Below are 119,906 nucleotides of genomic sequence, written 5' to 3' on the forward strand. Positions count from 1 at the left end.
TAGGAATAACTGATATATAAAAAAAGTTATATATTTGCCTGTGACTTTATATGCCTGAAAACACATCAAATATATCCTATTTGAGAAGTAAAGCTCAAAACTAAATATCTCCCTTCTATTCTTACTATCTTCTTTCTAGAAGCAAAAACTGGCAAGGTTGATAAGTGCTAAATCAGAATCACACTCCATGCATCCCTCCTAGGCTTGCCATATGAAAAGATGATCTCATTTGCTGCCATAGAGAGATTATATCAATAAATGAATAACAATGGCCAATTTGAGTTTATCTCCTAGTTCTTTGAGACATTTTTATCACCCACACAAAACAAAAACAAATACAAAAGGAGATGATACTTAATACATAAACTATTTATTAAACTATTATACTATTTAAAATTTCACTTTTCAAAGAGGCCACAAAAATTATAACATTCAAAATTTTAGGTAAAACTCTTTAAGGGTAAGCTATTTTTTTTTCAGTTGGCGTGTACAAAGTTTAGCAGCAAGAAGACATTTCTATAGAGACTTGCAGTGGGTTCAGACTCAGTTTCTGCTCATGCTACGTAGAGCATCCATGATGCTTTTATTATACTCTGCAATCTGCTTGGTCACATTCTTCATAATTGGCTGGTAATCACTCTCTTGACTCTTGGTTGCTATGACTAATTACATGAGTTAAGGGGGAACACTATCAATACAAATATTAATCTAATTTTGTGACTCAGAAAGGACCCAAATTGTATTAGTATTTTTCTTATTGAAAACTGAAGATGGCACAAAAAAGCACAATTAAAATAGTTACCAAAAAAACCCCATTATTTTAACAGATTAAGCATCAATTGAAACCTAAAAGGCCAGGCAAAACTTATTTCAAAAAAGTTCACCTATGGTATAAAATCTTTTTTAGAGTTAATATGTTATTCATTTCAATCTTAATCTGGCAGTAGAACAATTCACTGTTCAGAAGAGTACCTTTAGTACCTTACATCCTTTACAGTACCACGCAGAATTTCAGGTGAATCTCTAGACTTCACTCTGTTTCAAAATCACCTACTTTATGTGGCACAAAACCAGAATTCTGGACTTTAGCATACTGTGAATGGGAATCTTCTGCTTTTAAAATAAGTTGCACAACACTGGGAATAAAGCCCTTAACACATCTCATCTGGAGGTAAGCTGGGGTCCATGCTGCCCTGAGCTGACGTTCAGTAGCGTTCTAGAGGAGAACCTATGCAACCAGTGTGTCAGGATCTAGTTCTCTAAGCAGAGATGTCCTTGAATAGGTCAAAGCATAGACTAGGAAACAACCTTTGGGGAAATGTTTCTTACAACTCCACAGTACTTGTCCTCAGCAGCTGCTTCCTTCTATGATCATACAAAAAGATAAGCAAGAAGACTGAACATAAGATAAGATGGACATAAATACTTGACAGAAATAAGATGGGTCATAAGTACTATCTTGGTAGACGAAGTTGAATTGCCTGAAACATAGACAAGCCAGAAGGTCAAATTTCTCATGGTACTACTTGGTTTATCTCTCCCTTTGCTGTACAGATATCCAAGGTACAGCATTATCAATAATAACAAATGACTAATCATACATACATATACATATATATGGTTACATATAATTCTCCCAGCAACACTATGAGAAGGCAATATTAACTGTATTTGAGACGATAAAATTGACGTTAAAACAATTAACTGTCCAAAGTGCATAACCTATAAGTAGTAGAGTCAATATTTAAAATTAGATCTCCTGACTCTAAAACCTGTGCACTTCGTCACTATGCCACACTATGGCTTTGTATAGTCTGCTTTCTACTATTTACTTTGGAGTACACACACACACAAACACACACACTCCTATCGTAGAATGGAAACTAAGTCTTATTCATTTATTTCCCACATAGTTTAGCCACTGTTTTGTACATATTAGGTATTTGATGTTGAACTGAAATCATTCCAGTCTTTAAAGAAATTCCTAGGAAAAAAAAAATCACTCAGTCAAGTTCAGTTGCAGTTTTTTAAAGGATACATTCTTTCATCACAAAATTATTTTGCTCATGGTGTTGCCACTTCCTCTCCAAATTTGTAAGCTAAAAACACAAAAGAAAAATGTTAACCAGTGCCCATATTCAAAACAATTATACACCCCTTTGAGACAATAAGAAAAAAAAAACTCCTCAATTTTAAATCTTTTCAACTCCCTGCATTTTACTGAGATAAAACCATGATAGACAAAAATGAAATTTAGAAAAAATTAAACAACAGTAAATACAATAAATACAATGTTGAATTCGACAACAGGTTTACTCTGTTTACTTCAATTGGAAAATATTTATTTACCAATGAACATACCAACTGAAAGACAATTTATGATTTTTCCCTTTGCTAAAAGAACTTAAAGAAGAATGGGACATGATGGTAATCTCTCCTTGAAATCTGAAGGTCTAATGCCACAAAAGTACTATATATTCTAATACTGTCAAAGGTTCAGCTATATAGGAGAAACTTCCTTATTTCCAGGGCTAAATTTCCTGTCTAATTCCACAAGCTGTGATAAGAGCAGAGCTGCAGTGTGAAGATTATAAGAGAGCTGGTAAAAAGCTGGCACTGTTACAATAATTTCTGCATCAACAGGAAGCTAATGTGGATATTATATTGATGGTTGCTTCCTCCAAAGACAATTTTACTGTTATAGAATTAAATTGTTTTTCTGATTTAATTAACCTTGTAACTCTGGGTTATGGTCTTTCTTTTTTAAGATGCACATAGTTTTTTTCCTAAGCAAAGGATAGTCTGAAAAATGACACATTACAATAATGTTCTGCCTGGACATTTCCAAGAAGTAATAATCATTTAAAAAAATCTGATAATTGAAACAGAATTAATAATATTTCTAATCTCATGTTAAAATTATTTTCAGGGCATAAGTTCATTCTTAATGTAGCAACTATCCCATTGTTTCCTCCAAAGAGATAAATCTAGATATTAGGATGAATCATAACTAATTAATTATATGAACTGTATGTGCTGTAAGTTAATGCTACTAAATCAGATCTAGCTTCCCCTGATAGAACCTTGAAGTTAAGATGGCCTTAAGGAAGCAGTCAGCACTTTTTGACAATAAATCTCTAATAACCTTTTGCAAAGTCAAGTACCAAATTTTTCCTCTCTGTTTCATACAAAGGGGTGGCCTTCTTATAATGCAGCAGACCTCTTAAGTGCTAAATGAATAATGCTATAAAAGCAACACTATGTCAGATGGTCAAATTCCTTCTATATTATACATCTATCTCAGTGACTTGCCTTTAAACCTCCAAGGATGTCATGAAGCACAAATCTGTTTTTCTCCTACAACTTATTTTAAAAGTCTGTTAAGAGTTCTTTATATGTCTTGGATTAACCTCTTATGAGATATATGACTTGCAAATATTTTCTCCCATCCTGTAAGTTGCTTTTTCATTTTGTTGATTGTTTCATTTGCTGTTCAGAAACTTTTTGATTTGATGTGGACCCACTTATTTATTTTTGCCTCTGTTGCTTATGCTTTTAGTGTTGTAATAAAAAACTTGTTGCCAAGACTAATGTCAAGGAGCTTTTCCTCTATGTCTTCCTCTAGGAGTTTTACAGTTTGTTCCAATGTAAATATGTTTAAATGATTTCAAATAAATAACCACTAAAAAAAGGTCTATTATGTAAAATTATTTATAGATTTCAAAATTTTCGAGAAAATTTTGCAAAAGATAGGGAGACCAGGATTTGATTCAAACACTTCGGATTCTCAAAAGGCAACAATTAATACAGAGAAGCATTGTAAACTGTGGTTTATGTTACAAATTCCTGTATGTGGGGTTAAGAATAAGATTAGCACTTAATGTGGGAATAAACAAGGTAGCCACTGACTGGTTTAAAACACAAATGTTTTCCTCTTTAAATGATCTATTCAGTGGAAGAGGAGGGCCAAAAATCCATATAAAAATATCAGTATTTTTTCCTATAAACTATAAGACAATGGCTTCATAAACTTTTTCTTAGGTTTCTTCTCCAGTATCTATTCCCATTCTAAACAGACTAAGATAATTTTGCTATTTACAAGTCTATAACTAGACTTGTATATTACAAAGTAGAGACAGAGTAACTGACTAATAAATTTGAAATATGTAAATTAGTGACTTCTAAGCTTTTATCAGTTGTGGCAAACTCTGATGAGAGTCCACCCTTTTCAAGAAGAACAGAAGGTGTATCTTTTTTTTTAAAATGGTACATCCATATAATGAAATAACTGATGTCATAAAAATATCATCAAAAAAAGACCTTGAAAACATTTAAGTACGAAAATAAATGCTTAAAGACTGTACTCATAGAATGATTTCATTATTTGTAAAAACAATATAATTAAGGGTGTGTAATTACAAAGGAAAAAAGTTTACAAGGATATTACACCAAAATGTTAATGATGGTTGTCTATCATGATCATATTACTACACAAAGGAAGAAAAAATTTAATGCATTTAGCATTACTACATCATAGCTGCAAATTGCTAACACAGACTAATTAGATGTGAGACTGACCAACCTTTATTAGATCATAATTACTGATTTTGTACATGACACGCATGCTTCATTTAATCCTCCAGCAAATACTTATTTAACAGCTATTACGTGTCAACCACTAGTTTAATGCTGGGGAGAAAGTGAGTGAAACAGACATCATTTCTGCCCTCAGAAAGAGCTCTCAATCTAGAAGACGTCAGACCCTGCTGAGGTAATTATCAGCAGCATGAGTGATATGGTGGTGCAGTGGTTAAGAATCCACCTGCCAATGCTGGGGACAAGGGTTCGATCCCTGGGCCGGGAAGACCCCACATGCTGCGAAGCAGCTAAGCCCGTGTGCCAGAACTACTGAAGCCTGTGTGCCTAGAGCCAGTGCTCCACAACAAGAGAAGCTACCACAATAAGAAGCCCAAGCACCACAACGAAAGAGTAGCCCCTGCTCGCCACAACTAAAGAAAGCCTGTGTGTAGCAATGAAGACCCAACACAGCCAATAAATAAAACAAAAACAAAAACAGCATGAGTGATACGAAAAGGGGGTTTGTCTGTGCATCTGTGTAAATAATCAGAGATGTTAATAAAGAAATTCAAGAATAGGACTGCTCTTCATAGCATTATTTGAATAGTTTTAAAACGAGAAATAACCTAAATGTCCAACAATTTGGAATTGACTCAGTAAATTATGCTATATCCATATAGTCAAATATTATATAGAATCATATTTTTAAAAAATCAACTGACAAGTATTTATGATGCATAGTTAATAATGAAAAACAAGTTTCCAAATAATAGGTACAATATGGTACCATTTCTATAAATATACAGAAATAAATGTGTACATGTATGTATATGTATAAAGTAAGTATACACAGAACATATACATACAGACTAGAAGTATCTATCTACATATACATACAATCATCTCTTCTGGGTGGTGGGATATTAGTCATTATTGCTCATTTTTGTTATCTGTGGCATTTAGGTATTAGCAAAGTTTCTGCATTAAAAACACTTTACTTTCAAAAATTTTAAAAGCTATTACTATAATGGCAGTGCCCAGAATGGTGCCTAGCATAGAGTTGGACTTCGATATAAGTTTATAGAAGGCAGGAAAGCAGCAGTAAATTCATTCTGAGTGGAGACTGTACAGAATCTAGCTATCTTCAAAGCCAGAAAATCTGGAAGGTAAATAAAGCAGGTGAAAAAAAAAAAAAAGGAATGGATTGCTTTGGGAGTGAAAATATAGATTAAGAGAACAGGCTGGATAACCTAAAAATAGAAATGAATTTTAGCTGTTTTTTTTCTTTTTACCTGAGAATGTGTCTCGTTTTCTTGCAATTCTGTTTTTAGTGTCTCATACTTTGTGTTTAGAGTCTCCATTATTTTTTTAAAGGCATTTCTGCGGGTTGATAATACTGCTCTCTCCTTATGTAATTTCTAGATAGATTCAACCAAACAGAAGTAAATAGGCTTTAGCAGATACCAATATAAATAGCATTTGACTTAAATAATTTCAATAACACTCTGATAAAATTCTACCAAGGCTACAATTACTCTAAAACCTGCTTGCAAAAATATCCTTTTAACTATAATAAATTAACTATTAATTTATAAATAATTTAACTATTACTAAATTAATATAAACTATATTAATAATAACTTATTAGGGCTGCCATATGTGCTCGTTCTCCACCAGATTTACTTTAAATTATTGTAAATGGCAATGCCACTGAGAAGTCTGGAGTAGAAGAACATCATAATCAAATGTGCATTTAACAAAGTTTATATTTATTGCTTTTCAATTTTTGTTTTCTGTTTTGAAACTTAAATCATTCTAAATTCCTACTATACATATAAACTTCTTTATTTTTTCTTAGCTTATATATCAAATAGTTAACTGAAAATAATAAATTTTGTAAATTTTTAAAAATACATATATTATTAAATTTAATCAAGAAAAAAACAATTTGAATTACAATTTCATAGGACTGTTACCATTTACCTTTTTCTTTTCTTCACCTGATGATTTTAAAGCTGGCAAATCATTATATGTCTCCAGATCAGTTATCATTTGCTTAATTTTGCTTTTTAGAGACTGTTGTTCCTCAGTCATTTTACTTTCCAGAAGCTCCATTTTTTGTAGATCCAACTGCAGACGCTGACTATCTGAAATGTAGGAAAATACAAGGCCATAATTAGTCGAAACTTTATTCCTTTCACAAAAGGAAATGTAATCATTAAAATTCATGTTTTACAAGAGTATCTGTACAAGAAACATATGTTCACTGCAACCAGAGAGACAATATAAGGATAAATTTAAAAAAATTACTTACCCCCTCAGGTAAGCAACATAACCTGATGTGTGTGTGTGTATATATATATATATGTATTTTTTTTTTAAATAAATTTATTTATTTATTTTTGGCTGCACTGGGTCTTTGTTGCTGTGTGCAGGCTTTCTCCAGTTGTGGAGAGCAGGGGCTCTTCGTTGTGGTGCACGGGCTTCTCATTGCGGTGGCTTCTCGTTGCGGAGCACAGGCTCTAGGTGAGCAGGCTCACGGGCTCTAGAGCACAGGCTCACTAGTTGTAGCACACGGGCTTAGTTGCTCCGTGGTGTATGGAATCTTCCCAGTCCAGGGCTCGAACCCGTGTCCCCTGCATTGGCAGGCGGATTCTTTTCTTTTGTTTTTTCTTTTCTTTATTTTGGCTGCATTGGGTCTTTGTTGCTGTGCACAGGCTTTCTCTAGTTGCAGCAAGTGGGGGCTACTCTTCATTGTGTCGCACAGGCTTCTCATTGTGGTGGCTTCTCCTGTTGTGGAGCACAGGCTCTAGGCGCACAGGCTTCAGTAGCTGTGGGGCAGGGGCTTAGTTGCTCCGTGGCATGTGGGATCTTCCTGGACACCTGTGTCCCCTGCATTGGCAGGCAGATTCTTAGCTACTGTGCCATCAGGGAAGCCCTAACCTGATGTATATTAATCATATTTGTCTCTATGCTCATACAAACATATAAGAACACACACAGTGTGTTCTTTTTATTACTTAATAACATAAATTATGAGATAAAGATTCATCATTTTTAATATGTGTATGACATATATACATGGTTATGTGGGGGAAAAAGCAAGTTTTGAAACATTATGAGCAAAATTTTATAATTACATATACTGTCAGTCTCATTATTTGTGGTAGTTATATTCTGTAAAGTCACTGTAAACACTGAGTTAGCAAATACTGAACTCCTATGGGAAATATAGGATAGGTTTCTGAGAGTCTCTGCTTACTATATTTTTATCAACAAACAAACATAACCTTGTTTTATGTATGTTTCTCTTTAAATATACCTTATTTAATATATATTGTCGATTTATTAACATTGAACTCAAGGCCAACTTACACATCAACAAAGCTTATCTAGCAGGCATATTTTCTCTGTAAGACACATCACTGCCTTGCACTTAGGAACACTAGCCAACACTTTAGCACTATACTCAGGAGCCATTTTAAACAGCAAAAGCACTAAAATAAAACACACAAAAGCGTGGTTTAAAAAAAGTGACATTAAATAATAAACCATGAAAAGGATACTTGTTTAAGGTATGAGAACTAAAACAAGAAGGCACAGTGTTGCCTTAGTCAACCTCCACTGGGAACGCAAGCATTCAAATTTTTCAAATTTGAATTCAAATTTTTCACCTCTGCACGTGTTCACAAATGACTGTGAAGGTGCTGCAAATATGAATTTGGGGTTACAAATTAATTTTAGTGAGAAAGCAAATTTACAAATACAGAACCCATGAATAATAAAGATTGACTGCGTGTGTGTGTGTGTGTGTGTGTGTGTGAGAGACATTCTTTCTTTCAAAAGTATTGAGCATCTACTATGTGCCAGGTGCTGAGGATATAATGGAAATGAACAGAGACACTGTTTTCACTCAAGGAGCTATAGAATATAGCTTAAATTAGGAGATTAAATAAGCATTTATAGTAAACTGGATAACTACTATTAAAAGAGTAATACAGAGTACCACAGAACACGTGGCACTGGTCAAAAGAATTCTCTGAAGACATACCATTTAACTGAGGTATTAAGGACTAGGAATCAACCACATAAAGTAAAAAGTGAGTGTTCCAGAGAAAATAAACAACAAGCGCAAAAAAAAAAAAAGTTTAGAGGTAAGAAAGCATGTCACCTCTGAGCAAATAACAGAAGTTCAGTATGACTAGAACACAAAGTTCAAAGTGAGTGGTGGTAGGAGCAACACTGAAAACTGAAGGATTTCAGTTCATGAAGGACTTACGTCAAGATAGGGAGCTGGGACTTTATGCTAAGGGCTATGGCAAGTCATCAATGAGTTTCAAATCAGAGAGTGACATAATTAAATCTTAGAAAGTTCATTCTGGTTGCCATATAGACAATTAATTGAAATAGTATAACTGTGCAAGGAGACCAGTTAAGTGTTGATTCAGTGATCTAGGCAAAAATCTTAGATTGCTGGGGATTTTTTTTTCATTAAACAATATTTATTAAATGCTTTCTATGTGCCAGGAAGAGAGAAAGACATGGGGAATATAGCAATGAAAAAAGAACTTTTATTTCAGTGGAAGAAGAGTATATATATAAAATTTGGGATTAATAAAATAGGCAATCGACTGGATACAGTAGTTGAGTCAGAGAAGTCAATGTGGAATCCATTTCCAACTTGAATAAATGAGTGTACTGGAGGGTAGGCAGAGGGAGATACAAATTTGTGTCTGTAGGAGGGATAGATGATACATTGAAGTTGATTTAGGATTTGTTGTATTTGAGATACCTCAGAAACATCCAAATAGAGATAAAGATGTCCATAAATAGAAATATGGGTATAAAGCCTAGAGGGAAATGTGAGATCTGAAGATACAGATTCTGAAACCATCAGCATAGAGATGGTACCTGAAGCTACAGGAGTGGTTGAAATCATTAACAGAAAAGGATTCATGACTGCAACGAAAAGAATATCAAATTTTTAAAGAATAAATTAACATGAAGGATCCACACAGAATAAGAAATGACCAAAGAAATAAGAGAAAAATCAGAAGTCATGGGGAAAAGACATAGCAGTCTATAGTGCGAATACTACCTAGAGATTAAAAAAAAAAAAAAAAAAAAAAGACAGCAAAATATGTGTTGAATTTACTGACCAGGAGAACCTGGGTGTATCCGATGAGAATAGATTTCACAGAAAAAAATGAAACCAAGAGTTAACACAGCACTGGAAAGCAACCAAACCCCAATAAAAATTAATTAAAAAAAAAAAAAAAGAAATGGAACCAAGAGTGAGATGAAGGTTTTAAGAAATTTGTCTGTGAAATCTTTGAAAGAGAGGGATAATAGCTGGGCAGAGAATACTCAGAAAAGGCTTATTTTTTTTCCAAGATGTGATGAAATACAGAAAAAGACTAAAAAGATACCAAAATTTTAACAGTAGTAAACTTTTCACAGTGGGATTATATTTTTAGTTTTTATTTATGCTTGCTTATATCTCCTAAATCTTCTATAATGAATATCAATTACATTTATAATCAGAAAATATTTTTTAAAATATTCCATTCCAGTAGGATTAAATAATACCTATCTTCTCTATTTCAGAGACTTCTTAACTTTGTGATGCTGGCTTTAAAAGTCTCTTTTTTAAAGGTAAGGAAAGGTATGAGAGGAAAGCAATATTACTGAGAACCTGGAATGTGCCTGGCTTTATATGTTATCTGATTTACTTTTCATAACCCTGGGGGAGAGGTAAATTTTATTATATAAGGAAACCAAAGCTTAGAAAGGTAATTGCCCAAGGTCAACAACCAGTCAAGCTTCAGTGCTCAGTGATACTATTATCATCTTTATGAAAGGTTCATTTTTAAGATAGTATATGTTACTTTATGATCCAAAGATGCCTCAATGAGCAACAGTGAGCTATGGGAAGAGGAACAGTAACTCTTGGTCAATTTTGCTACTTCAGGCTTCTTTCCCCAGGCATCATCCTTTGTTCTACTTTCCTTATAGCTACCAAAATAAAATCTGATCACAGCTAATTCAAAAACAGATACTAAAATGGAATTCAAATCTATATCCTATATATCTAGATGAAGAAATCTGAATTCAAACCTTCCTTGGCCAGTTTCCTCTCTCCTGTGTTCCCAGGGATAAGCATGAGAAGAATCTGATACATCCTGCAGTTACTTATTTGCAGAGGCATACAGTGATAGATTTTCATCCTAGAACATTTTACCTTCACTTTTCCTCTATTTTGAAGTAGGGATATGAATACCTTCAAGAAAATATACTGGTACTTCAGAGAGTCAAAAGCCAAATATGAACATCTTCCTTAAATCAGATTTAGATTTAGGTGTAGAATATTTTTATATTAAAGTAACATATTTCAGAGTAAAAAACAAAATTCAGAGTGACTTTCATGACAAAATTTAATCTTACAGTGGGATATATTGTTCTCTGTGTATACATATTATTTTTCTCTGCCTCCTTTTATTGTTTTCTCTTTATTGTTGCATTTCAGCAGCCTGATGATGATGTGCTTAGATGAGGAATTTTTACATTAATCCTGTTTGGGTTTTGAAGAGCTTCTCAGATCTGTACAATTAAGTTTATCATCAAATTCAGAAAAGTTTCAGCCATTATTTCAACTATCTTTTCTCCCCCATTCTCTGTCCCTCCTCTCCTTCTGGGACTCCAATTACACATAAATTAGACTGCTTGAAACTGTCCCACAGGTCATTTAGGCTCTGTACATTCTTTTTTCTTCTTCAGATTAGATAACTTCTATTTATTTAAGTTCACTGATTCTTTTTTTTTTCCTGCTGTCTTCAATCTTCTATTAAGGTCAGTGAATTTTTCATTTTAGCTATGTTTTCAACTCTAGAATTTTCACTTGGTTCTTTTTTGTAATTTCCATTTCTCTGTGGGATTCTCCAATCAGTTCATTTATTATTATTTTATTTTCCCTCAAGCCCTTAAATATGTTTATAAACTTTTCAAACCCCTTTCTTTTCACTTCAACATCTGGATTATCTAAGATTCAATGCATAGTGACTACTTTTCCCTTTGACTCACATTTTCTTCTTTCTTCACATTTAGCACATTTTTATGGTATAACGGACATTTTAAATATGTTGTAGAGACTGTATTCTGCTCCTTTGAAGAGTGTTGATTTATATTATAAATGAGCAATTAACTTTGCTGAATGGATAAAACTCTAAATTTTTTCTCCTCCGGAGTAGGTAACATCTGAAATCTCTGTACTCTGTTCTTTCAGTTTCTAGCTGCTACTTTTTCCTAGGTCCCATATAGTCTACTCAATGCATATACATTTCAAATTAGGATCTGGTTAGTGTTTATACATAGATTTTTGGCACTCCTTCTTAGCAGGATGTCTCTCTTATACAGGGCAGGCAGTAAGTAAGTAGGTTGGTTTCTCCATGTAAGATTTAGCAAAATTTACTTGGAATTAAGTTTTATTATCTATACAAGATTCTCTAATGGAAAAATCAAACACAAAGCTGCTATTAAACCTTTCTCTTCCACCTATGAAATCAGAAAGATTAAAATATACCTGGAAGGTGACATCAAAATAAAAGTATCATATTCAAGAACTGAGTGACTCTCTGCTTATGAATAAAATAAAAATCAGAGTATAAAATATCAAATAGTAAAAAAAAAAAGCTTCAAAAGACACTGATTTAAGAAAGGAGGTTATTAACCAAATTTGTCCTAAGTTGGTATAATTAAATGTGACATTTCCTTCTATCCCTTTAGAGAGTCTTAAGACTCAACCACATTGACAGATGTTATTTTAAAAGCTATATCAAAATATGGACTTAAACGTTGTTGACAGGGTTTTGTTTCGTTGGATTAATATTTCTACTAGGGTTGGAAATAGTTAAGATGAGATTCAAAGTGCTGAATCAAAGTCACTGAGGCTTACGGTGTTTCAATGCTCTAAACAGAAAATGTACTTAGTTTGTATATTTTGGCTATTTGGTGAAAAGTTATATAAATCTAACTACAGGTTTAATTTAAACATACATTAGGGAAATACATTTTTAAACTATATATACTGCTTTTACTAGAGAAAGAGAGAAAATTGTTGGTTGGTATAGGGTAAAGTTTATCTTCCTTTAACAGCAGGTCCCCATAAAAAGCTAAAAGCTTCTCCAAGAGAAGAGACAGGAAGAGGATGCAGACTAGTTCCTTCTGATATGCTATGAAGTTGCAAAGTTTACCAAGCAGTGTGTACATAGTAGCAAAATCTCAGAAGGAACCACTTTGACCTGGGGAAATGTTCCTGAAATATTCTGCCATCAGCGCATTTGTTTATTCCCTGGAGTTTCCTTTCCAAAAATATAAATAAAAACTATTGCTGACAGGTTCCTTGCTTCTTTACTCATGCAGTTTATCAGTGTTTCTTAATCTTTTTTTTTTTCATTATCATCCCACTATGGAGCCTTTTGTAGACTACTGTTTTCCCAATCACCTCCCATGAATTTTTTACATTACGGATATATATCTGTTTATGTACAGTGACCCTTTGGAAGGCCAAAAACCATTACAGTTAGCGTCTAAAATTTTTTTGACCCTCCCGCCAAGATGTTATTTTGCCCCCTTGGGAGTGATATTGCCCCATTAAGAAACATAGAGCACACTAAGAAAATTAGGTGAGTTCCAATTATAATTTCAAGGGCCAAAGGGAGGCAGTTCACAAAAGGGAAATGTAAAATTCATTATCTCTGAAAGATGAACCAGAATATTATAAACCTCTTAGAGTGATTTCCAGATAGAAGACACTTCTTGTAGGGGTTGATGTTAAGGTTAAGAGAGGAAAAACAATTTATATGCTTGGCTTAAATTAACACAAAAAAACTGACTAAATAAAATTAAATTGCAGGGGCCAGATAATTCAAAACTTTGAATGGGAAATTTTCAGTAAAATCCCTATCACAGTAATAAACTGCATTTTTATCTCCATTGAAGCCAGTTCTCATTGTTTTTTAATTCTACATCTCTGAAGAAACTATAACGACTAGGTTTTTAAAAGAAATGTAAATACAAAGTATAAAAGTATGAAAGGAATACAAAGTCCTGATTATTGAATTCATTTCCTGGTATTGATATTTACCCTTTAAAAAAACGTATGCAAGTGAGAGAGTAGCACTGACATATATACACTATCAAATGTAAAATGGATGCCTAGTGGGAAGCTGCTGTATAACACAGGGAGATCAACTCGATGCTTGTGACGACCTAGAGGGATGGGACAGGGAGGGTGGGAGGGAGGCTATATGGGGATGTATGTATACATATAGCTGAGTCACTCTGTTGTACAGCAGAAACTAACACAACATTGTAAAGCAAAAAAAAAAAAAAAAAAAAAAGTACGTTTTTCGACAGCCATCACGCCAAGATAGCTTAAAGGAGGCAAAAACTTGTTGAACTAATTTTGACCTTAGATAATGAAAAACTTAAAACTATGGTCTAAAACACAAAACAGAAGTTTCTTAGATGGAATAATTAAACATAAAATTCTTCAGCTTATAGAAAAAAGAAAATAAAGATGTAAAAATACTCATAGTTATATACATCCAGAATAACTGAAAATAGGATCTTGAAGACATATTTGTACACTCATGATCACTGCAGCATGACTCACAATAGCCTACAGGTAGAAACAACCTAAATTTTCATCAACAAATAAATTAATAATGAAAATGTGGTATATACATACTACAGAGTATGATTCAGCCTTTAAAAAAAAAAGGAAATCTTGTCACATGTCACAACACAGGTGAACCTTGAGGACATAATGATAAGTGAACTAAACCAGTCACAAAAAGGCAAAATATTGCAGGATCCCAGTTATATGAGGGATCTAAAGTAGTCAAACTTATAGAAACAGAAAGTAGAGTGTGGTTAGCAGGGGCTGAGGAGGAAATGGGGAGCTGTTGTTCAATGGGTATAAAATTCAGTTTTGCAAGATGAATATGTTCTAGAGATGTGTTGCATAACAATGTGCAAATAGTTAACACTACTGTACTGTATACTTACAGATAGTTAGGATAGTAAATTTTATGTGTTTTTTATCACAATTTAAAAAATACTCATAGTTAAACCAATAGTAAGTATAAATCAAATTTAGAATGCACCTCCTCTACTTGATATATAATTCAGATACATAAATAAAACTATGGCAAACAAACAAAGCAAATCTGGGCAGATAAAATATACTTAAATGTACAGAATGACAATTTTCTACCTATATCATCAATTTAAATTCAACTGCATATTAACAGCATTCAGTAAGCATTTATGGATTCATAATCCCTTATATAAAACTCCTAGGCAGTTGTGTTTCAGAATGCAGAATTCTTCAAATTTTAGAAAAGTAATAATATAGTGTATATACTGATATAACTCCCATGGCAGTTATATAATAATCAGGGCCTGAGGCAGCATCCTGACATCAGGTAGATGAATATATTTCTGCAGCAAAAAGTATGAACAGTCAAACTAGGTAGGATAATGAAAGACTATAAACAGCCTCATGTCAGTTCAGGTCAGGTTAGGTTTTGCTATGAAGAGCTTTTTAGATCTGGGGATTCCAGATAAAGGAATATTGTGGAAACTTCCATTTGGGGAATCTTTCAACACTTTTAAGTTAGCAAATAGTGTCTTCTTTCCGCATGATCTCACAAACTGCCAGAGTAATTTCTAGTAGATAAATAAAACTTAGTTAATTCAAAGTCACCATAACTATCATAGTCAGAATCTACCACTTCAAAAAACCTAAGACACCATACAAATTTTAACTTGACTTTATCCTAGACTCTTTAATCTCAATTACGTGTATTTGTTTCTAATCTCTACCTGCACTATCCAAATGGCAGCCACTAGCCACATATGACTTTTGAGCACTTGAATGTGTCCAGTCCAAATTGAGATGTGCTGTAATTATAAAATCTCATTGATCATTTTTATATAGACTACATGTTGAAATGATAATATTCTGAAAACTCTGGGTTAAATACAATATATTACTGAAACTCACCTGTCTCTTTTTACTTTTTTAATGTGGCTACTAGGAAATTCAAATCATTTATGTGGCTGGCATTACATTTCTTTTGGATAGTGCTTCTCTAGTCTCATGTTAGTCATAATGGCTGAAACTAATTATAATTAAAACATTACCACCGCTAGGACACCTCTCCTCACTACCCAAGACCAGGGTGGATATGAGTCCTGTGCACGTCCATTGCTCCTTATGTTTCTATCATAGCACTGTTTCATTATATTTCAACTGTTTGTCATTCCACCAGATTGAAAGTTTCCTGAGGAAACAGACTGGATTTTTTTTTTAATCTCTGTATACCCAAATTATAGTAAAAGGCATAGAGCAAATATTCAATAAATGTTAAATGAATGAGAATATCCCAATGAACTGCTATTAAGTTGATATGAAAAGTCACACAAAATTCTGAGCCTATGAATGACTGCAGCAGTAGGCAATCATAAATTATACCCTCAGTCTTTCAAAAAAAATCAAAGAGAATAACATTAGATTTTAAAAGTTCCAATTCGTTACAGAAAAAAAAAAGATATTAAAATCTAGGTTGTTTTCTCACCTGAAGTCAGATTCCTAGCCGTACTTTGTGATTTCTGCATTTCAGTAGATTTAAAATTGAGATCATCCTGCATCATCTTCAGCTCTTGATTGGTGATAGAGGATATCTGTTTCATACGATTTATATTCTGTATTTGCAGAGACATAAAAGTGGGAAAAATTCCACTGATTTAACTTTCCAAAAAAACTCTTGAAAAAGCTGCTAAAGGACTGGATTTTTGCAAGGGTATTCTTTTTTGAAATACATCATTCATTATATTTTACATAAGAAGACAGTGAGATTCAAGGTCAGGTTTTCTCAATAAGGAGAGGTTAAATTAAAATTCAAAATTGTGGGGGGGAATCGAGGGGGGGGGCGTCAAGGAAGGGAGGGAATATGGGGATATGTGTAAAAAAAACAATTGATTGAACCTGGTGTACCCCCAAAAAAAATAAAATAAAATAATAAAAAAAAAAAAATAAAAAAATAAAATTCAAAATTGTTTCTTTTACATTTGCTTTATTTTACCATAGAAAAAAATCAACTATACTATTTTAGGAACTGGTTGGATTTTTAAAACACTAAAAATATTAGTGTTTTAAAGGAGATCATGCATTTTTTCTCCTATGGTACCACACAATAGTAGCTGCTCAATAAATATTTTTGGGGGAACTAAGATATTCATTAGGTATCCTGTACTCTTATGTAATAGTAAATCATTTCAGTATTTGAGTTGTATTTATAAAGATAACCTCAGTAAAAATAATGAAGACACTAAGATAGGCACAAGGTACTTACTCGACTACAGTGCTCCAAAAGTGCAACAATGTTGGCTTCTATCTGTGCCTTCCTTTCCAGTTCCTGGTTCTTAGTTTCCTCAAAAGTCTCAATAAAAGCTGCCAATTGAAAAATATAATGAGAGGCTACTGTTGATATAGCAAACACTGTATAAGCTCTGATGTGTAAGTCTGAAGAGTACTTTTTTTGAAATTCAAAGCAAATTTTAAACTATCCCTGTTTAATTTTTTATTAACCCAAGGGTAATTAAATTACTCAATAAGAACATTTCTACATACTTTCAAACTTTTAAAGTTTAACCGTTATGACCTTAATACAAGTAAACTAAAAATTATAAATACAGGCTCAGAAGTAACAGCTGATAAAATGGAGATAAGAATAAATCCTATGTTTTTATGCTAGGATCTCACTGATACACCTACGATTATTAACATCTATTATTAAGCACTAACTTTACTTCTGAAAATATTACTAACTACATTTTTTTACCTGAAAATTGAGTATTTTACTCATGCCAAGTTAGCCTCAACTAAATAAGTTTAGTACTTTATTCAGTTATAAATAAATATTCTAAGAAATCATCCCTTTCCTTCTCTAATATAGAATTAATACATAATTTGCTCTTATCTACTTTCTTAAAATATTTCAATGGATCTTCCAAAAATTAAAATAATTTTACTATTAGCATGAAACAATAAATTAATTTTGAGATAATTTTTGGTACTTGCTGAGATTTTAAAGAAATCTTGGGATATCGTTAAACCAGAGTTGGAAATTACTGCTTTATAACATGCCTCTATGAACGTAACAATTGGCATCAGACCTATAAAAATGTCAGATTTTAGAAAAATAATCTAAAAAGGAAACCAGTAATCATTAATGTAGTCAATTTTGATAAACTTCTGAATGTTTAAATGAAGATCTATTTACAAAGTCAAATTCAGATTTTTTTTTAAGATTTTTAAAAAAAGTGAATGAGAAGCTACAATAGAAGGCTACTAAAGTTTCAGTTAGTAATAGTACCAAGAAACAAAATCAGAGGCGAGGGCTAATAAATAATGAGATAAGTATTATGAAAAGCTTAAAAAAAGATGAAAGATATTAAAGGTGAAGCATGTAAAAGAGAAATTCAACATTCAATCAACGCGTGGTCTATAGACTCCCTATACAGATTATAAATATAAGTATTCACTTTAGAACTTAACCCTAACATACAGTCTCTCTCACACACACACACACACACACACACACACACACACACGTACAAAATCTTTCTAGAATTCTCTACCCACCCGTAAACTATGCTGGATATTTAGTAATACTTCAAGGCAAATGCTTTGAATGTCCACACTTCTGCACTTCTATCATTAGTCACTATATCTTCCCAAAATGAGATCTCTGATTTAGTATAAATGAACAACTATATAAGAATATAATATTTTCACATCTATAAGATAATCACTTACTGTCCATATTTTCCTCCCTCTTTTTTAGTTCCTTGTACTTCTGATTCATTTCACCTATAAGAGATCAAAAATATAACACGGATTTCAAAAACTCCAGATATAGTACACTAAATTAGAACTGTCTCCTAGGTTCTCTATATGCCATTAGTCATTAAATATTCAGCACTTTCAATTAGGTGAAATTCTTTTACAATGACTTACAGGGTCTTTTAAAACTGTGTGTGGGGTTGGGGGAGAAAAATCTCTTGACTTTGACTGGAAAGGACTGAAAGACTCTCCAACGGTTCTCTACTTCAGTTCCAACTTGGAGCTATTCAACTTACACATGAACACACTGGTGACTGGAAACATAAGCTCCCATGAAAGTTCATTTCACCTCCGAAGAGCTCACAACAGCAAACAAGACAGCAGGGTCACTGAGCCTAAAGTCTAAAGATTTAACAATTAAAATGTACTAAGTGCTATCACATGAAAGTAAAGGGTGTTATAGCAGCACACAGCAAGGACAATTAATCTCGTTTGGGGATTCAGGAAACTTTTCTCCAAAGAAGTAATATTTAAACTGCATTATAAAGAATGGATGAATAGGAGTTACTTGATCAAAATACAGAAGGAATTCAAAGTCAAAGCATTGTTAAGTACAGAAACGTGAAAGTGAGGATGAATATGGACCAACAGAGTTCTCAGGCAGAGAATGTGAAGTGAAAAAGTGGCACAAAGATGAGGTAGGTTATGAGAGACCTTATAAGACACATATTATAAAAGCTTGGATTTTCTCTTAAGGACAAAGATTACTGAAGAATTTTAAACAAAGGAATAAAATTATCAATTTGCATTTCTGAAAAATATTTCTGATCTGGAGAATAAAAGAGAAGTAAGATTGGAGGCAATAAGACCAGTTAGAAGGCTGTCACAATAATCCAGGTAAAAGATGAAGACTGCCTGGTGGCAATTACGATGTAAGGTAGAGGATTTTTGTTTGAGATATTTAAGAGCCAGAGCGAATGGATTTTGGTGAGAGTCAGAGAGGGAGAAGTCAAGTATGACTCCCAGGTTTATGGCTTGGGCAATTCCTCAATTCCACTGTGGTATTATTTACTGGAAAAAAAAAATAAGTTGAGGAAAAAGTTGCTTGTAGCAAGTTTAGACACATTGCATTTAATATACGTGAAACACATGATTAACAGGGCAAAAATCCATGGCCCATACAGATGAATGAAATCTGACACTTGAGCTGCATAAAGGGACCATTAGTAGAGGTGGATCATGATTATTTTAGAAAAATAGGATTTTCAGTGTAACAAAAATTGAGATTTGGAGGCTCACGCTATTTTCCTCAACTAGTGAGATGGCTGCAGTCCTGTGCTCCCAGGGCCCCAGGTAGAGAAAGCAGAATAAATTTGTTCTTGCTCCAATCTGTATAGTTTCATTAAAGTCAGTTAGTTCCTAGCATTCTGGAGAAACTAAAGAAGCTTATAAGACAATGCCCACCAAAGATGTAAAGAATAAGAGATTCCTAAGGGGGTTCTTGGTAAGAAGCTGGCATTTAGAACGACTTTAGGAAGAAGAGCTCAAAGAAAATGGGGGAGCCAGCAGTTAGAGTCCAGAGGCTAAAATCCAATGGTCAGCCTGCGTTCTATATATCCTCCTATAAGGTACATGGTTTTGTCAACTACCGGCTAGAGTAGCAATAACACTAGGTAGTGGAGGGAGATAGAGTAAAGCCCCTAATTACATGGAGGCTATAGACTTCCACTTGTATACTTGCTTGGGTAGCAAGTGAGTTACAAGTACACAAAGGTGATGGCAAAGTCAGAGACCCAGGCCAGCAGACAGCTTTTCTGCTTTCTGGTCTGAAAACGTTTTTCCCAAATTCACTGAGGACAGCCCTTATACAGAGAATATCTTGTCAAGGCCCCCACAACAGTACTCGCAGTAAAACGCTGAAAGCTACTGTATAAGGATAGTAAATACCCAGAGGTCATGAATTCCTAGCCAGGGAACACTCAGAACCAGTGGGGAACATTTGGTTCACTCTGACTAAGGCTTTGGAAGCACTAACAACTTTACTGAACTACTACTCAGTTCAAATGATCAACGATGGTCTCAGAGCATACTGAATGCAGCATGATTAGTTGTAAGGGTAAGGGGCAAGATCTTTTTTTTTACTAATAACAAAGTTTGTATATGATTAAGTTTTTTAAAAAAAATTATAGATGGATTAAGATTCATCCTATAATGGTGTTATCAATACCATTCAGTTATTTATGGCAATAGTTTTTTGGGTGGAAAACTGAGAAAGAATATGAGTTTGTAGCATACATGGTCTGGAACATACTCATAGGAGGCTGCAATGCAAGTAAATGTTACATAACATATATAAAGTAGCAAAAAAGCTAGTATCTGCTGAAGCTGCCATGGCCTAGGTTTCTAAGAAAGTCCTAGTTCCTTGTGTGGCTGTCTGAAACGTTGTCCTTTGGGAGACTGGTCAGGCATTAAGGGATTAAGAAGAAGGCCTGCATCCTATACTTTATAGGAATTTAACTACCATCTTATCTTTCCTTTTCTAAACTTAAGAGAATTTCCTACACATGCTGTTTCCAGTTTCTCATCTTGCTATTAGACCTCAAGACACTGCAATGAGGCTTTCTTCCTGACATCCCAATGAAATTGTTCACTGTAAAATTATATGACTCCTTAATTATCAAATCATCAACTATCTTACTCTGCAATATTTCACACTATTGATACATCCTTCCTTCTTCCAATTTTTTTTGTTGCTTGGGGGTGGGGCTTTTCTGTATTTTCTTACTCTCAGATCATTCCTTCTCTGTCTTCTCTTCATAACTTTCCCTTTCTTCATTTAAAATCTGGATTCTGCTCTTAGTTGACTTCTAATGCTACATTATACCCAAGGAAATCCCACTCATTCTTGTGGTTTAAGAACTCTTAAATTTGACCCTTTTCCTAATTTTCAGATTGTTTTATCCAATTGCTTACTAGATATATTCATGTGGATACGTTTCAGGACATCCTAACACACAGCATATCCACAACTAAATGCATCAGTCTTCTCCCTCAAAGTCTGTACCCCTCTGTGCTCCTTACTATGTGTGAAAGCCCTTCACCATACACTTATCATCCAAGTCAGAAACCTGGGAGATTCCTCCCTCCTACTCCCCTCAAATCCATGCTCCAAGTTGCCATCAGATTGAGCTGGAAGACATGTCTGGTCAATGTCTCCAGCTACACAGCTGGCCAGCTAGATTAGATAAGGACAGAGCTCCCATATATCTCAGCAGATTCCCAAGCTTCATAAAACCTCCTCCCATATCACTGTTGTTAAAAAGAGAAGAGATCGAGGCCCTGGTGAACTCCTTTATTTTGTGATTTCTCAGTTGGTAGATTAACATCTGAGCTTCTTATGAGAGGCAATGTACAGATGTGGGCAGCCATAAAGTAGGGCAAAATATTGGGCTTGTTACCAAATCTATCCTTAGGTTTAATATTATAGGAGAGGACAAAATCATAGATGGAGGAAGCTAATCAGCTATCACACTGGAGGTACAAAGCAGGCCAGCAAAGGGGTCTAATGTAGAAAGAGCAACAATGAAGAGACCAAAGGAGAGGGAAAAGGACACGCTCATAAAATGAGGGTTATTTTAGAGCTATCCTTAAACTCCGAGTATTTGATGTGATCATAGTTCTACATAATTTATTTCTTCCAAATTTACTGAGTACCTACTATGTGCCAAATATTATAATAGGTGCTGGGGATATCAAAATGAAAAAGTTACCACTTTAACCTAGAAGAGCCTGCAATCTATTAGGTGCACAAAAGCAGAAAGTTACAATGCAACGTAAGTACTGTAACTACAGTATATATGAAGCACTATGATAACTAGATGGGTGAAAAGAGTTCAGAAGGTTTTTACATAGATAGTATAATATCAGCAAGGCATTTTAACAGGTAATGTAGGAATTATAGAGATGAATAAGATATTTTCCCTCAAGAAATTTATACTCTAGTAAGACAAGTACCCAAACATTTCCACTATAAATTCAGGCCTCTTTTCCATTACAGGGAGGAAAGAAGAAATGAACATGGACTGTTACAAAAGACTTGGGATACTGCAGAAAGGACACCATTGCTTTCTGATATTCTCTGCTATAGCCAACCAGTGGAGTAAGGTATGCTCTTCTTCCACCACTAAAGGGCTGAGTTACCACCATAACTACCTTTGTCCTCACTGTCAGTAAGGTCATCTGGCTCTCTCACCTCTCTATCATAAACCGTTCTCTTGAACCAAGGCCTACAGAGTAATCTTGGCTTTTACACTCTGAAAAGCAGTTCTGACCCTGGAGAAGGGTCTGAACACCATTTTCTAGAACACGTATCTACCCCAATTTTCTTTCCTGATCAGTGTACAACAAGACACTTGCTAGTGACTCCCCTGGCTGCAAGGCCCCCAAGTCAGCAGACCTACTGATTTTAGAGGTGAAAAAGCAGCAAAAAGCAAATAAAATAAGAGAGGAGGGGCAAAAATAAACCCTGAGGGACTTTTGCTGGAAGGAAGGACTCTTTCCTTTATAGCACTTGGGGTCCTTCTGAGGCAAGCTAAATCTCCAGGTATCTTTGAGCGTGATCCTTATGTGGCATCGTTTCAGTCTCGTTACCATTCTGTTCATTCTACTCTTAGTCCAGTTCTTCTTCATTCCTTTTAAAGTATGATGCCAAGAAACAGGATTCCAAGCAGATCATCACTTCTCATAGTCTGTATGTTCATCTTTTGTTAATGGAATCTAGGATTCCAGCTGTTTTGGAGGTTATATCACATTAAGCAGTTATCTAAACCCCCTCTAACATTTTTACATATTTTAGTAAGTTACAGCACTTTCTCCTCCCCTACTCCTGCTTCAATTTTAATTAGTTTTGGAGTCCTATTAAACTTCATCTTTTTACATTCAGTCTCTCTCTCACACCTACTTTTCACACTTCACTATGGCAGTAAGTAGTAAACTAATTTATCAAATACTAAAACTGGTATGTTAAAATGAGTACATATAAGTTTAATGTTTTAAACTAACTTTTAGCTTCAAGTTTCACCCAATTTATCAATCACACATTCTCTACAAAATGTTTCAAATTTTGGTAGGAAAGTTTCTTTACAGCTGTGCAAACAAGATCTGATGACTCTATCTACTAGAGGCATTTTAAAAATATACAATAAAAATTCTCTAAATATGTAAAAGTTAAATTATTGCCTAAAGCCTCACCATTCCTAAAGAAAAGAAAAAGGACTATGAGGAAGTTTGTTTCAAGAGAGTAATGTCAATAAAATCAGATGGTACAATGAGTAATCCTTGGCATGTATATTAAACACAATGAAAGTTCTTATTATTTCCTAAAGCAGTGCTTATCAAACTTTAGCATGCATCAGAATCATCAAGAGGGTTTGTTGAAACAATTTGCTAAGCCTACTCCCAGGGTTTTACGTTCAGTAGGTCTGGGGTAGAGTCCAAGAAGTTTTATTTCTAACAAGTTTCAGATGGTGCTGATGTGCCTGGTCTGAAGATAATACCACCATACTAATGAATAGTTTAACCAATCTCCAAATTAAATAAGCAACGATTCATTTTTCTTCACTGAATGTGTATTAAGAAACTACAGAATAGCAATATAAAGATGCCATTTGAAATCTCAGAAACCAGATGATAAACTGAATACATTATCTTGTATATCTTGGAGAAAATACTGATGGGAAAATACTTTCCATATATGGAAAATCTCCAGGAAAGTTATTCAAGTTTCAGTTTATAAATTAACAGCATTAATAATAACAGCCAATAACATTTATGTGTAATTTTTAAACTGCATACTATTCTGAGTCATACATATATGCACACACACACTCCATTAATCTGATCCTCACAATAACCCTAAGAGGAAAGAAGGTACTGTTATTATCTCCACTTTAAAGGTGGGGAAACCACGGTATAGAAACGTCAAGTAGCATGTCTAAGATCAGCCAGTAAAATAGCACAGCCCAGATCTGAATCCCAGCATTCCGGTTGCAGAACCTATGCTCTAAAACAAAACTATTCTGTCTTTATAAATTCTATTTCACCTGACATAATCAAAGAACAAAAGCTTTGAACCTGGGCCTTGGAACTATGAGTGGGAAGATGTATTCTACAGACAAACCAAAGAAAAGGGTTGTATTTTATGTTTTTACTACTCTTGAAAGCAGCATGTAAATTAGAGTGTAAACTGCGATGAATTCATTTGAAGTTTAGGACAGTAATCCAATGATCCTGTAGCATTTTATGCGTACTTATGATACAAATTTATCACACTGTAGCTGTTAGATACTTAGATGTCTGTGATATGTTGTATTAATAACCACATGATGATCAATCTTCGGGAAGATACCATACTCTTAAAATTGAAGGAATAATTTGTAGTGAGTAATAATGTCAAAAAATCTTTTTGGGGAGATATGTGACTATATTTTGCTGTGTTTCTTAAGCCTTGTCTGAGTATGTAGATGTCCAGAAAATTAGCCCCATCTTGTGGATCATGGTAGTATTACAAATTCAGGCCTTTGAGAACAGTGAACTGTCAGAGAAGTGTATATCATCTTGAATGACAAAAACTGAGAAATTTATAATAACTAGCACTGGTGAGGAAGCACTTTCACATATTGCTGCTGATTGTATAAAATGGTACACCTTTTCCAAAAATAATCAAAATTGTATACATAAGTAACATTCTGCTCAAAATCTCACTTCTAGAAATTTAGTCTATAGAAATATACACATTAACAAACATGTATGTATCAAGGTTATTTACTGCAGCATTGTTCTTGGCAGTGAAAAATTAGAAACAGCCTAATGTCAATGTGGATACAGCTAACACTATTTAACAACAATATCAACATGACTACAGCTAATAGTTTTGTAAGTACTTAAATACGTGCCAGGTACCATTCTCAGTCTGGCTTTAAAGCCCTGACATTGGCCACTATGCTATACTTCTTAGAATGAGGTATACATCCTCATATGGAAGAATATTCATTATACATAGTTAAATGAAAAGACTCAAGCTCAGAACTATATAGTATTACTCAATTAAACATATACACATTAAATACATATATAATCAAATATATATATACTATGTATAGAAAAAAGTCTAAAAGGCTATAAAAAGCAAATTGTAAACATAAATAGCAAACTGTAAACAATGATTACCTCTGAAGAATAGGATGAGTGTGAGGAGATGGGAGATGACTTTTTATTTTATACAGTTTTGTATTGCTTGAATTTTCCACATTAAGTACATACCAGATTTGTACATAAAAAGTATACAATTTTTAAAAATAAGTCAGTTGGAGTCTTTAAAATAACTTTAACTAGTTTAAGGAAAAATTTTAAAAAGCAAGAAAGGGTAACCTCCTAGATGCTGACTGATAATTGCACAGTTAATGAAAATACATGAGAATGGTCATTTGAGGCCAAACACACACAACACCCCCCCCCCCCCCCCCAGTAAAATGAAAAATGAAGTACATTCAAGGTGATTAAAACTCTTTAGAAATTCTGGGTAAGTGAGTTTATAACCGGTAATTTTTGGATAAAGATGGTAGGTTGAACATGCACATCTAACCCTAACCCGCTCCACCCCCCAAACTCCACTAAAATTATAGTGAAAAGAATTTTTAAAGGTCAAACTCCAAGCAATGAGGAAAACAGGAGAGGAAACAACAGTAATAAAATTTTGGAAGCTGGAAGCAGATGGCCAAATGGTAACTAATTTAGCAGACTTGAGAAAGTCTAAACCTAAGCTGCACTGGGTAAAGCTGAGAATTAACCAAATTTCAAAAGGTTCAGGAGTTCTGCATTCCTACACCATGAAAGGTTTTGTCATGTCTTAAAACAGTAACACTGCTATTTTTAGAATTTAATGGAAGATAGTGAAGAGTACAATAGAGGCCTGAGTTAAGTGGACCAAGAAACACCATTTACTTTGAGGGACCTTCAATATGAAATATATAAAAATTAATTTGTAGTGAGAATAAAAATTTTCTTAATAAAAAATTACCTTATCAAAAACTAATTACTGAAGCCGGTTGCAGCCTGAGATGTCTGGTAGTTGCCTGAAGATTCTTCAATCACTATGTCAAGCAACACAGATGTTTCTCTTTCTTCATATGATGAAGATCAGGGGTCTAAACTTATCCGAAAAACTAGAGAGGCACCATTTGTCCCCATTGGAATGGCAGGTTTTGCAGCAATCGTTGCATATGGATTATATAAATTAGAGAACAGGGGAAATACTAAAATGTCTGTTCACCTGATCCACATGCGTGTGGCAGCCCAAGGCTTTGTTGTGGGAGCAATGACTCTTCGTATGGGCTATTCCATGTATCAAAAATTCTGGGCAAAACCTAAACCTTAGAAGAGGAGATGCTGTCTTGGTCTTGTTGGTGGTGCTTGCTTTAGTTAGACATCTCACATTAAGGTTTATATGTTTATGTTGAAAATAAAATGTTTGGGTCAGACAATTACATGGTAATTTGAATACTGGCTTCCTTTCCTGTAGGCTTGATTTGCCTGGTGACCAGGTTACTGGTGACCAAGTTCACTAGCTAGGTCATTCAGGGGAGTCGGATTAGCGCAAAAGAAACATGTCACTTTTAAATGCACTTGATAGTGGTACAATGTCCACCTTCTTACGAAATTAGTTCTAAATAGGACAATATGCCAATCCTGACAATGCTCCCAGTTGCTGCAGAATATCATATGCTTTTGATGTAATGTAGGAATCCTATTTACCCCAGTTAATTTAACTTTCTGACTGACTTGTGGACTGACTACTGTTTTAAGCACTGGCTGGCTCTCGAGGAACCCTTTCATAACAGTGCATGGAATACAACAGTATAAACCTCCTGCCAATATGTGTGTGTGTTTAAACCAAACCTAAAAAGCTGGTAAGAGAGCTGCTTTGAAGTAGTATTTATTTCAGAATCATAGTTGTAAACATGAGAATAACTTAATTGTAGATCCCTGTTTAGCTCTTTTGTAATTGCAGAATTATATCTTGCTGCTGTTATATTAGAGTAATTTTTAAATGTCATTTTGAAATAGAAGCTTATATTTAAGTGCTAATGGAAAGGTAAACGAAGAACCCTTTTTAAATGTGTGCAGTATGTTTATTTTCTCTATAAGAAATGTTTAAATAAGTTGCCTATAATGGAAGTGATTTATGAGCAAGCTGGTTTGGTCAGATATTACACAGACTTTGGTATACTACAGAATGCTTTGTCGTACTTGTGAAATTCTCTTGTCTAACCTGAACTTACCTTCCATGGTGATAACATGGTAAATGTAGTGATATTAAAGTAAGTGAACACACACAAAAAAACAAAAAACAAAAACAAAAACTAATTACTCAGCTGTACGTTAGAAGTAAATCTTTAGGTAAAAGAATCTTTGTTAAAAATGATACCCTGTGTTGAATGAGAATGTAGGCTACTCTTATTTATTTTTTGTTACCTTCTTTACCCAGAGCAACAAGGCTTTTCCCATTATTTTCCCTTTCTCACACAGAAGGAACATTGTAAAAAGCAACAATTAAGTATTTAATGGTTGGCACTTCAGCTGAGAAAGGAGAAATCAAGATGGATTTCAGGAGAAATCAGGCTTTTCTGAAAAGTAGCATGGCATCTGCCAATAGTGCTCTGCTTTAATAATGATGCAGATTGTAGTGAAATTCTCACCATACAACAACTTTCAATAGAGCTATTTCTCACTGCTTCTAGTTAGCAAAAATAGTAACAACTCCTTCCCTGCTAAAAAACAGGACAGTACACATATTTAAACCTAAATATGTTTAGAACCCATATAACAAAATTACCTGATCCAGCAATAAAGTACTGGGTTGACTCAAAAGTTCGTTTGGGTTTTTCCATAAGATCTTACTGAAAAACTTGAACAAACTTTTTGGCCAACGCAATAAAACTACTGTATGGGTGAAGTCTAACAAATACTTAACATAATAGAATTAAATCCCCAGCAGTTTAAAAAAGTAATGATATCTTATAATGAAAATTTTTGTAATAAGATTATTTCATTTTTAAAACTTACTTACAAAAAAGACTATAAAGATTTGAAAGCAAAGAAGCCCATCTGGAATTGGTCAGAAGTGTATTGTGAGGATTTTTTTTCTGCACTATCCAGATTGTCACAGAAACTGATAACTCAGCATGTGGGAACAATGAAGATTTTTGTAGAACAGTCAAATAACTGTTAACCAATTTTATTTAGTTACCTTTGAGACAATGTAACTTTTAGCAAATTATAGCTTTAAGGACTTAAAAAGTACAAAAATATGACTAATTTGAGGAATTTGTTGGATTACAGGGCCACCATTAATACCCAGCAGAGAACATAACTGTACCTAAACTAGTATCAAAGGATGCCTTTAAATTTAGAATGAATTATGCAAAACTTTTAAAAGTTTATTTGAAAACTGAAAGCTTGGAGCAAGTACTAACAAAGTCAGACATGTATAAACACATTTATGGTTTAAATGCTATCTTAACCAGAACGCCTACAAGGCAAATTGTGGCTTAGCTGGGTTATATGCAGGAGCCATAAATGGAAGAAACCAGGTAACATCTAAGAAATTAATAAAATGGGCCAGAAGGAATAAAGCCAGGGATGGAGATAAGTATGGACCAGAAAGTCAAAATAAATTGATAATCCTCCACATCTTAAGAAGTAGATTACCCACAATCTTGAATCAAGGGACTGCTGAGTATACAGATGTAGATAAGAATCCACCTCTTTATTGGAAATCATAAATCGAAGGTAGGAATCCTCTAGAAAGTAATAAAACTGTTGCTAACTAATCAAACTCCCTCTGTGGATAAGAATGCATTTGTATATCTTTAGAACTAAAGGGTCCAAAGAAGTGACTAGAGCCCAACTCTCACCTTTAATTCATTCTACAAATCTTTCCCTTCTAAAATACAGGACTGGGAATTCCCTGGCAGTCCAGTGGTTAGGACTCTGAGCTCTCACTGCTGAGGGCCCAGGTTCAATCCCTGGTCAGGAAACTAAAATCCCACAAGCCATGCAATGTGGCCAAAAAATAATAATAATTATTTAAAAATTATATAAATAAAATACAGTACTGTTTAATTCATTTGACAAAGATTTATTGAATATTTATTTTCCTAGCATTGTGTTAATGAACAAGATTACTAAAGAGAACAAGACACAGTCCCTGTCCTGGAGGATGTACAGCCTAAGGGAAAGACAAATGCCTATGTAGAAAGTGGTAGAGTAATGTGGTCAATACATGTATGCCATGTGCTCTGATAATGGAGGGTGTGACTCACTTAGCCCAGCCCAGAAACAGGTCAGAGAGGGAAGTTAGGGTTATTATGTTGGATATGAAAGGATACCTGAGCTAGATCTAAAAAGATGAGAAGTTAGTAAGGTAAGTAACAGGGAAAAGAACATTCAAGAAAAGGGAACAAATAATAGGAGCAAAGGCTTGAGCATGAAATAATCCTCTGATGTATGATAAAGAGGGTGAGGTGTGAGGTCCTACTGGTAGATTATTATTATTATTAGAATGTAAGGATAGAGATGATGTGGGGCAGGAGAGGAGGCTGACAATGTACAGGCCAGATTATGGAGGGACTAGAATACCATGCAAAGATTCTTAAACTTTATGTAGTAGGTCACTGTTAAGCAGGAGAATGACACAGAATCACATTTCACATAAGTCACTCTGGCAACACTATGGTGGATGAATCTGAGAGGGAGCAAGACTGGAGGTGGGGAGACCAGTTAGTAGACTATTGCAATAGTTCAGGCAAGAAATAATGAGCTCCTGAACTAACAAGTAACCTTGTAACAAGTAACCTTCTAATAAAAACCCATGTACCGTTGAACCAATAATCCAGGATGATCATAGTGTAGTAGAACAAAAAACTAATGCATTGATATATATATGAACATATAATACATATTTATATATTACATATATTTTTATATGTGTATATATATATATAAATGCTCTTTTGCTACTATTACATTATAGACTGTGCCTTTATATACTAATCAGAAAGGATAAGGAGGGACTTCTCTGGGGGCACAGTGGTTAAGAATCAACCTGTCAATGCTGGGGACGTGGGTTCAAGCCCTGGGCTGGGAAGATCCCACATACCTTGGAGCAACTAAGCCTGTGCACCACAACTACTGAGCCTGTGTTCTAGAGCCCACAAGCCACAACTACTGAGCCCATGTGCTGCTACTACGAAGCCTGTGTGCCTAGAGCCTGTGCTCTGCAACAAGAGAAGCCACTGCAATGAGAAGCCCTTGCACCACAAGGAAGAGTAGCCCCCGCTCAAGGCAACTAGAGAAAGCCCATGTGCAGCAACAAAGACCCAACGCAGCAAATAAATAGTAAATAAATAAAAACATAAATACATAAATAAACACATACATACGTAAATAAATAAATAAGGATAGGGAATTTCCTGGATGTCTAGTGGTTAGGGCTCTGAACTTCCACTGCAGGAGGCATAGGTTTGATCCCTGGTCAGGGAACTGAGATCCCACAAGCCGTAGTACAGCCCCGCCCCACCCCCCAAAAAAAGGACAAAGAATGCTCAGAAAACAACACTCAGAAACGAAAAGGAAAAGGGAAGTTACAATTCAAAGCATTCTATTTATCTTTGAACTAGCAATTAATAATAAATTGTTACCCCCAAATGAGTTATTTTACTGGAAAAATAGAATTCTGCTAGAAATTTAAATTTAGGAGGAATATTATTTAAAACGTATCCCATAAAGCATCTGAACCCAAGTACACTATCAGATTTCTCAGAATAATTTATTAACAAAGAAAACCTACAATACTACATCTACATAAACTAAAAGCAATAAAATAATGCAATATAGAAAATAAAATGACCTTAGTAACAATTTATTGTGAACCTACCTTGCCATGTGTACCATTTAATATACGTAAATCTTAGTGAGGTAGGACCATTATATTCATTTTGCAGATGAGGAAAATGAAAGCTCAGATAAGTTTACTTACCTAATAATCAGGACTTAAGTTTGCTGTTTTTTACATGTGGCTACATGTAAATAAGAATGTAGCTACAATGTAAATAAGATTGTAAGCATTTCACAAGAATATTTTTTTTTATTTTTTATTATTTTTTTGGGGGTACACCAGGTTCACAAGAATATTTTGATTTCACAAATGCAGCACTTCATATCTGAAAGCCAAGATCAGGTTTGGGCGATAAGAACTAAGACTTTGGGGTCAAAGAGAACTTGGTTTATATCTAGACTTTACTCCTTACTAGCCGTGAGAATTTGAGAACTTCTCTGAGCTTCAGCAAGTATAAAAGAGGTTACAAGGCTTCAAAGCGTTCCCGCAAAGATCACAAAGTAACCAGTCCAGGTAAGTAATCAATTAATAGTAGCTAATGCTATTATTCACAAATCATGGAAAAGTACAAATAAAACTAATACACTGCATTAAAATTGAAACAAAAAATTAATTTAGGAAAAAAACCACCTTTTACCCTGTAATGAATGTTTCTTTAGCCATAATAGGTATATTCTTTACAATACTATACCTAACTCATAAGACTATATAGTCAACTCTTGATAATCCAGTAGCATACTAACTGGTTTGCAGTTAATCTGTGATTAAAGTACCATAATAACCCACCATTTCCTCCCTTGTGAGAGAGAAGCTGGTTAGGAACTTGCAATACCCGAACTCTTCCCCCAACCATACACACATGGTAGCTTCCAAATCCCCACCACAGTATTTCCACCCCAAGTGCTCTGGGCCCTGTCTTGGCTCTTCAAATCCCACTGCTGAGGAAAGTCAAGAGCGGACTGGAATAATCAGAACTTGCCACGTCACTACTGGGCCCCCTAGGGAATAATTCTTTCTGAATTTTTTGTGATATTTGTGACTTGATCCTCACTTTCCGGCAACACTACCACTTACTTTAGGTGACAGTTGACCATATTGAAGAAGTATAACTTAGAATCCGTGAGCAACTTTAAACCATTTTACTTCATTTAAAAAAAAATTTCTGGGACTTCCTTGGTGGCACAGTGGTTAAGAATCTGCCTGCCAATGCAAGGAACTCGGGTTCCATCCCTGCTCCAAGAAGATCCCACATGCTGCAGAGCAACTAAGCCCATGCACCACAACTACTGAGCCTGTGCTATAGAGTCCATGAGCCACAGCTATTGAGCCCGCGTGCTGCAACCACTGAAGCCCATGAACCTAGAGTCCGTGCTCCACAACAAGAGAAGCCACTGCAATGAGGAGCCTGCCCACCACAATGCAGAGTAGCCCCCACTCACTGGAACTAGAGAAAGCCTACATGCAGCAATAAAGACCCAACGCAGCCAATAAATACATACATATAGACAGACAGACAGACAGACATAAATAAATAATTTTTTTAAAAATGTCTTTGCAAAACAAAATAAATTCATCATTATATAATCATTTTAAGTTATATAAAATTTTTAGTAGGCTTAAACAATTCAATACTAACTATAATATTTAGTATTATAGTAGTTTAGTATTTTAATAGTTAAACTTAGTGATATCACAAAGAATTAAATAATAAACCCCAGGTAAACAGTCCCTGAGGCCCAAGTTAATAGTGTATAAATACTGCTATGTATCTATTATACACCATAGAAACATTTTTTAAATTACCTTTGTGTTCTTCTAAATCCATGTCAAGTTGTCTAATTTCTTCATTAAATTGATTTATTTTTTCTTTTATATCTGTTAACCTGTTGAAAATATTACTTAATGAATTTATGACAGACAATTTAGATATTCAGTAAAAAACATTTAGTGATGTTACAAAATCTTAAATCTTTTCTAATCTGTAGAAACAATACCAATAAATAATATGCCTTATCCTGAGGACAATACTACAAATTTTGAGAGAAAAATATTTTTTCATGATCATAATTAGAGTACAAATGTATTCTGAGAATGTCAGCTTGCCTGACTTCAACAGTAGACCCTTCTCCAGACTGCTTTTGAGTTTTACTTGTGATTTTAAGAAAATAAAAAATCTTTAACAACCTTCTTTTTGTAGGTTTGTATAAACTAAACTAAGCGAGTTTGTCTTAAAAGTTAGAAAATAAAAGAAAATTTACCATTGAGGGATGATTATATGGGTTAAAATTTTAACAAAAGCAGTTGTATTTATTACAAAGCTATAGTAATCACGACAGCTCCACACTTCCGATACAAGGAGCCTGGGTTTGATCTCTGCTCAAGGAACTAGATCCTGTGTGCTGCCACTAAGACCCAGCACAGCCAGATAAATAAATAAATAAATAAATAAATAAATAAATAAATAAATAAATAAATAATAAAGACTATATGGTACTGGAATAAAGATAGACATATATAGCAATGGAATAGAATTGTGAGTCTAGAAATAAGACCCTGTATCTATATACAATTCATTTTTGACAAAGTTGCCAAAACAGAGAAAGAACATTAAATAATATTTGTTGAAAGAATATTTCAACAAATGGTGCTGGGACAACTGGATATGCACAAGCAAAAGAATAAAATGAGACTCCCACTTCATACCATGAGCAAAAGTTAACTAAAAGTAGATCATAGATCTAAACATAAGAACTAAACTATAAAACACTTAAATAAAAAAATAAACATAAATCTTTGTGAACTTGAATTAGGCATTGGTTTCTTACATGACACCAAAAGCACAAGCAACAAAAGAAAAAAAAAACAAAACCAGATATCAAAATTTAAAACTTTGTGCTTCAAAGGACACCATAAAGAAAGTGAAAAGAAAATCCATATAATGGAAGAAAAATTTTGCAAATCACTTATTTGATAAGAGACTTTATTTAGCATATATAAAGAACTCTTACAATTCAATAATAAAACAATAAATAACCTAATTTAAAAATGGGCAAAGAATCTAAACAGACATTTCTTCAAAGAATATATACATATGACCAATAAGTACAGGAAAAAAAGTTCAGCATCATTCATTATCAGGAAAATGCAAATCAGTGAGATACCACTTCACACCCACTATGATGGCTATACAGTAATCAAAAAAGACAGGTAGTAACAAGTGTTGATGAGGTCATGGAGAAATTGGAATGCTTATACACTTCTGGTGAAAGTGTAAAATGGTGCAGCTGCATTGGAAAATAGTCTGGTACCTCCTCAAAAAGTTAAATATAGAGTTACCATATGAACCAGCACTCCTAGGTAAATTTCACTCCTAGGGAAAAACCCAAGAGAAGCAAAAATATATGTCCACACAAAAACTTGTACACAATTGTTCATACCAGCATGACCCATCATAGCCAAAAAACAGAAACAATCTAAATATCCATCAATTAATGAATGGATAAATATGATATATCCACATAATTGGATACTATTTGGCAATAAAAATAAATGAAATACTGATACATGCTCCAACATAGATGAACCCTCAAAACATTATGCCAAGTGTAAGAATCCAGCCAATTAGGACCATATATTGTACGCTTTCATTTATATGAAATGTCCAGAACAGGCCAATCTACAGAGACATAAAGTAGAGTGGTTGCCTAGGGCTGGAAATGGGGGATAAGAGGTGTGATGGTTAAGGGACATGGGTTCCTACTGGGGTGACTAAACTGTTCTAAAACTGACTGAGGTGGTAGTTCTACAGCTCTGTGAATATACTAAAAATCTCTGAATTGTACGCTTTAAATATGTGAATTGTTTGGTATGTACTGTATCACAATAAAGTTGTTTTTAAAAATCAATCACACTATGTAATGGCTCAACTAAACATTCAAAGAATTATTTAAAGCTATAAATAAAACTGAAAGCTGTATCAATATCAACAATGTGAACCATAGAAAAAAATGACTGTAACAATATGCACCTCTTATACATTTAGAATGCAATTTAAAAGATGAGAAATGAATATAAAATGTCCTAGTATAAATGTACTTACTGTCGCTCCATGCTGGCTATTTCCTGATTATCTTCTTTAACCTACAAAGACATAAAGAGAAAACAGAATTTAAAGAATTACTCACTGTTAGGTTATCTTAAAGAGATTTTCCTTCTAAGGTGTGTACTAAAATGTCAAATCTAGTCTCTTTCTTTAAACTTATTTCTTAAAATTCAACCTCTGAAGTTAAAAGGAACATCATTAGGCAACTATTTGCAGATTTTTCTTTCCTCCTCAAAGGAAGAGTGGTGACTGATATATATCCGCGTGGCACCATGAGGTTAACAGATCTTCAGGCTTGGATCAGTTTACATAAATATCTAGGATTTCTGACGCTGTCTCCCCAACCCTGCTCCCCCTGCAACCCACCCACAAGCCACACACAAGGTAGAGTTGCCAGATTTAGCAATCCCCATTACATTTGAATTTCAAGAAAACAATGAATAACTTCTGTGGTATGTATATACCATGCAGTATTTGGAATACACTTATCCTTATGTATACATTTATTCTAAAAGACTATTCATTGCCCATCTGAAATTCAAATTTAACTAGTCATCTACACTTTATCTAGCAATTCTATCCCATGATCACTCTATCATTCCCTGCCTTCAATGCTCTCTTTCCAAGGAACTTCATATTCTAGGTTTTAACACCTTTCTAGAATGATTCTAATACTTAAATATCTCCTGAGTTGATCCCTAAGGTTCTTGCAAACCCACTGGATTCAATCTAAGACCACAAAGGAGCCCCATTTGTAGGTTCCTGACTAGAGCTGTTCCCAAATACACAGGCTCCTAAGGGCCATATATTTAGGGTGTCTCAGGATAAACAATAGGCTAAATTAAAGCCAGCCCATAAGAAAGCTACTGAACACATGTAACACAACATAGTGACATCCTGTGATTTCAGAGGACATTTTAATTCTATTCACTTCATGGAAGCAGTGACAGAAATAATCACACAAAGTCATCAGCTTTGGGGCACTTCATCTTCTAAATGTGAGGCCCAAAACAAATAATGGAACACATCTTTAACAAGATTAATTATTTACTGACCAATAGAAGAGTTTCAAGTTTTTCTTACAAGGATCCAAAACAACAAAAAATGACCAAAATATGTATGAAGGCCATATAAAATTAGGATTTAAGTAAAAAAAAAGAAAAGAAAAACAAACAGTTTATGTGAGAAATGACTTTTACCTAGATTTTCTTGCTCAAGCAGGTCATATTAATTTAAGTTTGTTTCATTTTCACTGTTTTTTAAGAAAATAAGTTTATAAGCTTTCTGTTCAATTCATATGCCTTAAATAAAACAAACTGATACATTTACCAAATCCTGACATATTAAAATAAGTATATTTGTTTTTCCTACCTGCTTAAGTAATCTCTCTCTCTCTTCCATTGGAGAGCCCATGCTTTTGTCTTCCGCAATCATTTGATCTCGATGGGACTCCAACTCATAAAGTTTTTCATGCAACAATACAGCCTCCTGTTTTACCTGGGAGTGTGCTATTTCCTGAAGAGAATTAAAAAAATAATTTTAGTATTTTATCAAAAACTATTCAAATAGTTTTCAGTTTATAAAACTAAGGACAAATTTAAACTACCAGCATCTTTAAATAGAGATATCAAGAATTTAGAGTACTCAAGAATGCTACAAAGTATGTTTCTAAACATGGAAGGATAAAAATAAATTCCTATATACTTTCATAAACTATTTTTAGTCTAAGATTCACAAGAAGGTGGTAGCTTTAGTTTATTTTCTGAATATAAGACCTAAATAAAGATAAAGACATCTCTACCAATGGGAAGATAATAAAGAAAATAAATAAAATAAAAATTAAAAAAATAAAATGTAATGATGTATGTATAACTTTAACCACAAAAACCAATCCAAAGTCCAAAGAACTGGTCTCTAGAGAGAATATATTTTCTCGCATAAAAAAAAAAAATATATATATATATATATATGTGCTTTCCTACAATGTTGTGGGTTGAATTATACCCCCAAAACATATGCTGAAGTCCTAATCTCCAGCACCTGTGAACGTGACCTCATTTGAAATGGAGTCTGTGCAGATTTAATCAAGTTAAGATTATCTTGAGGTCATTAAGGTGGACCTTAATCCAGTATAACTGCTGTCTTTATTAGAAGAGAAGAGATAAAAATAGAGACACGTGAGGAGAATGCCATTTGATGACATAGGCAAAAAATGGGTTGATACAGCTACAAGATGAGAAACAAATGCCAAGGATTGACAGCCGGCACCAGAAGGTAGGAATAGGCAAGAAAGGACTGGAAGGATTCTACCTAGTGTCCCAGAAGAAGAAAGTCTCAGCTAACACTTTGATTTTAGACTTTTAGCCTCTAGAACTACAAGAAAATTTCTGTTGTTTTATGTTACCCAGTTTGTAATACTTTATTACAGCAGCACTAGGAAACTAACAGACATGAGTAGTAAAATTACGCTTTCACCCACTGTTCTAACTGTTCACAAAGAGAAAATAAGGGATGTGATAATTTTAAAAGATAACCAAGAGAGCTAGGGATGTTGGTGTGGTAGTGATTACGATGATGAAAATGACATTTAAAGCCGTTATTTGCTGAGCTTGTATTCTGTGCCAGGCTCTATACTTCATATTCTTGATACACTATCTCTAAGACTCAAAGCAACTCTATAAGATAGTACTATTATCTCTGTTTTACAGATGGGAAAACTGATGATCTGATATCTAAATAACTATTTCTACGTTAACAAAAATAAAAATGATGATATCTGAAACCAGGTCCACAGCATGAACAAGATTTTTAAAAGGGAAGACCTTCTCTTTGAAAGCAAAAGAGAAGGAATCTTAAAAAAAAGGAAAAAGTGAACAAGAGAAAATGAAAGTCCAGAGGCAAAGGGTTATATACACAGCTTAAGTAATGTATCTGCTTCGGGGAAAAGGCGTGATCATAGAATACTGAAAGAAAAAAAGCAGACATTTTGATGTATCCCTTTTCATAGTACTGTCCCTTTCCCTTTTGCTTAACCACCTACAGACATGTTCAAATTGCATCTTGATAAAAACCATTCTTGACGACTCAAACTCATATTGATCCTTCACCTGATTTTTTTCACACCCCTGGAACTGAATCAGCAATACTAAGCAAGCAGTGAGAACACAGCAGACATTCAATAAACACTAGTTGATTGTTATCTGACATTATGTTTTCTTGAAGAACAAATTCCTCCACCCACCAAAAAGACCCACAAAGGAATCCAGTTGGGTTAAACAGAATTAGGATCTATATTTCCTTCATTTGAGAGTACTGCAAATTTCTTTAAATTCATGTAATTTTAGGCATACATGTACTAATGCCAAAGTAGAGTGGCATCAATACGAACACTAAATTTAAGGTTACACCTTATACCTCTTCCTGTGGAAACTAAATCTGGCAATAAATAGGACCTAATTCTCTCCTACACACCCTAAAAAAAGATAATGAGGAATTCTGACAGCTAGCTATATTAATACTAAATAAATGCAGTCCTTATTCCTTGAAGCATATTTTTATTACCATAGAGATCAAAGAAAATAAAAATTATGTGTACCCACATGTAGACAATTGGATATAAAAATCACCTTAATATTTTTAAGCAAGCTATTTTTTTCAACAGCAAATTTCCAAAAGAATTACAAAATACTCATATTTAGTTCTTTGCAAGCTAGGTGAAAGCAATCTTGTCAATTTACAATTGTGGACTTCCCTGGTGGCACAGTGGTTAAGAATCCGCCTGTCAATGCAGGGAACAGGGGTTTGATCCCCAGGTCGGCAAGATCCCAAATGCCACAAAGCAACTAAGTCCCGTGTGCCACAACTACTGAGCCTGTGCTCTAGAGTCCTCGAGCCACAACTATTGAGCCCATGTGCTGCAACTACTAAAACCCGCACACCTAGAGCCCGTGCTCTGCGACAAGAGAAGCCACTGCAACAAGAAGCCCAGGCACCGCAAGGAAGAGTAGCCCCCGCTTGCTGCAACTACAGAAAGCCGATGCACAGAAACGAAGACCCAACACAGCCAATAAATAAATAAATAAATAAATAAATAAATTTATTTTAAAAAATTTACAATTGTTACTAATCCAATCATTGCGATAGCTACCTGAATACACAGGAACTCAAGAAAGGCAGGCAAGATTGGATGTACAGTGGGAAGGCAATTTGCAGAAAAAGGATACATTGGCCAACAAATATATAAAGAGATACTCAACTTTTTGCATAAATAAATGAAAATTAAAACAAGATAGTAATTTTAAACTATTAAACTAGCAAAAATAGAAAAGGTGGATGGATAATGCGCCTAGGGGAAATGGATAATGATCACAGGGGGAAATAGGCACTCTCATACATTGAGATTAGGAGGAGAAAATGGGACAACTTTTTTGGAAGGCAATTTGGCAATGTCACAGTTTTTTAGAAGTTTGTACCTTCTGACCCAATGCAAGAAATCTATCTTAAGATACACTCTTGGTAATTTTGCATAAAGTGTATGTTTTCACTATGGCATTGTTTTATAGTCTCAAAAAACTATAAACAACCTGGTCATCTATAAGGCTGTGCTATATATAGTCATACAATGTAATACAATGCAGTAATTTCAAATAATGAGGAAGGTATCTCAAGAGCTGATATGAACAGACATTCAAGGGAGAATGTTAGGTAAAAAGAAAAAAAAAGCTGCAGACAGCATACCCAGTGTACATCCCACTTAAGGTTTTTCTCAACAGTAAAACGAAGATAGGATTATAGGATTGCTGTGAAGATAAAATGACAATGCTAGTAACATATGTAAAGAGCTCAAAAAAGCACATAGTAAGCACTCAATAAATATGAGTTCTGCCTGGAAAGAGGGAAAAAGGCATTTTTACTTTCATCTTTTTCAATTTTCTTGTAAAAAGCATGTTTTGTTTTACAAAGAGTCTTTAAGTAAACAGATAATAAAACAAATGCAAGCTTTGACACCTTTAAAGTAATGAACTGACTTCTCCCTCTTTATTTGCTTTTAGTCTCTTGTTCATACTTTTTAAAATTACCATTAGATTTCGTGTGCCTCAGCAAGGCAGAATGATTTCTGTACAGAGTAGGTACCCAATAACTGAATCTACTTTCTTACTAAACTAGGATATTTGTGGTCCTGAATGGGAAAAAAAATTATTATACTCCTATTAGTAAACTACTAAATAAACATGTACTTGAGTGAGTTCCATTAATATATTTAACGGAATTATCTTTTGTAGCTGAGTAATATGAAAACTTTTATTTGATTTTATACTTACAGATTCCAAGCTCTCTTTTTTCATGTTCAGTGAATCTAGCTGTTGCTGAAGTGTATCTAATTCCTAAGAAGGGAAAAAAGCAAATATATATGCAAATTAGATTAAGAATAATTTATTTTTCTCAACATTTCAAATACAGATGTGACAAAGTAAATTTTGTAAATGTTTTCAACTCTCATCTTATGATTTGACTAGAATTTATTAACATTCATTGCTTCTATTTTTGCCAACTTATTTCATTATTACTAAAAACTTTGCCATGATCTACCTTTTAAAATACTTTATGAGCTTTTTAAAGGGAGCCAGAACTTTTCAATCATCACTGTGTTCTGAGAATATCAAGTATCAGAAGACTTCAAATTAATGATGTTACTGCTTAAAGTTATATTTTTTATTTGATTTTTTTAACCATGTTTCTGTATCTTTTGCCTATTTTCTTTTAAGGCCAAGACCTATAGCAATTTACATGGCACACTCTCAGGGAATAAGACTCCTGAATTGTTTACAGTTGACCCCTGAACAAGACAGGTTTGAACTGCATGAGTCCACTGACATGCAGATTTTTTTCAAGAAATACGTACTACAGTACTACTCAATCCATGGATGCAGAGCCTCCAATACTGAGGGTCAACGATAAAGTATACACAGATTTTAAACTACACAGGGGTCAGTATGCCTAACACCTAAGTTGTTCAAGGGCCAACCAGACCCACTCAAAAACCCCTGTGCAATATTAGCTATATTTTGATAGTATTTTAGCATTTTTATAATACTCTTTCATCAATGTTTTATTATATGTTATAAATTCTGTCTAAAACAAAAATTTATATTAACTTGTCAATAAAGGATTATCTGAGAAAACAGAACGACGTTCATTATTGGCATTTGTGGGGACTAATTCTCTGTTAACTGTTTGGTTAAGGGATATCTGGGCATGAAAGGGCACTACCTTGCAAATTTGAGTCCACCATGACTGAATGTTGAGAGGATTCTCAATAACCCCTCAGTGGGCATCCAAATTGCTTACTTCAAAACCATAATTAGGGAACAACAGCTGTTCAAATTAAGGACATAGCAAGTAAAAGACTTGCTGTTTATTAAGCACGAAGAAAAGGAATGAAAGTAAATATCCATATAGCTCTGGTGTATGAGGCCTTTTAATGTTTTCTTTAAAAAACGAGTGTTTCATGTATCTTTACGACCTGCAGAAATGAATGATGCATAGAACTGAATAATATAGTAAAAACTAGGTCATTACACAACATAAGAAAAAGAGGTTTTCTAGATCAGTGCTTCCCAAATGAATCATCTTGTTAAAATGAAGACTCTGATCAGTAAGTCTAGTCAAGCTCTCAGGGGATGCCAATGCTACCCACCTTCAGACCATATTTTTAGTAGTAAGCTTGCTATATGCCCAGCACAGAGTAGTAATTAGTATTACCTGCAACAATTTCTCATTTGTGGTTTTCATTTCTATATACTTGACTTGTTTTTCAGGAGACATATTTTTGATAATGCCCTCTGCTGCTTGCTTTTCCTGTTCAATTTCTTCTTCTACATTTCTAATTTGTTTTTCCTTCCTGAAATCAAAAGTATCCAATATTCCTCTTACTACATTGAGGGGAAAAAATCAATTAACTTTACTCAGTCTCAATTAAATATGATACTTAAAAGTTATTTAACTATAGTTTGTGATCTAAAAGTCCTTATAGAGGTACACAAAAATTCTATTTGACCAGCACAAAATTTGGCCTCATCAACACAGAAATATTTCACATCTCAATTCCCATACCCTTCTATTTTCTTATTCTACACTTTACTTTCTTATAAGAAAACACAAAGATTATCGCAGAAAATCCTTAAAGTTTTATACATATGAGAATGTATTTGCACTCTTTGCTATCATACCCTCAAGACAAACAAGACAAATTTCAGAATAGTGGTTTTCACGTATCTTTTAACTAAAGAAGTCTTTGAACAAAATCTTGTATGGAAGTTTACCACATAAATCTAAAGTAACACATCTCTGATTGCACTGGGGAGTAGGAAGACCAACAGTGCAATCTGATTTAAAAATTCATAGCTTTGGATTAATATATTTTGCTTAAATTCCCTTTTACCTACTGCTTTAATTAAAATTGGTATTTCACAAATTATCAACTGTACTTTATCACTGCAAAATAATAAGCCAATTTCCTTGAAAATATAACAGGAACATTACAAGTATAATCATGTAAGTAGTAGTAACGAAATTAATTACAGACAATAACCATCTTGGGACTTCCCTAGTGGTGCAGTGGTTAAGAATCCACCTGTCAGTGTAGGCAACAAGGGTTCAAGCCTTGGTCTGACATACCATGGAGCAACTAAGCCCGTGCACCACAACTACTAAGCCCACGTTCCTAGAGCCTGCGCTCCACAACAAGAGCAAGCACTGCAATGAGTAGCCTGTGCACAGCAACAAAGAGTAGCCCCCGCTTGCCACAACTAGAGAAAGCCTGTGCACAGCAACGAAAACCCAACATAGCCATAAATAAATAAATAAATAAATAAATAAATAAATAAATAAATAAAAATATTTTAAAAACAACCATCTTTATCATATAATCACAAGAAATACTAGTGATGTGTCACTTACTATCTATGCAAGATCAATTATAAATAGGGTAGAGAAAAATTCTGAAAAACAAATAAGATGCTACTTATTATGTAAATACTTCAAAATTTACATATAAAAAGCTTGCCTGAAGATCAATTCTGTCTCAATATAAATTTCTACTGAGTTTCAAAATATAATTATTATCCAATCTCTTTCAAATATAGATATCAACGTTAACAGTTTTCACAATCACTAGCTAAGCCTCACAGATCCACATGTCTATCCTCCACACACTTTACACACTCATACCCTACTACCAGAATAAGATGAACTAAACTCAGAAATTTTCCTACAGGGACTTCCTAGGTGGTGCAGTGGTTAGGAATCTGCCTGCCAAGGCAGGGGACACGGGTTTGATCCCTGCCCCAGGAAGATCCCACATGCCATGGAGCAACTAAGCCCAGGCACCACAACTATTGAGCCTGCGCTCTAGAGCCTGTGAGCCACAACTATTGAGCCCGTGTGCTGCAACTACTGAAGCCCAAGAATCTAGAGCCCGAGCACCTCAACAGGAGAAGCCACCGCAATGAGAAGCCTGCGCACCACAATGAAGAGTGCCCCTGCCCCCCACTCGCCACAACTAGAGAAAGCCGGTGTACAGCAACAAAGACCCAATGCAGCCAATAAATAAATAAATAAATAAATAAATAAATTTTAAAAGAAGAAAAAGAAATTTTCCTACAGACAGCATCTCATAATAACCAAATAAAAGATGAACATAATGAAACAGACAACCTAGAATTTCTATTTATTCTTGTCTCGTTGAACAGGAAGTGACGTCTTCACTTTGAACCTCAATTACTATAGCATAATAAATGTGTTTGCAGCTGCTACAATTTACATGGGTATATGCGCTCACAGAAATTTCAAACAGAAAAGATCACCTATTTCAATCTCTTTGTTTCACAGATGAAGGATACTAAAGTCCAGAGGAGTTTGTTAGAACTAACTCATTCTGAACTTTATGATTATTTACTATCAACAATGAATCTTAACCATGTTTTTGCCTTGCGTATCTAGTTCCCAGTTAGATGGGAACTAATGTTGTATTCCATTTTACGGAGGGGAAGTTACACAAGGAAGCACAAGGAAGGTAACTGACTTTTTTGAAGGCCACATAATGGCCAAGGGTCGGGTCTTTTGATGCTTTGAACAGTCTGCGTCTGTTATAACTTGGCAGTAAAACCACCAGTGATGGTGTCATAAAAATGAGTAAACAACAAAGTTGAAACTTGGTGGAATACAAAACTTAATGGAATCTTTTTCAACTTGAATCTTTCAAAATATAAAATACCTTTAGGACTAACACTTAAATCATTTTAGCAATGTATCTTTCAAATTACGCATTCTCAATATTATATACTCTAACTCACAAAGTAAATTTGTTAATATTTAAATTTTTCAAGCGTAATTAAGAAACACAAAGGTTAAGCAAGCCACCTTACTTGTTACACTAAAAAAGTCAAAGATGACTTTAAGAAATTATTCTTCTAGTCAATCTTTTGCTAAGGAAGTCTAGTTTCTTTTTCTTTTTCCACCTGTTCACTAGGTACAAAGGTTAAAACAAAGTAAAATACAATCATGTGACATTTTTTTTTAATGGCGTAGAAGAAAGAGAGTAGATTCTTTACGCACCAGTCTCAGAGACAAAAGAAAAAAGGAAAGGTAAGATCCTATATATTTACAGGTTTGATGATTGTTGAATTTTTTAAAATCATATTTAAGCTTGTTAAGTCTATACAAAAATCTTTGTCTTTAATAGGCAATGAAAGATCAGAAAATATGATTGTATTTTTATAAGATCTACCTCAGAAATATAAACCTGGGACATGGCCAAAAAAATCTTTCCGAAATAAACTGATAATGTAATACACAGTAATTATCTTTCTTTTGGAAGAATAGGTTTTATCTAGCCAATCAAATTTATAGGGTCTTTTTGTTAATCACGGAGCATTTTGAAGTGACATTAACTTAAACACAAATTTGTAAGATGAAAAAAGACTACCAGGTGATAATTGTTGAAACTGGGCAATGACTATTCTAAAGATTTTTCCTTGAAATTTTCCATTATAAAAGCTTTTAAATTTGAAAAAAAAAAGTTCTATAAAATTACAAGAGAAGTTAATTGTGAATTATTAATACCTTACTCCAAATAGATTGAATTCTGGCATAAATATCTAAAATATTTAATGGCAAAACTGTATTACAATACATACATTTTATTTAACAAAACCAAAATAATTGCAGTATCTTTATTTCATGGTATATAACAGTCATATAAAGTACATGACCAGAAACTCCTCAGAAACTTGTACTTGAAACTGCACTAAGAAGAACACTGTTTCTTTTTCAATATCTACCATTTCCTTTTGTGTAAATCATTTTTTATGTAATATAGATTATGGGCTATATAAAAGAGCACTTAATTTTGTAAAATAACTTTTAAAAAACACTGATATTTCCATTTGTTCTCAGTTTTTTAATCACTAATCTCAATCCCAAATATCATTTCAAAATAAATTTCAAATTGAGAAAAAAATCCAAAGGGAGAAAAAAGCAATAATAACTGTTTCCTTTTAAATCAACTTTTTAAACAGGATAAACTGACTCAAGAACAATTTCTGCATAATCTACCAGCTAGTTATTTTGCCAATATGATGTCTTCAAGATAGCCAATAATGCTAGCAAATGTTATGGTCTATATCCATCCCCTTCTTTCAATCTTTCCCCTCTCAAAAGATGTACAAATCTATGAAAAGCCCCATGGACTGTGAAGCTCAATCAATGCATTTCATAGCTTCAGACCTAATAATGCTTTAGATTTGTTGACGGCTTTCTTGTATAGAATTTACCTTAAGCTCTGAGTATATATAATTTCTAACTCTAAAATTTATTAAATAGAAAGAAAAAAAGATTCCTTTTCTAACCCATATGATTTTATTCACTTTAGCATACTGCAGAAAACAATTATTGGTATAAAGTAGGTGATAAAGATAATAAATACAAGACAATCCTGTCTCCATTTCCACAAAGTCTCACAGTCCTATCTGACCTCCATTACCTTCTCCAGCTACTTCTATTCCACATCAACTCTTTAGTTAATTTTCTTTGTAGCCTATCTGCTTCCTTTATTCATCCCTATCCTATTTATTTCTGGGGAAAAAAAATAGCACTTCTCATTTACCACCACCTTATCCATATGGGCATCCTACAAAAACATCAGTAACAATTTCACTACATCATTGATAAATACTGAAACAAACCACTGAGGAGGTTGCACACTTATTTCTAGAGATCAGTAAACATGAGTAAACTACCTTTTATATATGACTTAGGGATCCCCTTTTGTGGGCAGTGATCTGGAATAAGTGATAGCTTTAATTCATTTCTGACTCTAAAAGGGATTCTATTATGATCTATATTCAAATTGTAAAATCTAGGAGAATAGTGCCTTTTTCTTAAAACTTTGATTTAGCCATGGAAAGAAAGTAGAAAAGGAATAAACATCAACAGATCATCAAATTGAAGGCAATGAGGAAATTACTTAGAATAGACCAGTATTGACATAACAATAAATTCCTTATTGCTAACACAGCAACAGACTTTAGTAAGTTGAAATGATCTTGCTCACTGAGTAGTTTCTTCCTGCTCTGATGGAACAAACTTTCCTAAAAAATCATAAGCAACTAATTGTAACAAGTGCTATAAGAAGGCTAAAAAGGCTAAATTTTAGAAAATTACTAAGATGATGATAGGACATATTCATACCCTTTCAAACACATTATTTGTTTGCAACAGTTTCTTATTTATTTATATATCTTTTTAAATTAATCTTTATTAATTTAGCAGCAGTTTCTGATGTTGACTTTAACAGATAAAAATAAGAAACATCAAGGTCATGAATAAAATGACTAAATGGAAAGTTTTTAGTAAGAAGAATTAACAAATAAATGGCAATTTTCAGTCAAACATGGCATGCTGAATACTCACTAACACTGACTTCCACCCAAAACCCTACTAAAATGAAATTAAAAGGTAATATGAAGTATTACCTTAATATGAGTTGGTGGCACCAGACATTCTGGAAGTAGAAAAGGAACAGCTGAAACATAGTGGAAAGTCTTTCTCCCTGATACTTCCCAGCCAGGTAAAGTTCCTCTCCTATCTAAGCAGAAAAATGAGGCTTTTTTTTTTTTTTTTTTTGCTCTGGGGAGAATAAAACAAAAAGAATCCAGGCACTAGGCACAAGTGACTACAGGGATGTTATGCCAAAAGCAGGGAAAGTAAGTTAAAGTTTACACACTAATTACTGAGATAAACCCAGCCTTTTCACCACTCAGCTCTCAGAATGCTGGCTGCCCAGCCTCACCTTTTCAGGAAGTAGATTAGAAAAGTCATTTTGGGGAATCCAAGCAGCCTAAGAGGAACAATCTAAAGATAATGACATTTAGGGATTCCCCAAGAAAAGAGTCCATTAAGGTCATTCTATAGTAAGAACTAAAGTTAATAAGAACTGGAATTCCCTGGTAGTCCAGTGGTTAGGACTCTGTGCTTCCACTGCTGGGGGCATGGGTTCGATCCCTGGTCCGGGAACTAAGATCCTGTGGGCTGTGTGGCATGGCCTAATAATAATAATAATAAAGTTAATAAGAACCACACAAATGCACAGTTTCCAATCAGCTTTCTCATTTCCCACTCTTATATATAAGTCCTAGAAGCTCAAAAGACAATCTCTAAGATAAAGGACACTTATCAAAATAAACTGGAAAAGCACAACCTGAGAATACAAAGGCTATTCAAGGAAAAAGAAGACAAGAGATAACAACAAAAAAAAAAAGAAAAAAAGAAAAGAAAATATATTCATACCACAGTATACTACAAAAAAAATTTTCAGAGAACAAAAAGAGCTCTTAGAATTAAGAAGATGACAGGAAAAAGAAAACTTTAATAGAAGAGTTTGAAGACAAAGTTCTAGAAAGCAGAGCAAAAACACCCAGAGGTGAAATGTAGAAGAGTAAACACAAAAAAATTAGAAAATCAAACCAGGAGATCCAACACCTAATTAAAGGCATTCTAGAAAGAAAAGTGAGATTTTTTTAATGAGGAAGAAAATTATCAATACCATCAATGAAATAATTCAGAAAATTTCCCAGATTGAAAGTGCCCACCAAGTGCCCAGTTTCATGAATGAAAACAGACTCTCACAAAGGATCATGAAATTTCAGAATATCCATATTTACTGTACAACACAGGGAACGTAGCCAATATTTTATAATAACTATAAATGGAGTATAACCTTTAAAAATTGTGAATCATTATACTGTACACCTCTAACATATAACAGTATACAGCAACTATACTTCAAAAAAAAATTGGGGGGTTAAGAAGTGGCAAGTTATATAAAAAGAGAGAATGGTATAGCATCACAGTTCTTAACAGTAATACAACCATGGTTGGCTGAATCCACAGATATAAAACCCACGAATATGAAGGGCCTACTGTATTCATTATATTGTACCATTTTATATAAGGGACTTGAACAGTTATAGATTTGGTATCTGCGGGGGCTCCTGCAACAAATCCCCTGCGGATACTGAGGGACGACTGTACTAGAAACCCAAAGACAGTGGGGCAATGCCATCAACATTTTGAGAGAAAATTATTTCCTACTTGGAATTCTATTTCTAGCCAAAATATTTTTCAAGGTCTAAAAAGAATTCCCTCCTGTGGACCTTCTTAGGAAGCTCTGTGGGAAAAAAAAAGGTAGTAATCTAAGACAGGGCATTCTAGAAAACAGGAATCCAGTAATAAGGGCAAAACGGAATCTCTACAATGAAGGTAGAAGGACAGTGGAAGTCAACAGCTGTGTAGAGGGCCTAGTGATCAGCTCATCTAAATCAGAGCATGGCAGCAGGCTCTGGGAGTGACTTCTTCAAGCAAATGAAACAGATTAAAATATCTAATATACATAAACTATTGAGAGATTTGCTATGGAGAGTTTGGGTATAAATTAATAAGGAAAAAAACAAACAAACTCCTAAGCACGTGAAAAGAAAACCAGGACAATTAATTAGAGAAAAACAATGTGCAGGAACAGAATAATAATCCTGTTACAGGGCTCAGTCATTGACAGCTTTATACATTCCTCATAGTATAAACACTGAGTATTCATCTAACCAAAATTACAAGTGACTCTGTTTGGAGAGTGAAGAGACAGTAAGTATATATTTGATGCACTGAAGATGAAGTGTCTGAAAGAAAGTTGGGGGACTTCCTAGGTGGTGGAGTGGTTAAGAATCCATCTGCCAATGCAGAGGACACGGGTTTGATCCCTGCTCCAGGAAGATCCCACATGCCATGGAGCAACTAAGCCCGTGTGCCACAACTATTGAGCCTGTGCTCCAGAGCCCATGAGCCACAGTCGTTGGGCTCATGTGCCGCAAATACTGAAGCCTATGTGCCTACAGCCCACGCTCCGCAACAAGAGAAAGCCACTGCAATGAGGAGCCCATGCACCTCAACGAAGAGTAGCCCCTGCTCCCTGTAACGAGAGAAAGCCAGTGTGCAGCAATGAAGACCCAACACAGCCAATAAATAAATAAATAAATAAATAAAATTTATTAAAAAAAAAAAAAAAGCTAAGGACTCTCATCTCCCAAAGTGTTGTCAAAGGATAATATCAATAAATAATGCCTAAAATTGAAAAATCAAGAAGTAGCAATATAAATATATACTTAAACATGTATATATACATAAATATATATCCTTCTGGACTTTCTTTTGTGCATATATATTAAAATTTTAAAATGTACAACCACTTCAATTGTTTTCAAGTTCCTTTCAACAGATCTAGGAACTAAAGAGACACCCTGGAAATTACTGTCTTTCATTCTTCCCAAGAGCTTTCCAGTTTTTTAAGATTAGAGTGCAGGGAGGGTAACAGGATATTTACTTGTTTCATATTTTATATATTTTAAGAAAAAATAGATTTAAAAGGAGGAAAAAAGGAAACTGATGTGTCCTAAAAAATCTCTAATGTTCTAGTCTCCTAATGAGATGTAAATACTCTCTTTTCTATCAGGCCTGCAATATGAAAACCACAAGCATCACAATCTTGTTTTGGCCGCTCTCCATTCTGCTATTATTAGATGAAAGCCAGACGTCTAAAACTGTAAGTTTTTACAATCAAGTTAGTGAAAATATTTTCAAAGGTACACGTTGTATACATTTAGTAAAATATTGAAGGTAATAAAAGAAAGCAAAAAAAAAAAAAATCAAGCTATCAAAATGAACTCTTTAGTTAGCTGTGTATATTCAAAACGTGATCTCTGAGCCAGATTCTAATTTGACAAAAGCAGTCTTCATTTTTTAAAAAAATGAGTTCTTTAAAAGTTGACTAAAGGAGAAATACATAAAATTTCACTATAAAATCAGAGATTAGTTAAGACATAAAAAACACACTATAAAATGTAGGAAACTTTTTTAAAAACCATATATTTATGAGGGAAATTATTTTTGTTACATTATTATTATTATTGGGGGACATTTCAACTGCAAAAACAGTCGAAACAAGAACTATTTCTTTGGATTTATATCCACATAAGGAAAGCACTTCTTCCTGTTGCCTTACTTGTTAAATTTAACACATGGTTCAATTTCTGCTATGAGATAAATATTTTCTTTTAAAACACCAAATTTTGAGCTGTTAACCCTGTAGAGTTACATACTGAATATTGTTTCTTAATTATTTAATAGTCCTAGATGTAGTGCTGGTAGCTGTACTTTTAAAAATTACATATTTTTATATTATTTTCTCATTATAAATGTCAATCTTGTACATTGAAATACTAAATAAGTTAACAGAATTATTATTTACCATTCATTTCCACGTATATAAATGGCAATATACCAATATTCTTTCTTTCTGTAATGATTATTTAACAGCAGTTGGAAGATACTTGTATGACAAACTAGGATCTCCGTCAATTATATATATATGAATTTCCTTAATCTTCAACATTCCATCCCAATAAAAAAAAGCATTTGCTTTTACCTTTTCATATTTTAACATCAAAATATTAGCAGATTTTTTTCTAAAAGTATTTCCTTCTAATGTCTAATTGCCTGGATATGAAAATTTGGTAAACTCAGTTAAGATTTTTCCTTATTAATGTATTTCTAATTTTCTCTTTTTTAGGAAGTCAAATGTAATTTCACTGCAAAGAATTATGCTTTGATTCCAGCAAATATGAATAAAAATGTTACTATACTTGACCTCAGCTATAACCAAATTACTCTCAATGTTACAGACACAAGAGTTCTACAAACATATTTTTTACTCACTGAGCTCTATTTGATTGAGAACAACATCATTACCCTACATAATAATAGTTTTGGTAACCTCTCCAATCTAGAAATTTTAAATATCTGTAGAAACTCCATTTACATAATTCAACAGGGTGCCTTTACAGGCTTAAATAAACTAAAACAGTTATATCTCTGCCAAAACAAAATAGTTCAACTGAATTCTGATATATTTGTGCCTCTAAAAAACCTGATACTATTGAATCTGCAAGGCAATTTGATAAGCTATTTTGACGTACCACAACTGTTTCATTTGGAATTCATAATTTTATATGGAAATCTGTGGAACTGCTCTTGTAGTCTACTGAATTTGCAAAACTGGTTGAACACATCAAATGTGACACTAGGTAAGCAATCATAATTTAAATTAGTCAAAACCAAAATGTGATTGATTTTGGGTTGTTCTACCCCAGAAAAGTCTCTCATCATGTCTTAAAGAAAAGGGGTTAAGAATTCACCTGTCAATGCAGGGGACACGGCTTCAATCTCTGGTCTGGGAAGATCCCACATGCCGCAGAGCAACTAAGACCGTGCACCACAACTACTGAGCCTGCATGCTGCAACTACTGAAGCCTGTGCTCCACAATAAGAGAAGCCACCACGAGAAGCCCACACACTGCCAACGCACTGCAATGAAGAGTAGCCCCCGCTCACCACAACTAGAGAAAGCCCATGCTCAGCAACAGACCCAATGCAGCCAATAAATAAATAAATAAATAAATAAAATTTTAAAAAGAAAAAAAAAGGAAACTATTCCTGTTTAAGGGAAAAACAGGAAGAAACACTCAAAAGCAATTGCTGAATACAAGCTCTCCCTCTGCCTCTCCAGAAAAAAAGAAAAAGGAAAAGAAAAGAAACTTAAATGTTTTCCATATGAGATGAAACTCTCACTCTGTATACTAAGTTTTCAGATTCAATATATAAGGCTAATTTTTAAAAGTACTTCCTTTTCTTAGGATCCTGTCAGAGAGTAGGTGAAAACAGGTGCCCTACTTTCTAAATTACACACCATGTTCCAGATGTTCAATGCAATCTAAATCATAACATCTTTACTAACACAAACTAAACAATAAACAGATACTGTACTTAACTATATTTATAAAATAAGCTAATAAACAGAAATGGGCATCTTCCCCTCGTTGTGTTGCTAGACAAATACAACAGTTTCTTTCTTATATCTTTAACGACAACAGATAGATATGTCAAAAAATTCTAGATAAAAAATTATTAGATGGTATTAACCATAATAATTAACTATAACAATGGTTATAACTATTATTATAACTATAATAACTATAATATTTTCCATAATAAATCTTATTCTAATTTACTAGAAAATGAGAACATCACCATGTGCAGCTATCCAGATATCCTGAAGTGCTACAATATCAAAACAGTACCTTACAAGGCCGAATGCTACTCAAAATTTCCTTCACCTATAACTGAAGATCTCTACATTCATTTTCAGTCCATTAGCAATTCAACATGTAATAGCTCTTTGAACAACTTAACAAGAAATGCAGGTAATGTACTGGTTTTGAATATTAATATTGCTGAGGATAGCATACTAAATAAACTGAGATAGTTTTCATTATTTTTCTGCATTTTAAGTTTCTAGAAACAATGTAAAAGAACAATTCCTCCACTCAAGAAAAAACTGACAAAACACTGGGTTTCTAAAGTATGCTCTACTAGTTATCAAATGCTGTTATGCAAATTATTGATATTTAACTTCAGTGAGCCTTGGCATTATCTAGTTAAGTCACAATTTTTAACAGGTATAAATCAATAATGTTCCTAGGTGAATGGATAAACAATACCTGCAATGACAAGTAGTTATTTTGAAAAAAAGGTATTCTTTCACCACACTATGAAATATCTTTATTTACTGCAGTATTTATAACTTTTAAGAAGATTATGGGTATTTATTTCTAATACCAATACTGAGGAATTATTAGGACATGTAATTATGATTATTTTATTTTTGTCAATTTAACAAAAGTCCCCCCACCCTCTCTTTCTCGGTATTCCACTTAAGAACGTGAATCTCATGGAAAAAGCTGGGCTTTTCTTATCGGTGTTGTAGTCACTGTACTGATGACTTCACTCCTCATTTCAACTGCTAGCAAGTGTCCAGTATGGTATAATTTTCTGCTTAGTTACAATCATCATCGCCTGGAAGAGCATGAAGCAGAAACCTATGAAGATGGTTTTACTGGAAATCCAAGTTCTCCTTCACAGATACCAGACACAAACTCTGAAGAAACTACGGTAATATTTGAACAACTACATTCATTTGTGGTAGATGATGATGGGTTTATTGAAGACAAATACATAGACACTCATGAATTACGTGAAGAAAATTAATTTCTTTCAATGTTTGATTCTTTAAAAAATGTTACCAGCTCACTCACAGTTTAGACATGCAGATTTTGATAACATGACATACTCAACTATAGCTAGTAAACCATCATATTAATTGCAACACACATAAGTATCGTAAAATTATGCTCTTCTCACTGGCATTGTGCAAGTAGGTCCAAATATAGTAACTGCCACTCCTTGGTAGCTAACAGTTAAAATACCAGCATTACTATTCTCAGCAGTATTCAGGAGACCATGCATAGTAGTAGGAAAAGGCCTAAAGTAAATACTTCATTAATTAAAATGAACAGATTCTCATATTTGCCAGATATTTGATGTAACACATATTAAAGTTTTACTGACTGGAATCGGTAAAGAAATAAAGAGTTTAGAATTTTATCACGAGTCAAAGTGAAGAACAGAGGTAGTTTAAACTGACAACACACTAAGATTGATTTTATGCTCATAGAATGTATTCATGGAATTGGAAAATGCTTTTTAAATGTTTTTAAATGCTTCCTGAATTGGTACAACAAATTTCTGAAAATTTAGTAGTGATTTAAAGCACAGGCACAACATGGACTTTTGCTCATAAGGGAAATTTTCAAGTACCTGTTCAGTGAATAAACAATTTTCACATTTACAAAAATAAACAAATAAACAAACAAACAAACAAATAAAGCACAGGCACAATGTCCAGGCACAATCTCTTGATTCTGGTTACAAAGAAAGACTGTCATGATTGTCACAACTGAATAATATGGTGGCTTCTAAAGTGGGAATTATCTATGAATCTTGTTTTTAAAAATACCTATTTCTGCCTCTCTTTGGGAGATTTTTATTCAAATGATTCTGTGCTTGGGCTGAAGAATCTTCAATTAGTCCATGGTCAGTTCTTTGAGACGCTGTAGATACAGCAATGTTACCCAAATTGTTTTCTAGAACATTAATTCCCAGAGAGACATTCAGAAGTATTTACAGGGTCGGGGATTAAAAGGTACATGGTCAAACTACTATGGAATTAATAGGAAATACTGTGTTTAAATAAAGTCAAACAAGTTTCTTTACTACAGGACTTACCCAAGACTTCACTAAGCTAAACTGCTCTCTGCTCTTCAAGAGCAAAATATTAAGAATCTGTCAAACTTCCTAAACAACAAAACCTTTTCTTTAATGTATGGCTACTAATAGCTCATAGAACAATAATGGTCCAAACATTGGCCTTGAGACTATTATAGGAAGAGTCTAAAAGGAATTATCTGCCAATTCCTTATATCAGCTGGCTACAATCATAATTTTAAAAACTTAATGCAAATAGTAGCATTAAAAACTATAACAAAATCTATCATTTTTACCTTCCATGTGTGGGGAAATTTAGTATACAGTATTTATCTATATCTTTTAGAGAAAGGAATATCTCTAAAAAACTGAAATATATTTGTGGATTAAATAATATGGTATTTTAGATTTTCTTATCATTATACAGGGAAGGGAACAATGTCTAGTGGCGTGGATGGAACAGGGCTAGATAAAAGCTGATGTATAAAAAAAAAAAAAAGCTGATGTAGATGGGTGCAAAGGAGTATAATACACTATTTAATTTTTGTGTATGTTCAAGTTTCTCTATGACATAAAGTTTTTAAAACATGTATGTACCTGATAGTTTCTTAGAAAAAAGAGACTAAAAATAACATAGATGTATGTTATATTCTAACAATAGTCACTTTTAACATTATATCAATAGTAAATTCAACTCAAATGTCTATTGAGGAAAATAAAAACTGTTTTGGATGATATACCCTGTGAAATAAAAGAACTAACTCATTTGTAATGCATGCTTGCTTGTATTTATAGGAACATGTTTTCAATAAAGGATATAAATGTTTTATGTGTAATATTTCCTAATAGATAATATAAATTATACATTACAGTTTTAAATCTCAATAAGAGATAACTATAAAAACATAAGGCACCTTTTTCTAAATATCATTTTACCAAAATATCATTTCCTAATTTAAGAGGCATTCATATGAGAAATGCAGTAAAATGAAATATAATTATGAATGAGCAAAGACTACATTTAATCTCATATTCAAAAGCCTCCTATAATTAAATATTGGGTATTCAATAGATATCTGACTAAACAAAGAAAAATAAATGGGTTTAAATTTATAATTATATATATTTTTAAAGGATAAATGATTTTGGCTAACACCAAACTAGAAAAGTGTAGATGTTGGAACTGGAAGACAATCATTAGTTCAAGCAGGCACATGAAATTGAATTAAAGCCAGGTGTCTAAATATTTTAAAGGATAAGGGATTTTGGGTAACACCAAACTAGAAAAGTGTAGACATTAGAATCGAAGAGAATCAGTACAAGCAGGCATGTGAAATTAAATTAAAGCCAGGTGTCATAGCAACATATTGAGGCTTCAATTTATTAATAGGTGTTCCATAATAAACTAGATGGTCTCATACTACAGTAAATGGTGGTATTAAAAGAGAAGAGAATGAAAACATAAGTTTTTTATACCTGCTTTCTCAAGGTATGACATTTCCTGCTCCCTCTGAATATACAGAGTCAAGGTAGATTCTTGTATTATTAAGACATCGGCCATCTGATTAGCACATGAAATAAATCTATCCTGCTACATAAAAGTAAACTTTATAAAAATAACTTGTTTTTAATTTAAATCTCCTCTTAAAGGGTCAGGAGAACCTATTTCACTCAGCCTTAGTTACAAACTACAGATATTAAATTTTGAAACTCCTGATATTTTTCAGGACTAAGTACCATATATTAAGAACATTTTCCTTAATCAAATGAACCAAATAGACATAAAAACCTATGACGTTCTTAAATGTACAATCTGAGAGTTATCTTTTTGGATAAAATATCTATAAAACATGTACATGTAATATTTATAAATCTGACCTGGGTAACGTATAACTTTGTAGATAAATGATGAAATAACTGAGGACCTAAATATTCTCTACTATATAAGGTCCTGGATGGGTTAGAGCTTATTATTTCTTATTCTTTAGGTAGCTAGGAAAGTATTTTATATGCAGTAAATGATAAATATTTGCTAAATGGTCTAAAACCAGAGCAACAGCAATAAAAAGGAAGTTTTCAAGTTAAGTGCTTGGTTATCATGAATATGGAATTTGCTCTATAAAAGCGAAAAGGCTTCCAGTATATTTGTAATTTTTTAAGATAGCACTTTAGGGACTTCCCTGGTGTTCCAGTGGTTAAGACTCCGAGCTCTCAATGCAGGGGGTCTGGGTTTGATCCCTGGTCGGGGAACTAGATCCTGTATGCTGCAACTAAGAGCCCACACGAGGCAATGAAGATCCTGTGTGCCTCAACTAAGACCCGGTGCAGCCAAATTAAAAAAAATGATAGCACTTCATAGAAGCATCAAATGATACATGGGGGAAAACGGATTCCTCTGTTTTTCATCAACAGAAAATTACATTTATCTTTCAAATAATTTATCCTTATATTTTAATATTCTATTCTTCATCAAATATTTACTGTACATGCAGAGGTAATATGACAATATGTTTGATGTTACAGAATTTTGGTAATTTTGGTTAATTATTATCCCTGCTCTCAAAGAAATTAATATTGATAAGTTTATGGAACAAAATGTGTGCAGTATTAGTAGGTACAAAATAGCTCATCTTCTGTTTGCACTGCTTTAGACAATAATTAAGGTCAAAAAGTCAATAAAGGATAATTATGTTAACTACTGCTATTGTTTGAATATTTGTGTCCCTCCAAAATTCATATGCTGAAATCCTAACCACCAAAGGTAATGGTATTAGCAGGTTGGGGCCTCTGGGAGGGTGGAGTCCTCATGAATGGGATTAGTGCCCTCATAAGAGATCTGACAGAGCTCCCTAGCCCCTTTCACCATGTGATGATACCATGAGAAGGTGCTAGGTATGAACCAGTAAGAGGGCCTTCATCAGAAGAGGACTATACTGGTGCCTTTATCTTGGACTTCCCAGCCTCCAGAACCAAGAGCAATAAATTCCTGTTGTTTGTAAGTTACCAAGTCTATGGTATTTTGTTATAGTGGCCCAAATGGATTAAAATAACTACATTACATCCACTTATTATCTTTGTGGGCATTACTGTCACTGCCACATTTACCTTATAACCAAAGTCAAAGTTACTTGGTATTTGGTCTTTAACCAGGTTATATATAAAGATGCACAAATAATCTACATCTATGATTAGATTACTAATATAACAACTAATTATCAATTAAATAATTGAATAATGAAATAATATAAATAGCCCACTGAATAATAATGTGTGTTTCATTAGACTGGGGTTTAAATCTCACAATTTGAATTGGTTAAAAAGCTCAGGTTAAAGTTGCAAATGGAAGAGATAAAGATGTTCTTTTATATCTTAGATTTTAAACTTCAAGACGTAGAAATTTTACTTATCTGAATGCAGATAACAGATACATAAACAATACAATTTGTAATGCAAATATTCAACTTTTAAATAAAAAATTGCAAAAGGGAAAAACAATTAACAAAATTGTAAAGAAAAAAATGGCTCAGAAGTTAAGCTACCTTATACAGGTCACTTATAAATCTGTTTGATTTCTAAATGGGTTGTACTCACGCTTGTCTTTCAGTAAATATAATATCCATACTTTGTGTTTCTCGATCATTTTGAGCTTTAAGCTGAATAAAGAGTTAACAGAAAAGTTATTGATAAAAAATTACCATTAAGCCAAACTATCTCTTTAAAGGCTATTCTGATTATGAACCAATCAGAGGTTATTTATCATAATCAAAATGCCACAGGCAAAGTTTTAAAAAATACTGTATGCTTCATTTAACAAACCACTACAAACACCAAATACAAAGAAACAGTCTTCTTCACAAGCATTTGTAATCTCACATCAAAAATATTCATTGTTTACTGATCTGTCACATAATCTAATGTGAACTTTATATAAACAGAATTTCAAGATTTTACTAAGTGTTCAATAGTTGATTAGCAATATGTTAAATCAGACCCAAAGCAAGTTTTATTCTTAAATCATTTAGGATTTTACCTGAGAACTCCTAGTGGACTCTACCTGTGTATATTAAGCCTAGAATTTGGACCCATCTCAAATAACTAAAAAAACACAGTTTTTACTTTTTACATTGGGCGTTAAAAATACAGTTTTTAAATTGGTAATTCTCCTGTGTTCTAAGGCTAAGAATAATTTCACTACATTATCATTGCTTTTATTAATAGAAACCCAATTTATAAAATAGTCTTTTATTGTATAAATAAATTAGAAACTATGTTATAAGTTGTATGTTATTTACTTCCAAATGTTTATAATCAATTAAGCTAACTATTAACATTTTACTCTTTTCTACCAAATCATCTAAGAGTACTGAACACAAATTCTCATTTACTAATCAAAAGTAGTATTATGTCTGGCATCATATGGTAATTATTCATTTTCTCCCTTTCTAATAAAACTCTTCATTGAGTACTCAAATCCATTTGCACAAATATTAAACCAGAAGTATTGCAAACTACTGTATATACAAGGATATGTAAATGGGACTCCCTAACTAATGCTTAATGAGAGATCAGTTCAAATACAGTCTTGTAGAAAGACACTAAAGCATCCACTTGGGAGAGCCAACCAATAGGAAGAAATTTTAAAAGAGCAACTAAAGGAACTAACTGTAAGAGTAGTATTTAGAATCAGAGTAATACCTATCTCCAAGGTACATAAGGTTTTATCAAATTATTTCTAGATATAAATGCTTTGTTTTGGAGGCTATGTAGATCTATTGCTTATACTTATAAATTTTCTTACCATGTTGTAATCATTCATTACTTCTTCCATTTCAGTATTGGTATTAAGTTTATCTACCAACTAAAAACAAAAGTACAAAAAAAACATTTTATTAGTCTTCATAAATTTTCTCTATAATCTATGATATATAGGTATTCAATCTTACAAATCATGAGTAGTCATTCAAGCATTAAAACGTCAGTATTTTACCTTCTAAGACAAAAACAAATATTAAGCTACCTAAGTAAGCATATACTATGCATTAGGGCAATCAATAAACTACATCTTTAGGGTGGAAAAGTACACAGTAATGAATTATTCTTCCTGCAGATCATACCTCAAAGAGCTTTGCCTGCTCTGAAAAGATGTCTGAGCTTATAAAGAAGGATGTTGAAAAGATAAAATCTAGGGGAAGATCTCCCTCTCTCTCTTTTTTTTTTTCCCCAAGAGGGAGGAGTGTTAACAGATTTACAAATTTATACCAGTGAAAATGTAAAATGATTTTCTTGGGTCTTCTAAAAATTAAAAAGAAAAAAAAATTAAAAAAAATCAACAGGGCAAGGCACAAACAGAACACTAGTAAGCCTACTTGAAAAAGTTAGGCAGGGCTTCCCTGCTGGCACAGCGGTTAAGAATCTGCCTGCCAATGTAGGGGACACGGGTTTGATCCCTGCTCCGGGAAGATCCCATGTGCCACAACTACTGAGCCCATGCACAGCAACCAGAGAAAGCCCACGTGTAGCAAAAAAGACCCAACGCAGCCAAAAATAAAATAAATAAATTTATTTAAAAAAAAGTTAGGCAATGACAGCAATAAGCAAACATATTTACCCTATTTACTTTGTGTGTAACCCTGTTTTGAGCCTATTACATGTACTATTTCACTTAATTTTCACAATTACTCTATGAAGTAGATATTTTGTCCACATTTTGCAGATACAGAAATTTAGCAAGCTGTAGAGCCAGAATCTGAACAGGAAGGCTACTAAAAGCAAACTATTTAGGTGTAATTGATTCTAAAAGACTAAGCTTTCCTAATGTAATATATTACTTTGTATCACATTTTCACTTGTGGCATGAAAAATACATGCTAATGAAATCTAATATTTATTGAGACCTTACTATATGCTAGGTACCTGGCTATCTAAGTGCTTTCTCTGTATCAGAGAAAAACCTATGAACAGCATATTTTATACATTATTAATATTTTTATATTAAGTAACTTACCTAATGTATTCTGGTACAACTAAAAACACCTTTCATTTAATGTCTTCTTATATTTTACAAAAAAATATTTTTCTCATATTTAGAACAGAACATCATTTACTAAAAAAGCTGCACAGAATATTATGGATTAAAAAGTCCAACAAGTGTGAGAATTATAATAATCAAAGAAATTTTGTTTATGAGTACAATATGACAATATCAAGTAGGTATATCATAATTTACCTAACCATCATGGTGGCATGTTTCTTATTTTGTGTAACACTATTTGTTAGTTGAAGAAGTGAGATAAAAGTTTTCAGTTAAGTCCAGAGACCACTGCTGCCTAAGTACCTATGGAGTAGGAAGGAAGAAAATTCTGACACTAGAAATTTTCATGGAGCTAGGATTACTCCAAAGATTGAGGAAGCAATCAACTTTGCCAAGGGGATCATTTCTTCTGGAAGTCCACATAAGAAGCATCTTCTTGAAGTCCACATTAGGAAGCAAAGAGCAAAACTATGTTTATGTTAGATACTCTATTTTGACAGAAGGCAAACATTGTATTTTGAAACATACGGATGAAGGTAATCTGCACACTAAGTAATTAAATTTTTAAAATTTCATGATGACAACACTCCACAGAAAAATGAAAACATTTAAAACATTTTTAAAGCAATGACATTGCTAGTACCCAGTAAGTTTTATCTACTTTAAAAATTATTATTTTAACATTGTTAGGGAAAAAGTGTGCATGTTTCTGTATTTTTAAGTATTGATAAATGCGTTTTTTTGTTTAAGGCTGGAAGAATACCTATCAATCCATTAAGCCAAATGATTTCTGGGGAGCAAAAGGAGGGAGAAAGCAAAGGGACAGTTTAATCTCTACACATTTTATGGTTTCAATCTTTCTCACTGCGCATGTATTCATGTATTATTTGGTATTTAAAATAACATTTTTAAACTGGTAAAAAGCAATGAAAATATTCAAAAGAAATTCTCTCAAAATACCATGTTGTAGTCTGCTAGTTGTCCTTGAAACTCTTTGATTTCGACAGCTAAAGTCTCAGCTCTGCAAACATAAAATACATGCATAAAGACACAAACAGGCAGATGAATGTTATGAATATTATGCATAACTACAAATTTAGTATTAAACTCCTGAGACATAATACATTAAATGTTACTCATAATAAAAACATATCCTAAAAAAAAAAAAAAAACATATCTTGCATACTTTGCAAAATTACTCACCTCTTTTCATATGACAAATATACTGAATTCTCTTGATTGTACACTTCTATTTCTTTCTGAAGTTTATTGATTTCTGTTGTAAGTTCACTTATTTTACTTCTAAGTGAAAAGAAATAAAAAAGTCAGTAATACTTCCATCCATAAAACAGTCTCTTTAGTTAAACAAAGCAAACTTTTCATAGATGTGTAACAGTAATATAAATGGTTTTGTGAAATATCACTAAAAAAAGAAAAACAATTTAAGTGGCTTATTTGATTAAGGAGGTATACCCCAACTGATAAACTGATATAGGTTCCCTATTCATTAAAAAAGATGAAACAGTACTGGAACACAAATCTGGGCAAACCAGTACAATTTATAGACAGAAGCAGATACCTAATTGTTACCCTCACAGCTCTTGCTACCCTCTAGGACAGGGTTTCTCAAGAGAGGCATTATTGCCATTTTAGGTCTTTGAATAATACTTTGGTAGGGGGTGGTATTCTGTGCATGTAGGATGTTTAACATCATCCCTGGTCTGGATGCCAGTGGTACATCCCCCAAAACCCAGTTACAAGAACCAAAAATGTGTCTAAAAATTGCCAAATGTTCCTTGGGGGGCAAAATCACTGCCAGTTGAAAATCACTGCTCTACAGTCAATTACACAAATAGGTAAAGCTATTTTTTAATACAGAAGCAAAAATCCTGAAAGAGAGGCAATGCAATGATAAGAAATAGCTCTATCACCTTTCCTTCTTTTGATTAAAAACTGGTTGGCTATCAGACTTCCTAGATGGCGCAGTGGTAAAGAATCCGCCTGCCAATGCAGGGGACACGGGTTCGAGCCCTGCTCTGGGAAGATTCCACATGCCACAGAGCAACTAAGCCCGTGCACCACAACTATTGAGCCTGTGCTCTAGAGCCCATGTGCCGCAACTATCAAAGCCCACGTGCCTAGGGCCCGTGCTCCACAACAAGAGAAGCCACTACAATGAGGAGCCTGTGCACCACAATGAAGAGTAGCCCCCACTCGCAGCAACTAGAGAAAGCCCGTGTGCAGCAACGAAGACCCAACACAGCCAATAAATAAATTAAAAAAAAAAAAAAAAAAAAAAAAAGTGGCTGGATATCAAAAGATGCTATTCAACTGATGATGACCTCACTATCTTTCTTACTGATATCAGCTTTGAGGACAAAAGGAGAAAACCTACCCTTCTCTTATTGCCTTCTAGAGTTTGAGAATCAAAAGGATTCAGATAATTGAACAACAGAAGAATTAGGAAGGACTAAGAAGGAAAACAGAGCTTTTAGGACACAATAGAAGAATGCATTAAATGGAATGCAAGTAAGAGAGAAAGAAGATATAGAGGATGAGCCAACAATAAAACAAAGTAAAATGGAAAAATGGAGATAAGAACGTAGTGCATCTGAGCAGAGAAAATGGTAGATATAGAAAAAGTGTTCTTAATTTACAACTGCATACTTAAAAATATGCAACAGCTTATGAATTAATTAAAATTAGGCCACATTTTATAGCAACTGACCACATTTATACTTATGTAAAACTCTGTACTAAATATAAGTATATATATTTATCATTCATACATATATGTATGAGTAATGTCAGAATAATTAGTGAAAGAAACATAAAAAATTATTCTTATCATTAGATGAAAAACAGTGAACTTGAAATATATAGCTCACATACATTCAACATTCAATACATAAAATTTAAAATCTCAGCCTAACTGTATCACCACATTTTATGATGACATCTATTTACAGCCAAGTTAACCAGAAATTGTTAGACTACAAAATAATTCTTAGCAATTAAGACACCTAATTAACTTAATAAGTACTGTAGTTAAAACTTCATGATCATGCATAGAAAAAAAAAGTATTTAACATACCGAAGAAGCCCAAGATAATAAGATTTGTCTAAAATTTGCCTCTGGGGACCTAAAAAAATTTTAAGTGTTAGTATTCAGTTTAAAAATGCCACCAAAATAGCAAATCCAAAGCACAATCAGAATTACACTCAACAATTCGTAACAGTCCTCAAAAATGCCCCTGTAAGTCTGAAAATCAGGAAGAAGCACTGAAATAGAAAAGAGAACTAATATCTTGGCATCATGACATCATGGAAGCTTAAATTAAGACCACAAAGAGGTAGCGCTGTTAAGACAGTAGACTCAAACCAAAAACAAAAACAAAAATAGTGAACTCTATAGGTCAGTTTGGCTGAATGGAAATTGGGTCTAAGGGGTCTAGAACAGGGCTAGCCAAAAGAACTTTCAGCAACAGTGGAAATAATCTATAGCAGCACTGTCCAATAAAGTAGCTACATGGGAATACTGATGACTTGAAACATGGCTGGTGCTACTGGGAAGTGAGTTTTTATTTTACCTAATTTTAATGATTTTAAATTTAAATAGCTACATATAGCTACTGGCTATCATAACGAACAGTGCAGATTTAAACTACAAATTTCTCAATGTAGGCAAGATATTATGATTTTACATAATTTTTTCAGATACTCTGTAGAAACATGACTTTAAATTTTAGTAGGACTAAAAAAGTATTCCTAGGTTACATGTCCCAGACCTTGAGAGAGGTAAAGTGCCCTGCAAGGCATCAGAGAAAAGGCTAGGGAGTACTGACTGAGATCTATGCTGAGAAGAGGGAGAGAATGTCTCACCTGAATGGGCAATGAGGCACTGGAACAGGTAAGAGCAAAAGTCACAGCAGATAGTGGTGCACGATGGTAACAAACAGAACTCTTTCACATAAGGCTTTAAAGTATGTTGGTATTAAATGACTATTTCAAATGATACCGGTTCTATTTTAACGAAGAAATTAATACGGTAATAAAATTTGATGAATTCTCTATAGAATTGCAGTATGTTTCTATCGTTCATGTTTTTAAATAATATTAAAAATATAAACATTTCTATTAATACATTTTTAAAGACTAAACAATTACAAAATTTTGACTCATTTTCCTTCACAGTATTGTTAATTATTAAGCAAGCAATCCTAAATAATTAATTGGGCTTTTTTTCCCATCTTTTGGCCACGCTGTGCAGCATGTGGACTCTTATTTCCCAACCAGGGATTGAACCTGCACCCCCTGCGTCAGAAGTACAACATCTTAACCACTGGACTGCCATTAACCACTGGACTGCCAGGGAAGTCCAATACTCAATTGGTTTTTAATATTTAGTGAGCTAAGGGTATTACAATACAAGTAAGAAGATTTAAGTCTCCTGAAAGGCATGATATACTATATTATAGAAAGTAGTATGATATTTTATAATTAATTTTGTACCAGTAGAGTACCTTCATCCCTAAGTTATTTGCACAAATACAGAAAATAAAAAACTCATTATAAAACAGTTCACCATGCTTTGATTTACATATATTATAGATCAACTTTTTGAATCATAACATATAGTGTTATTATTATGCCTTTATAAAGATACAAAGAGAGGCATAATGAGAGATATAGTACAAATCTATGTGTTAGCCTCACTTCCTTACTTAAGCATTATAATGGAATATTAGCTATTACCAGAAGTAACATTGCTTGACTGGCTTCTCATAAATACACAAATACCTTACCAGTGTCATTTTGGTATGGAACCTTCCCCAAAAAAGTACTTCAGAATATTTCTATGTAGTACTAGAAATCTAATTTTCATTCCTGAGCTTTTCTTCAAATTATTTCATTTTTCAAGTTATAGCAAAGTTCACCAACAGGGACCTACTGTATAGCACAAGAAACTACTCAATATTTTGCAATAACCTATAAGGGAAAAGGATCTGAAAAAGAATATATATGTATGCATAACTGAATCACTGTGCTATACAACTAAAACTAACACAATACTGTAAATCGACTATACTTCAATTTAAAAAAAGTTATAGCAAACTTCTATGTTCAGAAAAACAAAAACTAAAATAGCTAATACATGCAATATATATAGTTATATATATAATTCCCTAGTTCACAATGAATTTTCACATTCACTCTCTTATTTTACTCTTACAATTTTGTGAATCAAGGAATTGAGTAAAATAGCCTCTTTCACTCTATAATTCTGATTTAGTAATATGATACTGTAATACTTCTTATGTAAAATATATTCATTTTCTTAAAATAGATACCTTTCATCCCAGTTTTCATTCCACTCAAACCTTGTTGTGTTACAGGACGATCAGCAACTTTGATTTGAGAAGATAGAACTCCTCCTGTCCCTATGGTACCACCACGAGAGCCCGGTCTTGCTGTTCCAGGTGGCATCTAAATGACAAACAAGATTCAGTTTTAATAAACAAGAAAAGCACTGTGCCTCTAATATTGTTAAGACTGCAAAGAGAATATTAAAAAAAAACTGAGTCTATACAATTATATTTTGTAAAATTTCTTTACATTTTTAAATATCTGAAATATTAAATAAAATTAACATCTAAAATTCTATGATAAATAAATGTTTCTTTAAAATTTAAAATTCTATGTGTAGATGTATTTATAGTACTCCCAAACTGGAAAGGAGCAAAATGTCCACATATTTGTCCTTATTTAACCATAGGAAATGGTTATAGTTACATTTTCATAAAATAAAGTCTGGAGGATTACGTTAAAAAATAGTAATAATGTTTATCCCTATATAATGATATTATAGTTCATTTTTATTTTACATTTTATATAATTTCATATTTTCAACATTATTACGGTAAGTATATACTACCATTAAAATCTGAAAAAAATAAAGAAATTTTCATCTTGGGAAAAAAAAAAGATAATTACATTACAAGATAGCCATATAAGTATTAAAGAGCTTCCATCATTCAGCAAGCATTCATATTATTACTCTACATGATTCTCTACTTCAGGTCTGCAAAATCCAGTGTAATATTATGCACCCTGAGGAAAGGTCAAAAAGACTCCCTTCTTATTAGTTCATATAGTATGTACAGGAATGGGAAGGTATGAAGGATAACCTGAAACTGTTCCAAGATATCCTTCTTTTGTTTATCTTCCTTCCCCTCTTTTCTTTTTTCCCACTCTCTGCCAAAGAGTAAAGCAGTAGATTTCAATATGTAGTAGAAATTTTAGACAGAGGTTAGATACAACCATTCTGGTTGATTTCGACTGTTTTTAATTGCTAGCTGGCAGCCTCCAATCTTATCAGCTAACACAATTCTCAAGTGACTCTGAGAAGTACTTGGTAATTAATTTGAGCATAGGGACCAGCAACAGTAACACATTCCAGAGAATATGTTGTATACAGGAATACTATCAACTACAAATTCAAATGAAATGAGTTCAGCATTATCCTGAATGATCTTTGGGAAAGAATGCTAAATCTCTCCTTGGGTAAACCTGAATAATTTCCTCTTTTGCTCTATGCAAGCATAATTATGATAGCTACTCAAATAACTACATTGTTTTTTAAAAAAATTTACCAGATGAAAGTACAGAGAAGAAAGCATAAATTAGAACTGCACACATTAAAAAGAATGGAGTAGATATTCATGTATTCACACAGAAATATATTTACAATTCCTTACTGAAAGAAAAGGATAAGATAAAAATGTATACACATAGCACTATCCTCATTTTGGAAAATAATTAAAATCATACAATTATATATGGATGTGTGTTAATGTTTGTAAATGGATAGAAAAAAGTCTAGAAGGATAAACATCACAATCCTCAGACAATGGTTATAGCTGGGGTAGGAGGGAACTCTGACACTTTTTATTTTTTACAACAAGCATTACTATTTTAGCAATTGCAAAATTTAGTTAAAGCACCTGGCAAACAGTAGTTGGCCAATATATTTCAGATTCTTTTTATAAATATTTAACAAGTATAAATTCTTACTATTAGAATATTAGAAAAAGATACCCTAGCTCAGTACCATATATATGAAGACTAGAAAAATCATTTCGATATAAGTTGATGATGATATTGATAATATTAACTAAAATTCTAGAAAAATCTTAAATCTTTAAGAAAACCTAACTTTAACAAAATTATTCCCTCCAAAAATTGCTGCTCTTCTTATGAATTAAACACAGGACCCAGCATTATTTTTAGCTTGCAATTAGTCTACTGTCTGAGCTTGAGTACCTCACATGCACCATATGGGGTAGGCAAAACCATTTATTGTAAACATTAGAGAAATAACTATGAATATTTTGGTGTATTCATTTCTTTCTATGAAAATATATGTATATATAGATATGCATATATATCTTAAACTGACACCACACTGCTTTTTTCACTTAATACTATACTATAAAGATACATTATTTCCTGAAATATTTTTTGAAAATAATTTTAAAGGCTACTTAATAGCCTACTATAGGGATAGACGTATAATTTATTTAAGATTTACCTGTGGTAAGGTCATTTAGGCTGTTTCCAAATTTTCACTATTACAATTATAATGAAAACGTAATAAATATCCTTACAGGATATTATTCTGCTTAGAATTACCAGCTTATAAAGTCTACTAATTTTTTCTCATGTGGTGTATTTCTCTTATTGATTCACTGATTGATGACACTGTATCTTACATTAAGTTCTTTACATTTACTAGAGTTTGTTTCTAGGCTGCTGTAGCAATCAGAACACTGTTTTAGTTATTTACCTATATTTTTATATTAGAGTATTGTACTTTTTCTTATTTTTGCCTTTGTACGGTTCTAAGTGACTATTAGAATAGTTTTACAATGATATTCCTTCCCCCACCCCAAAAGAAATCTCAAGGAATTTTCATTGGACATAGGATTTATAGCTTTAATACAGAAAGAGCTTTTACAAATAAGTAAACTTTCCTTTTTCATTTTAAGAGTCTGAACTCTTAAAAACATATACGTTGCAAATACTTTTTTTTATCAGTTTGTCATTTTTATTTTAACCTTTTTATCATGTTTTCAATTTTTTGTAAATTCAAATATATGAATATAAAAATACTTTCCTTTTCAGTACTTGATGTTTCCTGTCATTTTTACAAAGGCCTTGCCTACAACAAGTTTATACAAAGTACTTGCCTATATTTTCCACTAATACATTTATGGTTTCATTTTTTAAATATAAAATGTCTAAAATATCTAGAATTCTGTGTGAGGGAGGGATTTGGTTTCTTAAAACAAATGGTTTATCAGTTATTTGAGTGCACTACTGAATACTCCGTGTTTTTCCAACTAATTTGAAATGCCACCTTAATCATTAATAAATTCTCACATGCCTGATTCCGTTTCTGGTCTTTTCCATTTCACTTGGTTTTGGCACCAGTACAGTATACCACTTCAATTACTGTAGCTTTAAAATAAATTTGAATATCAGCATGAGCAGGCATCTTTTCTTAACAGTACCTTATTCTCCCACATTTATACTTCTAGATGTTTCCCAAAAAACACACTTATATAATAGTATGCTTATCGAATAAAGAAAAACAAAGAAGAATCTCTTATCATAGACAGGCTTTCCAAATTCTACCAGGACATATGCATAATAATTCAATAATTTGTTTTAAACTCACTCCAGTTGCCACTCGAATATTTCCTGATGGAATATTTCCTGATGGCGGTCGTATTCCAGAAGGAGGCCTTCCTGTCAGTCCAATCCCACCTCGAGAAACAGGGCGAGCTGCTGAAGGTTTGTGATTACTGGCCATTGTTTGCTCACTTTAACCACTGTTTGGAAACAAGGAATATCCTTTGATATCTCCTACAGCAAGATAGTAGTGAACCGCATACCCTTCCTTCAAACATTTAATCCACGACTTTTCTTGTACATTGCCATTCCAAGTACCACTACATACAAGGTTAAGCTTGCTTTAATTTTTTTCGTATTTGACATTAATGTTCCATTTAGAGCCATGAAATCATTTATTACAACATGTTCTCATTTTTTCTATTATCTTATCAAAATGCAAGCCCCTCTAGTTATCTTTCTTTCCTGGACTCTCATCCCATACTGTAGAAAGCTTTCTCTCTCATGGCAAAACCAGTATCTTTCTTCACTGCCAATCTTTTCTCTGTGCTTTCTGGTCTATAATAAACTCCCTTATACTTCCTTTTACTCTTCACCTTAACAGGCTCCCCTCTTCTGAAAGAACTTTTGGTAGTGAAGGCTGTTTTAGCTTCCTATCCCACAATTCCAAAGCAAAGGAGTACACCATACTCTCCTAGCTCCACAATGTCACTGTCAAAACATTATTCTTCCAAGTTAAAAAAATAAAATAGGATTCCTTGAGGACCAAATAATACAACTATATTGCCTTGAATCTTTCCTGGTTGCTTTTATCTAGGGACCTCTTAATCTCTCCCCCATGTTTACTAACATCTTTTGTATCTTGTTCACAGTAGCTCTATGCCAGCACCACCAACATCCTGGATGACTTCCATATGGATTCAATACGTAACAATATAGTTTCACAGTTCCCTCACCTAAATTTCAGTAACCACTTCAACTCTATTTCAGTCATTCATAGCCATGGCCAGAGCTGGAGATTGTCATCTGGAATTGCTTCACCTCAAATATCTTTAATTAAAATACTTTATTCTCTGGCCTTAATTTCCTCTCCTACCTTTTTTCTCACCTTTATTCTCACTACACCTCCCCTTAAACTATTTCCTTTATTCACTCAGTCTCTCCCAGTTTATCAGCTCCTTCCTTCACTCATCAGAATACAATATTATTTAAAGTTTTGTTCAATAATTTATAATAGCATTTTAAAATTATGGGTCATAACCTATTAGCAGCTTATGAAAACAATTTAGCAGGTTATGACCAATACGGTTTAAATACGAAATAAAATAGAAAATACAAGAGTTCACTGCACATAGGAAGGGTACTGTTTCATTAATTTTTTTTCAGTTATATTTATATAAATTTACACATGTGTATACTGGTCTGTAATGTAAACTATATGTCCTATTACAGGTCATATTCAAGAGTTTTATAGATATTGAGAGAGAGAATATGGAGAAAAAGAGTGCCAAAGACTCTGGCCTGAGGAATGTCAACACCTAGTGATTGCACAGAAGAGGAGAAACTAGCATAAGAGACTGAAAACAAAGACCCAGAAAGCAAACAGAAAAATCAGCAGTGTGTGTCAGAGATGCCAAGAAAAGGCAGGAATGGTCAGCATGCCATTTTCTGCTGGGAATTCAAGTAAGATGAACACTGAAATGTCCACTGGAATCCCCATCCAAGAAACCATTAGTGACCTTGGGGAGGTCAGACTCCTTTCCTTCTCAATACTAAACTACTGTCTCATGAGCACCATCAACTAATTTGCACCCCTGAACTTTTCTTCAACCCTTCTGGCAATCAGAAACTATTCTCTACATTCAACCTGGACTGCTGAACACTGTTGATGGAAATCCCACAACTGTACAGACTGGAGAACTGCAAAGTCATAGTTATCAAGTTTAGATGGGCCCTCATCTCAGAAATTATTTTATTTATCCTTGATAAGCTACTCTGTCCTTGATGATTCCAATTCTTAACCACTTTTCTACTTAACCTGTATTCCTGCCACTCTCAGCAGATGACTCAATTTCATAATTGAGAAAATTAAGACATGAAATCCATCACACTTGGAGCACATAAACTACCTATATCCACCCTGCTCTCCAATCTCAATAGCCATCCTTTCTCTCATTCAAGATCAGTCTCTATTCTGATTTATCCTCTTGATCCCACACCTCTGGGACATTAGCTTCCCTCTCCCTGCCAACCTCCTTCTCCCTCACCCCTGCCCCAATCTCCTTTGGGGCATTATCCAGCTCTTAAGTATGTCTTTAAACTTTCTCTTTTCCTTCAGTCTGTTATCATGTTCCATTCTTTCCTAACCTTAAGAACTAATTTCTTGATCCTGAAACCACCTTTAATTTTGTCCCATATACACTTTTTCTACACAGGCAAACTCTAAAAAATAGTTTATATCCATTATTCTCTACATTTTCCACTTTCTCTATCTCCTGGATTCCTACTATTCCATTTAAATGATTCCTGCCAATGTAGCTAGGAAAGTAAATGTCATCTCTCTGTTACCGATGTCTACTCCTACATGAAACCATGTCCGTGACACTCCCCTCTTCTGTTTCTCCTTTTTCAGTCTCCACCTTATTCTACCTGTCCTTATTAGCAGCATTTCTCAAGATATCATCCACAATCTTTTTTTCTTTTTCCTCTTTAAGCTCTCATTGTGCCACCTTATCTACACTCAGGGTTTTAATAATAAGCTAATGACTAACAACATTGTTTCTCCAGTCCTGACTTCTCACCAAGTAATCATTTGGTGTTTATATCCAAATAATTACTTGACATTTCCACTTCAATATATCATCGGTATTTCAAAATAAATATATGTAAATGTAAACTCATTGTCATCTCCCCCAAATTTGCTCTTCTTCTTGGTACCAGCTGCTAGCCACACAAATCAGAAACGTAGTCCTAAATTTCTCCCTCTCCCTCATTTTCCATAGCTAATCACATAATCCTGGTTTCATTTCTGAATGTTTAAAATGTAACTTCCTCTCCATTCCCATAGTACTGTTCAGGGCCTCATGGACTCAAGTGGGTTATTATTATACTGGCCTCCTGACTCATCCGCTTGTATAATAAATCTTGCCTGCTTTTTTTCTCTAGGAATCCTTCAATGACCAGACCATAACCACCCCTACCTTCTTCAATTTGAATTTACATAGCTGTCCTAAAATGCTACTATGAATCCATCCACATTTCCATCCCAGGACCTATCACACCAATTGAAATAATGTGCTTAAGTATTTCTCTCCCTTGAAGGCAAGAGCTGGATCTTATTCATCTTTATATTCTCAGCACCTATCTCAGTACCAGGAGAAAACTGTTTTCTTTTGTACCTTCTGAATTTCCTCCCACATGAAGCCATACGAAAATTTACTAAATAATTAAAAAGGAAACAAATCATTTCTTGTACTAAAATGTTTCTCAGTTTCTATAGCCCATGCCCAGTACTTCTTCTCTGGCTTTCCTTAGCATCATTCATGATCAGTCCTTGCATTGCTTCTCTTCTCTCCACAATATTTCATCCTTTTGTTATAACTCTAACTAGGCTGATGACATAAATCAGTATCTCCAGTTCTGCCCTTTAAACTGGGCACTAATTCTGAGTTTTCAACTGTTCATTGGGAATTTCTATTTAGATATCCCATTATCACTTTATATTGAATATGTCCACGTTAAACTTACAACCTTCCCATTCCAACTAGTTCCGTGATTAGATATTCTTGCCGTTTTGAACTCTTCGCACAAAGTAATATAATTATTACTATTATTATTTCAAATGGAAAAGTGAGTTTCCTGAAACGACTTTTTGAAAGGCAGAAAAGGTCTATGGTCAATACGGTTGCTCCCAGAGAAAGCGAATACAATAAACCTTGTTTCCGGCAGAATTAGTCGGTGTTAATCTACCTTTCCTGAGGACTTTAAGAAAGTGTACAACATATAGAATTTCCACCTGATTTTCTTTGCCACTGCTTTACTATCGTGGAAAAAGCTTAGTTAGCATTTGATCAGTTCCACGGGGTAAAACTGAAAGGAGGGGCACTAGTCACAAATATGCCACTAACTCTGGGGTTAGGCAGTCAAATGTTCACACAGTCTCTGGGGTTTTTCACACAACCAGAGAGGTTCCAGAAAGATTAGGGATACTACCGGAGCTCCGACAGTTACCAGCCATACTATCCCCTCTGGCCGTGTTTCCACATCTGCGAGCTCTAGCTTCCAGAGTCGCTGTGACGAGTACAGATACTTTATATGAAACATCTGGCTCCTAATTATCATTACAGTCATTATCCTTCCCAAATCGACCATTTTAACATATACGAAGAAGTGGAAAGTTGCTAAGTCCCTTCCGCTATGACCAAAAGACAAATCTGTTACTACTTCGAGTAAAATCCCTCAGCCCACGTGAATTCTGAGGCGCTCCGATCGTTCCCTCTGGTCTCGCCTTGGCGGGTCTCCTCAGGCGGCTGTTTGAGGAGGTCTCTCCTCACGCTCTGCTGGACTAGAAATGGGACTTCCTTGGCCCGCGGGCGGACAGGAGAAGAACACCTAAGAGCCGCATTTATTTTGTTTGAAGCGCATTATGATCTTCAAGGCTAAGATAACCCATAAAGGAGGGAAGGAGGGAGAGTTGGGACCCGGGATTTCTCACCTGCGTCAGCGCTGAAGGGCGGGGAAAGAGGAAGGTCGCGCCTCTAAGGGGCGCGGAAGGAGCGAGGTCGCACCGCCCGGGGCACCGGAACTTCTTTCCGAGCCCTTCACCACCGCGTAGCCCACCAGTCGGGCCCGCGAACCCGTTCGCTCACTCGTGACGTCCCGCTCACCTGCGCGCAGCTTTCCAGGGCCCTCAAAGGCTAACCACTAGCGGTCGCGCGCCGTCGCGTCTCCCGGCAACGGGGGCGGGGCGGGGCGAGGCCCCTCCTCCTGATTGGCCAATCCTCGACCTCAGCGCAGTGAAGCGAGCGTGAAATGCTATCGCGAGGTTTGAGGACTAACTTGTTTTCTCTATACCTCAAAGCTTTTCTGCAAGACAGGGAAAACGGCGAGTTGCCTACGGAAGAGTATTTTATTTGAAAACCTTGGTTTTCTTTATAATCAGAGTAACCTCTCTGATTGTGTGCCTGACCTGAACTCACTCCAGCGAGTTTTATTATATCGCTTGTGACGTCACTTGTAATACGTTAGACTTTTCAATAAGAATTATTTGAAGTTATTCCGTGGTAGGCAGCATTCGTTGTAGTCTTTTTACTTCTAATTAGTGGTAGTTTCCTTCCTGTTAGAAGGAAGGAACACAACATATACGATACAGCATTAAGTACTTTGGTACTTATGGTTTGGTACCATATATTGATTTTGGTGCCATATGTTCCTCATTTCATTGAAAGCTTTCTACCTTTAGGCTTCTTTTCAGAGTTGTTCTACGAGGAGGGCTGAGTTAAAAGCAAAGTGGTCTTAAAATAATTACTTTAAAATCAAAAAAAAATTTTTAATGAGAACTACGTCGTCTCAAATCCTACTGATCTCATAAAAGTAATTTGCAGTTTGTTTTTTTCCAGTCTTTCTATAGACCGCTTAAATGTGATGGGAGTTCTAATCATAACATACTTACATATTGGACTTTAAAATTTTTCACATTATTTCCATCTTGCACACATTCTTTGAGATTTATTCTCTTGTATGCCTGCCTTCAAGTAGGTTAAAATCAGTGCAATACAAAATGAAATGTCATATGACTGAGTTCTCAAAGTTTGTAAAACATTTTCAAGTAATTATTCCATTTGAGACCGACATATTTGTAGTGGTCATTTGTTAATCCTTATGGTCACTGTAGTGAAGTGCGGTAAAATTTGCCTTCCCAAAGTATGCCACTTTGGTATAAGGATTATTTTGAGCTGAAGGCAACTAAAAAGAAGCATATACAAGAAGAGCTCTCTACCATTCCGCTATTTGCTTAAATGCATAACATAAATTTTCAAAGGTGCCCCTCCTTGCCTCTTAACCAGGAAGGACAAAAGTTAATCACTGGAGACAACTTTAGACCTTTTTCAGCCTGGAGACTGCACCAGAAGAATTTACATAAAAACTTTAGTAATTAGCTTTTATCTACTGTTGGTTCCCCATATAGTCGCCTTCCCATAATTTGCTGCTTCTAAAGACTTAAAGTCCTTTTATCACTTGTGTAAAAATTTATTGTTCCTTTGTTAAGATGCTATATAAGCCCAAGCTCTAGTCACCTCTTTGAGTTATTCATCTCTGAATCTCTCCCTGTATATGAGATACACGTTAAAAAAAACAAAACAAAACCCTGTTTTTCTCGTTAATGTCTTTTGCTACAGAGCCCCAGCACAAGAGCTAGAAGAGTAGAAAGTAAAAAGGTATTTCCTCTCCTACAACCTCTGTCCAAAGATTCCATGTGTTGTCTCAATAGAGAAGCTACTAAAATGATTTCTCCCTCAGTGTTTCCAGACATAAAGGAGACCCAGCATTTGCCATTTGTATAGAGATGTGACAGTTTGAGAGAAATTTTTAAATCTTTAACACATAAAATAGAACTTTTTCTAAGTACGAAGAACCAGGTTTCGTGTGAACAGAATTTAAGGCAAGTGATTGTTTCCAGTTTGGCCTCAAGCTCTCTCGTTTTAATTTTAAAAAGTTTCGATTAAAAAAAAATCGCAGGAAACTAATCAGAGAAGGTTTGGGGAAATCGGACTGAAATTGCTCCCAACACGTCACGCTAAGCAAACTCACCGAGTCACATTAAAGCCCTCAGCCCCGCGGACCAGGATTTAAAACACCCGGATTTGGCGCGCCTGCGACTCCTGCCCCGCTGGCGCGTGGCACTGTGGGATTTGTAGTCAACCCGCACATCCGGTATCGCAATAAAAAGCTCAGCCAGGGCTCGGAGAGGACGTGGGCTCGGAAAGGACCCGGATTGGGACGCCCAGGCACAGGAGGCGGGCGGTGGTATCTCTTCCTCCGCTTCCAGCGCGCAGGAGAGAAGTGAGCCTCGGCTCCTCGTCAGCCTCAGCAGTCGGGACGCACACACTCTGCGTCATGGCGGGCTGAGGCCGATGATGAATTCCGGTGTGCATGTCAGGGTTGCTGTGTCACTCGGCCCTCTCGGCGCGCCCCTTCTCCGCCGCCCTTCCGCACCGGCCTTCGGGCTCTTCCGGTCCCGACGCCCCTCACCTGCTGGCCCTCTCGCGCCGCACGCCCGGCCTCCCCGACGGGCTGATCTCGCGAGGTGCCCGAATCCCGGGCGCCGGACCGACTAGGGCCATGGCGAGCGGCGCCGCCAGGTACCGGCTGAGCTGCTCGCTCCGGGGTCATGAGCTGGACGTGCGGGGCCTGGTATGCTGCCTCTATCCACCCGGGGCATTTGTGTCCGTGTCCCGAGACCGCACCACCCGCCTCTGGGTCCCAGACAGGTGAGCGCTGCGAGTCCCGCTGTCCCCCGGCTGTGCTGCAAGCTTCGTGCGGCGTCTGGGAAGACAATGACCCTTGCCTGCCCTATCCTGCCCTCTCCCTCTCTTCCTGGCCTTCCCTCGGGTCCACGCTCCCTCCCAATTCTGAGAGAACTGTCACTCTGGACACACAGTGTAAGAAACCAGTGAGATTTAGATGGAAGGAGCACCGGGTTGGGGGAACAGAGACCTACTTTCTTGTCTTAACTTGACTAGTAAACGTGTGAGTGAGTGACCTTGGACGAACTCTTATTTTTTGTGGCTTCAGTTTGTACACAATGATTTCCCATGTTTCTTTTCGATTTGAAAGAATTTTGATGCCAGATGCTCCGTCCTTAATGAGGCACAGTGAAAGCATCTGGCATGTAATTGAAGTAAGTACTCTTCTTCTTTCCCTAGAATTTGCTCTGTAGTCTTACCTCAAATTTGAGAACTAAGGTTCTCAAAAATTACATTGCGGAAAGTTCCCTTGGCTCCTCTCCACGTTGTCCAACTCGGAGTTTCTTAGTCTGGACTTGGGTGGAGGGGACGAAACCCCTCAAATGTTTTATGGATGTGTGGAGGTGTGTTTTCTTGAAGAGAGAAAGCACGTTGCCTTCAAAAGATTTTCAGAGAGATTAATAAAAAAAAAAAAAAAGGAAACAAAAGGTTAAGCTCCAGTCCAAATCAAGTTCAAGGGTTTGGTTGTAACAAGAAATTTAAGACGTGGGAGACAGATTTCAGTTCAGTTAGGGAAGAATTGAGGTGAGAGGTTTCACTCATTGAAACCATAAATTTTCATCCACAAATTCAGACAATAACTGTTGATTGAGTCCCTGCTAATTGTTTGTGATCCTAAAGAAGAATAAAGAGATAAGTTTCCTGTGTTTATAGATCTTGCCTACAGTCTGGGAGGGAAGATGGAAGGAAGATGGAAGAAAGATGTTACAGAAGGAAGCACCTCTGAGGAAGGTGTTTTTGGTTTTCGTTTTTTTTTTAAAATGATACTGAGCTCGAGCTAGTCAAGGGAGTGAGGAATGGAAGGGTTGAATTGGAAGAGGACGGTAGGTAATAGGAGGAGCAAACACAGCTGCCCAGGATTGAGAAGGAGGAAATTCCCTGTGTGCAAGCGGGCGTGAGCTGTGAGGTAAGGGCAGGTCTTAGAGGCTGGCGGGAGCCAGATCATGCCCTGGGAAGAGGGCTGAGGAAAGAAGTTAGTAGGTGGAAGCCTTCCGAGTTTCAAGCAGGGAGCAGCATGATTTGACTTACCTGTGGAGAAGTTTCTGCTAGCTTCAGGTGGAGAATGAATTGCAAACGGATAAATGTGGAAGGAGGTGCTTTTAGAGGCTTTTGCAGTAGTGCAGCCAAGATACAACAGACTAAACTAGGGATATTGTAGAGCAAACTTACATATTGAATTGGATAAGGTCTTCTCTAATGCTTAAGATACTGTGATATTCCAAATCACTTGGTAACACTGATACATAACTTCTTGTGTATTTGAGTACAAATTACTGATTAAGCTTGTACGTTTAGAATTGAGTTCAGTAGAAGCGCATGCCCAGTAGAATATGAACATTGCAGTAAGGAGTAGCTAAAGGATGCATGTTGTAATCGTTGAATCCTGTTGAACAGCTGAATCCTCAAACTTTTACATGTTTTGTAGGACTGTGTAGGGTGGCAAGAGTTTAAATCACTGGATCACAGGAACGTGAGGAACTTTGAGCTGAAATGATCCACTCTTTGAAAATAGTTTTCATTTAATTCTTTTGGTTTTGTTTTTTAGAATTTATGTGGTATTCAGCTAACACTGATTGAGAGCCTGCATTGTACCAGGTACAGGGCTCAGTAGTGAGTGATTGGTGAGATAAGGTTGTTTTCCTCTCATTTCCAGCTGCTGTGGTAGAGCATCTCATAGTCACTCTTAGGCATCATAACTAGTGTCTCAGCCGTACCTTTAGTGTGCTAAAAAGTGTCCTCAAGGCTGACATCCTGACAATTTCTCTTTATTTCATGATATATTAATAACATTAATGAAGTACAGTAAAATGTTGGGAGCCAAGTAGTAAACATTTTTGTTTTCTTACGTACATTGTTGATAGGGTTCTGGATAGGGTGGTTAATGTAGGGATGGACTGGTATTGGTGGGGGAATTTAATTTAGTTTCAAGAAGGCAAAATTGTTCTATTTTTAAGGTGGGCTAAACCAGATACCTCATCTTTCACAAGAGCCCACTGAAAACCCAGAAAGCCTCTGGGCCTTCTGAAGGCGCTTCAGAATGGAGACACCATTTTTTGATTGTACATTGAACTGAACCAGTCAGCATGACATTGTTGCAGACTGCTTCAACCCTCTAGAAGCCCACCTCACAGTAAACTGGATTTCCTAAGTCTGTCACCAACCTTTGCTTTGCCTTTTGAAAACTACCTGTATTTGAAAGATGTCAACTTCAGATTCAGCATCATGCGTTAAATCTTCCCTGATCATGCTAAGGCTGGAGTAACTCTCTCATGTAAACAGTCAGCACTTTGGGGCCTTAGGTAGTTCTGTGGAGTTTGTTAAGAAATTAGAGCCGTTCCCTTCCCTATCCTCCAACCCACTATTCTCTTCTTGGAGGCAAAATTTTCATCTCTTTTTAATGGCTTATTTTTGGATTTTGCGTCCATATCTGCATATAAAGTGCTATACTGCTATTTCCTTTCATTTAAAATTTCTTTTAGTTTTCTATTTTAGCGTTTTCTATTGGTTCTCGTTATGGAATATGAAAATTTAGCTCTCTTTTCTACCCTCTACCAACCCCCATCACATATGCATCCTTTCTATGTCCTGATCCTTATAACATAGTTTAATTTAGACCAAATCATTATTTTGTGACTGTACAGAGTCTATCGACACCTGAGCTGTGCAATAAACTATGGTAACTTTTCCTCAACAATTTTATGATCTCTCTAATGATTGTCTTAGTTTTGGTTTTCATTTCCTTAATTTTTTATGTATTTATCACTGATTCAACTTCATATTTGCTAGTTGTCTAAATCTCCTCTCAAGACCTCTAGACACATTGGATACATAACGGGTTCATCTTCCTGACAACGAAAACTTTCTAACCTGCTCTGTCTCTAGTGCACAACTAGTCCTGGGATCTCCCTTCACTGTCTTCTCTTTGAATCCCTTTTTTGAACCTCTTGTGTTGGATTTCTGTCATCAATATCCTTTAACTTTCTTGGTTTTCTTCCTTAACACCTTATTAGAACACATCTTCCAGGAGCTACTTGAATAATAATTTAAATGTTTGTAGTATTGTAATGTCCAAATAATTTTTATTCAGAATTTTGAAGCCATTGCTCCATTGTATTCATTGTGCTATAGTTGAGAAGTCTGAAGCCATTCTGCTTCTTGATTTATTATTATTTTTCTCTATTCATTCGTTTTTCAGGTTCATTAAATGTGGGCCCTTTTAATGTGAAAACTCATGTCCATAAGTTCTGGGACATTTTCTTAAATTCTTTGGTTTTGTCCTCTCCGTTTTTTTGGTCCTCTTTTCTGGAACTTATTATTCATATGTTGAACTTGTTTAAATTGCTTTTTTATTTCTCTCTATACATTTCTTTCTTTCTCTCTCTCTTTCTCTCTCTAGTATACTTTCTCAGAAATTGCCTTGACTTTTTGTGAAATTATATTTTTGTTTCATGGTTGCAATATCTTATATCTCTAAGGATGGTAATGCTGGTTTTTTAAAAAGTTACTTTCTCCTTAGTGGTCTGTTTTCTTCAAATTCGTTATTTCCCCTCCCTATTTGTTTTGGTCACTACATTAACCCAGATATCTGGTAATTCTTATTCTGTGCTTAGTATAAGGGGTAGAGAACTAAAAGAACTCCTGGGAAGATATGTGTATTGGTGGAGCTTGATGGCTGTGAGTTTATTGCAGAGTTATCTGGCCGGACCATTTCATAGGGCTGATCTCCTGCCCAGAGGATGATTGCCTGGCCTCTGGGTTGTCTTTGGTGGTCTTGGGCGCCATTGTGAATGTACATGTTTCTCATACCTCAAGGCTCATTTGTGACTTGTGTCCACCCCCAGCCAAACACTTTCACCTTTTCTAAAGAAAAAACCTCAGACTTTCCCTGTGTACAGGAGGGCAGTTGTCTGGCTGGAGTGCCTGTCTGGTTTTTTTGTTGGTTGTTTTTTTTTGGTTTTGTTTTTGTTTTCTTGATGCTTAAAGCATTTTTTCACTGATTCAAGAAGTACTTAATGATTACCATGTAGAACATTGTGCTGCAAACTTGGGAAGATAAAAAGAAGAACCAGGTCTGGATTCTGCCATTAAAAGCTTCACAGCCCACTACGGTAGATGCACACAAACATCTATCTATACTGGGGAGTGCTGAGGGACACATTTAGGTAGATTTAGTAGTTTATATAATAAAGATTTTTAAACGTGTCCTATCTTTTACATTTCTTTGGGCTTATTGATAAATGGTTTCTAAGACCACATTAAAAAAATAAACAAAACCAAAATAGACAAGTTAGAAATAACTGCTACCAAATACCTTCCTTTGAAGATTTTTTTGTTATGATTCTGCTTCTCTGTCTAAAAACTTTCAACTAGTCTTCCTACAGTTCCTACCTTTTTTGTTCCCATTTCCTATAGATATATAGTGCTGCTAATTCTTGAGCATTTTGGGGATTCATTATTAAATTGGGCCTCTACTTTCCCTGATGCCTGTTTAGAACTCATTTTTCTCAAGTATCCTAAGGCCTTTACTGCTTTTCTGTCAGCTTTCAGTATTCGAAGTTATATTTCTGTCCCTTTTTTTCTTGTTCTCTCTGGCCTTGTGGGTTTATGCCTTTCTTAAAATATACATAGATGGGTAGATAGATATATATTATTGTCGTAGTGGTGTTTGGGAAGGGAGTGAATATAGATGAGTGTGTGTGCAGTCTTTATCTGGGAGTCTTCTCTCTTTATGTACATCTGTTTTATCTCCTTCAACTACACCACAAACTCTTTGATTTAGCTTGAATCAGGGATATTCTTCAGTCCCCCTTAGCAGCTAACTTTCTGGCTTCCACATAGTATATCATAATCTGTTGTTTGACTTGTTGTGTTAGACGGTGATGCTAAGTGAACTATGAGTATAACAAATTGGTAATCATTCTAATCCCCAGGCAATTATTAATATGCTGTGTCCCTAGAGCAGTCATTTTTATGTCCCTGTATTAGTCCCTTTAGTTTGCATATTGAGAGTGATTGATAGTTCAGCTATTTAGGTACACACACTATACTAATGGGTACTAAGTTAATATTTCATAGTGTGAAAATGTCCGCAATGTGTTTAAGGCTTATTGATAGTAGTTTCCATTATCCTAATTGCGTGAGTGCTTCACTTCACCAGGGATTTCTTAGGGTAACAGTCACTGCTAAGTAGAAATGAAGATGGAGAATGAGAAAAAGCCACTTATGATATTTGTCTCCTATCCTTGCCTTCCTTGTTCTTTCTGTTAATTAACATACCCTTATCAGTGAAACATTAATTATACTTCTCCTAATCTGTTGAAGCCTCTGTAGTAGCTAATACTGGGTTGGCCAAAAAGTTCATTCCATAAGATATTATGCAAAAACCCAAAGGAACGTTTCAGTTTTTTCCGAATGAACTTTTTGGCCAACCCAATACAAATTAGGTATTTAATATTTACTCTAAAACAATAGATTCTTAAAATAGTATATACTCTGAAGTTCAACCTAGATACTAAAAGAAAATGAGTACTTTGACAACTTATGTCCTAGGCTAAGTCAAGGGACAAATGTATATCTTATTAATTATCATGTCTTTCCAGTCCTAACAGGGGCTTTACAGAAATGCACTGTATGAGTGGCCACTCCAATTTTGTCTCTTGTGTATGCATCATACCTTCAAGTGACATGTACCCTCATGGACTAATCGCCACTGGAGGAAATGACCACAATATTTGCATTTTCTCACTGGAGAGTCCAGCGCCACTTTATATACTAAAAGGTCACAAAAATACTGGTGAGTGTAATGCTTTGGTATTTTTCTGTTTGAAGATAAAATTCTTATATCTGCCTTGCCTGGTTTTTATTATGTTTTTCTGTTTTTGGTTTTTTTCTTTTTCTTTTTTCTTTCTTTCTTTTTTTTTTTTCAACTGTCTTGTGTGAGGAATTCATTTACTCAGGAAAACAGAGAACTTCTTTATCTTTGGGCTGTTACATCTGTATTTATACAGCATACTGAAGACCCAGAAGGAATGTATTCAGGGCTCTGGTATCATTATTTGAGAGTATTTAATACTTTTGAATAGCATTTTCTGTGATTTGTGTGTATCTTGGATTCTCTTATATCCTGGATTTGTGTTTGCTTAAGAGCTTTCTGTTGTAAAATGTTATACTTAATCAGTGCACTATGTGTGCTACTTTTTTTAATGTATCTGGAATAGTTTGGGACATCTGTAAGCAAATAATATGGCCCATAAGCATTCTAAAGTTAATTTCTTTACGAGTTTGTAAAATGTTTTGTGTGTAGGTATGGGAAATCTTCAGTACAGAGTGATACAGGGTTTTTCTTAAACTTTTTGAAGGAAAGCTTCAAAAGTATACCAAAGTAGAGACATAGTATTTTATAATAAGTTATATATGAACAAATATAAAAGAGAATAATGATCTTTTCCACCCATGTATTTACATAGCTTCAAGGATTATCAACACAAGGCCTATTTTCATTTTCCTCCTTATCCTTTTGAGGGGTCAACAAATTATGGCCTGTGGGCCACCTGTTTTTTAATACAGTGCACATACTAAGAATGTTCATAAATTAATGATTGACATCCTTATGTCATGTCATTTTTTTGCTTAGTTTTCTAGCCAAAATCTTATTTTCTAAATGGTAGAGTGGTACTGTTTTTTAGTCAATATATTTATAACACTTTCCAGTTAAGTTATAAGTTGCAATTCTAGATAGTGGAGGAGGAAAGTGCCATCCCACACATCGGGGCAAGTGCCAGGGCCCAAAAAGAGAGAGCTGCACAGTTTGCTTCTGCACTAGTTATTCAGCTTGCTCTCTCTTCTGCAGGCAAAATATACCCACTCCTCTCTCCATGTCGGACAAGCCAGAAGTCCTATCCAGTTGCAGCATCAAATTCAAAATTAAGAATCTCTGGGTGACATGTAGTATTTTAAACATCAGGGAAGTGATACTCAGGTGTTTTTACATCAAGTCCAGACATAAATTTGGAGATCTGTGGGCTAAAAAACACAAAGTTATCGGTCACCCATTCACTCAGTATACAACTGTGGAAGATTGAGGATAATCAGAGGAAACACTCCTATTCAGAAAAGGGAACAATGCAAGACAGCAGTTTCTTATCTGTAGTCATCTGAAATGCAGGTGGGTGGCTGTTTTAAGGACCCCCCCTACTCTGAGAGTGCTAAGTTTTTGTGATCAGTTCCCTCTGGTCTCCAAAAGGGGTTTCCTAATCTGTTGTTCTTCAAGGCTCTCCTTTAATCCTCTGGGATTCTTTTCTGTTATTCTCCTTGTTCACATTGAAGTATATGCCTCCTTGGGGACTAAGCAACTTTTTCAGCTTGCTTTCTGCCTTTGGGAGCTAGGTGCAGCAGGGTCATGTTAAGTCTTGAACAGTCACGGACTTTTTTAGTTCTTGGCAATGTAACTCTCTTAAAAACTTGGTATGCTTCTTACCTATTTGATTTCCAGTCACATCTCTTTGTCCGTAGTCATACCTCAGCTATAGTCTATATTTGCTGTATTTCTCCCATCTCTCCTTCTTTCTTTCCCTGTGTGCCTCTCCAGATTTAACTGCTGAAAGCTTGTGCCTGTCAGACTTTAGTTGGAAAGCTGAACCTTTAGGTCCTTTTCCCTGAGCTATTTTCTCTGTTGAAAGCGTTTATTTTCATGGCAGCAACCTTAATTTTCTTTGCTTTGCAAATACTTTAAATCCATTTGGAAGTTTTGGTACTGTGCAGGATGGATGGCCATGTTTTTTATTTTTTTTAAATTTTATTTTTTATTTATTGGCTGCGTTGGGTCTTCATTGCTGCACGCTGGCTTTCTGTAGTTGCGGAGAGCAGGCGCTACTCTTCAGTGCGATGCGCAGGCTTCTTATTGTGGTGGCTTCTCTTGTTTTGGAGCATGGGATCTAGGCGTGCGGACTTCAGTAGTCACAGCATGTGGGCTCAGTACTTGTGGCTCTCGGGCTCTAGAGCGCAGGCTCAGTAGTTGTGGCACACGGGCTTAGTTGCTCCACGGCATGTGGGATCTTCCCAGCCCAGGGCTTGAACCCATATCTCTTGCATTGGCAAACAGATTCTTAACCACTGTGCCACCAGGGAAGCCTGATGGCCATGTTTTTGATTTTTTCTTGTTGCATGGCTGGGTTTCAATTGTCCTTTTCTACTGAAAGCACTTCTCGGGTTTATATTTTCATTTGGGCTTGAGAAGCAATTGGCTCTTCCAACTCTGCAAATCCCTAAGTTTGGACTCTTCATTTCTGACTGGGAACCAGCCAGTTCTTGATCTCATTTCATTCTTTAATGCCTAGCCAGATGTGGCCAATAGTAAGTGACACCTATCACTGAAGTCCCATTTTCCAACCTCTTTCTTTAGACTGCAAGTTTATCATGTCCTGAGTTATTGCTGGTAACAGCTTTACCAAATGTTCCTTACTGCATAGTAAGGATCACTGGTCTTCTATTCTGTGATGACAGTCTCTGCATTACCTGCCTGTTGAGCCGCTGCCATATGTTTCAGGTTTTTGCTTCTGCAGTGCCTCACTTTTGCTACTAATTCTGAATCAGTCAGTTCGGCTAGGTGACATTGTGGTAACAGACAACTCCAGAATCACAATGGCTTAACATAATAAGTTTGCTTTGCCTCTTATAGATCCAGCGCAGCAGGGGGCTCTGCTCCTTGTAATCACTCAGGTATCTGGTTGACAGAAGCTTCATTGCACCATGTACTTTCACAGATATTGGAGCAGGGGGGAGGGAGCATGGCTTAATTGTGCACCTGTCCTTAAAGCTTCCACCTGGAAGTAACATTATTTCTGCTCATTTTTCTCTGCCAGAGCAATTTATGTAGCATGCCTAAAGCCAAAGGAACTGGGGAAATTCAGTCTTACCGTTTGCTTAGAAGGTGAAGAGCAGAAAATATTTGATGAATGTCACTAACGGCTACATTAAAATATTTATGTGTTTCATGTGTTTCGTGGAAACTTCCCTTTTGTAACCTTCTAGCCTCCCGTTGGATTGGCATTGCATTAGCTAATGTCATCCCTGGATTTCACTAGTTCCTAAATCCCATATTTCTATCATTCTTAACTTACTCTTTCATTATAATGTATGTAATACAGCTGTTGCAGCTTACTAAGAAAGCTATGACATGGGGGTTAAATATATTCTGTTTGCATATTGGAAAATGGCTTTATTCTAGTCTTGTATTGAATATTTGATTATAAATTTGGCTAGAGGAAGAATCCTGTGTTAAAACCATTTAACCTCAGAATTTTGAAGGCATTGTTCTGTTGTCTTTTAGTGTATGGTGTTATTTAGAAGTTTGATGCTATTTTGATTCCCCATCTTTTCTAAGGGACGCTTTTCTGGTCCCCTCTCAAACTTTTGGAGTCTTCTCTATTTCTAATGTTGTAAATTTTCACAATGCATCTCTGTTTCTCAAAGTGCCTTCATTGGGCACTTTTGTGAGTTCATTCAATCTAGATATCATGACCTTCACTTTTAGTAATCTTTCTTGTACTTTCTGTGTTCTCTGCCTCATCTTTCTCCTCTCCCTCCCCAATTATCTCTTTCTGGAATCCCTGTTACTTAGATGTTGAACATTATGAAATTATTTTCTAACTTTCTTAATTATTCTTTCCTATTTTTCATGTCTTTGCCTTTTGGGTCTCATTCTCAGGAGGCTTTTTCCCCCTAGTTTTGCTGTTGTTATTATTTTAGTTTGGTTCTTCTGTTTTTAGCATTTATTTTTCTTATTATCTCATTAGTTTTTTTTAAAATATAGTATCTGCAAATAATATTGTATTGAAGTTTTTTTTTTCTTCTTCCTGAAATTGGATTTGTTTTTTATGGTCTCCCAAACCCCTTCCCCCTTGTTTTCCTGTTTCTTTCTCTTGGTTTTTCTCTTTCATGTAGATGGAGCTTGATGATTGGTGGGCTTCACTAGAGGATGAGCTCATGGTCTGACTTTTTAGATGGAAACCCTCTCAGATGTCTGTGTCTGGAGTTCTTTAACATTATGCAGTCCTCTAGAGAAGAATCCCTCAGCCTCGTACCTAGGTGGAGGGGGATATATGCCTGGCAGCTGGTATTGTGGGAGAAGGGGGCTGTAGGTACCACATTTCAGGATGGAGACTTTCTACTTATCCCCCTTGTGTTTCTTAGCGCTCCTTATTCCAGCCCTTTATTATGCCTGATGACCTTTGTCTAGAAACTCTGCTTCAGTTCCTCCAGAGAATAAACCTCCAGTCTTGTTCCTGCAGTGGATGAGGATGTACTTTCCTGACACTGTAGGCTGAGAGGAGAGGTCTAGTGTTTTACTGTGTTGTGTGCAGACTTTGAATCACTATTCTTATTTTTTAGGTCCTCTCCTTAGCCCCATACTCCATGGAACTTAGTGGCTGGGAACTGAGTCTCATAGCCAGTTACTCTGCTTCTAATCTCTTTCTGTGTAACCTCCTCCATTTTGCTAAGTCAATTATGTTGTTTTCTGTTTGCTTTGTGCTTGTAGATTAGTACCATTTATAGCATTACTGTGGACAATCTGCTGTTTTTAATCAGAACTCTTTTTTGTTTCCATGTTTTTAGAAATTTTTTCATATTTATAATTATTAGTTTTACAGTGTTACATCAGATAATAAGGCATTTAATTAAACACTTCATTTTTGAGTAATGAAATGAGTCACTTAGCTTGACTCTAGTTTCTTCTGTCATGTTAAGTGGCCCTAAATAACTATATAAATAGCATTTCAAAATCATGTGCATTATTTTTCTGTGTAGTTTCTTAGAACTAGAAGGGATTTTGCAACCCACTTAATCCTGCTCCCTCTCTTTACAGATGATGTTAAATAATATGTTAAATATATGTTAAATAATATCTCTGATTTTAAATAATATCTCTGTGGTCAGACAGCATCTAAGTGGCATAGCCAGGACTTGGACCCAGGCAGTCTGGCACCAAAGTGTGTGCTCTGGACTGCTGTACTCTTCTGCATTGCCATCAAGTTAAGCCTTAATTAGCTAATACTGTCACTTCATAAAGTGTTTTTAAAATTGTAGTGTTTTAATAACTAGCAAGGGTGAGCATTTTTCTCTATGAAAATGTGTTAATGCCTTTTTTCCCTTTAGTTTGTAGTCTTTCATCTGGAAAATTTGGGACATTACTTAGTGGCTCATGGGACACTACTGCTAAAGTCTGGCTGAATGACAAATGCATGATGACCTTACAGGTACAGTAGTTCTGTGTAAATATTTGAGAAAACAATTAAATACGATGATTCTGTGGCACTTTAACTTAATACCCATTTTCCTCACAGGGTCATACAGCTGCAGTATGGGCAGTAAAGATATTACCCGAACAGGGCTTAATGTTAACTGGATCAGCAGACAAGACCATTAAACTGTGGAAGGCTGGAAGATGTGAGAGGACTTTTTCTGGTAAGATCAGAGTAGACAGCTCTTGTAATCTCATTGCTTCATATTTGCACAGATGGTTTTTTTCAAAAATTTAGAAGTTTTAAAGTGGTATTTGAAAAACATCAGCCATTTAATTTGGGTGAATGTAAATTTTCTGACAGTTAATGTATGGTATCTTTTTAAAAGATGTACTGAGACCTCTCATAAAACAACCAGATGTGGACTAATAAATAGCTACTTCATAAGCTGTAATATGGGTATGTGCTTTTATGTATTTTGTGTATGTAAATTTTGGTACTTGGTTATGTTTTGATTGTCATTTGAAGAGGTTCAGCCTGAAACTTCCAAGCATAAGTCTTACTGAGGGTGGGTCAGTAGTGTTATCTTCATATATGAGGAAAACGTTACTTATGCTTTTATTAATATTGAAGTACATTATTTAATAACAAATTTCAGGCTTTATGTTGTGGTTTCAGGTGAGTAGTCTTTAAAAACTTAAGCTATTAAATAATTCCTAAAACAAGGCATCTGCTGTCCAATATTAATACTGATGATTTATTTGTGGGGCACTTACATTTTTGGTGTGATTTTTGTTTGTTTCTTTTTTCCTTGCTTTCCTTGCTTTTATTTATTCCTTAAAAGTTGATCAACACCCTGAATATTACTGCAAGAAGTCCCTTTGTGCAGATAAAATCTGTAGGTGGAAAATAGTGAGTTATAACTAAACATCCCTGTTTCTGCTTCCATACATACAACATATGTGTTAAGTTTTTATTAATCTGTTATAGGTAAATTAAATCAGCAAATACTGAACATGGGAAAGGTTTTGACTTCTGATCTCCTTTATTAGATCACAAACTTCTGAGAATGTTTTGTCCTTTAAAAAAAAAATCATAGTGACATCTACAGTGCCTCAATTAATATTGAAAAAAATTGAATCTTATCGTTTTTCAAAACACTTAATATCCTTTGATGAGAGGAATAAATACACATGCACGCATATATATATTCAGTTACACAACATAACACAAGAGGTTTTTATTCCATAAATTCTTGCCCTTTTAGAAAATCATTAATTTTTATTTTATCATTTTAATGCTTACATTTATATAAATTATGAAATATTTCCCTTGGTAAAGCAGCAGTGTTTGGCTTTATATTTATGTTTTAGTTGAATCAAAATTATAGGAGAAGTTTTTATTTTAATCAAAAGAGGTAAGGATAAGAGGCAAGAAACTTGAATTCTTGCTATAGCTTTGCTGCTAATTGTGTGATTTTAGGTAAATTAATCTTTCTCAACCTATTTAACATTTTAATAAAGTTTACTTTTCTGTGATAAAGATTTTATTTCAAACTCTTAAATAATTGAAATCTCTTTTGTAATCTTATTTTTTATTTTCTTGGCTCTTTATAAATATCAATCTCAGTATTATGGAATGAGAAAATTAGGGGATATTTACTTTTTGTTATATATCTGTTATATTTGAATATTGTGGTATGTTATGAATTACTCTTGTTTTTGGGGAAGAAATGTTGAAATCAATTGTCAAGTAAAAATTGTGGGGGGACTTCCCTGGTGGTCCAGTGGTTAAAAGTCCAAGCTTCCACTGCTGGGGGGTTTGATCCCTGGTCGGGAACTAAGATACCCCGCATGCTGCGAGGCATATAAACAAACAAGTAAATAAATAAGTAAATAAATAAATGATTTTCTTAAAAAAATTGCAGGGATCAAAATCCTGTTTCTGGAGGCTTTTAAGAAATTTTTAAGAAATAATTGAGAGAAAATATGATAAATATAAAATAGCTTCCCAAGATTGGTAATAAAAAATACTGCCAAACCTACAATACAAATTTTGGCTATCAGGCTTTTCTACAGAAAAAAAAAGTATTTCTCTAACTTGAAAATCAGTTTTTAATATTCACTGGTATGTTTTATAATGCTAGTCAAATACATAGGGCCATCAATCAGATGGTCCATTTTTATTGATTGATTTATTTATTTTTAATACAGGACATGAAGACTGTGTAAGAGGCTTGGCAATTTTGAGTGAAACAGAATTTCTTTCCTGTGCCAATGATGCTAGTATTAGAAGGTGGCAAATCACTGGCGAGTGTCTTGAAGTATTTTATGGTCATACAAATTATATTTATAGCATATCTGTCTTTCCAAATTGTAAAGGTAAGATTGTCTTATACTACATATTTAAAATGTTGTATTGAGTGTTCTATCCCATCTTGAGGTGGGGGGGATGGAGGGCTAATGATTTAAATCAATTTACTGACTGTAACTTGAATACTTTAGTAACTTTATTTCATAAGGATCTTTTACCTAAAGGAGAAAGCTGTGTGATCATTTTTATATTCATTTATACATGATGGTTACATTGTAAAAGTTTCTTGGGCATCTGAAGAAAGACTTCGTATAATTTATTGGTGTAAAGCAAAGTGTGTAAGATGTGAAATATGTAAAAAATGTGATTTTTTGATGTTGTATATGGTATGTGACAAATGCATAAAATTTAAAATTATACTTTATAAATACATTGGGGTTTAAAAATCAATAGGCCTATTTAGAAAGGTGGTGTATATATAAATGTACTTAATTTTATTTATTCAAACTAATTTTTCCTGCATTCATTAATTTTAGATTTTGTGACAACAGCAGAAGACAGATCTCTGAGAATCTGGAAACATGGGGAATGTGCTCAAACAATCCGACTTCCAGCTCAGTCTATATGGTGCTGTTGTGTACTAGACAATGGTGACATTGTGGTTGGTGCGAGGTATTCATGTTCTAGTCATCAATCAGTAATGTATGTCTAGGCCTTAGGTGGGCATTAGAGTGCACAGAGATAAGCCATAGAAATTTCAGTTAAATTGGGGAGACCACAGGCACATTTGTGTTACTAAACAAAACAGTAGTAGGTATAACAGCTTTTGCACTAACAATACATGATATATTACAATAGTATTGTACTGCAAGTTGTGCAGTCGAAACATGAAATTAGAAAAGTTAGAGATTGGTGTGGGCAAACTTTCTGGAGAAGAGGAAATTTGAATTGGGTTTTGAAAGATAATGCATAAAACCAGCAATGAGAATTTCTATCAAAAATAGAATTACAAGTACAAGTAAAGGTGTGGCCTGGGACCGAGAGTGATGTGGATGGGAAAGGAAGGAAGATGGTGGAGGACCAGTGCTGAGGAGCAGTGGATGATAGTGGTAAGATGGTAGGGTGGGGCTTAATCGTGGAGAATCTGGAATGCCTGGCATTTGTTAGATTCAGTGCTTGGGGTTAAAGGATTGTAGCTCTTGAACAAGAAGCAATGTGATTATCATGTGATAATTTATGAATTGTTAAGTGTGTACATTCGATTTAACTATCAGTGCCAATGGGCAGGAAACCAAATTACTAAGCAGTAATAGGGTGTAAAGCTATGAAACATTGGCCTCACAGTGCTAATGGATAAAGGACCCAAAAAAAAGATAATGCAGAGGGAAAATGATCAGAAAGGGGATGAAATAAAAGGGTAAAGTTTCAAACTTTGGATGATTAGAAGTCCACATTAATAAAAATGAAGAAGTGCGAGAACTGGTTTGGTGAAGAAGGTGATAACTTCCTGGGACCAAGTGGTGATAAGCCACACTCAGGCAGATGGATCACGGGCAGTTGGACTGGATCCTAGTGTAACAACTGAAACTGAAGATCAAGATTAGCGCAAAACTTCCAGAGTCAAGAGATAGGACATCTTTCTCTGAGGGAAGAAACAGAGAGGAGGAGGAACAGAACTAAAGATGGAACTTGTGCTACACTGTGGGTAGAGAAAGAGAAGCCTAAACAGAAAAAGCAATCCAGATGTTGAAATTCAGAGATGGAAAAAAAGGGATTTTGGAGGGAGATTGTGATCAGTGTCAATAAGTACAGGAGGGGTTAAGGAATGAAAATTTAGGAAAGCTTTTGGATTTTCTTTGAAAGATGTTAGTAACTTTTTTGACATCACATTTTCATAGAAAATAATAGAAAAGGGAAAATGAGAGGAGACAGGTAGAGAGTTTTTTGAAGAAATGGATGAAGGGAAGGATTATAGACTACTCTGGCATTGAAAGCAAGAGGAAAAAGAGGGCGACAGCCGTAAGGGATATAGGGTCTAATAAAGCAGGTATGTTTTATTTCTTGGCTGGATACAGGGTTGAATTGGTGGTTTAGTTGTTTTCTTTATACCTTGTTCAAAGTTGAAGAAAAATAAATTAAAGGGGTAACATTGCTGTTAGAAGAAGGTTAAGTAAGAAAGTTTTCTGTATAATTGAGTAGGATTAGTATAACTGAAAGTGGCTAATTTGTCTCCCCTACCCCAAAATTTTGAAAAGAGAAATTATGAAAATGAAGTCATTTTTCTGAGAATAGAGGGTGCCATCCAGTCCACAGGTGAAGCTGTTTTTTTCTTGATGGGAGTTACATTACTAGTTAACGGCATCATAATAAGGACAGCCTCCATGTGTTTCTAATGAATGGATATTGAGCATCTAGTATCTTTTAAGCCTTTTGTTGGGTATTTGAGCCCTTTATAAGTTAAATAATTCACTACCCTTCTTTATGCCACAATACTTATGTAATACTGACTTTAAAAGTGTATGCTATGTTTGTAGGTTTTTATGATGGTAAATATTTAATTTGGAATTGAAAATTGTGTTAAATATATGTTTCTTTGTTCTTTGCGAGTAACTTTTTCCTTAAATACTCTTTTTCCACCCTTTCCATTGCTTTGGAAAGTAATAGAGGGTAGTGTGATGAAATCAGCATAGTTCTATATTCAATCAGTAAATACACAGTAACATTTTTCATATTCACCAATATAGATTGTTTTTGCTTTGGATCATTCAAGTGTGATAGTGTTAATACACTGTGGCAATGACTTAAAATCAGTTTGTTTCCTTACAGTGATGGTATCATTAGAGTGTTTACAGAATCAGAGGATCGGACAGCAAGTGCTGAGGAAATCAAGGCTTTTGAAAGGGAACTCTCTCAGGCAACCATTGATTCCAAAACTGGTGATTTAGGGGACATTAATGCTGAGCAGCTTCCTGGGAGGGAACACCTCAATGAACCTGGTAAGTATTTCAGTGTATCTAGTAATAAAAATGCTACCATGTTTGCCTTTTTGGAATAATGAGTGACAAGAAAAGAGATTGTTTTGTTAAGTCATTCAGTATTATTCTCATTGCCAGGTACTGATTTTTGAGAGTTTTTATTATGCATAACCACAATGAAAAACCATATTCTTCTTGCCTCTGCCTCAGTTTTAAAGACTTTGAGCTAAGTTTCCCATAAACAGGAATCTTTTTTTTTTTTTAATAAATCACCTAATACTTAGCTTGTATATAGTAGATGTTCAAAAGTTACTCATTTAATACCTTCTGGTTGATTGGATTCTCTGAGAGGTTGTACAGACTAAAAATAAAAATGAGTTTAAGTAAAGCAGTGTCTGCTTAACGAGTTAGGGATCATTTGAGCTTAAAATCAGAGGACAGTCAGTCGTCTCAAATGAAATCTTATGTTGGATATATCCATGATCCCTTGGTCTTTGGACCTCTGGGGATTGAGATCTTTTCAGGATATCCATATGGTCAAAACTAGTTTTACAATACTTACATGTTATTTGACTTCTACACTGTGTTAACATTTACATTTATGGTATAAAAGCAGTGGTGGGTAAAATTGCTGGCTTGTTATTAGTATATAGATCAGGGCAGTGGCACCAAACTGTTCAGGCAGCCATGGTGTTCTTCACTGGCATGCAGTCGTTGTTTGAAAAAAAAAATGCTGTCTGCCCTTAGGAATGTCCCTGACAAAGCATTAAAAATTAATTTTATTCCATTTTGGCCCTTTAGTACATCTTTTATAATATTCTGGATGACAAAATGTAAAGTACACATACAGTATACCAAAGTACCATGGCCTCAGGGAGAAGTACTTCTGTAAGCATTTGAGTTGCAGGCTAAACTCTCCCTTTTTTTCATGGAATGCCATTTTTATTTCAAAGAATGACTATGGTTATTAAGGCTTAGATATTTGGGAGATATTTTTTGAAAATGAATGAATTGAGCATGTCACTTTAAAGAAAACAACTGGCAGTATTTGTTGCCAAAAATAAAATTCAACCTTCAAAGTGAAAATTGAAATTTTGGAAAACTTATGACATCAGTGGTAATATTAACAAAAGTGATTTTTTGATATTGAATAGTAAAATGTGTAATCATATGAAAAATTTGCATAGCTCAGTGAATCAATATTTTCGAAATTACCAGTTTGTGGTCCTGCAAAATCATGAATGGGTAAAAGTATAAGATAGATCAATGGATTTTAGTGTAATAGAGCATGAAAAATTCATGGATATGGTTTCAGATTCTAAATTTCTAACCCTTAGGATCTACTACTTGTAGAATATCCATATTTTTCTGAAAAGGCTATTAAACTAGGCCTCTCTTTTTTAACTGCATTATCTGTGTGACGCTGGATTTTCTTTATATACCTCAACCAAACAACAGACTGCGACAGGTTAAATGCAGGGGCACACATGGTAATCCAGCTGTATTCTATTAAGAGAGACAGTAAAGAGATTTACAAAAATGTACAGCAATCCAGTCATCTTACTAAGTTTTTAAAACTATACTTATTTTTCATTAAACTATTATTTATTCAATATGTAATAGATCTATTACTGTTTTCAATGAAGTAAATATGTTTTTTGCTCTTCTCATTTTTAATTTCAAATGCAGTACATCAACTGATATAACCCACATAAAAAAAGCTGTTTGGGCTTCTGAATAACTTTTATCACTTTAAAGAAATATTGAAACCAAAAGTTTGAACATCACTGTATTATTTCATATTTTTAATATTCTTACAATTCTTTGCAAAAATGTAATCTTTTTCTCTCTGTATATACACATTCAACAAATATTTACCAGGTACCTACTGTGTGCCCAGCATTGTTCTAAGCTCTGGGGAATACAGGTAACAAAAGAGACAGAAATCTCTGTTCTCACGAATTTATGTTCTACAGGAGGAGACAGATAATTAAAAAGTTAATAAGTAAGTATACAAGTATGTCAGATAATGATAAGTATGATGGGAAAAGTAAAGCAGGAGTTGAGTTTTGATAAAAAGATAAAACAGGAGTTATAATTTCAGTGGTCAGGAAATGTCTAATAATTAGGATAGCGCTAGTTGCTGTAACAGTTAAACCCTAGAATCTTAGTGGCTTAACATAAGAGAAGGTTTATTTGTTGCACATTTAAAGTTCACTTGGTGGCAGGGTATGCTGGAGCATGTTCGTAGAATAATTTTACTTCTCTAGGTCATTCAGGGACCCAAGCTGAAATCACCATCTTCAGCATGTACTTGCCAGGGTCCCCTTGGTTATAGACATTCAGCCACCAGACAGCATAAGAGAGGAGGGTAGAAAATGATGGACTGGGCCTAGAACTGGCATATATCACACCCACCCAGATTTCACTTGACCATTACTCAATGTGTAATCTAGGAACTGCAAAATGTAAGGGGGTGGAATAATGTAGTCTTTGACTAGACAGCCACAGCTCTACCCATTGGAATAGGAGTAGGAATCGCTAGAGGACAGCTAGCTCTCTTTGCCACTGAAGGCCTTGCTGAGAATGTGACTTTCAGGTAAAGTCCTTAAGGAGACAAGATGCTAACATCTGTGTGGAGAATGTCATATGCAGAATAAACAACCAGTGTTATAGACTCTAGGGGGCTCCAGGGCTTGTAGTAGGAGGCCATTGAATCAGTCCAACTGTGAAATAATGGTGGCTTATACCAATGGGTAGCAATGGAGATGGTGAGAAGAGGTAATGTTCTAGCTATATTTTAAAGATAGAGCTGATGGAATTTGCTGAAGGATTAGAGTTGAGAGAAAAGAATCACACTCTTCTACTCTTTTTGGCCTGATCATCTAGAAGAATGGAGAATCATTTACTGAAATGAAATGTTATCAGGAGAAATTCATCAATAAAACTTGTTTTATTTTTGATTGGCCAGCTACTTTTTAGTAGAATCACGTCTTTAACCATCCTTTATTTAATAGAATTTCTTTTAAACCATTATTTTCTTTTTGGCCACTTTCCAATAGAATTAAATTTTAAAATATTTTGTTTAATAAAATTTTCTATTAAACCAAAATACATTATCTCTTTTATATATAAACTTTAATATTAAAACTTCTCTATCAAAATGTTTGTAAATTTTACTCTGCCATTCTCTCTTTGATTCTTAAAATTTTTATTTTAAGGTGCTAGAGAAGGACAGACTCGTCTAATCAGAGATGGGGAGAAAGTCGAAGCCTATCAGTGGAGTGTTAGTGAAGGGAGGTGGATAAAAATTGGTGATGTTGTTGGCTCATCTGGTGCTAATCAGCAAACATCTGGAAAAGTTTTATATGAAGGGAAAGTATGTCAACTTCTACTTTCTAATTACTATTATCTTAAAGTATAAGACAAATTAAAAGTTTTCGTTTCCCTTTTCCTGTGCTAATAAAATTTTCTTTGGTGGTTTGACATTTAAAAATCATTTCAGTAGGGAGATTCTCAGTCTTGAAGTGGATTTTTTTTCTTTTAATATCTTTGCATGTAGAGAGAGCTATATTTGTGATGGACACATTAGCCATTATTTGCCTTTTTGATAGTTACATACACAAGCTGTTCTCAGCCATATTATATTAGGTGCACCTGTGTCACCTTTCATCTAATGCTTTGTACCTAGCTATATTTAACTTGACAGGCCATGAGGGACCCTGCAGGGCTGTGCTTATGATGCCAGCAGGTTTTCCTGAGTAAGGTAAAGTAACAGCTAATACTTTTGGCCTAGAAATCAACTAATTGGAAACCATTGTTTGGTCTTACAATTAATATGTAGTAATAATCCATCCCCCACATCTACCCCCAGTGAAGTACTAGTCTTGCAGCACTTGCAGATGGTTGCTATTAATCATTATTTGCCAAGTGGAAGATTTTAACATTGTGTTTTAGAGAAAGTTTAGCACTATAATTGTTAAAATAAATCTGTGTTATGTATATTGTTAATATATGTGAACAGATAGTAATCGTTTATCTCCTTTTTATATTCCTATTAAAGGAATTTGATTATGTTTTCTCAATTGATGTCAATGAAGGTGGACCATCATACAAATTGCCGTATAACATCACTGATGATCCCTGGTTAACTGCATACAACTTCTTGCAGAAGAATGATTTGAATCCTATGTTTTTGGATCAGGTGGCTAAATTTATTATTGATAACACAAAAGGTCAAATGTTGGGACTTGGAAACACCAGTTTTTCAGATCCGTTTACAGGTAAGTTAGGGTTTGTATTAAGTCTTATATACTTTCACAAATGTTTTTTTTTTTTTTCTTTATTCGTTGTTTTTAAACACCTATTACGATTAGCTATTTAAATAAAAACCAAGATCTACAGCAGGTTTTTGCATCAGATTTATATATTTGAGCCTCAAATTATATACTAATTTTGTATTTATAGGAACAATTGTAAATTGTTCTCTTTCAAAAGTAGAACCACACTGTAAACTAAACAAAATTAAGAAACTAATTCAGTTATTTGAAATGGGAAGAAACTTTTAAGTTCCTTCATGTTATTTCTTCTTTTTAAAATATATATTTTGGTGAAATTTAGTAAATAGAAGTTCTGTTTTCACATGAGGCTAAACTAGTTATGCATCAAATCTAGAACTGAACTGTGGGTAGTTTTAGTTTTACATGTTATTTGTATTCCACATGTTCACTTTTTTAAATCATTTATTTATTTACTTATTTTCGTCATGTTCTTCGTTGCTGTGTGTGGGCTTTCTCTAGTTGCGGCAATCGGGGGCTACTCTTCGTTGCGGTGCGAAGGCTTCTCATTGCAGTGGCTTCTCTTGTTGCAGAGTACGGGCTCTAGGTGTGGGGCTTCAGTAGTTGTGGCATGCGGGCTCAGTAGATGCAGCTCATGAGCTCCAGCGCACAGGCTCAGTAGTTGTGGTACAAGGGCTTAGTTGCTCCGAGGCATGTGGGATCTTCCCTGACCAGGGATTGAACCCATGTCCCCTGCATTGTCAGGAGTTTTTTAACCACTGCACTACCAGAGAAGTCCCCACATGTTCATTTTAAGTCAGTTGTTTATAACATAGTATACAGTGTCTAAAATGTTATAAATGGGATTAGGTTCTCATGCCAGAAGTATTATAATCCCAGTGGCATTTAGTCTGAGTCCAGGATCCTAGGAAATGGAGATTAATTAATTCTAGACATATTAGCCTGAGTTCTGGGTCCTGGGAACTGAGGCCATGGTATGGAAAGAAATAAAATGCTCCATCTTTTCTTAGATACAGGACCAGCTCTAAATAAAATTTTGAAATTGGCACTTTATTGTTAATGGGTTCCTGTTATTTCTGACTCCATCTTTCATGTGCTAGTGCTCTTCTTTGTTTTACAAGGATCCCATATCCTCTTCTTATCTAAGGTCTTTTTTCTTTTTTTCCTCTTCCCTCATAGATGCTTCATGGTCCTAAATTATATCCTCTCTTTCTAGTTCAAAATTCCATTGTTTGTTCACCTAATAAAGTTAAATCTCACCTGCATGTTGATTTAAACAGGTTTATCAGACTGACTCAATACTGAACTATAAATGATAGAACCCTCCCAACAGATGCACTTGGCAGAACAAGAAAAAAAAAGTATTACCTGGATATTTCTGCTGGTTGGAATATCAGTCTTCAGTACAAAAGAGTACTGCATTGTATGAGCTATTTTATGGGATGGAGGACAGATTAAAACAGCTGGCTTTGTCTGGAAGTCTAACAATGATTTGGCTTTTTTTGCTCTTTTGAAACTCTATCAGCATCCTTATATATAACTTTTTGTTAGATGCCTCTGATTATTTCCCTAGAGATACTAACAAAACCTACTCACACACACCACACATTTGTAAATGTATAAATGGGAAATCTGTTTCCTTTGTACCACTCATCCCCTTTGTAATTTTCTTCTCTAGTAGGTTGTAAGCTTCAGTGGATACAAGCAATCTTGTTCCCTGCTGGATCTCAGCACTGAATGTACTGTTTGACACATGAATTAATGAACCCAGGGGTTCTCTGAAAGATTAATAGTTGGTGCCTGTGGTTTTGATAGCAACAACAACAGCAGGAATTCTAGTGAATTTGTATAGGAACAGGAATTGAGTGTATGTGTATATTATTTAGGTCAGAGACCTACTGCAATTTATCTTTTTATATTTGAAGTCCTAGTTATTTTAATATTTAAAATATTAAATATTAAAATAATAGCTAAGATATAAAGTATTAAAGTTAACAAAAACAAAACTTGGAGAATCACTGAAATTTTAGTTTCTTACTAACCTTTCCAACTGTTAAGACTTCTGACTATAACTCCTCTTATTCTACCATGGGACAGCCTTGCTTTTTTATTTCTCTCCACACTTAGAGTCTTCTGATGTAAGCATTGTCCTATTTATGAAATTCAAAATTTTGGGGTACTTCAGATTTTCTTCTGTTTGCCTGCACAGGTGGTGGTCGGTATGTGCCAGGCTCTTCATCGGGATCTTCTAACACACTGCCTGCAGCAGATCCTTTTACAGGTGGGAAGCAGTTTTGATCAGTGTCTTTCTTCACTAAATGTATAACATTTTGCATTATATAGCTTTACATTTTGAAGAAACTATCCAATAACTAATAATTCCCTTATTACCTGTATTTCCAATTTTGATGGATCTCCTCTTTAACTTCTAATTTTTTCTTTTTCCTCAATTACTTTTATAGCTTTCCTCATGAGTTTTAATAACATATTATTAAAATTCATCATTTTCTCCAGTGGTCCTTCCTGAGAAGAGAGCAGAGTCATTAAGAGCATAGATTTTAGAGTCAGACAGACCTTGGCTCAAAATCTGGCTCTCCCACTTACTTGCTATGAGAAGTTGGCAAGATACGTAACCTGTCTGAGCCTATTTTTTTTATCTGTGAAATTAGATAATAGGGGAATCCACCAACCAAGACACAGCATGAGCGCTGTCACTGGCGAGATGCTACTGGTCACGAGCAGAGAAGGAGCCATGTGAGTCCCTGGTATTGGATGGAGCAGTGCAGTCAAGAAGGTTGCCCAGGCATATTTTGCCTTTAGCATGGAAGGAGACAGTCCACCCAGCTCCCCAGGATTAGTCTTCCTAATCTAAATTATTAATGGCCTTCCTGAAGCCCTGGAAGTGTCGGTGTGTCTCTTCAAAGTGACTTTATTTACCAAAGGTATGCATGCCTCAGCATCAGCACTACTGGAAAAAAATTGGACTTTAATGCAACTGAAGGAATCTCTGTTTTCAGAATAGCATTTCATGTATTTTATGATGCTGTTGTTGGATCTTCAGCCAGAGTTCCTGGACAATATACCAAATTTGGGAAGAAATTCATAGTGTTTATGGTATCTATTGGCCTTGCATACTTAGTACTGTGAGCTCTAAAAGTGACATCGTATAGTCCTGTCTAAACTATAGATGGGACCAACACACAACCTTGGGTCAGAATCATGAAGCTGTGAACTGCTCTCAGTGAGCTTTCCTACTCCTGAGAATGCTTTGGTGGCCCAGATGCAAATAACTGTACCCTGTGCAATGTACCAGTGTACTGCAGACAGCAACTATCAAGCTAAATGCTGTGATAGCATGATGGCTATTAAGGAAGTCTTTGGTGACCGTGGAAAGGTAGTAAAGATCTGAAGAGTAGATAAGATGATAACTTTCTCTGTCGGCATATTCAGGCACACTGATGCCCTGAAACTTGGAACAACAGAGTTCCTGCATCTCATTAGCAGCTTTTTTTTGGAACAGAAAGACTATACCAAGCTTCAAAACAGTACCAACAAAATCAAGAGAACAACTGGGGCCATCGTAACTGGAGCATGTCTCACTGTTGCACAATGTCAATAACTCAGAAGATGCATTAATTATGGAGATATGCAAGATAGCATACTAAAGGTCCAAGAGAACTATGGAATTAATAGATTAACTGAACCACACTATTATAAAAGATAGATAAAAACATTTGCCGTATTGAGATATTATAAAAATTAAATGGTATAGTACATATAAAGTGTTTAGGAAAATGCCTGGAGTATATTTAAGCCCTCAGTGTATGTTAGCTGTTATTGTGAATGTTGTTCCTCCAGTTTTACCAATAGCACTGGGGCCAAAAGGTTCCCTGTCTTGCTTCCAACTTAAGGGCAATCTTAATTTTTTCTTTTCTTTATTCATATGGTTCTCAAACATTTTATGTCAATTAGAATCATATGGGATGCTTTAGTTATTGCAAGGTCCCACTCACAGAGATTCTGATACACTAGATTAGTGAGAAGATTAAAAATACTCATAGTCTGACCCGTTACCCAGCAGTTCTGATCATATGGTCTTGGATGTGGTTTGCTGTTTAGGTAGTTTTAAAAGCTCCCTATTGCTTTCTATAGTGAAGCTGATTTGGAGAACCATTAGGCTATTATGGACAGGCCCTGGGAACCTGCATATTGTACCAGTGACTCTCATTCAGGTGGTCAGGGACCTACATTTGGAACAGTGTAGGACTACATTCTGCCTCATAATGCCTAGGACAAATTATTCAGCCTTCCTCTTCTAAAATATTGTGAATAATAATGATATCTATGTAATATTTAAATGAATTCATGCATATGAGATGCTTAGCATGCTAGCCAGCATATCATAAAAACTCAGCAAGTCCTCTTATTCTGTGTTCTTCATTATTTTAATGAATCCTGTTCACATCTGCAGTTTTGTTTTTTAGTTTTGTTTGCTTTTTCTGTGTCTATTGTATTGGTTATACCAACTCCTGAATACATCAGGACTCTGAACATCTCCAAATCCTGCCAGTTCTCTCTCTGCACTTGTTTTTCCTGTTTCTTTCTTTCCGTTTTCAATAAAACAGCTACAAGTATTCTCATGTGAGAGTGGGCTATTATAGCATCCGTAACTCTTACCTAGTTTCTTTTCTATTTGTCTTATGTGCCAGCTAATCCCATCTATATTTCAATAAAATAGTGTTCACATTTCATTATGGAAACTTTTTACTTTTTTTCTCTCCAAGCTGTTAATGCTTTTGTAATTCATTAAACTTCTCTTATTATAGTATTTAAGGCATGTAATGTTTATAACTTGAGAATTACTTTTCTGGCTAATTTTATTGGGATCTAACTTCATGCCAGATACTGTTCTAAGCATTTTGCTGTGTTAAATTTGTAGCCCTTTTATTAAGATGTCATTCTGAAGTGTGACTAATAATGAAAGTGTCATTCTGTGTAAAGAAGGAGCAGTTTGAACTTTATCACTTGCCAATACCTGTGCTTACTAGGAATATTATTGCATTTTAGGTGGTGGTCGGTATGTACCAGGGTCTGCAGGTATGGGAACTGCCATGACTGGAGCTGATCCATTTACAGGTACACATTTTTCATTTCCCATTTTAAAAAAAAAAAAAAAAAAAAAACTCATTAGAACTTTTATGTAATAAAAGTTTAAGGAAATTGGCCTCTTTTTCTTGCTGGAAGGCTTTTTATACAGTAATCAAAACCAAACTTTTGACCTGGCTTTTAGAGTGTTCTCAGAATTGTCATTACTTCACATTAGAATCATCTGGGGAGCTTAGTAAAAGTACTTCAACCTCATCCCCAGTGATGCTTACCTGATCTAACATTGCTCTGAGTTGGGGCCTTAGCAAGGGTAGTTTTTTAATTTTCTCATGTGCAGCCAGGATTGAAAACTGCTGTTCTACTGTGTTCAGGCTGGTTTTCTCGCTATCCTTCCCAAAATCTGAGTTTATTCTCATCTCTTCCCCTTCATTCTTATATACTTAATGTGTTTAGAATGTTATGTACTACATTACAGATTGAGAGGACTCAGAAAAGAATTTGCTTTTACGACTTAAGCCTGGAATATTTGGCTTTCCCCTGAGCAACTAACTTTTTTCATTGTTAGTATCTAGCCTAGACCCTGACACACCTTGTTCATCAGTGTTGAATATATGCAGGCATGCATTTTTCCTCTGTTAGCTGCCAGCAAAACGCAGAACTGAATTTGTGGTTCATCTCTTGTAAGCTTGACAGATCTGTTGGCATATATACCCTATTTATTATTTTATACTTGAGAATATATGTGACATATGTTATTGAGCATAATAAAATATTCATAAACCCACCACTGTACTTGAGAACCGAGTTGGTATATAATTTTTTAAGTTATTTTTTCATTGTGAAAGTTAACATTGATTGGCAGTATTGAAGTTTAACATAGTAATTAATTAAGATTAAGGACTCTAGAGTGAGAATGCTTAGATTCAAATCTCAGTTCCACTAATTTTTATGTGTTTTACTTTTAAGCAAGTCATTTCCGTGCCTCTCTTTTTCTCATTTGTAAAGTTATATCTACTCCTAGAAATGAGCTTAAAATTATGAAATATATGTAAATTATTTTATATGGAATAAATGCTTAGTAATGTTGTACCTGTATTACAAAAGAGTCTTAAAGTTAACAGTGCTTCCATTTTTCAGAAATTAAAGTCTTTAACATTTGGTGTATGCAGTGGACCTTTGTATACTTTATTTAAGCCATTGTCATCTCCCACCTAGACCAATGAAATAATGGCCTCCAAATTGGGCTCTCCTCTGTTTATGCCCCTCCCTTGATTAAAACCCTATAATAGCTTCCTATTGACTATTCTCTCTTGCCTTGCATCACATTCCTCTCTGCCCTTTCTTCTGCCATACTGGCCTGCGTCAGTGTCTTGAGCAGGGCATGCTGTTTTCTACCTCAGGAGTTTGGTACATGCTCTTCTCTTTTGGAATATTTGTGCCCTTTGCTTTGCTATTTAGACCACTAATTATTGTTTGGCTTTTTCTCTCCTTTTTCTTTTTTATTTAATTTTGTAATATAGTATATATTAAATGAACTCAGTGAAACTTCTTGGACACGCACACATACGTCTTGCTAGATCGTCTACTCTATCATAAGCTCTCAGTGCATCCTATACTTTTCCTTCAGAGAACTTTTCGTTGTACTTAATTGTTTGGACGATATTTGATTTGCAATCTCATTACCACAACTAGACTCTTAACAACCAGAAGTACAGGCAGTGTCTTTGATCATGTCAATAAATATTTTATGCTTTGTAAGCAATTAGAATTAATTTTGTGCATTTACCTCATTCTTCATTTATCTACCTTCCCTCTTTCTGTTTCTAATATACCCAAGATTAAAGTGTTTTATTCATATTTTTATAAAATACCTAAATTTTACATCAGAACAAAAATGTTGTATAAGTTAAGATTTGACATGAAAGTAAAACATAAGTTAGATGTAAATTATGCTTTCGTTGTAGCAGCTTTATTCCGAGTATTGTTGAGTTTTCATCTTGTGGCAATTTTTGTTCATCACCAGATACTGAGTTAGTGTTACTCTAGTGGGCACTTAAGAAGTAAATACATAGGCCCTTCAGGACCTTACAACTTGGGAGGGATTTGTAACAATGATGTAGAAGATGATTAGAGAAAATGACAGTGCCTACTACATCATTTGGAATGAGAAGAGAGATCACTATGCTTAGAGAAGAAGGAAATGGAAAATTTCATAATTGTTTTGTGTTCTTGTGATCTTTTAAAAATTTTCAATTTAGATTGAATCTTAAAAATATGAGAGAAGTAGAAAATATGAAATGGAAAGCCTTCATTTTACATTTAAGCTCCCATTCCAAAAACTAAAATTTATTATATCAACAAATATATACAGTATATAAAATCTTATGGATTTATTTTCTTTTTCTTTCTTTCTGAAGTGGGTTATTTATTGCATGCACTGAATAGTTATATATCTCAGTAATTTTGAAAACAAAAGTCACTTAGAAAAATCTTGCTTTTGACTGCTCTGAGTGATTTTTGCCTTCTATCCTGTAAATAGGGAACAGTGCCTACCAATCAGCTGCATCTAAGACAGTGAATATTTATTTTCCCAAAAAAGAGGCTGTCACTTTTGACCAAGCAAACCCTACTCAAATATTAGGTAAGTGTAGTTTAATTAAATAGTTTTCTCACATATCCACAGACTCTTTGAGATGCTCTCAAGGCTATTTCTCTCCTAAGCATGTACTGGGAACCAGGCGCTTACATGATGGAGACTTGTATTTTGGTATTACACAATTGAGTCAACTAAGAATACATAATCTGATAATGGACATTAATACTTTATAAGAAATCTTACACAAATATAAGTAAATGCTTTTTGATGACTTTAATGAGAAAAAAAGTTAAAGGGGAAAAAAATCAATCTCATCCTCTAAACTCATTGATTTCAGGAAAAAAAAAATAATGAAAATGAATAAGTATTTAAAAAACAAAGTCTTGTCTGTAAAAATGAAACTGCTCTGTTGGCTTTGATTGCGTTTTTTGTTAATTTGTTTTCCTCAAAACAAAATGACTAGGTTTTGTTTTGTTTTTGACTAAGGGTGTTACTAACTCTGTTTGCCACAAAGATTATGGTGAGAGTCCACTGAGCTAAGATAACATGCATACCTGAGAACATGACAGGGGTGTTATTGTTGGGGGGGGGGGGGGGGTGTTGTTTGGTTTGTCACTATCCTTTATATTATCTTTATAAAGATCACTCATAGGTCTTTTCTTAATTGCTTTATTTTTGAACAATAAAGAAGTGTATACATACTTTTAGACAGCTTGACATTTTTAAACTCATACAAATATAAAAGCTCTCTCACTTTTTGCATTCCCTAAGTAAACTTTGTTTTAATATTCTGTTAGTGTTAAGCAGTTTTTAATGCCAAAGAATGAGATAGATCCAAGTTTCTAGTTATGATTGATAAAAATTTGTAAATTTTATCTTCTTAATAAGCCTTTTGTGATGGAAATTTGGGCTTTTTTATTCTTTGAGATAAAGATTTTTGAGGAAATAGTGTTAGATGACCCAAAGTAACATTAATGATGACAAGGCCGTTGATATTGAAGATGCATGTGAAGAGTTTGAAAGAAATTGTTTCATGAAATGTGAATATGCTGGGAAATGCCACATTTCCATTAAATATGTTTTAAAAGTAATGTGATGTCAAATGTAGAGATGAAACTAAGTCAATAAATTAGATATAAATACACATTTAGCTTTTTGACTGTTATTGGCAGTCACAGAAGTTGACATAAGTTGGCTAAAAGTTATAAATTTTTTTCATTGAAAAAGTAGAGGATTGACAACTTATATATGACAGAATGTTGCTTTGAAAAGCATTAAAAATGATAAATATGGTATACTTAAAAACTTATTCAAAGCAAAAAGCTTTAGAAGATGTTAGAAGATAACAGGTAAAATAAAAATCATCACAGTAACCTTTCTTTTTCTATACTGGACTCAGCTTAAAATTACTCACAGACCTTATTCTTATTTTATGGTCCTTGATAATTGCTGTGAAAAGTCTTACCTCCCCATGGTGTGTGGTAGAGTACTCTTATTGAAAATGTTGGCATTTGTGTATTACATTTGGCTAAGTATATAGAGTTAGAGAATATTGAAGGTTTGGATTTGGGCTCTAGGTAAACTGAAGGAACTTAATGGAACTGCATCTGAAGAGAAGAAGTTAACTGAGGATGACTTGGTACTTCTTGAAAAGATACTCTCTCTAATATGTAATAATTCTTCAGAAAAACCCACAGCCCAGCAACTTCAGATTCTATGGAAAGCTGTTAACTGGCCTGAAGGTACAGAAACACTCTTTAAAATGTAACTAGAAAGCAGAAAGTATATCTTTATTTCTATCCACACTACTGATGTTTCTAGATTAAATAAAAGTTAACCCAAAAAAAAAAAGAAAAAACAAAACAAAAAGTTAACCTGTTAGTTGAAATTCGCATTGGAAAAAACTTCACAAAGGATTCACTATATCAACTGTAATTCATAGTCTTGCTTTGGTCATATACCCTAAGAGAATCTGAAGGTAATGTAATGATACCCATACATGGACCATTTTGTATACCATTTCAGAGCATTTATGGATTCACTGTAAGACATCCACGAAACTCTTTGTGACTTGTTACCATATGCTACAAACATTTGCTATAAGCAGTTTCTCTTTTAGTTACTTTACCTAATTCTTTTTTATTCCGAAGTGTCCTCTTCCCTATTATTTTTTCATGTAATTGATTTATTGGAGAGAAAATCATTTTTCCTGCAAAATGTTCCATATTTTGAATTTGGCTGATCACTTAATGTGTTCCTCTATCTCTGTTTTTCCTGCTAGACATAATTAGATTCTGATTCATTAGTTTTTTTCAGGTGAATATCCTTTATAAATGATGTTGCATACTACTTTTATATCACAGGGCCCATAATTTCTGCTTTCCTTACTTTTAGTGATGTTAAGATTGTTTAGCACATTCATTTACATGGTGTCTACCTAGTCCCTTAAATATAAATCAATCCACAAACGTGTATAAGCATCCTATTAGCATTTGTCAACTGGAATTCTTCTAAAAGAACTTTCCCTCCTCAATTCTTTGGTCTTGTTTTAGGATTTTTTAAAAGCAAGGTCCCAATCCTATTCTTTGCACAAGGATTTATTGAATACCCACTGTATGTCAAGTTATTTTAATAACCCAGGAGAGCTACCATGTTTTTAAAGCAGATGTGATCTTGTAGCAATAAATACAGTCTCTATAAATATGAAAAATCAGTTAACATCAGTTTCAGAAGTATACACATTTTGTAAAACAGGCATATGATTTTTAACATTAAAAATTTTTTTTAACATTAGTGAATTTTTCTTTTCAATAGATATTGTCTTTCCTGCACTTGACATTCTTCGGTTGTCAATTAAACATCCCAGTGTGAATGAGAACTTCTGCAATGAAAAAGAAGGGACTCGGTTCAGCAGTCATCTCATCAGTCTTCTGAACCCTAAAGGAAAGCCAGCAAACCAGCTGCTTGCTCTCAGGACTTTTTGCAATTGTTTTGTTGGCCAGGCAGGACAAAAGCTCATGATGTCCCAGAGGGAATCACTACTGTCCCATGCAATAGAACTGAAATCAGGGAGCAATAAGAACATTCACATTGCTCTGGCTACATTGACACTGAACTATTCTGTTTGTTTTCATAAAGACCATAACATTGAAGGGAAAGCTCAGTGCTTGTCAGTAATTAGCACAGTCTTGGAAGTTGTACAAGACCTGGAAGCCACTTTTAGACTTCTTGTGGCTCTTGGGACACTTATCAGTGATGACTCAAACGCTATACAATTAGCCAAGTCTTTAGGCGTTGATTCTCAAATAAAAAAGTATGCGTCGGTATCAGAGCCAGCTAAAGTAAGTGAATGCTGTAGACTTATCCTAAACTTACTGTAACAGTGGGGTAGGGGACTGAGATTTTAAATTGATAGTGTTTTTTTTCCCCACATTTCACATGACTTATAGATGATGAAAAGAATGCTGTGGATTAAGTAAAATTTCAGATCTTGTAAAGTTGGGGGGAAGGGGAAACAAAGGAGAAATAAAATTTTTGCACTGATGAACTGTGAAATTTTCCTGTGTAATGTGGGTAGGTTTTTAATAGTTTAGAAATAAATTAAGAATGAGCTGTGACCAACAACAACAAAACTACAGTGGTGTAATTCCCTTACCTTAGCCACCTAGGAGGAGACAAGGGCTTTTATTTTTGTAATCTGCTTCACTGCTTGTATACCCAGACTGTTAATTGCTGGTGGTTGTCTTTTATTTAATTTCTCCTCTACTCATTTTCATTGCTGGATTCTTTCAATAGCACTGATTGATTTCAAGGTCTTATTTTAGGACAACTACTTTAGAATTTTTAAAATTAAGTTAGTTATAAATTATTCCATAAATTTATAATGGATATTATTCCATTATAAATATATTGAAAAGTTATTGCAGACTGTTATTTGCAAGTCTGGAGACTATCATGGGAAATTAGTATTTTTGAGTCCCTAACATGGTCCCAGTGCTGTGCTAAACACTTTGATATTTAATTCTCAAATCCCCTTAAATGTAGGGTGATGATAGTTTATCTTTGTTTTCAGAAGTAAATGTAGTGGGATGAATCACAGTGGAAAAAAGGAAAAGTACAGGAAAAGTATGCACCATGCTATACATCCTAGAGAGGGAGGGGTCACAAATTTGTCTATAAACATCCTAGCAACTAACACAAAGAAGGAACCAAGCCATTAATTATATAATGTGTCTAAGGGAACCTCAGTTTCTTAGGAGAAGTGTAACTATTGTTAATCTAGAAGAGTGAGCATCATTCCCAACATTTATTATATAGAACCATGAATTTCCTGGCTTAATGCCAAATTGCAGTCTAAGAACAGTTCTTCCCCCAAAAGGGAGGAAACAGTTTTGATTGTCTAGATTAATCCAAGAGAAAACTTTTGGAATATCAAAAAAGAATGGGTAAAATGTAAATTGAGGGGATGTATATTTTGCTAAGTATTAAATTGCAATTTTCTGATGTGTACCCAGACTTTAAATATTGTTTGCTGGTTCCATTAGTTATCCATGCTTTGCTTTTTGTTGAATTGGGATTTAGGAGGTTAAGTAAAAGTTATATGACTACATTAAGAGTATAACCCGGTCAGTCTGATTCCATTACAGTACAGTGCTTTCTTTTTAACATGTCATGTTTAGCATGCAATTGTAAGTACAATTTGTCTGCAATATTTTGAAATACTAGGTACCTTTGAATAATGGTGGGATGTAGAGTCTTCGTGAAGAATAGGAGTTTACTCTCCAAAATATAAGGGGTGGCAAATGGTAAACGCTGTTTGCTTCCTGTTAGTGTACACGTGTTTTTATTTATACACTTTATTATACACTTTTATTATACTGTTATTCCATGTTTATTGAAGAAAAATTACAAAATACTGTTTAGCAAAAAGAAAAAACTCCCTCTTGAAAGATAAGTGTTAAGTGGTGATTTAATTATTTTAAAGATTTTTTTTTAGGTTACTTTTTCCCATGATTCCCTTATTTTTTACTAAATAGAAAAATACACATTCATTGACTAAAACACACATTCATTAAATAAAAATTGCCTATAATTCCACTACCCAGAGAGAATCATTCATAACTAATCTTGTGCCATATCAATTGGTATGTAAACATTTTATTTTTTTTAAAAAGGATTGTATGATACCCATTGTTCAATAATCTGATTTTTAACTTGACATAGTACACCTATTTCCACCTTAATAAATATTATGTTATATTGATATGCCCATTTCCTATTATCTGACATTGTTACCCATTTTCAGCTGTAAAGCAATGCTACAGGCCAATCTCATAAGTTTCTTACTAATTCCTTAGGATATATTTTATACTTGGAATTGGTGGGTCAAGTTAATGCACATTTTTAAACTTTGATAAATGTTGCCAAATCACCTCCAGTGGTAAAAGTCTTAGAGTTAATGTCCTTCATGTTGCATTAGAAACAGTTGCCTGCAAGGGAGCTGTTATCAATTGTTCCTAATTCATAAATTATAGTCCCTCTGGCATTACATTTTTTTAAATGAGCATATTAAAGACTTTCCTGGCAGTCCAGTGGTTAGGAATCCCCGCTTTCACTGCAGTGGGGGCTGTGTTAGATGACTGGTTGGAGAGTTAAGATTCCACATGCCACATGGTGCGGCCAAAAAAGAGAAAGAAAAAGAAAATAAAATGAGCATGTTGTGATTTTTTGTGTGACTAGATAAATTTATAACTACATTACAATGTAACAAATTTTTTATCTACCTCATAAATAATGGAAGAAGCATAGCTAGAAACATTCCTCACAAAGATAATTCTGGGGATAAGACTGGGTTGTACCTTCCTTAGCAGTTATCACCATGTATATTATGATTATTTTGTGAAAAAATGATAAAATGTATAGAGGATCATTTGTGACATATGCTTCCTAGAGGTTTTAAGATATAAATTACCCACCTGAGAACAGGAAATGTTATTCCATCATTTTTTAAAATAATTTATAATTATTCTAATTTCTACTGCATTTTTCTGTAGAAAATTATACACAGTAACTCAGTCTGTTTGGGCTGCTACAACAAAAATACCTTAGATTTGGTGACTTAAACAACAAACATTTACTTCTCACAGTTCTGGAGACTGGAAGGTTCAAGATAAAGCTGCTGGCATATTTTGTGTTTGGTGAGGGCCCACTTCCTGGCTCTTAGATGCTGTCTTCTTCCTGTGTCCTTGCATGACAGAAGGGAGGAGGGAGCTCTCTGGGGACCCCTCAATCAGGAGGCCTCCACTCTCTTGATCTAATCACCTCCCAAAGACTCCACCTCCAAATACCATCATGTAGGGGATTAGGTTTCAACATATTTTGAGGGGCCCCTTCAGTCTTATAGCACACAGTGTAATTGTCATTATAAATAAAATTTTGAAGACTTTGATTTAACATTATCATTTTCCCATGTGTTTCCTTTCAGTTTTTTATGAAAATGTCCATAAATACAGAAAAGTTGAAAGAAGTACAGTGAACACTCATGGACTTGCCAACTAGGTTCTGCAGTTAACATTTTGTTATATTTGCTTTATCTCTATTGTTAATACTTTCTTTTGAAATTATTTTAAAATAGTTACAAATAACACATCAACTAAATACTTCATTATGCATCTTTTAAGAATAAAAACACTTTAAAGAATATTCTTATTAATAACCACACACTAAAAGAATTAGTAATTTCATAATGTCTAATATCCGGTCCATATTCAAATTTCCTCATTGTCCTAGAATGTTTTTTACAACCTTTGTTCTAAATGATCTAATCTAAATAATCAGGGTTTATGTATTGTATTTAGTTTGGTTATATGGCTCTTTGGTCTCAATCTACAACAGTTCCTCCATCTCCTTTCTTTTTATATCATTGACTTTGAAGTGTGTTGGCCAATCCAGAATGTGAAGTACTCCCATTTTATATTTGTAAAAAATATTCTTATAACCCTACTGTATTAGTTATTTATTGTTGCTTAATAAATTACCTCAATACTTAGTGGCTTAAAATAACACACATTTATTATCTCAAATTTTCCGTGAGTGAGAAATCCTGCCACAACTTAGCTGGTTCCTCTGTTTCTTTGTTTCAAATGAGGCTGCAATCAAGGTGCCCACCAAGGCAGGGGTCTCATCTGAGGGCTGGACTGGGGAAGGATGCATTTTTTAAGCTCACTTGCATAGTTAGTGTTCACTTCTTTTTGATTGTTGAATTAAGGACCTCAGTGCCTAGCTAACTGTTGGCCAGAGGCTACCGTCAGTTTTTTTTGCCTTGCAGGCCTTCCTGACATGGCCAGTTGCTTCATCAAAGCCAGGAAGAGAGTCTGCTAGCAGGACCAACAAGAATCTTTATAATTTAATCACAGACATGACATCCCCTCTACATTGAGATACTCTATTGGTTGGAACAAGTTACTCAAGAAGAGTGGATTATGCAAGAGTGGATTACACCACTGGTGGCCTTCTTAGAATTTGCCTGCCATACCTATTTCCTGTAAACAAAGCTAAATCTAAAGGCTTGGTTAAATTGAAATTAGACTACTGTGGCAAGAATATTCACAGGTAATGAGTACTTCTTTTTTGTTTGTTTGATTGATTTGGTGGTTTTTTTTTTTACTTGATTGCATCATATCTGAGCTTCCCTAACGATGTTTCCCTTACCTTAACTAAAGTAGGATAGGAGAATAAAAATGGTATAATTTGCATTCTAGTTACCATCTCAACAAAGATGGGGGAACATTTTTTTTTAAGTTTTCTCGTTCTTAAATATTTTATTTGTCTACCTGTCTGCTTCCCGAAATGGTTAGCAGGTTTTATTTGTTTAATATTTAAAATTAGGATGCTTGCTTTCCAGGGATACTAAGAAAGGCGGGATCTTAACTTTGAGGGCAACAAGTAAACCACTCTGATGCCTGTCATGGAGGAAAATAGCCTACAGAATAAGGCGGCTAATGGAAGTTTTAGAGAAGAAAGTTGACCAACATCCTTCTGTAAAGTAGGTAGGCTGATATTGATCCTAGGCCTAAGATGAAATCTTGGGACTTAAAACTTGACCCTGGGTTTCTTGGGCACTTTATAATAAGTCAGAAAAGTATAATGTCCAAGTGGCAATAGTATTTTCATTAGATATGATGTGATAGAGATAACATTACTCTACATTTAAGGCATAAGATATAGCAGTGTTTACTCAGTTGTTTGCAACTATTTAAAACCAACCCATTGTGCAGCATTGCAAAGAAGAAAAGTTTAAGTAGACTAAATAGCATGCATTAAGCAATTACCTCATGCTATTTCCTAAGTTTATCATTATTCCTATGGGGCAAGTACTGCTAGTAACCTTACTTTTACAGGTGAAGAAACTGAAAAAGTCATGTAAATCTTTATTTGACAAGTCAGTAGTAACAAAGCAACAAAATTATATTTAATAATATTGGCAAAACTGGATATCAATATGGAGAAAAATCTCAATTTGTAGTAGCCACTTCACTTTATCATAATAGCAACTGTGATGGTTGGTTGTGGCATGTAAGATTGATACCTAGAGCAGAAAAAGGTGGCCTGAAACAAGCTCTCAAACCGTATTTCTTTCATTCTTGTGTCCTCAAAGGAATTAATAAATTCAAGAAATGTTCGCTTACGTCTACATCATTTAAAATTTCAATAATAAAAGCAACCAGAGATGCACTGTAATATAGCAAGAGAATACTGGCTTTGGAGTTAAAAAGCTGTATAGTTCAATGACATTTCCCCCACTTACTAATGAGTTAAGAGAAATTGCTTAACCTCAGTCCCAGTTTACACATCTCTACAGTGAGATTTCATAAAATAGAATAATAAGACATTTGTCTAAAAGCCTAGCAAAATGTCTGCCACATAATAAGTGTTTATCAAGCATTACTTTCAAAGATAACCAAGTCTACCATCTTTAGCAATGAAAGTGACTGCTGTGTACAAAGAATATTCAAAAGGAAAAGAAAAACACTAGATTTTATTGCTACAGGGGGAAAAAGTGCCCGTGTAGGTGGTGGGGTAGGGGGTAGTGTCCTGATGATTTTTTAATAAAAGCAGTTGGTTGGAACTCTAAACACAAATATCCTTATACTTCTTTATAATGCCACGGAACCTCACCATGAAATATAAAGGTGCTTCTGTTAGAATAAAAGAATCACATCTACCCATCCTACAGCTGTGGCATTGAACAGTGACTCATTTGATATCAAACCAGCTTTGAAGGCCCTTCTCATAACTAGCAGAGAAATACAAGGAAAGCGCGGGGGGTGGGGGGTTAGTCTAGAAAGTATGAGTGTAAGTTAACTATAGCCATAGTAATACTGAACTGAAAACAATAACAAAAATGATAGCATTTATTTAGCTCAGGAGTTACAAGTTTGGGGTTTGGCTGATCCTGGCTAGGCTCATTCATGACTCTGCCCTAGTCTGGACTTGACTGGATAGCTTAGCTGGGGCAGCTGAGCCCTATTTGTCTCATCTTTCTCCTGGCTCCAATAAACTAGTCTGAGTATATAATTTTCATGGTGATGGTGGAAACACAAGAGTGGGCCATCCTAACTACTAGCTTTTTTTTTGAGACTCTGCTTGCTGCACATCTGCTAACATCCCTTTGGCTTAAGTAAGTCATATGGCTGACTCCACTTGGCGGGAATTATGTCTCTAGTCTGTGGAAGAAAGACGTTATCAAATTACACGGCAAAGGGCATGAATACAGAGAGAGGTGAAGACCTGGAGCCATGAATGCCATTTACCACAGTGGCAACATAGAAAGAAGCTCTGTGTGGATCTGCAGCTTCCCAGTATAGAGTTTAACAAGCACTGAGTCTCTAGCACACGCCAGTTACTGTGTTATATGTTGAAATTATAAAGATTTATAATACATGGCCTCTATTCATGAGAACTAACAGTATTTTGAAGAAGATATTGAGCAAGTTCCTGCAGTAGAGAGTTTTGGTTGCTCAGTAGGGAGAACAGTCTGTTATAAAGGAAGAATTGGCTAATTTTAGCAGGGTTCAGAATATGAGTGATTTAGAAGGGTATGAAAAGATGCTCAACATCACTAATCATTAGAGAAATGCAAGTCAAAGCCACAATGAGGTATCACCTCACACCGGTCAGAATGGCCATCATCAAAAAAATCTAGAAACAATAAATGCTGGAGAGGGTGTGGCGAAAAGGGAACTCTCCCGTACTGTTGGTGGGAATGTAAGCTAGTATAGCCACTATGGAAAACAGTTTGGAGGTTCCTTAAAAAACTAAAAATGGAACTACCATATGATCCAGTAATCCCACTACTGGGGAGACACCCAGAGAAAACCATAATCCAAAAAGAAACATGTACCATAATGTTCATTGCAGCACTATTTACAATAGCCAGGACATGGAAGCAACCTAAATGCCCATCAACAGATGAATCGATAAAGAAGATGTGGCACATGTATAGAATAGAATATTACTCAGCCATAAAGAGGAAAAAAATTGAACTACATGTAATGAGGTGGATAGACCTAGAGACTGTCATACAGAGCGAAGTAAGCCAGAAAGAGAAAAACAAATACCGTATGCTAACTCATATATATGGAATCTGAAGAAATGGTACTGATGAACCCAGTGACAGGGCAAGAATGGAGATGCAGATGTAGAGAATGGACTTGAGGACCCGGGGCTGGGGTGGGGGTGGGGGGTGGGGGGCGAAGGGGAAGCTGGGATGAAGTGAAAGAGTAGCATAGACATAGATACACTACCAAATGTAAAATAGATAGCTAGTGGGAAGTTGCTCTATAACAAGGGGAGATCAACTCGATTATGGGTGATGCTTTAGAGGGCCAGGATAGGGAGGGTGAGAGGGAGTTGTGGGAGGGAGGGGATATAGGGAAATATGTATAAATACAGCTGATTCACTTTGGTGTACCTCAAAAGCTGGTAAAAGAATGTAAAGCAATTATATTCCTATAAAGAGCTTAAAAAAAAAAAAAGACAAAAAATGAAAAAAGAAAAAAAAAGGCAAAAACAACAACAAAAAAAGAAGTGATACTTGAAACTTTAGATGTAGTTAAGATGAGTGGAGGTGGGGGTTTTGAATAGTCTTGGAGGGTATATTTCTAGGAAAGATGGGGCATCAGGAAAAAATGCTGTTCATGGAAGATATTACATGTCATAAATTGTATTAATTAGGATTCTAAGTTGCAAGTGACAGAAAGTAACAGATCAGCTAAAAAAAAAAAAGAATTATTGGCTCACTGATGAAAAATGACACCATTAGGACTTTCTGTGTCTTGTCTAAGCAAGTGTCTCTTGTTGGTCTCATTCTCTTACCATCCATCCTTCACAGGACAGGGAACATGACAACTAGCAGCTATGAGGTAACTTCCTTATAGTACATCATTTAACATGAAAGAGCAAAATTCTCACCTAATGTGTCTATAAAATTCCAGAGAAGTACCAATTGGTCCCATCATTAATGCATCCTATCCCTAGCCAATCACTGTGATTAAGGCTCTCTGAGTTGCTGAAGAGTAATTATGAAAATAGCATAAAAATCCCAATCTCTGTCCACCCTCATATATTTGTTCTAGGGTAGAAAAGCAGACCTGCATTTGCTCGCAGAGCTTTAAGTTCATAACAATATTTACTGCGGGACTTCTTAACCTCTATAATATTGGGTTGGACCATATGAAACTGTCAACATTCAAGCAGTTTTGACCTACAAAAAAGGCAATTTCATATGGTTCAACCTAAATAGACATAGGCATCTCACTGATTCTAAGCCAACCTCTGATGTCTCTGACATATTCACGCCATGAATCAAAGCCAAAGCCCTTTCCCTGTCCTCGTGACCTCATTTAAGCTTAATCACCTCCTTAAACTCCCTACCCCGAATACAGTTACACTGGGTTAGTTAGGGTTTCTACATGTAAATTTTGGAGGAACATAATTCAGTTCGTAACAAGGTCATAAACATTACATGTTATTGATTTTATGTATTTATTCTGTCTGTGAACACTGCAACACTCCCATTCCTTTCAGGCATGAGACTTAATGAGGGTACAGTGGGCTTGGCCTCAGCATTGACTTCAGAAGGCAAATATAAGGGTGGAATGGGGAGTGGAGACAGCTATTTTCCCAGAGCTGGGATTACCCCTGCAACCTGGTTTGTTTTAGGCACTTATTAGTTTTTGAGTGACTGAGACAGGTAGGGAATTTGGTCAAAGGAGGTTTCTTTTTTGAATTGCTTTTTATCACCTCAATAAAAGTTACAAAATTACTACCACCCAGCTAGTGTTGCCCTATCCCAACCTTTTTCCTTCTGTGGCTAAAGGCCTCAGCTGAGGCCACCCAAGCCAAATGGTGACACAATTTTTTATGTTCTTGATCTCTGATTTTAAAACCTAGTTTGTGTTTAGATCCAAAATCCCACACAGCAGCCCACCAAAGCTAACATTCATAAAACTATGACCCATAATCTATTTTCAAAAACTCACTTGTCCTTTTCTTGTCCCTCTTGCAATCTATGCAGGAAATACATAATCTCTAGAAATACTCCCTAAATTCTCTTCTATTCTTTTCCATCGCTGCCCTCACACACTGCTCCTTGTCTTTTGCTTTTCTTGCCTCAAATCCCTTTAAAAACTGGCCTGGGATCTCCTTATTGGTCACTTCCACTCAAAGCCAAGAACTAGTGTGAAATGGCAGTTGATGAGGAAAGAAGGAAAAGAGAAAAGATGGAACACTGACATACCAATAGTATTTTATTCCTGCTTCCCTTTCCCCAACATAAAGAATTAATTTACATTTAGAAGATCGCTATACTTTATTTTGGTAGATGAATGTTTAACAATACCAGACTACTTGATGATGAGGAAACAGTATTCAACATTGTAAGTCAAGTAAAACTCTAACATTAGTGACACCATGCACCTCAGATTGGGACTTGAACCCACATGCTGAGACTCAAACCATGCCAAAATCCTGACTGGGACTTAAACCCACGCGGCCTGGATATAAATGCGGCCAAAACCCCATGCCTTTCAACTGAGATCACAGACTTGGTCTAAGGACTTAATGAAGCTCAGGTTCTTCACGTCTCATCACAGAAAGAATTCAGTGAGAGACAAAGTGATAGGTAAGAAGCGGACTAATTTAGAAAGAAACACACTCCACAGACAGAATGTGGGCCATCTCATAAGGTGAGAAAGGCACCCGGTATGGGTTTGTCAGTTTTCATAGGGGTGGGTAATTTCATAGGCTAATGAGTGGGTGGTGTATTACAGCTATTTTGGGAAAAGGGTGGGGATTTCCAGTAACTGGGCCAGCACCCACTTTTTGATCCTTATGGTCTGGCCTTGGAACTGTCATGGTGCCTGTGCCCGTGTTATTTAGCTTGCTGATGTGTTACCATAACTGTATACTGAAGATCAAGGCCATCTCAGACCCATTTGGTTCTAAGCAGTTTCCCATTCGGTTCTAATCAGTTTATGTCACGTCCTTGGGCTATGTCATTCTTTCAAAGGTTGTGTCCTACCCCATTCCCTCC

The 119,906-nt window shown here is 34.8% G+C and overlaps 4 protein-coding genes across 8 annotated transcripts; 3 read left to right on the top strand and 1 right to left on the bottom strand.

Moving 5' to 3' along the window:
• Positions 1–298: 298 nt before the first annotated feature.
• Positions 299–76,868, bottom strand: IFT74 (intraflagellar transport 74). Of its 3 annotated transcripts, none has more exons than XM_057720309.1 (20): positions 76,850–76,868; positions 70,086–70,239; positions 66,697–66,832; positions 64,440–64,488; positions 62,549–62,647; positions 62,306–62,366; positions 60,113–60,172; positions 58,906–58,967; positions 42,310–42,448; positions 40,869–40,931; positions 36,919–37,062; positions 35,545–35,585; positions 33,249–33,328; positions 18,464–18,517; positions 16,998–17,095; positions 16,221–16,347; positions 6,562–6,725; positions 5,871–5,996; positions 2,039–2,099; positions 299–662 (listed from the first exon to the last, which is right to left on the bottom strand). In XM_057720309.1, exons 2-20 carry the CDS (start codon positions 70,218–70,220, stop codon positions 544–546), a joined length of 1,818 nt encoding a protein of 605 aa, XP_057576292.1. In that variant the 5' UTR covers positions 70,221–70,239; positions 76,850–76,868; the 3' UTR covers positions 299–543. The 3 variants fall into 3 exon arrangements, with proteins under 3 accessions (XP_057576292.1, XP_057576291.1, XP_057576290.1); XM_057720308.1 differs by lacking the exon at positions 76,850–76,868 and adding an exon at positions 74,926–75,001 and having other exon boundaries at positions 300–662; XM_057720307.1 differs by lacking the exon at positions 76,850–76,868 and adding an exon at positions 74,754–74,963 and having other exon boundaries at positions 302–662.
• Positions 26,631–26,924, top strand: LOC130844155 (HIG1 domain family member 1A, mitochondrial-like). Its single transcript, XM_057720312.1, has one exon. It carries the CDS (start codon positions 26,643–26,645, stop codon positions 26,922–26,924), a length of 282 nt encoding a protein of 93 aa, XP_057576295.1. The 5' UTR covers positions 26,631–26,642.
• LRRC19 (leucine rich repeat containing 19) lies at positions 45,145–54,258 on the top strand. Its single transcript, XM_057720310.1, has 5 exons — positions 45,145–45,192; positions 50,609–50,698; positions 51,725–52,238; positions 53,226–53,414; positions 53,930–54,258. Exons 2-5 carry the CDS (start codon positions 50,618–50,620, stop codon positions 54,256–54,258), a joined length of 1,113 nt encoding a protein of 370 aa, XP_057576293.1. The 5' UTR covers positions 45,145–45,192; positions 50,609–50,617.
• Positions 76,869–76,986: 118 nt separating the features above from the next.
• Positions 76,987–109,863, top strand: PLAA (phospholipase A2 activating protein). Of its 3 annotated transcripts, none has more exons than XM_057720305.1 (14): positions 76,988–77,529; positions 83,385–83,578; positions 88,939–89,039; positions 89,127–89,247; positions 91,238–91,405; positions 91,874–91,964; positions 94,164–94,333; positions 97,534–97,691; positions 98,376–98,595; positions 100,820–100,891; positions 103,678–103,746; positions 106,256–106,357; positions 107,890–108,054; positions 109,127–109,863. In XM_057720305.1, exons 1-14 carry the CDS (start codon positions 77,192–77,194, stop codon positions 109,690–109,692), a joined length of 2,535 nt encoding a protein of 844 aa, XP_057576288.1. In that variant the 5' UTR covers positions 76,988–77,191; the 3' UTR covers positions 109,693–109,863. The 3 variants fall into 3 exon arrangements, with proteins under 3 accessions (XP_057576289.1, XP_057576288.1, XP_057576287.1); XM_057720304.1 differs by having other exon boundaries at positions 76,989–77,529; positions 91,874–92,009; XM_057720306.1 differs by lacking the exon at positions 106,256–106,357 and having other exon boundaries at positions 76,987–77,529; positions 91,874–92,009.
• Positions 109,864–119,906: the final 10,043 nt, after the last annotated feature.

This window comes from Hippopotamus amphibius, chromosome 2 (genome assembly GCF_030028045.1).
Source record: "Hippopotamus amphibius kiboko isolate mHipAmp2 chromosome 2, mHipAmp2.hap2, whole genome shotgun sequence".
In the NCBI taxonomy this organism is placed as follows: domain Eukaryota; kingdom Metazoa; phylum Chordata; class Mammalia; order Artiodactyla; family Hippopotamidae; genus Hippopotamus; species Hippopotamus amphibius.

Bases quoted from the DNA above. Each gene is read 5' to 3' on its own strand.
- LOC130844155 (XM_057720312.1), top strand. From the start codon at position 26,643: ATGTCAAGCAACACAGATGTTTCTCTTTCTTCATATGATGAAGATCAG.
- LRRC19 (XM_057720310.1), top strand. From the start codon at position 50,618: ATGAAAACCACAAGCATCACAATCTTGTTTTGGCCGCTCTCCATTCTG. The intron at 50,699-51,724 runs GTAAGTTTTTAC...TCTCTTTTTTAG, and splicing joins AAAGCCAGACGTCTAAAACT to GAAGTCAAATGTAATTTCAC. The intron at 53,415-53,929 runs GTAATGTACTGG...ATTCCACTTAAG, and splicing joins CAACTTAACAAGAAATGCAG to AACGTGAATCTCATGGAAAA.
- IFT74 (XM_057720309.1), bottom strand. From the start codon at position 70,220: ATGGCCAGTAATCACAAACCTTCAGCAGCTCGCCCTGTTTCTCGAGGT. The intron at 42,449-58,905 runs GTGAGTACAACC...TTTTGATTTCAG, and splicing joins ATATTTACTGAAAGACAAGC to GAAGGAAAAACAAATTAGAA. The intron at 33,329-35,544 runs GTAAGTACATTT...TATTTTCAACAG, and splicing joins ATAGCCAGCATGGAGCGACA to GTTAACAGATATAAAAGAAA.
- PLAA (XM_057720304.1), top strand. From the start codon at position 77,192: ATGTCAGGGTTGCTGTGTCACTCGGCCCTCTCGGCGCGCCCCTTCTCC. The intron at 83,579-88,938 runs GTGAGTGTAATG...TTTTCCCTTTAG, and splicing joins AAAAGGTCACAAAAATACTG to TTTGTAGTCTTTCATCTGGA. The intron at 91,406-91,873 runs GTAAGATTGTCT...CATTAATTTTAG, and splicing joins TGTCTTTCCAAATTGTAAAG to ATTTTGTGACAACAGCAGAA.